Genomic DNA, 144,179 nt, shown 5'->3' on the forward strand with positions numbered 1-144,179 from the left:
TGCGTGTTGTGCAGTATTCATGCCTCCTTGGCCGCGGCGGATATTTTCTGCAAAAAAAAAGCCAGCAGATGTAAACAAGTCAACGGTGACGGCGAGTCGTGCATTTGGTGGAAATGTGTCGATTCTGCATGCCGAAAAGCACCGCAGCCCTGTTTTTACACTTAAGTCACACTCGTACCCTTTAATAAAAAATTGAGAAGCTGCTGCACTGCTCAGGCCTGCATTTTTTTTTCCGAGCACCTTTTTTTTTTTTTTCTTTTTTGTAAAGACAAAAGCCTTCCAGAGTCAGGTGCATCTCACACAACTGAAGGCAAGAAGAGGGGGAAAAACTTATTTTGTATTCATTCAGCTTTCAAACTTATTAGAGCATTTGCGTTAGTGTGAATAGCTAATAGTGAACAGTAGCAATTCTGATTGATTGAATATTAATCAAGCGCTCAAAGAGAGGTCGGATGAATTAGTCCGAGAAGGAAACTGAAATGTCTTGGAATAGTTATGATCAATAGCCAACCTGCGCGCTGCTCTCTGCTCTGATTGTATCCACACACATACAAAAGAAAAATATAAAACGCACAGATATGCCAATTTGAAGTAATTAACAGTCGAGCTTAACATTACAGAGCGCCTCTAACGCCGCTGCAGGCTTTCATTCGAGGACATTATTATCGCCCTGAGCTGAATCTGCAGGATAATAGTAGATGCGCGCGCCAGCAAAATGCAGAGGAACGCCACACTTACCGCGCTGTGTTTGGAGATCACCGGTGAACATGAAGGGCGCACACGCGCTGATTCAAAGCGTGCATTAATTTCTCGCCTGGGGGATTTAAAAAAAAAAAAGAAAAAGAAAGTGTCCTCATCAGGCGTTGCGCACAGCGCCTGAAGACTTTGATGGGGGCAGAGGGGACAGCGCAGCAAATCCAGCCGCTCGGTTTAGTATCCGATGAATTAGTCTGGTTGTGGCTCCACTATCCGAGGGGGGAAGAATAAAAGAAAAAAACAAAACAAAACACACCAGCTCTTTTCCTTCGCGTTACATCCACGGACACTGTCCCCACTTCTCTCTTTTTTTACATCCCTGTACACCGCCACAAATCGACCCTCCTGTGCGGGGGCTACATCACGTCCCGTGAAACCTGGAAGAGCGGCACCTCACCGGTCATAATACAAGATAAAAACAACAAAAAGAGTATCCAGAAGACTCTCGCGAGCACAAAGGGAAAAAGAGAGGCTTATTTTCTTTCAAGTCTCCAAGTCTGGTGATTAGGGTCCAAGGAAAACTGCGCTCTCGGCTACTATGACAAACCAATTGTGCACACTGGCTGGGAGTAAATCTGTATGAAAAGCAAAGGCGGTTTTGGAGCGCCAGTGAAAAGGTGAGGGGAGAGCTCGGATGTGCACTGCCGCTCTCACCGTATACTCGGGCTCCACCTAGCAGCAAACCCTAGATAACATGCGGCTGCAAAGGCTCCACTAACAGTATATTGTGTATTTTCTGCCTGGGGCTGGCGAGCAGACCTGTGTTATATTACATTCTGTGTGAGCCTGTGACTGTAATATTTAAGAGAAAGTCCTCTTTTCCATTATGAAGGTTCCATGCTGCTTTTTTTTTTTCTTTTTTTGAAAGGTAAACAGGCTCAGAAATGTCCAGTTAAGTCAAGGAAATATAGGGAACTGATCTCAGACATGTCTGAAGAAATTATACAGGATTGTCCATGCAAAAACATTTACAGTGTCATAAATAAGGTTCCACATCCTGCTTAAACACATTTGTTCAAGTCTCATTGCAAATTTCCAGTCGGATTCGGGTCTAAATATTGACTGGGTCTTTTCAATGCATCAATGTGCTTCGATTTTTATGCTGGAAGGTGAAACATTACCCCAGTCTCAATCTTTTGCAACCTCCGAAAACAGGTTTCTCCTCAAGAATCGACCTGTATTTAACTTCAATGAAGGCATCCCAAGAGCATGATGCTGCTTCAGCCATGTTTCACGGTGGGGTAGGTGTGCACAGGGTTTGTTTTCATTGCATGTACACCATATAATTGAAAGATGGTCTCGTCTAACAAGAGGACCTTTCTTTACGTGTTTTCTGTTTCTCCTACATAGCAAATTGAAATAGTACACAGGACTTCTTTCAACTGTGACTCTCTTCTTGCTACTCCTCCATAAAGACCTAACTCATGGGCAAATTGTCCTGGCAACAGTTTGGATGGAACACAGCTCAGTTAAGCCGCTTCTCTACTGGTCTGGAGCAGCTTTAACTGGTTCTGCCCCAGAAGAACCAATTCATCTCCATTAGCAGATCCTGCATGGCTCTTCCTATGCCACACCAAGCAACGAGCCACACCAAGCAGTGTATTGTGATTTATCTGACAACAGACTGCATTCCTTGATAGGCCCATAATTTACGGCATTGCAAACTTGCAAACTCCAAATAACATTTCAGCCACCGAAGTGGACTGACGGACATGCCGCCTGCTATCAGAGAGCTTCGCAGTGTGGAGGAACATAATTATGGATTTAATCTTGAGCAGTGCCAGGAGAACATCAACTTTTGCAGCAGAATGGCTGATTTTGCAGCCTTGCAAGTGGCACATCCCTGTGAAGTATGGACACACAATGAAGAAGAGAGGAACTGTGCAGCTCTTGTCACGTTCTGTTGGAGCTGCAGTTTTGCTCCGGCCAGTGTGAGACATTGGAACTACGCATTAGTTGGGAGTGATGTGCAATTCATTATTTGTCTGGAATATTTTTTTACATTAAATTCATGCTTGGATATTGGTTTAGATCTTTGAAAGCTATCACTTTTCTTCCAATTTACAATTGTGTTCAAATCTGTGTCGGTCTGTAAGTAGAAGTCTCAACAAGATACTTTCAAATTTGTGCAATGGGATTAAATGTGACAAAAATTAAAGCAAGATGAATTGCTTTCCAACACAGATTAATCCATTTCTTACGAGAGACATTTGGCATTAGCAAAAAAAGATCACTTTACATATCTTTTTGCACATTTGTCTTATCCTGCCACTGCTACTACATCTGAAACTTGCTAAAAGCTGGGAATGTGTTACAGTGAGTTGAAGTTGACCTCAGTGTTATTGTGCCAGGACTCGGCCACAATCTACAAACTCATCTGATGACCACCAGCTGCACAGCATCTCCAGCTGGAGCCAACCAGCATTCATCCCCTCAAACATCCCTGTGGCCTAATAATCACTTCAATAATACTAATTACAATCAAACAATACATAATCACATCCAATCACTCATCCTGTGTGCTCTACTAATGAGCCCAAAACACATAGATTGAAACCCACGTTTATTTGCTCTTGTCCTATCCCAAAGGAAAAAAAACAAAACAGAAGCGTTTTCCATATGCCAGTAAAAAGTATTCACTTTCCGCAACAGCTTTCTGTTCCTGGCATTGTTATAAACGCAGTTTCACATAGTCAAAGGAAATTCCAGCTCATGAAGTCCAGACCATTAGCTTGGCTCCGGCAGAGTTTTGAAGTAGGGGGCTGCTTACAATTAAGCTCACCACCATCCACCCGGATGGACATCTCTACCAACGCCTTGTCAATATTACCCAGAATCGATCATTTTTGCTTTTGCCACAGCTTGTTTATGACGAGTTTCATAAAGGGATTGTTCATGAATTCTAAAAGGGGTTATGTTGGCAAGACCACGAGCAACTGATGCTTACCTGAAGTGCAGAAGCATTATTATTATTATTATTATTATTATTATTATTATTATTATTATGTATAAAAAGTGTAGATTTTCTAAAAAGTGAAGCCTAGGAAAAATCAAATTTGCTCTTGGGAAAAAAGAAATACTTTTAGCATCTAGGACCTAGAATCCCCAAAACCTAATATTTTATGAGAACATTATTTCAATTCAGTTTAGCGCTAATTCACAACAACCGTCATCTCAAGGCACTTTACAAAAAAAGTCATTTTAATCCCAGTTATCAAATAGTGCATTAATATGAGTTTATTATTCAAATTAGTTTGTTTCCGTCTAAAAGAATTTATTTTACGTAATGCAAAGTTTTGTCTGCCAACTTTGCGAATTAGGGGACCAAACCAAATTCGTATTGTCCGGAAACAGTTTCTGGACAATGCAAACAACAAAACTCTAGGCAACCCTATTTCTCATGTTTCTTGGATCAACAAACCAATAATAATTTACACTGTCATAGAATTGTTGGATGCAGCAGAGACATCCCAGGCACAGTTGACGTGACAAAGCAGTAGGCAAGTAGTTCACATACTGAACTCTACTGATCTGTGCTGAAAGGTAACATATTTTCCTTACAAATGGGGCACTAAAGAGAAATAACAGGATATCCAATTCACAGAACACCAGCTCCACCCCTATGCAGAAGTAGAGCAAACCGTCTTATAATGGCAGAGCTAACACTGAAGCAAAGACAACAGGCAAGAAAAATCTCAAACGAGTCGCAGGTCAAGTCTGTAAGGTTAATTGGCGGGAACAACAGAGAATTCAACCTTAAAGCCGAAGACTATCGCAGCCAGAGGAAGAATGAGAATGATGAGCTGCACAAAGTGTCATTGGATGTGAGAGTGACAGCTGTGTGTGACGCATTTTGCATGTACTAAACAGGTGAGTCACGACAAAACACTAGCTTATAAAAATCTGGAAATTGCTTAAAATTAGACATTAACATAAATACTGCACTTACCGCAGCATATGTTTTCATGCTGCTATAGAGCTACCATTGGAATTAACACGTCAAGCATACCTCCCCTCCCTTGTTGATCTTTGATTTGACTATCAATTACGGGGAAAAAATGGATTAAGCACCAGCTACCTTTTTGCGGACGAACATGTGGCAGTTGCTGTCTAGCACAGTTTCACTCAACTGGACATGAGGTTGGCTGCTCGATTTGATCCATTTCTTGGTTTCCATTAATCCAGACTTCATTTGGGTTTTGGAGATGTAATAATGTGTAGTCCGTCCTGTACTCGCTCTGGGCAACAGCTGTCGGGATTGCGTGTTCTCCAGCTTTTGGGCCCTTCTTCTTCTTCTATTCTATTATGGCGGCTCGCAACCAACTTTCAGGTGCATACTGCCCCTAATGTACATGAATATTTAGCAATACTACTTTACAACCATTAAATTCTTTGTTGTATGGGCGTGTACTTTGGGATTGATTGCAATAGCGGATTGTTCATCCATCCATCCTTTTTCTGTTCACCCTTGTCCTTTAGAGGGGTTGGGAGGGTTGCTGGTGCCTATCTCCAGCTACGTTACGGGCGAAAGACGGGGTACACCCTAGACAGGTCGCCAGTCTGTCGCAGGGCAACACAGAAACAGACAAGACAAACAACCATTCACACACACACCTAGGGAGAATTTAGAGAGACCAATTAACCTGACAGTTATGTTTTTGGACTGTGGGAGGAAGCCGGACAACCCGGAGAGAACCCACGCATGCACAGGGAGAACATGCAAACTCCATGCAAAAAGACCCCAGGCCGAGAATCGAACCAAGGACCTTCTTGATGCAAGGCAACAGCTCTACCAACTGCACCACTGTGCAGCAGATTCTTCAGTTGCTGACAAACCCACTAGAAACATTGGCAGGTGACTTGATTGATATTCAACTGTCAACTAAATATATTTGCTTGTAGATTTTAGTATTTGGTTAAGAATATTATCACCACCCAAATGCTAGTAATATTTGCATTACTGCTATTGTGGTATCGAGTAATACTAGAAAACCTTTACTGTCTCACCAGGTCAGTAAATGGCCTTAAGCAGCCAGATGTGTCCAGTTTATACCTTGGGCTGCCTCTGTCTGTTACCTTCAAAGATAAATGCAATCCACAGCTGCTATCTTCACAGTTTACACAGGAGCTACAAATCAACAGTCAGAACATACTTCAGTACTCCCTCATTTAGAGAGCACTGCACACAGACTACAGGAACAGAATTCTGTTTCAGATTAGCTCCTTTTTAGCGTCTGAATAACAAAATCCTCATGATTAAAGTACAAACAGCTTTCCCTCTGTGCTTAAATGAAGCAGCATTTTAAACAACATGGAAATGAAGGCGCGTCTGAGTTCTTTGATATATGTGACGTTATTGCAGAGAAACTAAATCATGCAAGTTAGAGGGAAAATTCCTGAACTGTGAGAACATAACGAGTAAAAATGTGAAAGGTGTAAAAGCACAAGAATTAATAGCACCTGTGTTTTATGTGCCTTGAGATTAGAAGTATTAATAAATTATAGTTACGGAGAACATTTCAGTTATGAAGACAAACTGATTTAGGCTTTGGTTTTCTATTAATTAAACACCCTGGCAACCCACATTTTCTTTTGTAATTGCAACACCGATACGAGTCTGGTCGACAAGCAGTCAAATTCACCCTCAAGAACGTAAGATTTTGGAGGTGGTCTCTGATGAGAGAAATGAAGATCTGTTCATCTTCATATCTCTTTGCACTGAGATGGTTTTTATCTCAATGTTCTTCTTGCAATGTTAATGCAGCCCCCCATCATCACACTTCCTTCACCAGAAGCTATTTGGTACTGACAGAAATGATTTTTGTAAGTTCTTTTCGCAGGGCACACTCCAGATACTCAACTCTCTTGCTCAATCCATAAGTGCATTCTACTAATAAACATAGAACCATTTACAGGAAATAAACAACAGTATATAAATTTTTAAAAAATCACATTAAACTAACAGCTTGATGTCTTAACAAATAGTGAAGTTATACATTTAATTGCCACATAAGGAGACAACAACTAATGGTTTGTTCATTTCTCAAAGAAATAATTAGCAAAGGAAGATTTAAACCACTTTGGCATCATCCCTTCAAATGTACTAAAGGTACACCGGCAGTCAGGATAGAAATAGTAAATGAAAAATTTGAATTACAAAAAAAAAAAAAAAAATAGTAAATGGTGATGAGCCAAAGTAAGGGAGGGTGAAAACATGTGCCTGTAGGATGATCAATTTGAGATAACTTATTTCTTTCTTTATGTAATAATGTTCAGTATCAACAGGCAGTTTTTTTTTTTTTCGGCTGTCAGATATCAGACAGAACTGCCAGCAAATCTACACCATGGAGTGGGCTGATTCTAATGTCTGGAACCAAGCAACCCATGACCCCTCTCTATTTTCAGAGCTGTTCTTTAAAGTCCGTATTGTTGCTAGGTTACCCAACCATCTTCCAGTGCATCAACATTCCTCCACGGTGAACCTAAAGATTTTCCAATATTGATCCAGGTAACTCTTCAATCCCAGATTATAAATAACATGCTGGAACCATGATCAATTTGTCCCCCATTACTGATGAAATTGTTGATATCACAAATTCAGCCTCTTATTGATTCTGTCTGTATATGAGAGAAATGTGATACTTATGAGCACAGCAGGGTGCTCCAAAAGTTAATTGAAACTGCTGTAGGTTTTGGAGAACAATAAAAACCTGTTCTAAATAGAAACGTGGACACTCTCATCCTTGCGGTCTTAGTGAGTGCACTATAAATACAACATTCATCTTCACTAAACTTTGTCCCTGTTGTTGGCAGAAATAGGAGTTCAGTTATATTGGTTGGCTTCCTGTCTCTGGTTGTCAGATCTACTCCAAACCAAGTTTTTATGTGCACTCAGCATCTAGTTCTTAACTTTGAGAAGGTGAACAGAAATTCCCTTGTTTTAAAAACAGCAAATAAGTGTTTGAGCAGATCAATATAACACCTTCAGGTTGTAAAGGCATGTGGAGATTGTACCCAAAGATGAAGTCTAGTTCATCCCAGGTTGAGCCAGACTTTTCAGAGAGACAAAGAGAACCCAGGCCAGACCAGCAATCAAACCCTGGACGTCCTACTTCAAGGCTCAAACCACCTTGATAATGAGCTAATAAAGCATTATATTGTCTCATTTCCCATACGCCAAACAGCAATGACAAAAACATCTAAGAATGCAAGTAAAATTACAACTCTCATTTACCCTAATAAATATGTGTGCACAAAAACTTTCACATAATTTCTTTTGACATGCATATAAAAATGTCAACATTATTAAACAATTCAAGGCAAAACAAACAGGGAATAGGAGCTGTTCGTTTCTCCACTTGCAGATTTTGGTGTCTGTTTCATCAACATTATTTCATGGTCTTTGACAAAAAGCCATAATTGCATGCAACATGCTAATGCTAAGCGTCCAGCTGCCGACACATTTGCTAAATACAGAGAGCTAAGCACCTGAGAAACTGTGATAATTGAACACTGCAACATGATGCATGGCGCCATAAAACCTCTGCACAGCTACTCGCCATGCTGTTGTAAGAGACGCCTGCCAAAAAATAAAGCTGTTCAGGAAAATTAAGGCTTACGGGGACAGTTGTTGTGCACAGTGAATCCAATAATGTAGGAGCTATTTCCCATGTTTATTTATGCTAGCAAGCAGAGGAATTATCATCTCCACTGAGCTGACACTTACACATGCAGGGGTGCTTAGAGTGCCTAGACAACTCAACATCCTCAACCATTTCTGAGCTGGATGTGTAACAATAAAAGAAAATAATAATAAAATTTATGTCACAACTAGGATTTAATATAATTGCAATATGAGAGATATTTGCTGCTGTCTGCTATTACACAGAGAACTTTGACAGTCATTCATAGCCAATTCAAGATGCCTTCATATGTATTACCACATTTGTATTTGCTTATTTGTCTGATATTTTTGCCCTCAGTGGCCTTTATTCAAACAGCAGTTTGACAGTAAAACAGGTGGGTGAAAGGAGAAGACCTACAACAAATGGCCTGTGACCATGAAATTAACCCTGAGCTGCCATATGTACACAGACTGTGAGACAGACTTGGCAACATAGAAAAAAAGTTTTGCTTTTTTTGTTAGTTTCTTTTGGTTCTAACAGTCTTTATTCATTTGTAGATGCAAAGGAAGAAGAGCTGAGAAAGAAGGGGAAGACATGCAGTAAATGAGTTGGATCTGGGAATTGAACCGTCGACAGCTCCTCTGCATATGATGCACCTGCTATACCACTGAGCTCTGTGGGGCCCACCAAAAAGGTTTTGCTATTGGTGAGATACAGGATCTTTTGTTCCAGGAAGTTCTGGTCAAAAATGCCACCAAAACATGCCACCAAATGCCACAAGCGCAAGGCAATTCTGGAAGTTGATTCAAAATTCAAAGGACAGATGATTAATATTTCAAAATATACATAGACTTCAACTTTAAGAATTTTTGTTCTAATATAGAAATAAATGAAAAAATGGAAATAAAAATATTCCCAACATTTTGAAGGAATCCAATAATGACTTGGATTCCCCTCAAAAGATGTAGAATCAAACAATAGGGTGATATTTACCAACATTCAATTGATAGTAATCATAAACTCATTTTTTTAATATTTTCAATTATAAGAAAATATTTGATGCTGGAAATGCACTTTTTATTTTCTATGCTATTATGACAAAATGTTTTCAGTAAACTATTGAGGTGGATATGATTCATTACACAAGGTTTATCTTCATATTGATGGCAGGCTTATTTAAACAAGCTCTATATTGAACGGATTTTAATCTAACAGCATTATGTTTCCTATAATGACTGGAGACTCACGGTGAGACGCAGTGTAATATTTTACATAAAGGCACAAATAAGCAATAATGATTATAGCTACAACAAAAGCATTTTTAAGTTCAGTTCAAAATCTGGGAGCCCAAACTTTCTAAACTTGTTTGGATAATACAGATTATTGTGCCCAAAAGTTTTTGTTTTTAACTAGATGCATACTCATGCCCACCCACAGTGAGTGGGCTTGTACCACAGTAGCCTACATCTCAGATTACATCAGCTACAGCAAAGTACAGCAAAGCAACACCTACAATTTCTCACCCACTGTGACCTAAATGCAAGGGCATATGGCAAATATTGAAAAAAAAAATGCTTGTAATTACCTCACGTTGTAAAGACGGCTGCAAAAGTTGGTGAAGAAGCCCATAATGAGTCACCACCTCCAACACAGTGGTCGTGACTGTTTGTGTGTCAGCTTGTGGGAGTGTCTCTGCCTGTTGTTTCTTTTTCAGTTTAAACAAGATCATGGTTTCTTTTACCTCACAATATTCACCTTATATCAGTCTAAATTGGAACATCTGACTAATTTAACAGTGAAGAGAAATTCTTCTGTCAGAATATCAATTGCCATCCTCACCAGCTTAATATAAGCCAGCAAGTAAAAGTACAAAGTGTTTTTTCTCCAAGGTTTGAAAAGAGTCAGTAAAATCATTTGGTACATCAGCCGTATTAGTGGGTTAGCTCTGACAAAGTATTGTAGTCTTCCATCCACATGTGTGCAAGAATACATGATCTTTTAATAAACACAAGACTGAAAAACTTACTGTGGCACACAGCAGAAGCTCTGCATAGATACACAAACAGAAGAAAGGAGAAAACCTGCCGCTTTGTGCTAAAACAGAGCCTCCTGAACAACTTTGCGTTTCAGAAAGCTCTCTACTAACTGCACATAGTTTTTGCATAAATGGCAAAAGCATACACACTTATTAAAAAGTTTATTTACAGAAAGTTTGGTGTAAGGCATTGCCATTGCATTTCAAGTTATTTAAAAATAGGAAGAGAAAATATCAAATTTGCAAAAGATTTAAGCAAGCACAAAAATAGAACTCATGCTTGACCATTTTTTGGAAGTCTCGTTGGTTGGCTTGGATCCCAACCGTATTGTGTATTCCAGTGATGTAGCTTTCCAGCTGCACCACTGGAAAGCTAAAGGAGTGGTGCAAATACTTTTTCTCTGCTTCTTGATGCAAGATAAATACTAGAACACGTTATGTATTTTTGTAAATTACATAAACACAGTCCTTACCTCTAGAGAACTACCTAAGGTATTGGATCAACTGTTGCAGTCTAATATGAAAATTAAAATGAAAAAAAAAAGAATAAAAATAAACTTATTTTCTGAACTGTCAACATACGTAATTTTTTGTATGTCAATTTACGTAAAATAAATTTAAAATACAATACTATGTCCAAGCACTTCTAAAACACAGGAACCATCATTGTTAAAGCTGAATTTTTACTTTATTAATTACTTTAATCCCCTTTAACATTTTTCTTCTATCCTGGCATGTACACTGTCAAGTCATCAGTCTCATTTATATCTGAAACATCCAGAATCCTGAGGTAAGTAAAGTATGACATTAAATAATGCTATTACTGGTTTCTTAATAATTAGGTTGCGGTTGAGGCAGTTCTTGCATGTGTGCTTGATGTGGGATGGCTGCAGTGCGGAAAAGGCATCAGCTTTTGATCTTAAACTTGGGGTATTCTGTCTTATCTGGTACTCAAGCTACTTGTCAAAAGAGTAGGACAGAAATGCTGAAGTGTTTATCTGGCAGTGTGTCTTTGTACACCACCACAACAATAGTAAGTACATATATGTACTGTAGATATATATATATATAAACAGCAACAGCCATTATACAATCAAACAGATTTTTAAAAGAACAAGTAATGCTCAATTGTAAATATGGTGGAGAATCAGCGATGTTATGGGTGTGTTTTTCAAAAGCACTGGGGAGCTTGTTGATGTTTTTGACATCATGAACTCTTTCAAATAACAGGGTATTTTTTTAAAGACCAGCTGCCGCCGGCCACAAAACGTCATTGGATCTTTAGAAACTGCAATTTTAAGCTCTAGATCAAATTGACACAAAAAGGGATCCCCAGACACAAAGTCAACCTTCTTCAATGGCCAACCAAACCCTCAAACCTGAATCCTTTAGTCAGGACCCTGGAAGTCGCGAGAGGTAAAGAATCCCTCTCACTAAAATATTATAGAAGACTATGCGCTTTCCAAAAAAAGGGGGATTGATAAAAACATTAAAGCAGTCAGATGTATCACTACGTGAAAAATCCGCCTACAAGCAAACAAGTTTTCACAGTGATGACAAGTTGTGTTTTTTCCTTACTGTCACACAAGTAACATGGCAGTTACTTCCCCAGTAATTAACAGCACATCCACAAAAACACTACATAATTCATCATTATGTCTTGCTTTGACAATTTTCTGCAACACTTCCTTAGTAAAGATGATGTGAAAATGCTGACAGAATAAAATGTTAAAAGGTATCTTAATAAGGAGCTTAAAAAGTTGATCCAGAGGCACACAAACCAGCTTAGATTATTGCAACAAATTAAAAAGACAAAATAAATTAAAAGAAGGTTCTTTAGCGTCATAAAGTAATTAAGTGCATGTTTGCATGAATGCTTAAAGTAAAGACAAAATGTTCTTAAAAGTCATCATATTAAGTATGCGGTTACTAAGTCTGGCTTTTCTGTGTTGCATGGATGTGGAAATGAAAGGTTCACAAAGAGAAAAAGTACAAAGATCACAACTAGAGTTGTCATCTTCAAAGGGAAATGCAAATTCTTGAGTTGCCTGACAGGCCATGGTTTCTACACTATTCTTTCTGTACTGGACTACATCATTATTACATGCATTAGCATAAAACCTACCTGCCTTCTAGTTTATCACACTTTAAACAAAGAATAAATGGCTCTCTGCAAAGAAGGACAGACGGAAACTTTGAAAACAGGGACCTAGACAGAAATAATTGAGGCTGTCTTTACAGAATGCCTAAGCTTTAATAGTCACATTAAAATCAAAATGAATATTAAAAGTATTTGTGGTAAGTCTCAAAATTTGTATCCGATCAATCCCTCCTTCTGTTTGTCTGTCCATTTTCTGCTTATCCAGCAGAAGGTGGGAAATCCTTTCCAGGCTAGAAGAGGCAAATCATCCCCCAGCAGGCTGTGGGTCTGACCCAGGGTCTCTTCCCATGTATGGGACCTAGGAGACATCTTGATCGGATTCCCAAAGCAGATCAATCACCCTTTTTGATGTGCAGGACCAGTGGCTCTACTTCAAGTTCCTCCCAGATGGTTTAACTCCTAATCTTTACCTCTGAGGCTGAGCTCAGTGACCCAATAAAGGGTTTTCTATTCAGCATCACATCCTTTCAATCATGATCCATATGCCATGACCACAGGTGAGTGCTCACATTAATACAGATGAGGGTCCAATTCGTCCCAATCCATCTGTTTCCCTATTCGGCTATGACTCCTAAACACAACATCAAGACACCTGATTTTCTTTCTTGATGTAGAGAAGGGCCCCTGAGGAAGCATTTCATCCGTTTTCCTTTAAAATTAGTCAGGCCTTAGACTTAGAGTAGATGACTCTCTCATTCAGTTACAAACTGCTCCAGTGCACCACATACATGCAAATAGCAAAAGATGAAACCCCCAGAAACTAGTTACACTAAAACTCTGAACACAGCACACCAAAGGTAGATGAGTTTAATTATTTGTACAATTAGATAAAAGCTCTTGTGATTGATGTTTAAAGATTATTTAGGCAAAAATGTGAGCGTTTCAGTCCATAGTTTTCTATGCAAGTGGAAAAAAACAAAAAAACTAAATATAGACTGAAGTTGTGAAAGAAGCTGATTAATAATCAAGATAAACATTTGAAAATCTGTATCCACAGTCTGTTTAATATTGCACTCTTTTCAGCTTATACATTATGTACAGTTTATACATTCCAAATTCTTATAATGAGATATTTGTGTGTGGAATTTTGAGCAAATTTATTTATTTAATATAATTTGCAATAAAGCTGTGTGGAAAAATGAACCCTTGAAAATACTTTCCGGATGCACTGTTGTGTAGTCGACTTTGAATCTGTCTGCATGACGGAGTTCAATTTTATTTCAATTTTTTAAAGTACCTTCAAACACTATTTGTTGTAAATTGAGTCTGTTAAAATGAACTGAATCAGTCAAAACTGGACAGTTCATCTATCATCTGCGACATGTGGGAAGTCTAGTTCAACATGACAAAGTCAGGGACAGCTTCTGTAAAACAAAAGTGTCTCTCTTTGTGTACTTTAGGCACTAAAGACTTTTCTCTTTCTGTCTAACCCTGTTACTCACATGATCACCCCGGTCTTGCTCTATCTCAGAGGCAACAGGCTGTGACAGCTTGACTTGCTGTGCTTTCATTCAGAATATTTTTATTTTATTTTTCTCTCCCAGTGTGTGGTGAGGCTTGACAACTTGGAGTATACATTGTCAAGTGCTATATCTTAAAAAAACAACAACCCCCCCCCCCCCACGGAAATATCAATTTATGTAGCTTTTTAGCTGCATAAAGCAGAATATTTATTTGTGGTTTTAAATACAGAAGATACAGGAGTACAAAAAAAAAACCCTCCTGCCCCAAAAGAAAACAAAAGATTCACATTTGCATGTTATAAATAAAAAAGAAATGTGTTTTATGAATTAGTATTTTAAAATAATTTAAGGCTGACCTCAAGCTTTCAAAAGTACAAACCACTGACTCCAAAATGAACAGCTTATAGTTATAGAATAAATGAAAAAAGGTAATGGGAAAAACTAATTACATCCCTGCTGTTTATAACAAAGTCCTTTTAAGTCTTTTCTAAAAAGGTGAGAGCCTTCTTAGTTTGGAAGAGCTAAAACAAATTGAACTGTGGAACAGCCCTTTTCTTGCCCTAAAAAAAAATATAAAGAAATAAAATTTTTTATTAATCTGTCAAGGAATCCTGTTTCAGAATGGAGTTTTGGTCTAATTAGGATTTGGATTTTAGATTCGGAATAAATGCAGTCTATCTCCCACTTACCATTGAGTTTACATGTCATTTGATGATGAGATCAGAAGGAAATAGAAAACATTTGGCCACAATGCACAGCCCTTTTTTTTTCTGTAAGAAAAAATATTATTCTAACTTTTCAGTTTGGTGGTGGATGGGGTGATGTCAGTAATTTGATCTCCTAAACCTTTATGCAACGTCAGCGGCTCAGGAGGCCCGAGTTTGTCTTGTTAACCAATGCGTTGCCACACCAAAGCCCTGTTCTGTGAATAATAAAAATGCAGGCCATTTACCATTCACCTCCATATCCTTCAAATGTAGGGCCATCTGTAGAAAGCCCATCTGTCGAATTGTCCAGGGTCATAAACAGGACAATTATTCACAGCAGAAAGCAAAAGAAAAGGAAAGACATTCCATCAATCAACCTGGTGGGAATGATGTTATGGAAGCTTAACAGGCATGTGAATAAAAAAAATGCCTGCAAACCTCAAAGAACTGATTCAAGCTTGTATAGAAGAGTGAACCAAAACACTCCTCACAACAATGTAAAAGATTGTCAAAACCATGTTCAAGATAACCAAGTTATTTTTTTCTATTACCAAAAGTACTGTCAAATTATTATTTTTTCTCACTAGTATTATAAAGTTGGAATCCATTGTGTGTTTTGGTAAACACAAACCTAGTTAAAATAACAAAACAAAACCCTTTCTTGGATAAGACCTACCTTCGTTTCATATCTGTTCTTGAATTCCTTTAGATTGGATTGTACTCTTTTGCTTTTTTGAGGTCTTCTAGTCAATGTTATGTTGTCAGGGTACCAATAAGGATATTCTTGAATTCTACAGTTCTGGAAGTAATCAAGAGAGAGAGTAGCTAATGAAACTTAACACAAAATGTGGCTAATCACTGTGTATTCACAGTTTACCAAGAGGAGCCATTATGTTTTCCAACAGTACCAGACGGGTTTGGATAGTTTCTTTCCCATGACAAATGAAATCAAAATCATTGAAAACTGCTTTTTTTGTTTACTTGGGCTATCTTTGATGTCAAAATTGGCTTCATCATGTGAAACAAATACGTGACATAAAAAGAAGAAAGAAATCTGCAGGAGAGGGAGGCAAGTACTTTTCTCTGCAACTTTGTTGGAAATGGAAGAGAGACTCTTTCACTTATTCAGGAAAAGCAGAAATTAGTCATAAATAAATCGCCCTATAGTCACGTACAAGATGTACTTTGTCCAAATACAATATTAAACAACATAAGAATCACAAGCTTTCATATCTAAGACAACAAAAGAGGACATTTCTTTCTAAACAAGACTAATATTTACCTTTAGAGAGAGAGAGAGACCCAGTTAGAGAGATGATTGATGAAATCATTCAATATTTTTCAAGAATATATAGCCTCACCTCGCCTGTCGTAACTCGCTGTGCTTTCGAAATGTCTGGACTTCACTCACTATAAGGAAACCAAGAGCCTGACATGGTGTGGAATATTAGCTTTAAAGTCCTAATTTCAGCTCTTGGATGTACCGAGGTCAGATATTGCAGAGTCATGGGTCGGTTAATAGCTCTCATAGTTCTTTCAAGTGAAGCGGATGGTAATGTTACAAAGACGTGAAATGAAGATGGTGGCAATAAATTGTCAGTAATGACCCCCACATGCCAGATTAGCAATCAGCAACTGGTAGAAAAGCCTGGTACAGCTGCCAACTCTTATAGACTCAACACAAGTCCAATCACATTTTTTCACACTGCATCTCTTGATTAGAAAATAGTTGTCAAGCTAGGACATACAAATATGAACTAATAATGCATGTTTGTTATTATGTTTACTCTAGCTGTTGTGCTAACAGATTTGACTATCATCTTGCACCCTTGCTCTTCAGTAATAGTTGATACAAAGACCCTTTTAATGCATCAAGGAATGTTATGAAAGAAACCTGACTTTGATGTCTTTTTAATATTTCCACATTGCTACAATCCGAGTCTTACAATTTTTTTTTTATTGTATGTAACATAATTGGGAAGAATAACAGGAAAATTAACACTCCACACAGCTCCCTGAACCAATAATCTCCAAGGTGAGAAATGGCGGCAGCAGCATCAGAGCCGATGGGGAGATGTACAGCACAAATACGGGACGATCCTCGAAGGTCACAAGAGCTCCAAGAATACTTACAGCAAGCTGGGCGTGCTGTGGTGGCGTAGGGGATAGCGTTTGGAGGCCTTGAGTCGCTGTCGCGGGTTCGATTCCTGTACCCGTCGACATTTATCGCATGTCTTTCCCTCTCCTTCCCCCTTTCCTGTCACCCTACTTTCAAATAATGGACATTAGAGCCCACAAAAGATCCCGTGGACGGAAAGGGAAAAAAAAGAATACTTACAGCAAAAGCTCAGTTTACAGCAGCTTACATTATACTGTACTGCAGTCCAAGATTGGTACATATATAGGTTTTTTAATGAGTTTTTTGATGCAAAGCTTTTCAACAAGTCTAGACAAATATCTGTTTTGTGAAGAATTAGAAATCAAAAAATTTGACTACAGCACAATGTATGTCTTTTTCAGTCATAATTTTCATCAAAAAAAGGAACACCAACATCCAGAGGCTTTTTAATTTGGAAATTAAACTTAGGAACACCCATTGTTAAACTTGAATTTAGTGTTTTCAAAAGCCTGTATTTATTGCTGAGAAGGGACAAAATAAAAATTTTGGCAAAAAAAATTTTAATCAAATATTACAGAAATAAAGTAATTTATACATAAAATTTTTTTTAAACAAATTAGTTAAAACTTTGGACGGAGCAGAATTCACATTTGTATCGGTCGGAAAGTATTTCCCATGTACTCATATTTTAGAATCTACCTGGTCTACATCAGTATAAAAACAAATGTAGGCCTAGCTATTTTCCAGAGCGCAACCTTAAAAGTGAAGACTTGGGGCAAGATGGGATCTTAAATATTTTAAAAATGGACAGTTTATATATTTGTTATGTGTAATACCTTACCTAAACTTTTTCGACATATGCTTGCTTTATTCCTTAGTCATCCAAACAAATTGTTGTATCTACAAATATGTTGTAAATTAGTTTGTTGTTATATCAGATTCGTGGTTGCTATGGCACCGGGAGCCAGGCCAGGTTGGTGTGTTTGGCCCCAACGGGTGTGAGGGCCGCCAGCAAGGGGCGCTTTTCAGCTCCAGCTGAACCGGTGGTGAAAATGTCCACAGAGAGGATCGAGTTACTCTACGCCCCATCTTTAAGCCCCGGTCAGTGCGCCGTTAGCAGCAGGACAAGAGGAAACTATACGGGGAGGAAGACTGGCTGTCTGGGAAAGAAACAGCTCTACACTCATGTAAGTGACTCGTTGAGAAAATTTTTGGCTTCAGAAATCGTCCACAAATGTTTGGAGAGTGACATTTGTAGCTAAATACACGCAACGCCTTTGTTCGTTGCAGTGGTAGCTAATTAGAAGGAAATAATGAGACGCCTGTTGCTGCTGCTGTCGAGAAAGGTCTGTTTTAACAAGTTAAAACCGGATTTATAGTTTTGTTTCAAACATAAAGCGTGCTGCTACGGCGTAAAATAGTGACCGCAACCCCTGTTCTGCCTCCAAATCTCCTGTACTATCAAACTTCTGCTCGGAAGCCTGTTGCTTTTTCTCTCCATGGAGAGATGGGGAGGAAGGAGCAGGAGGAGGAGTTGAAGAAAAGCGGATTGACCCAGACGAGTCTGTATTCCAAATACTAGCAAACATCGACTGGATTTACAAGCACTACTAACCAAAATAATACATGAGTATTATTTTGGGAACTCATAACCGTTACCTTTCCGTCTATTCTTTTAGCCGTAGCGCAGCACAGCTCCCACTAGACCATAGATGTTACATTTAGAGACATTTATCGCCTCCCCCAAAACCCCTGACGTGTTTGTGGTTTAAGGCTCAGGCGTTTTAAAGTTAAAAGCTTTGTCAGACATTGGGTGAATCATTACAAGCCACCTCAAGGCTAAAGCATTTACAGCTTTATTGGAGAAACACGGCAGCTTTGCTTGCAGTAAATGTCAACATTCTTTCACGTGCTTGTGAACAAAACTGTTTTTGTTTCATTATTGCTGTAAACACACGGCAGGTAGGTCAGAGTGCACAGAGATAGGAAAAAAAATGTAAAAGAAATATACTGTGGAGAACTTTAACAACCTACAGCTCTATATGGTTCACATCACCTGCTATAGAGCTTGCAGTTATCTGGCCAGTTGCCTTAACCTTGTGATGTGTCTCAGAGTCATGCCTTAACAAAGTCCTTTTGTTAAGTCTATTACAAGTTATAATGCAGGGGAGTGGATTATCACCACGTCCTATTTTCCAAGAAATTTGTGTTCTTTAAACTTTCTTACAATTTGTCACCATACAAGCACAAACATCAATGCACAGTTGAACTCCGGTATTGGTGGGAGTTAGGGAGCAATGCTGCCCACGAATAGCTAAAATCAGCAAGTAGAAAATGTTTACAACCTCTTGATTTAATAGTTCAACACTAAATATACCTTAAATATGCATTAATATGCACAATTGAAACTGTGTTAGAAGCTAACATCTACAGTCTTCTGTTTTTGGTAGTACAGCCAGTCAGTCCCAAGGAAAACAAATGGCACTCCTGGATTGGCTGCTTTGCAAATGCCAGCCTACAGTGTGTCAAATAGCGTATTTTAAGGTATTTTAGTTTCCCAAGCTGTATTTCATTCAGAATATTTTACTCTCCTCGAATAATTAGGAGTCACATTGCACAGAAAAAATATCTGAATCTGCATTAATTACACAATGAATAATCAAGGGTCCATATTGCATCATTGTGAAGTAAAAAAAAGTACAAACTACATAATTTAATATTTTTTTCCAAATGAAGCGATGGGACTAAATACACGACAATCCTGGAAGGAAAACTGTTAGATGCACTAATCCTCCACATACAACCAGCAATACGATTAAAGTGTTTACATAAAGCTTACTAATATGATAGAATGGCCTAGTCAAAGTCCAGACATGAACCAAATTGATATTTGACAAAAATTGAAAATTGCTGTTCATTATTGCTCTCTATTCTTTCTGAGCAAGAAAGAATTGGCAAAAAATAAATCAAAAAAATAATTTGGTAGACTTATTCTTCAAAACAGTTGCTGTTACAGGAGAAAAAAAACAACTTGATTTTACAAAGTAGTGACGCCGTGGAGGTTATGTTTAATTTTTCTTCCAATTCAGAGGAGAGCTCTATCACTGTAATGGCCTTGCATGGAAAATAATAAAATACACTTTAGTTTCTACTAGTAATTTGACAAAATGTCAAAGTCTTTTGACATTTTGGGATCCCTAGGGGTAATAATACTTCTATAAAGCCAGTTCACAAGACATACGAAGACGTCTCTTCTCTAATGCAGCATTTCCACTGAGAAGTATGTCATAGGTCAATGTTATTTGGTACGCTAGTTCACGATTCAGCGTATTCAGGAGAACTTTCCCACCACCACCTGGACTCTCATTGGGAAGGCGGGGTTAAACCCGAATGCCTGACGTGGTGCCATACTCGTGAGACGACAAAAGTGATTATGTCTCATGCTTGTTGTAAGCAGCGACGTTTATCTGTTCCCTTGTCAACTGACTTTATTGTGTGACCACAGTAGCGCCACCCTAACTGTCTGGCCCCGGGAATGTTGTGGTGTAGTGCAGTTGTATTGGCGTCTTAAAGGAAAACATATATAATAGCGTACTGGACCAAATCGGTTAGAACGAGGCAAACTATAATCTGGCTTTCAAGGTTGCTTTTCAAATAATGCAAAAACATGTTTAGAGTTTATTTTTCTAGGTTTTTAAAAAACGTTCATTATTGCACATTTATACTGAAAGATTTTATTTATAGTACAATTGGAACAATGGCTTAAAAGAACACAGCACTCTTGGATTGTGAAATGAAAATTAGGAACTCTCTGGTCAAACATAAACACCAGTGTTCTTCATGCCAAAGCAAAAGGTCCAAATAAATATTAGCTCTCAGATTAACAATTATGATCATTAAGACACAATAAAGTACCTCATTTGTTCACTACCTTCTTTCATTATGTACTCTTGCTTTACTTTGTTTTCCTGACCTGACAATAAATTGCTCGAGTTTGTGGGACTTAAATATGTTCCTGGTTTGCAAATCTTCTATGTTTAGTGTGATGAGTCATAATAAGAATGAGTAATTTCAGTTCCTCATCTTCATTATTCGTCCTACGAGACAACAAACTCGACCAACAGAACCATCTCTGAGCCTGAAGAAATGTCAAGCTGTGGTTATTTTCTCTAAAACTGTGGGAGAAAAGCTTGAGCAGGAGGCCGGATTCATCACATGAGACGGGTGTTACCTTGGTTTCAAAATAACTGATAAAACCATTAGCCTTCGTAGGACTCATGATGATCTGTTCTGCAAATGTGAACATGCAAACGTCTGATAAGATTAAATGTGTTTATTCCATATTTTAAGCCCTTTGACTGACTGAGGTGTAAGAAATGTAAATTACCTGGCTTTTATTCATCTATGGAAGATTAGTCAAACAAAAACAACAGTTTGCTACAGCAGAAATGCTCTCATTCAGACTAATCTTTATTGTAAAAGCTTTTTCTGTTTAATTACAATTTCAGAAAACATGACAGTGGAGGGGAGGTTAAATCAACGCCCTATTTCAAATATGTATTTCTTCAGTCCATAATGTTCATCCATTTAATCCAAATTAGCGTCTGTGCTCCTATAGTAACAGTAACAGAAATGTGTGAACTTGTCCTCAGATGATCTAACGTAGCATGTTGATCATTTTCAGGCCTTGAAAAAGGGAGAAAACTTCATTATCACCTGGCGGCTGAAACATGATAGAAACAATTGGTAAGTTTCTCCTTTTTCTTAATTCTGACTTGAATTAGGTTCACAAGCTGTTACTTTACACATGCATGTTCTTTTTTTAGCCTCAAGTTCATCTCTCACCAGTTAAATGTTTCAGGTGCTGCTATAAAAGCAGAATTTCTGAGTCTTCGTTTTTCTGATCTGCAACTTTTGCTCAGTGAGTTACATTTTATGTTTTGTCCTAGCTCTGCTTTTCACATTTGACTCCTGCGGAGCTTCCTGAAGCCGTGTAAGATGCTCTGGCTGCAGTTCAAGACATGTGGATAAAACTGACTGCGTTGCCGTCTCGTATACTGTTGCGGAAAATTTCATTTATTCGTTTGTCCTTTGAAAGATTTATTTGTCACGCATGAAGGCAAATTCTTGCTGCCAACTTCTTTCGGTAAAAGCTGCCAACATGCAGCCCAGGTTTTATTGACAGCTTTGGAAATTCACACTTCACCTAATTTAAATTAACTAATATTCATAATAAAGGTAAACTTTGCCATTATTTATTTAGAGGGGTTAAATCGTTGTATAGGTGTCTAACAGAATCAGATACCTTTCCCTTTAAGTCATTTGGCCAACAAATTCAACACCAGAGCACCTACTGCTTTGGTTCCTCTGACTGAACCCAGGCAAAAACTCTCCCAAAACAAATTGTGTCTTTACTGTAATATTAACCATTGAAAAAGCTGGTTCAATGGTTGACTCTGAAGCAGTTATTTGCTTTAACTGTTTCAGAGTTAAAGCAAGTAAATTATTTTCTTCCTCCTGGAATTTATCTTACTCACAAACAATTTTAACAGTCTTAGATTTTTCTTTCAAGGGCTCCTGAAATTTACCGCATTGACAGGTCTTTATTACCACAATTTTGTGCTGATGCTGGAATTTTCTTTATTCAGAGGAAAAAAACGACTTGCGGAGGACTGGCCCTGGGATTTGAAATAGTTACATATTATACTAAAAGATGTAATTCCTGGTTCCTGAATGTACACGATTCTTTTTTCCATAATCAGGTACTGGAAAACATATTTTTGCATTTAATTTCAATGAGATTCAATGCGGAAGAGATAAACACACCATAGTTTATTGGTTGATTTTGTTGAATACAAACTTTGAACTTTTCACACACTGAAGTAGACAGAAATTTAGCTATATTATTTGTAAAAATTTAGAAAATTTGTTCAAAAGCTAGTATTCAGTTAAGAGTCTTAAGAAACCCGATTTTGGATAAAAATCCTCGTTCCCCTGCTCAGCTAAGGTTCTTTGTTGATATATTTCACTCTAGATTCAAAGTTTGCCTGCAAAACAGCAATCTGTGCTTTCCTACTATTTTTAACATGCCTCTGGACTTTTCTGTTTTATTGGTCAAAAGCAAATAAAACTAGAACGGCTACATGTCATGGGCTGGTAGGACTCTTCATTATCTACGTTGAGGCAAAGATGATGAAAACAACACAGCTACGTGCTCAGAACCAGAAGTGAACAAGAACTAAATCGGTTCAAGCTCAAGTGTTATTGCCCTATTTGCGATCTTTGTTGCAACAACAAAGCTTCTCAGTTCAAAAAGAGCTCCGGACCATTGTGCGTGTCCTGCTTGGTGTTAGTCACAGTTGGTCAGCTACAGAAATTGCTTTATTTTTGCTCAGAAGACTCCTGGCCGGCTTTTTCTCGCTAACAAGCCGCTCTGGCGTCGCTTGATTTGTGGAGCTTATGTGGGGTTCGGCCTGCTTCTCTTATCTCTTCGTCCTGATAGCCATTCTCTGCTCCCAGGCATACCCACTATTGACCCTAACAGCAAGAAAAGGAAGCAGAGCTTTTCTGTCAACAAGCAGAGCGTTAAAAATGGAGTTTTTACTTTTGTGCAAAACCTGTGGCGACATGATTTTGATACAGTAAGGTCTGTTAAGCACCAATCAGCCTTAGCTAAGCCTCGTTTGTCGATGTACAGCTCTATCCTTTCATTCTTGTGGTTTTCATGCATAAATGGATGTCAGAAAGGCACGAGTAAAAGTGAAAAAAACGAACTCTTTTAAAGCATTGTACCCTATATAAGAAAAAAGAAAAGAAAAAAAACAATGTACATGTCTTAACTTCCCTTCCAGCGTTCACAGTCTTTTCTAATAAAGAACTGTCTCTCCCACGCCTGCTTCTCTCTACCTCCACGCCTGCGCTTCGGCCGGCTCTGTCACTGAAATATGCGACGGCTTCCAGATACCCAGCGTGCCTTGCAGGCGGTGGAGCGTCTCCAGGCCAAACTGAAGGAGCGGGGGGAGGTGCCCACCGAGGAGAAGCTCAGCCTGCTCAGATCGGTGCTTCAAAGCCCACTCTTCCACCAGATCCTGGCCTTGCAAAAGTCTGTCCAGCATCTCAGAGATCAGGTTTGAAATAACCTCTGCAATACCTCCTCTGACCTTACTTTTCTCTCTTTTTAACGCTTGAGTTGGTACTGCAGCTTACTCGCCATTACTTTACTGCAGCATAAGAGTAATTATTACGTTCTCAGCACCCACAGTCTTCAAACATTTCCTTTCTCACATTCAGAAACATATTTTATAGTTATTGTAGTAATGTTTGCTTTTCTCCATACATGGTCGGTGGAGAACTGCAAGCAGGACTTCTTATAGCTTTCTTCCAATGATGGCTTTGTTCTGCAATAATTAATTACATTAGAACTACACACAGGTGGATGATATTTATTAACTTCAGTTTTTTTTTTGAAGACTGAACATGCCCTGTCATCAGATTGTAATCCAGGTGATCCTGAAGCCCATTGGTTGCATATTATTTGATTTAAAGGCATCAAAGAAGCCTGAAATGAATAAAGCATATCGAAAGTTGTGATTTAATATGGCAACGTGTGAAAATGAAAGGGAGATTAATCCTTTGCTGCTATTTCCGCTCGTTTTCTCAAAGTGGAGTATTAGAAAAGTTATTTAACATTTAATTGCTTTTGCCAACACTGAATGTGGGCCTCTATGTTTAATTAACTTGCATAATTTATATATTTATATGCTCAGAGTCCTCACATTTCTAACTTCATATCAGTAAAATTTCTCATCATGGCAAAAACAAAGATTTGATGCTAAAAGAGGAACTGCTTGCAAAAACGTGGAAATGGCTGCTGAATGACTATCATGTTTTCACAAGTGACCTGCGCTTAGTCCATGTTGGAGGTGTGGACCCAGGACCTGATGGTCCCTCTGGGGGAGTTTCAGAGATCTTAGAGACATTCCCAGAAGGATAGTCATCACTTCAACAAGCAGTCGCACCAAGATTTACGTCCCAGTTGCCAAATGGAAATCGTTCCTTAGTGAAAGCCAGAAAAATGTCCAATTGAGATTTGCAAAAAGAAAAAAAAAAATGTCTCTCAGGACTTTCTAGAGTGTTAGAAAAATGATTTTAAATTAATATTACACTGATTGGCTTCTTGTTTTCATGTTGTGTCTCACACACTCGACCAGTTTGATAACCCACTTCACACTTTTTGTACATTAAAGTACGGTGAAAGCAGAATCATGCTGATGATTGTCTTGTTTTGGATGGAAGGAGAGAAGTGTCATATCCAAAGATTGGGCTTTTTATTTATCCTCCTGCAGGACAATGATACACATTCATGTGTCCTAGTTGAAGTGTATCTTCTGTCTAATCGTCTTCTTTTATCTAAGAAGGTTTTTTTTTCGGGTGTAACCGGAACATCATTTTCTTGACTTGTTAAAAAAAAATAGACAGACTCAGTACAGAACATCAGGAAGATTTTATATAGCCTATCAAATGCCTGATTTTCTCTTCCTCTGTCTTTGCGGTCTTCGTAGCAACCTCTCTTTTTTAGTTTCTGCCTCACATCAAGACGCTGTGTTCCCCCGTTGCTTCCAGCCTTTATTTATCCCCAGTTGTGTTTTCTGTGGCCAAATTGCTATCAGGGTTCACACAAACCACATCCTAAGTCAGCAGAGATAGTTGGTACAAGTGGGGAAGTCATTTTTGTTCCTTTTGAGATGATTTTCCCCGCTGAGAGTGGATTTCAGTGGAAGTAAAGAGCTCTTAAGTCAAAGCGAAAAGGAACAGGGTAAGTATTTGAGAAGCAGGAGAAAATATGCGAGCTATGCAGTGGGAGGCACTGGGATGAGAGCGCTACCCCCCTCCTACAGAATTTTGATCATAAAGTGCCTTGTAGCAGTCCTTAAAAAAAATAAAAAATAGAAAAAAAAATTGCTTTTGCGATTGAAGTTTCGCTCTTCATCATAGATTCCTTCCAGATCTAAAACTGAACCACTTTTTTTCGAGCTAAAGGGACATATTTTAATAAAAGACTCAAATCTGCGAGTGTGTCTTACATCTTTATATTAGATTCAAACCCAACTGCGCTTGTTTGGCTCCCTAAAGCAGAAACAATTTAGAGAGGCATGTTGTGTTTTGTTCAGAGAAGAGAGCCAGACACAAAGGCATTCAGTTTGTCTTCTGGCTTCTGTTAGTTAGGCCTTGCTCGATCCATGTTGCCACAGTAACAGGGCCCCAGCTCCTCAATGAGAAAGAGGCCTGCACTGCCACCGCCGCTACTGCTATGTGAAGTGGGGCAGAAACAATTTCTTAAATGTGCAAGAACCAAACTGGAACTTTAATCCTCTTAGCCAGGCCTCGGCTAACAAAGCTTGCACATGAGGACAGCAACTTAGCCGCGTGCTACACTAACTTATACCAGCCCGCAGGGTTTGGTTTGCAGCACTGATGCGTCCTGTTAAGTGGATTTTTGTTGCTTAGGACTAATCTGGGACTTTATTTATCTGAGACATTATAAACAAGTTCCAGATGCAAATTTAGGAAGTCAAAAGAGATCGCTTTAGTGTATGTCCATCCTCTTGAAGCCAATTTAAATCCTTTCGGCTAATAAAATCAGGAAAGCATTGTTTTGTACAGTTGTCTCATTTGTGCTATTCATCTGCCGCACAGCTAAAAGTCGGCGCACTAATTAAAACTCGAGCATATTACGGAATCCAGATGGCCTCCCTCCCCTCCCTACCATGATAGAAATATTGTATTTGGAACAGAGTCTTTGTTGGAACGTCGGCTAAGAGCTATTATCTCCTCAGGGATTAGATGGCCACAGATCCAGCTAATCGTGGTGGGATAACAAGCTATCCACTGTCCCAGTGGTTTTAGGCTGCCCACATTCAGAAGCTTATTCTCTAAAATTAAACTCTTTAAATGTTTACGTTTACAGCAGGACTGAGCAAAGAGGTTTTTCTGTACAATTTTTACTTTTATTGCATTAACTTCATACACTTAATGTTTGACTTAGTTTTAGGTATTTAAAAGAGAGAGTAAAACATTGCAGTTCTTATAAATGAGGTTTGTCTTTATAACTTGATGTGTTTTGTGTTATTTTATGGATGCTACTTTTCTCAATATAGCGCTTCACAAAAGATTTCACACCCATTTTACACTTTCTTACAGTGCAACCACAGATTTCAGTGCACTTTCTATGAATTGCATTTGATAGACCAACACAGAGCAGTAAATTAGGAAGGACGTGGGAAGAAAACTCACAAAGATATTTCTGCAGTGTGCGGTTTGCATTTATATTTTTCCTTAAAGTCAATAAATTCCAAAATCACCTTTCTCTGCAACTAGAGCTGGAAGTAATTTGTGGGATGTCTTTACTAGCTTTGCAAATATAAAGACTGATGCTAAATGGCTCAATCTGTCAGGTTGGACTCTGTATCCACAATCCCATCCCTAACTTGCCAGCTTTGCTCCTTGGTCTTCATGATGTGGTTTCTTCTTTAATGGCATCTTGCAAACCACTGAGGCCTTCCCAGAACAGTTGGAAGTACGCCAAGATGAAATTTGAAAGATTGACTCAGTTTACCAATTAGACTGGCTTTACAGGCAATTGTTTGCTCTGTATTTTCTCTTTGGGTGTCAAATTAAAGGGCATGTTTGTATCATTTTTATTCCCTTTTAACAGTTTGTATTGTTTTTCATTGAAGTAAGTGGCTATAACAAGGCAAAATGTGACAGAGAACCTATATATTCTTTTTATCCTTGCAGGGTAGCATCACATCCTCCAGAGGAAGTGACCTCAATGATCAGAGCATCAAAGCCAATGGCAGCCATGCTTCGTACTCGGATGACTCAGCAACTTCACATATCAACGGGAAAACCTCTTTGGAAGAATTTGAGGGCATTATCCACTCTATGGCCCAGGTAAAATCACATGAAGGGTGTAATTTTGCACAAAACAAAAATCAGCCCCAAAATGTCTCTCAGAGTTTTAATTTTAAATTAATGTGTTTGCATTTGGATGACAAAGGGTCGCTATGTGACACATGTGGAGCTGCAGAAACCAGCGTCAGGGGGTCTCGGCTTCAGCGTGGTGGGGCTAAAGAGTGAGAACCGTGGAGAGCTGGGAATCTTTATTCAAGAAATTCAATCAGGAAGTGTTGCCTACTGGTATGTAAAAAACTGTAAACATGGCAGGGTTGAAACACTTGCAGTACATATTCAAAAATTATGGATGTTTAGTCAAATTTTTCCGGAATTACATAGTTACAGTAATACCTTTGGATTAGACATTATTTATCCCATTTAATTTTTCAGGATTAGTGTAATCCATCCAGTTCTGAAAACTGGAAATTTGTGTCTAGAAAATCTGCAATGACTTGAAACATAATGTAGGGACCCAATTTTGTGGAAAACAGCAGGAAACTACTCACCAATTTTGTGCGTTACATCCTTTTTCTCTCTGAAAGTGACGGGAAGCTAAAGGAAGCGGACCAGATTCTGGCGATAAATGGTCAGCCTCTGGACCACACGGTCACCCACCAACAAGCCATCAGCATCTTGCAGAGCGCTTCAGAGAAGGTGCAGCTCACTGTGGCCAGAGGGCCGATACCTCAGCTGACCAGTCCAGTTGTGTCACGCACACCCTCTGCTGCCAGCACGTTATCAGCCCACTCCAGCAAGGTACAAAAAGAAAATATACACATACAGGACATTAGTTTGGATTTCACTGAATTTTACAAATTTCGCCAACACCTTTGAAATGTTCCCATTTTATGGATAACAAATCCAAATCGGTTGTTTTTATTTGATTTGATTTTTTCCCCAGTGGCAGCACGTGGAGACGATTGAGTTAGTAAATGACGGCACTGGTCTCGGCTTTGGGATTGTTGGAGGAAAAACTACGGGGGTTATTGTCAAAACCATACTTCCTGGAGGCGTCGCAGATCAGGTGACTGCACTGGTGTATTTCAGTTGGGTATTGGTTCGTCTAAGTTCCTAACTTTTGAAATCATGGAAACAAATTTTTTTTAATTACAGGATGGACGCTTACGAAGTGGGGATCACATCCTGCGAATCGGAGACACCGACTTGTTTGGCATGGGCAGCGATCAGGTGGCCCAGGTCCTCAGGCAGTGTGGCAACAGGGTGAAACTGGTTGTTACCAGGGGGCCTGTGGAGGAAACGCCGTCTTCTGTCATGTCTGTGGTTCTGCCCACTGTCGCTGAGCAGCAGGTAAATGAGACTTTCACTAAAATATAGAAATGACAGCATAAAATGTTCTACAACAGGTTCTCATTTTTAGCTACATCACCGGTTCTCTGTGCCGCATCCTCAAATTACTGCTGTAAAATGTCAGTTATGCATTACGTTTTCAGTACTGCATATGTTTTATTAACCCAATAAATGAATTTATTAAGAATAATTTTATTTAAACTATGTTTTTTGCGAAGTAATATACATACAATTATTGTACTCCCCAGTATCTATGTGAAAACAGCCGTCAGTGCCCATCTGCAGAATGCACATAATAGCTCCTCCATAACAAGTGGTTTACTGCAGCGTATACCCAGATAATACTCATTATTTTTCAGTAATTATACAGTGTAAGTCCTTGTAATTCCACTGGCTGACGTGCATCACAGACAGCCGTGAGCTTCAGGTGAGCTGCTTCTCACTAATATGCAGTTCTCTCTTCCAGTCTGTGGTTTGTTTGTTTAAGGCGTTAATTTAGACAGATTTTCACTGCCAGACCGTGTAAAAATACTGCTGAACATCTTTCACTTCAAATAAAGTCGGAAGACTGCATTTGGTTGTCCAATATGTTGAAATGATCTGACTAGTTGGATTTGTGCTATTCATTGAAATTTCATGTGTTGGGTTGAGGTGAAAACAAAAGCTAAACTGGTTCCCTGTATGAATACTTCTATATTTTTTATTTTTACAAACGCAATACATTTATTTATTAAGTTGGTGATTTCAGGTAAGGCTCAACCATAGCTAGGTTGTCAAAAATGTCTGCATTTAAAATGTTTGGTCTGTTTTTGTCACCTCCTGCTTTCTGTTGCATCACTCACTAGCTTAGAGTTAGTGCAACAGTTGTAATGCACCAGTGTGAATTTTGTTTAAATAATAAAGCAACAATACAAACAGAGTGTGAAAGAGAGAGCAGTTTCTAAAAAACGTATTTATCATTTTGAAACAAAAAAAAAATCCATAAATAAGCACATATTTGGCAAATAGGTTTGAGATACAGTCCAAAGAAAAATCTGAATAGGTGAATCTGCGAATAGTGAAATCTAAGAGACAAAACATGGAAACTGAGGCAGTCACAGAAATAAACACAGGAACCAGAAAATTGTGCCCAACGGAACAATTTGAGACATGAGAATGACTCAAAGACTAAAGAAATCGTCAACACAACCAGATACCTTCACTGATTGGAAAAAGATCAAAATTTTCTGATTCCTTAATGGTGGTCAGTAGTCAGGGTCAATCAAGCAATAAACCATTTATGATCACCAGCCTGTTTCTCAGAACATCTCTGCATTACGCTGGGAAAAAAGAAAATGCAAAGCTCTTAGCCATACACTTCAAACATAAAATTTTGGGCTGATATGAACAGTTTTAAACCTTCGTGCATTTTTAGTATATACAGTTGGGAAATAATTAAATACACCAGGAAGTTGCATAAGCTGTGAAGAAGCACGGAGGTGTCAAATTATTTCTGTTGAAATGTTTCAAGCTGCACTTCTATATTCATTCTGTACCATAATCATGACGCAAAGATGAGTAACTTTTATTTAGCCACATTAATAAAACTGTTTTAGTTTTTCTCCTTTCAATGCAAGGTTAAAAAAAAAGGTTTTTGCTAATCTTGCTTTTGTTGACATTTATTTTAACAGGGAAGTGAAGAAGAGGAAATTGAAGCATTTGATGTGAGCCTAAGCAAGAACACACAGGGACTGGGCATCACTATCGCTGGCTATGTTGGAGATAAGAATTCAGGTGAGAATAAAGTGGAGGTTGAGTTCAATTATTATATGACAGGATATCAAATTATATGCATGTATTTATATAAACACAGGTTTTTGTGGAAGCCACAAACAAAAGGAAAAACTGCTTTATAAATGAATAATTAATAGAGTTATATAATTTCATAGGGGTATTTCTGTGCCAGATTGTGGACTCATAACAGTCCCTCCGAGCTGCTGATTTGTCTATGCACACATTAAATGTTTTTAATATTGGCGTGATCATCATTGTCAGCTGGAAGAGAGTTTGAAGAGCTCCATGGAAAACATGATTAAAAAAACTAAATGAGGAGCAGCTCTGGTTCTATAAAGCATATATATTCATTTGGTGGAGATTTTACTATCCTAAAAGAACGTTAATTTAAATTTTTTTATTTTTTTTTCTTGATAGAAGTTGCTCAACAATATATTTATATTTGCTTGTTCATTGTGAGCTTATGTAACTCCTAAAGTTGAACATATTTCAACTCAGAGAAAATAACTACAGTTTTAATTTCCAAGGAGTTTAGTCTCACTCTTGCCTTGACTTATGCGCGCCAGTATGCACATTAACAATATAGAGTGTTTAATAAAAACTTGCAGGAATAAATGCAAAGGAAAACAGGTCAATGAATGCAGCATAAAGGCAGGCAGTCTAACAGAAGGGAGTAATAGAAACAGAGAGGCTTAAATACAAGAGAGTGTGATTGCTGACGAGATGCAGGTGGTTGATTACAAACAGGGTGCAGATGTGAGAGAAGATAAAGAGTAAAATGAGGAAAATTAAAGTAATGAATCCACAAACTGAACAGGGACTAAACGGATCTAGAACCAAAGGGAAAACACTAACAAATAATATAAGAGAATCAAATACAAAAATACAAGAAACAGAACAGAAGAGTAAAGTAGAAAACTCAATAGAAAGGAATTAATATATGGAAAGACCTTAAAAGCAATACTTATGAAACTGTATGTGGCAGGATCTGTTAAGCAATAATAGGAAACACAAATATTAAAAAACAAGAAAATAGTCTGACAACCACTGATAGAAACATGAGGGGATAAAAACACATCAGGTGGTTTACCAGAATGAAGTTTGAACCACACTCTGTACCTCGGAACCACGCTGATTATATTATGGGGTTTTTTCAACTGGCAATAAAAATCAAAAAGAAAAAGATATCAGTTGAGATGGAGAAATTTGTTGACACAAATGAGGGAACGAGCAATAGGGCACGACTAAATAAAACAAACATAAGCGAAAAGGTGTGAAAACAAATTATTGGAAACCTTTTTGAACACCAAAGCAAAACTCCTTTGGGACGTGATGTTAATATGGAAAACCTAAAAGTGAAATTATGTACAACCAATATCTATATTTAATTTCTCTTCATGTTTTTCGAAAGTTTAAAAGTACCGTACTTAAGATACAATCTCTGCTGAAGAATAACAGTGAAGTTATTTACATGACATAAAAAGGTTAAAGATGTGTAAATATTAGATATTACTTTTAAAAAGTGCTAGATGTTTAACTACTGTACAACTGTACTTCTCTAAATACCATTTTTGACCTACACACATGATTTGTGTGAGTGTTATCTAGTCTTCAAAAAGCAGGTAAATCCCAGTGTAAAGTGTAAAATTGCAACTTCCTTAAGATTAACTCTAACTTTACAACTTGTTCTGACTCCCCAGAGCCCTCTGGCATCTTTGTAAAGAGCATAACAAAAGACAGTGCAGTGGATCAGGATGGCCGGATTCATGTTGGAGACCAGATAATCGCCGTGAGTACCTTGATTCTCGGAGAAAAGGCTGTTTTTACTGTTTTCATTTGGTCTGGACTAAAATATGCAGTGAAAAGTTCAGGTTGGGTTTTGTGTTACAGTTATCGCATTTACGCACTCGGCAGAGGGACGTTATGAGATGCATAATTTTAAATAATTCACAGTTTACTGATAGCAGCAGCTCTTTTTTGCAACCATGAATATAATGGAGTGTTTAATTAGCATACTGAGAAAATATGTTTTTAATATTCTTGCTGAGGATTTTTATGGTGCATTGTTTTCATAATGTTCAGACTGATTCCTCTAGTTTTATTCTGCTCTGTGAAGATCTAATAATTACTTAAATTCCTTTAATTTATTACCCATCTGAGAAGGATCTAATTAAATAGGAGAGCTGGGAGTACTCCCAGCTCTCTCAATGTTTTCTAAATAGCCTCTGGCGTTTACAAACTCTTAAATTACTTTAATTTCATTTTCTTGGAGCTTGAGTGCATTTTACAGCATTCCTTCCCAAAAATGTTTTCTGACACTTTTCGTATCTGGGTTGACCCCAATGGTCGCCCCCTGTAGGTGGATGGTGTAAACATCCAGGGATGCACCAATCAACAGGCAGTGGAAGTTCTCAGACACACTGGCCAGACGGTCCACCTTAAGCTGATCCGGCGAGGCTTCAGGCCCGACAACGAGGGGGAACCCCCCACCGTGACCCCCATCGTCTCTGTCTTGTCCCCTTCTGCCACCATCCCGACCACAGCCACCGTCATGAAGGAGCTGGAGTTGGAGAGGAGCACGGCTCAACAGCCAACTCAAGGTAGGAAAAAATGGATTTTCTAAAAAATACATAGAAAAAAAATATATCTGTTATTCTGCTTATCTCAATATGTCTAGAGAGGTTTTATTTTATGTGTAAATATGGCTCTGACAACTTGTTTTTTTCTTTTTTTTGTGGGATATCAGATTAAACATGCTGTCTTGCTACAGTTAGATATGTTATTGGGAAAACATATATTTCTTTGTATAATAAATTTAATGTAAAATTTATGACATAAATATTGAATAAAAAAAACCTACCCCCTGCAATGTATATAGCACCTCTTTTCAGTTCAGCCTGAAAGACAAAGCAAACAGACAAAGCGGTGAATGAGTAGTTAAAATTGTCCAGGAATCCAATCTCTTTGAAAAGATAGAAATTTTGTGCAGTTTATTTATGGGAATATGTAGAAATTCAACTTTAAGAAATAATATCGTTTTCTTTAGAAACAGTCCCACAGCATCATAGATTCTCTGCCTTACTTAACAGGGGGCCACAAGGTGCTTTTGTTTCACCACACACCTTTCTGGATTGTCCCAGTACAAATGGATTCCAAATGTTTACAGTAAAGGGTTATTCTATAGTTTGGTTAACCTGAGATAGCATTCCTTGTTGCAGCGTACAGTTAGTTTTTCTTCAGTACTCCCTACTTTGTGTCATAATTCAAAGTTTTTTTTATTCCACACTGCTTAAAGTTAACAGTCATTCTAAACTTTTTAGATTTTGCTCTGACTGGAAATTAGGGTTAAGCTTATGCTAGTTCCTAATTTTTTGTAGCCATTTCCTGACTTGTGAAGATCAACATACATCTGCCTTACTTGAATGGTTTGTTCTCTTGTCTTTGGCATTTGGAAGAATTTCACATATTTTTAGACAAGGGAAACAGAAGTTTCTTAACACTCTAATCAACTTTGAAACTAGGTGATCCATTAAAAATGCTTGTGTTTGTTTAACCTAGCTTTCTTGTTCTCCTTTAATGGGTCTAACAACTGTAATGAATGAGGATAAATCACATTTCTAAAAGTGTTTAAATTATATTATTGTTTGTTTAGACTTTTAACATTATTCAAGTTAGAGACAGGAAAGTGAAAGGTTTTTGTCTCCAGCTGCACTGACAGAGCTTCCAGGGTTTTACAGAAGCAGAAAGCCAAGTTGCATAAGTGGCTTAGTGTCAACAAGGATTGATGGAAACAGGAAGTAATCAGATTTGGCATGGAGAGATAGTAGCCCAAAAGTCTGGACACAGATTTGATAAAGACTTAGAATAAAACTTTTATTTTCATGAGTGCTATAATACAAGTAAGAAATTGAGAAACGCAAAAACACATAGAAATTAAATAAATAAGATCTATTCATATTATATTGCTGAAGAGGCAAGTGGCGAAAACAGCTGGGCCCAGAATCTCCTCCACAGCTTAGATCCTCCAACAAAGGGAAAACTGCTGAGACCTTACCAACGCTCTGCCGGGTTTCATAAGAAATCTTTCATTGCTATTTTATCCTTTGTTTTCACTGATCGTTATGATCCAGTTTGGGATGCTATTTGTCTGTTAAAATTGTAAAAGAAACAACAACTGATCTGTACCACACCATCCTTGGGGCCCCTTCTGTTGAGTCAATAGAAATTGTTACTGAAATTCACTAAAATTGAAATGATTCCAAAAGTACATTTGTTCAACATTTAGTCCTTATAAGTACAGTACAAGTACAGTATTATATACTATTGTGTGTACTGGTGCCACACAACACAGTTGATTGATTGGGGAACCGTGTGTCACATTTGTTGTCACACAAGTATGACATGTTTGGGTTTATTCCCATCTGCCTGGTGGGGATCCAACTGTCAGTGGAAACAATCTCCTTAATTTGCCACACCACTGAACTTCAGTGACTCATTAGTTAAGTGAAACTACAGAGAAATAAAAAAAAGCGCAAAGTGCATTCTGCATGTTGTTTACGAAGTCCCGATCTGGTTCGATTTATAAATCCTTCTTGCAACACTGGGGCAAATGAGATCAGTACTGAGAACAGAGAAATCTAATCGTACATGCTGATGTGCTGATGCTCATGAAGACAATTGCGTTTTTGTGCACCTGTCACGGTTTTTTTTTTCAGCAGCCGTCGTTGCTCAGAAGCAGTTCCAGACAACAGGAGAGGGATCTGATGTCAGCTCCACTGTGGATCATCTAACAAAAGACAAACATGGTAGGAGGCTGGGATTATTCAAGTCATTCTGCCACAGAGCTACTGTTCCCACATTTAACAGATAAGGGCTATTGTTTACAGGACCACACAGACACACAATGGGACGAAATACTGAGATGGGAGCAAAGCGCTAAAGTTAGATTTTTAGGCTGCCGCATAAGAAAGAAGATTGATGTTTGTTTTATAGAAAACTTATTGCAAGTACTTAAAATATATTTACAATTAAGATGTTGTGATGCATGCTTTTTTTTCTTCACATTAGGGCCGAAGTTAACCCCTACTGAAGAAGATGAACTGATGAAGAAATGGCAAGAGATTCTTGGTCCAAACAATGAAGTTGTGGTAAGGATGGATTATATATATGTGTGTGTGTGCGTGTGTGCGTGTGTGTGTGTGTGTGTGTGTGGGTGGGTGGGGGGGGAGGGATGTAAGAGTGACTGTATATGAAAAACAAAAGATATTGAGCACCTCACGAGTTATCAAGCTGTTGTCCGGCTGTTATAATATAATTCCTTGTGTCCTCTGCAGGTGGCTCAGGTGGAGAAGTTTACTGAGAACAGCGGCCTGGGCATCAGTCTGGAAGCTAGCAGTGGTCATCATTACATCCGTTCAGTCCTTCCTGAGGGACCAGTTGGCCGCTGTGCAAAGTTGTTTAGTGGGGATGAACTGCTAGAGGTAAACTTTTGCTCAAAGAAATAAAACCTTATTTTTGTCTTAATCTAAACATTGATTTTAGGGGATTTGTTCATGCTTCCATATGATATAGCACTAGTATAATTTCATAAAGGGCATTTTTTTTCTTTTCTTTTTTTTTTTTTTTACAAATAGCTGTTGTCACAATAAATAAATGTTTACTTTTTTTTCTTTAGAGAAGTTAAAAGTGAATTATTGGGTCATTAACCCTCTGAGGTCGACGCCCGCCCTGTGGCGGGCATGACGTCATGCATTTAAAAGACTTCTGTATAAAGAAAAGACGCCGTGCGAAGTGTGCATTTCATTTCTGTTGGACAGTGGAGACTTCAAACTTTGTAAAAGTAGTGGTTTTATATTGATTTTGTTTTATATTTACTTCCAAATAAAACCAGGAATATGATCGATCATGTTAGCCATAGCATAGTGCGCATTTTACGCACGTTGAGTGCAATCGCGAGTTGTTTTACGACCAAAAACTGAACGAATGCAACACGAAAGCCATTTTTTCGAGTCCATGCGTAAAATGCGCACTATGCTATGGCTAACATGATCGATCATATTCCTGGTCTTATTTGGAAGTAAATATAAAACAAAATCAATATAAAACCACTACTTTTACAAAGTTTGTCTCTAATCCAACAGAAATGAAATGCACCTTTTTTTTTTTTCAGACGTATTTTAAATGCATGAAAGAAAATATTATTGGTTAAAACTGAAATGATTCCAAAAGTAAATGTGTTCAACATCAAGTGCAATACAGGAACAGCATCATATCTACTATTGTATTCTTGATATTCAGTCTTTAATCCAGAAGTTTCACCAAAGCTCCAAGCTAGTCTAAATTTTAATCTCTAAAACAAATCTGTAATTTCCAACTCTTCACAGTCTCACCAGCAACTTAAATCATTTTTAGAAATCTGTAATGTGGAAAGCTTTTTTAAGAAAACAAAAACACAATAGTTTTTCACAGTATCTGAGAGTGGACAAGGACTAATGTACTTGTCTTCATAAAATAAATAAACCATTGTGTTTGAACTTGGGCATATTACTTCCTCAGGGCCAAGTCTAGTTCTTTAATAGTCCCAGAGAAGCCTGTGATGTTCAGCAGAAAATGTTTTCCAGCTGTTGAGTCTCACTAGACACCAGGTGTTATAGTGTTGAAAGCATTAGTACCGCAATCTAATTTCCTAATACAACGCAACCTGACTCTGAAGTGTTTATTTACTAAACTCAAAAGTATTGGAGCTTTGTTTGTAGAGAACAGACTGTTGTTCTCAGGAATTAAAGCTTAAAGACGGTTAAGCTTTAACTCCTATAATATAGGAAAATATAAAAAAAAATTCAGTCAGCATGTAGGAAGTCATTGATCAGTTGCAATGAGTCCTAAAAACTTCTACTAAAAATCTTTATTAATAAATATGTTTATGGTAATTGAACTCATCCAATGATCTGACCTTCAACAATCATCATAGTAATTGAACAAGATTCATTTCTCACTTCTGATATTGTTATGCAGATGGTTTTGCTGATGCTTTTGAAATCTGTAAGTACACATGTAAAACAGCTGGGATTCAAAGATACGGTGGTGACGGTTGTGGGCAGTTTTTGGTCCAATATTTTAAAGTTAAAATTTCTTGACAATCCAAATCAAATTATTGGTCTGATATTTTGTTATTTTAGCAGGGCAGTGCATGGGAATCATAATGTTGTGCTGAGAAGTGAAGTGATTGCTTGACAGTCAGACCTGAATGTCGGGTCTTATTAAAAACAAATGGAGTCTCTATGGGTTATAAAGTTAACGCTGACATCTTCCTGTTTAGGTGAATGGGATTTCTCTGATCGGAGAGACTCATAAAGAGGTGGTGAGAATCTTGAAGGAACTTCCAATCTGTGTGTACATGACGTGCTGCAGACCTGCTCCAGATCTCCAGATAGATATGGATACAGTCCAACCAGAATCAGATGCTTTTCCTACAGAATATAAACTGAAGGTACAGCCACATATTTGTCTTTTTCGACATCGCAGTAACAAAACATTTGCTGTGTTTAAAGAAAAAGACTAAAAAAAACTAACAAACTATAAGGTTTTAGTAGCACATAATGTAACATATTCATAGATTTAAAACCTGGAGAAACAAATGTAAAGAAAACTAGCCCAACCTGACTGTCAGAGGCTCCTTTGGCTTTCCTCCTTGATAGCCACGATGGATTAAGACTTACTGATAAGAACAGGAGGCTTAAAGTATATTAGAAACAGTTTCAGCAGCAATACCTCAGCAGTTGCCAGCATCACGGAGATATGAGACATCAAATACAGCTTTCCTTTGGGTAGAGGGGTTTTTCATCTCTGTAGCTTTATCTGTGATAATGTTCTGAGAGCTGAGCATCCCAGAGATGTTTCCCCTTTTCAACTACTGCCAGAAACCTGATCCACAAACAGACTTAGAGGGTAGGAGCCTGTGGGCTGGGAGGGAAAGGAAGGACGGCGTGCTGTCTCATTGTGGTTTTGGGTTTTTCCTCTCCCTGCAGAATAACATCAGCAGTGCACTGGTTTCTGAAGTTTCAGAGACGAATGACATAGAAGATCCTCAGGATACAGTTACCGAAGAGGCAATTGGATCTCCTTTGGCCATGTGGGAGGTGGAGATCCAGAATATCGAGCTGGAAAAGGGAGAAGGGGGATTGGGATTCAGTATTTTGGACTACCAGGTGGGACTTCTTCCTTTAAAAATCTGTGAGAGGAAGCAGGTTTTTGTCTCATTTAGAATAAATCCCTTGTTTCACTGTTTTCTTACTTGTAACACAATGGCGATCACCCGGTGATGTTACCATATTTACTGCCAGGACCCGCTGGACCCCTCCAAGACAGTGATCGTGATACGCTCGCTTGTTCCAAACGGTGTTGCGGAGATGGATGGCAGACTTCTGCCCGGCGACCGACTCATGTATGTGAACAGCACAAACCTGGAGAACGCCACCCTTGAGGATGCCGTCCAGGCCCTTAAGGGGGCCAAGGTTGGAAAAGTCCAGATTGGCGTTGCCAAACCTCTGCCTGTAAGCAACATTATCTCAATTCTTGCTTTTGATTTTATTTTAGAGCTGTGTGAAATACTCAAATGTACTGAAGACCGTGGCTTGTAGTTTAAAGAGGGTGCAACTGTATTGGAATTAGTTATTTTATTTTTTTTGACTTAAGGAGTCAGACCTTTTCATGTCACACAACGTTGGGCCCAGTCACGAGGGCTCAACTTACAGAGAGCTTGAATTTTTTATGCAGGAAAAAGTTGTGAAGGTAGGCTGCATGGTGTAGCATTCCACCCAACCCTCTGTCTCAAAGGGTGATCTGCCTGGAACACTTTGCACGCTCAACTTCCATTATATTAGGGAATTTTCCATGAGCATCCACCCTCTTGAACACTTAAACACATGAAAGCACCTGTTATAACAGCAGGTCCATCGGACGGCGTGTTTGTTGCTCCGGGCTCCCCGAGATCTTTTTGCTGTATTAAAAAAAAAACAGCTTTCTTTTTTTTTTTTTTTTTCTTACTGTAGAGATGCATTTTCCTGCATTGAATGTGCTGTTGGATTACTCAGCAAGACCTCTGGGCTGCTGGGGTTAGCTGGATTACTGAGCTGTAGGGAGCTCTCCTGCAGGATATGGAATGTGCTTCTGAGGGGTTTTTTTTGTCATATTGCCTTGACTCTGACGTGTGTGTTTTCTTCCCTGTATGCCTTGATCCTTTTTCATATACAGATCCTTGCAAAAGTTGCAACCCTGGAACTTTTTCACATTTTATCATGTTACAACTGCAAACTTTAGTTGTTTTATTGGGATTTTATTTCATGAACTAACACAAAGTAGATCTTAATTGTGAAGCACTCCATTATGAAACCTAATTAAGCTCTTGTTGCTTATTCCTACCTCTCAATACTTCATTTATAAGGGGAATAATTTGTGGAGTGGGGAATAATTGAGAAGAAATTGCTGTCCAGCTGTTGACAGATTTATCTGAGGTATCCTTGGAAATCAAAGGGTAGGAACAGAGATAAGATAAATACAGATTAATATTTGTTAGTTAATATGTAATATATTGTAAATATAGCTCGCAAGTTTGTGGTTGTAAAGTGAGAAAATATGAACAGGTTCAAAGGGTTTGAATATTTTGTCAAGGCACTATATTTTTATGAGCTTGAATCAATCAAGATGAGGAGCTTCTAACTGAGATTCCTTTCGGAGCTTTTCTGTTTCAAAATATTCTCATTTAGTTTTTTAACCTCAATCAAGCCTAACCACTTCTTTTCATCTTCATCCCATACTAATTCCTTCATCACTAGATTTGGTAACAAAGAAAAATCTCATTCCATAAAGCTGGAGACACTGAAAGAATTTCTCCACTTTCCTAGGGAATATGTGGATATTCCCATTCTCCACACCCTTTTGGTGAGCAGGAAATACCTTCATCACCCATCATCCATTCATTTGACTTCAGCAGTATTTTGATTGAAGAAGGAGAGGAAGGAGGACTGACTGAGGGCATCCTTTACCGAGCAGAACCTGCATTGGTTAGTTAGCTTTTGGAGAAAAAAATAACTGCAAAAAAATGAGAACGCTTGAAAAGAAAAGCAGTTTGTGCTTCACTGTGATATTTGCTTTTGTCTAATCATTACAAAACGTGGTCTGCTTAGTTGAAATTGTGTAAAGGTTTAGGGTATTTTGACAGAAAAAAAATGTCATTAATGTTACAATGTGTTTTAGATCATTTTTCTGTTACATATTCATAACATACCTTTTTGTAACTGCAAATCATGTTCAATAACTAACACTATTTCAGAGTCTCACTTAGATTTCAATCCATTGTCCCAGATTGACACAAGTGAAGGAGACCTATCTGATGATAAGGTGTTAGATCATACTTACTCTGGGATGGAGGACGATACATTCCAGGCATCAATGATCGCTCTCCATGGCAGCAGCTGCAGTGCTGACTTGGATTGCCTGCAGTCATCCACACCCAAGGTAAAGAAAAACATTTCTCAAATCACAACGCCTGGAATAATGGAAATACTCTGTGTTTAATGTCTTCAGAGTGCTGAAACTTTTTTTTATTATTGTTTTTATAACCTTTTTGTGCAATCCATGTAGTTATTTTTTTGATTTTTCCCAAGGAACCGTGGTAGTTTTATTAGGCTTTAATAGGATGGTTTTGTGTTCCTGTTTCAGAGCCTGTAGTTTCTTAGCACTAAAAGAATCCATTAAGGTCAGTGGCTCCACTTTCAGCGCTACGTTGTTGAAAATTTGAGAAACGTCCAGGATGTAGAGGTCTTTTGGGAAACTCCAAGAAGGTCCGTCGAGGTGTATATTCTGACTTTCTAACATGCCCAAAATGTTAATAGGGAGGTTTTGACTCTACATCATCATATGTTGGCAAATATTGTTTCTGTGCAGAACAGAATGGGCACTTGCACATTGAAATTGTCCAGCACTCGCTCCTGGGGAGGAGAGAACACACCTTCAAATTGCTCATGACCTCAGCTGTTTGCTGCAAGGCCAAAGGGAATTGTAATTGTAACATCCTCAACTAGAAATCTCTTGTTCCCTGAATTTGTTAGTTAATAAGTTAAGCAAGCCACACAACTCTCCAGAGTGGAGACATCTGAATCAGACAGATTTTCAGTTTTCTCAGTGGTCAGCGCTGACCGTGTTTTCCGGAACTTCCTGATTAATTTATGATGTGACATGGCAGTCTGAAGGGACAGATATGTTCCTTGATGTTTGCAAACAGATTATAGCATTTGTTTCGGGTCAGACAGTTCAGCCTTCAAGATGTGCTTTTCTTTTAAAGATAAACAACACGCCTGCTGATCATTCTTACAGCCAAGGTCAGTTGAGTCGGCTTCCTGACATTTATCTAAGGTCACATTCTTCTCTGTTATATTAACAATTCTAGTTTTAAACAGGTAAACGGTCTTGGAGAGTTCTTGTTTCAAATCACAAAATTGGCTTCTTCCTGTACGTAATGCAAGCAGATTGGCTTGAGTTTAATGTTTGCAGACACATTTTATTGTGAATCGGACTGCGCTATGTTCAATCCTAGTTGGGATAAAATGGACTTCATAGTGGCTTACAAAAGTATTTAAAACCCTTGAGTTTCTTCCAATTTGTTCATATTACAAGCCTCAGTCTAAGGTGATGTGTCATTGTAAAGTACAGAGGAAATGACACATTACCAAAGTTTTTAACTAATAATGTTGTGTGTGTTGTGCTCAAGACACAGTATTGGCCTTTAGAAAGATATCTCAGACTGGTGGTGGGGAGGTTTAAGTAGCCTCCCCAACTTGGCATGTTTGCAGCTGTGCTATAGTCTTTCCATATTCAGATGGAATATGTATTGAACAGGGAGATTTGGATACTATTTTATAACCTACCTGTGCTTTAAGCTTGTCCACAACCTTATTCCTGCTGTGTTCCTTGGACTTCATGATGCTGTTTGTTCACTAAAGTTCTTTAAAAGACCTCAGAGGCCTAAAGTAAAAAAAAGAAACCCTTACAAATTTTTATTTGTGTCAAATATTTATTTGTAACAAATGCTGAAATGTTACCTCATTTGCTTCCAAATGAAAATGCTGTCATCTGATTGATTGTTTTAAAACTAGTTTTAGTTTTGATTGTTTTGATTGTTGTTTAGTTTTGAGTTATAAGAATCTCCTACTCTTATAACTCCTAGAACAATCAATATACTCTCTGTAAACATTTTTCTGAGCCACACTAACCTTTGTTTTTAATAACGCTGGACTGCTTTTACTACAAAAATGTAGAATGGAAGTTAATATTACCCTTTTAGATCAACCCTTTTCTGTAGCTATTGAAGGCTTTTCAGTGGCTCGTTAAAAGAAGACCAAGCTGCATGGAGCCCGAGTGTGATTTATCCTCCCTGAGTGGATGTTCATTCATCTGCCATGCTTTGTTTCACTGTAGCTGACAGCCCGTCTGAACGTGTTGGATGAACACCCCGGCTACGCAGACGACGCTCCGGCGTTCTCCACAGAGAAGTCGGCCTCTTACACTCCAGCGACTTTGACAGGTCACATCCCGGCGATTAATACCATTCTGAGCAGCTCAGATCAATACTTGGCAAAGCACCCGAGTGAAGAACAAGAACCAGTCGGGTGCTCAGACTCCTACAGCCTGTTTGCAGAGATAGAGGCCAAACACATTGACCAGGAGGCACCTGTGGAGCACCCTCTCTGTCTGACCGAACCAGTCATCTCTTTTAGAGATACGGAAGACACAACGGTAACTTAAATTCTTTTACAATCAGCTTTCGGGGGTTTAACTAAGCCATCAAACTTACTTTATCTCTGTTCATTTTTTTTAGCTTACTTAATGTTGTGCACTTAATCTCAATAAACTTCTCTTAGTTAAAGTATCCTCTCAGATTTTAGCTAGACAAAAGTAAGAGATGCTCAAAATTAATTTTGACATTCAAATTGCTTCATACTTTTCTCAAGTGGGAGTTGTGTTTGGAATCTGCTTTAGTATTTTTTAATTTGTCAGTAACAAATGTGTTGAATTATCACTTTTAGGATAAGGAGAAGGCTGCTGTGAACGAATCTGCTGAGGACGACAACAAAGCAGCTCTGACCTCTAGGAGCAATTTTGAGAGGACCATCACAGTTGTCAAGGGCAACTGCAGCCTCGGTGTGTGTTTAGTTCTTCACATTCTTCAAATTATTTGTTTTTTCTTAGTTTTTGTTTTCCTCTCCTGCCCCACAGGGGGTTAATAAAGTGTCAGCCCTGAAAGCGGGAGCAGGCCTTTAGTTTTGTCTTTGGCTTTATAAAATGTAATTTTTCAGGCAGAAATGATAGCAGTAATAACTCGTAGTTTTTATACTTAGTGACGATGAGTCTGCTGCTATGCAAAGCATTAGCATTTTGAAACAATGCCCGAGGGCCTCTTCCTACCAAAGAGAAACTAAAGTTTGAGCTTTAAGAACAAATGCTTATTTAAAATGGTCTCTTCTTTAGCTTTATTGTACTCTTTAAAGGCCTGTTTAGGGTAAATAATTAATATATCATGACATTTTATTATGTCGTGGTCACAAATTTACACAACGTTGTTATTTCTTTCGACTTTATAAATAAACATTAAAAGATAATATGTCTAGAGAAGCTTTTATATGGTGTTTTCATATGGTACAAATATTTAATAACCACCGCTTGTGTGTGTGTTTATCTAATACAAACGTTAATGAAGCTATGTTTTACCATCGGCTCTAAAGGGATGACAGTGAGCGCCATGAAAGACGGGCTGGGGATGGTGATCCGCAGTATCATCCACGGGGGGTCCATTAGCCGCGACGGTCGTCTGGGAGTGGGCGATCTGATCCTGGCCATCAACGGAGAGCCCACCACCAACCTGTCTAACGTCCAAGCTCGTGCCATGCTCCGGAGGCACTCTCTCATTGGACCAGACCTCGGGTAAGAGGCGGAGTGGCTCAGTGCATTAGTTTGCATGAAACCTGACAGAATTATGCAGCATTACATAAATGTGATGACACATTTTCAAAACTGTAAAAAAAAAAAACTGTAAGTTTTTTTGTTACTAAGTGGCTATGTGGCATGCAGGTTATCTTCTCCCAAAGATCACTGTATCCATTTAAGGATGTGCACATGTATCCAGCCAGTTTTTTTCTTTGTTTTTACATCCTTCTCCTGACAGCAGGTTTTCAAATGACTCAATGTGGTCTCGTTTTACGTCCCTCAAACATGCATTGTAACATTTTTAGACAGACAAATTATCTTCAGTTTCTGTGCTGCTGAACCGCAATCCCTCAATCACTTTGAATCTTTGTTGAACCTTCAAATGAATTAGATGTGTAATTATGATGTTTTCATAAATTCTGCTTGCTGAACTAAACTTGGCAGTTTGTTAGCTCCGGTGCATAAAAAGCCAACTCTTCACATTCTAGATCTGCTTGTGCACCTGAGGACGATCTGTGCCCATTTTATGTGTGAGTATGGCTAACTTCCACGCCGACGCATTCTCAAAAAGACGCTGACATTTTGGTTTTCTTTTTTTTTTTTGTTTGTTTGTTTGTTTGTCTGGTGAGAGGTTTATCCAGAAGGATTAGGTCACTCGAATGGTAATTTGTTTTCAACTTAAGAGTGAAAAAAATGTCTGAGGGAACAAAATGTGGACGATTGAATCTTAAAACATCCACCTGGATAAATCTTGACAGGCTGTGTCGCCAATTCATCCTACTAAACTTGCTGCCTAAAGTTATTTTCTTTCTAAAACCATTAATACCTTTTTATAACTCACTTTTTCGTGTGCGTCCCTGACACTTTTGCTCACTGGATGTTTTGATGATTTTAATGAAGCAGCTCATCTTTCCCATTTTTTTTGTAGGATTAATTTTCCTCCCCTGTCTGCATGCCATCAAGTAAAAGAAAAGCGAAGAAAAAAAAAACAATTGCACCCATCTGCTGAAGATCTGTCAGCCTTTCTCTGATGTGTTAATGTGCCCTTGAGAATCAGCTTCTCTGAATTGTTTTCAGATGGATTTGCGAGTAGATGGCAGTTTGTCACCCATCTCTCAGCTCGGCTCGTTCGACGTATGAGCCGTCTGCTCTCTTTCAATTAATAATAGATTAAAAGAATCCTTCAGATTTGTCACGTTTGTCCCACAATGGGTAACTGAAGACTTGATTTGCTTAGACTTTTATGAAGGTAAACAGCTGTTTTCAGCAGTCAGGTGTCAAAGTCCTGCATATATAATTCATGGACGTTTCACCTTGAGCTTGTTACGAGGAGAATGTGTTTACTGGAAGGCAAAGTGGGTTTGGTTTTGAAAAGCCAGCCGCAGACTGTAAATGAGAACATCTGTAATGTTATTCTCTATTTATAGTAAACGGCGCACATTTTAGTCATGAGTAGAGTTACTAATTTTCACTGTGGTGGAAAAATTTGTCTTTAAGAGTGAATGCAGGTTTGTTAATTAAAAAGAAAAGCATTTGTGAACATATCTTTGTGTGTGCATTTGGATTTAGCGTTACATACGTCCCTGCTGAGTACCTGGAGGAGTACAAAGCCAGCCTCGAGCAAGCTGCCGATGATATCTTCACTGAGACGGCTCAAGAGTAAGTTCCCATCCCACACACCAGCTCTGTAACCTATGCCTGTCCTTAAGATGAAATGTATAATGCCATAAGACATTTTTGTTTGTTTGTTTGTTTTATTTGTTTCGGATCAGCAAATTTCAATAGCAGACAAAGATGACCCGAGTTAATACAGAGAGAATTTTTTCCAAGTTGTGTGTTGAATTATATATTCGTGATTCTTACTTATTGCAAAACGCTGCCGATTAACCCAGTTTATGATGGGGAGTTGAATCATTTCCATTTCAACAAAAAAATATATCTTTGATATCCTTCACATTGTTGCAGGCTGGAATTAGTTTCCTTTCATCTTTTGAAGCATAAGTTGTGGAAGCTGTTATTTATTTAAGTTTCATTTTATTTAAGTCCTTATTGTTGTACCTAGAGATACGCTGATCAGCCAAGCTTTTTCTAAGGACTATAACATATTTTGCAGGTCTTTGATAGCGTTGGTAGTTTTGATTCTAAACCACAATGAAGGAATTAAACTGTAGTCTTTACATCAAAATATGCATCCCTAATCCTTATTGGATTCTAATTAAACTAAAAGTAATAATAATAAATCCCAGGACATGGTGTTGCTTGTTGTATTTGCAGAACAAAAATAGTTTAAATTCTTGACTTTGGTGCCAAAATCCAAAGATAATGGATTAAAGGCGATCAAGAGAATCTCAGCTAGTCTTGATCTAAAGCCAATTGATTAGTGCACCTTTCATCTGAAATTTAATAATAGATTAGGTTGCCGCATATCTTTCATATCAAAATCTTGCACCTTTCCAGACTGAAATGTCCAGGGCGCTCTGTCATTTTATAGCCCCTTTTTATAGGATAAGTTTACAATAAATCTCTCACAGGAGAGGTGTTGTTATAGATAGATAGGACAAATTACCTTTAGACTCTTATGCTGAAGTTTTGTCTAGAAAGCAACATTCATTTATCATCTTGGATTTACCTAGATTTCTTATCTGACTTTGTTTACTTGAACAACTTTAGGATGCCTTGAAATGACATTTGTTCTGAAGTGGCGCTATATGAACAAACTGAATTTAATTTGCTGTTTCCCTAACGACAGTCTTGACGGATAAAGTTTGTTTTATATGTCTGCAGCTTTAATAATTTTCAAAATGTATGCATGTCATTTAATTTCTCTAGCTTGAATATAATATTCTTTCCTACCTCATTACATTTTTAGAGATATTCCCAACCTCCCAGAGCGTGAAGATGGAGAGGGAGAGGAGAGTGCCTCATACAGCAACTGGAATCAGCCAAGAAAGTAAGTATAGACTTAAAGTCTCAACTGTAATTGTCTGAACACATTTCATCAGCACAAATGGCCCATCTTTTAAATGATAATTATGAAAAACGGGAATGCTGCCTTTTCTCAGAGTGGAGCTTTTCAGAACGCCTGGTAAGTCCCTGGGGATCAGCATTGTCGGCGGCAGAGGGATGGGCAGCCGTCTGAGCAACGGGGAGGTGATGAGGGGCATTTTCATCAAGCACATCCTGGAGGACAGCCCTGCTGGACAAAACGGGACACTAAAGACTGGGGACCGGATAGTGGAGGTAATGAGGCATCTCAGTTCAGCTAGAGGTTATTTTCAGTTACAGTCTATGCTGTTATTTGTACTTTTATGGTGTTTTGGTTGCAGGTGGATGGCGTAGATTTACGAGATGCAAGTCATGAGGAAGCTGTGGAAGCCATACGGAAGGCAGGCAACCCTGTTTCCTTCTTGGTCCAGAGTATTATTCACCGAGCCAGGGTGAGTCTGTAAAATAGAGCCAAACTAAGTGCTATTTAGCTTCCTTGTAATATAAAGGTCACTGCTGCCCCGTGTTGCCTCTTTTTCTTTATCTCATGGGACAATTTATTATGTTTTTTCAGGCTATTTAGGGCATTTTCAAAGCTAAAAAGTGCTATTTATGTGCCACCACTGTATTACAGTGGTTCTCAGCAGGCTGAAAGTAATTTTCAAACGTTTTGTTTCTAAGAGCAACATATCCTGCTTGGAATATTAACTACAGTACAAAGCTTTAACCTTTTTAAAGAGCCCCTCATTTAAAAATCACCACATCAACAACACCGTTTGTTGTTTGAAAGTGCCCTCAGGCCTTCAAACCATGAGTAAGTACCTTCCTGCTGGGGCTGCCGCTGGCCTGGATTCAGTGCCGTATCACTCTCAGTCAGATGCCTCTTCATTTTCACATATTCCCTTCTGCTTTTGCTAACAATTTATTTTCTCATTAGGCATGTTGCGACTCATAATCTAACACAGAGAAGAGTACATTCGAGCTTGTACAGCAATTAGCGTCGCTGTTAGAAATGTCTTAAAACCTTAAGATAGGTGACTCGTCTAGGGAGTACATTTATTCAAGTCCAAAAACTGATATCAATAATTGAGGTCCTAAGACCCACTTGTCTGCTGTAGTTTCTTTTTTAGTACACAGAGATGAGTTTTGTTACTTCTAATATATTTTCAAGAAATAAAGTAATTGTTCACGCTGCATTTGCAAGTTCACACTTTTGTTTAAGGAGCATAATATAAAAAAAGGTGGCTTCTATTTTAAAAAATAAACAAAAAATATACTGCATTTAAACAAACTGTCTCCTACAGTTTATTTAAATGTTAGACTTTCCTGTCACAGTGCTGTTGATCATTTTTGCTTGGGTGACCATTTGATCATCTTAAGGCACATGTGTTTCAGGGGGTTCAGATACCAAATATAATACAAAAAATCTGGTTTGTGAAAGGATTCCAGTAAGTTTAGGAGCTGATTCTCATTCATACCTAAAATGAAAAGGCATTATAAATACTATTGTTATGTAAACTATATTATGAGTTGCCTCATTCCTGCATCTCTCCTCCTCTACTCGACTCTCTCAGCCTGAGTCGATACATAGCCCTGCTCCATCTCCTGCTGTGGAGAAACGCACTGCAGCTTTCACATGCATGCCAAATCGCGTACGCCAGGTAATCCATCTCTCTCCTTTTGCCTCCTCCATCTCTGTTGCATCACCCATCCATCACATGTAATCTTGGTCGTATTATCTCTCCTGACTCCCCTTTCTTTTTGTGTCTCACACTGCTTAGCCAAGTCCCTCCTCCTTAGTTCTGCATTTGACGTACAAATAGTGTTTGCTCTTATGTATATGAAGTAGACTTGGAAGTTTTCCCTGGAGAGAAACAAAAAAGGGAAGGTGTGTTTTCATCTGGAGTCATGCAGCTCTGTTCTGTTGCAGAATAATGCGGCGGTAACTGAGAGTTCAGGCACAATGATGATGAAATGCCATTGTTACATTATTTATAGACACTCAGCTGTACAGTTTCAGGGTTGCCAACTTTCTCGCAAGAGATTTCTCAAATATGAGTCAAGAAGCGAGTCTTAAACTCAATAAATCTTTTGGGAGGTGGAGGGTGCTTTACATGTCAGGTAAAATAGTACTCAGCAAAAGCTGTGGGTTGCTTTTTTTTATATGATGTTCAGGTTATCAGCAAAAAATACTAATTGTTGACATAAAACAGTGAGTGTGAGGACTTATTTATATTAAATATATAACCTATATTGTGCCAATGTAGAGTCAAAGCACTTTACATCAAAAAAATATACACATCCAGTTGTTTAGAATCCAACTGTGTCCAAATGTAATTCAGATCAATCTAATTGCTTCAATACTAGACAGCCAGATAGTTAGATGCATTGTCAAATTCAAACCTGCTTAACACACACTACTGTACGGTCAAATTCAGTTGATCATAAAATGCCATCTGATAAATCGTTGGCTATCATAAAATGTGCAGACAGTAGCATCGAGTCACTGACTTTGGGCATCCTGAGCAAACATGTGGTGACAGTGGAGAGACAAACTCCCTTTTTTACAGGAAGGAACTTTGAGCAGAACGAGGCTTAGCATGAGATGCACTGGAGTAGACGCAACTTATTCTGGAAAGAAGAAGAACAATAGAAAAGACATTTAGTAACGCTGCACTTTTAGAATAAGAAGCAGTTAGCGATTGGGTGGATGTCCTTAGCTTCACCAAGTAATGTAGCACAACTAAATAGTTGTGTAAGTGGGAAACAAAAAAGGGACCTTCCAAAAAAAGTGATGCCGCTTCAAAGCCATTTTTGGTCATAGATGTAACAAAAGTGTGATAATTATTTAATTTCACAGAAAAAAGCAAAATAAAATTAAGCCAGTATTTTCCAAATGCCCTTATTGTTTTAAATGTTTTACCCATTAAGAAGTGTAAGTAGAGGGAATGCATTTTCTGATTGCTTTTGCCTTCAGATGAAACAAGCAATGACGCTGTTTCTTAACAATGTTCTATTTTCTGTTTCTGTTTTATTTTTCACAACATGAGGCAAAGTTGTGGTCCACAAAAATCCTCCAAGATTTTCTGATTGTTAAAAAGAAAAATCAAGAATCCTCCATGTTTCATCAGAGGCACTTTTATTAAGTGGTTGAAAAAGTGAGCCCCCAAAAAGCATTTAATTGCTGAAAATATCTGAAATGGTCCAGTTGTTTGTGGAAAACCTCTGCTGTCAGATTTGAAAATTGATATCTAAAAGTGCTTTGCTTATCCTCTGTGTGTTTTCAAGTTTGTCTTTTCCTATTTTGTACTACATATACCGGTAATTTTTATTTGGTTGCATCAAACAAAAACGGGATGTAATGTTTAAGGCTTTTACTGAAAGTGATTGTCATCTTGTCTTGCCTGGATTTTTGAAAGGTATTTCTACACAAAGCACTGTGTTCTGTTTTTTGGTTTTATTTTTTTTTGGCTGCTAAACAAGCCTTCAATCAGCTGTTTGTGTTGAATTCAAATGCAAGGTGAAATTTCTTCTGCAAGATGAAACAATGCATTTTTATAAAAGGCCAGCAAATAATAGAGTCGAAAAAAAACCATAAAAAAGGTAATGGTAGAGAAATTATGTATTGTTAATAAAAGAAATATCTCTGCAGGAAAACACAAATATGAAAATGTTAGATACATCCTATGTCTATACTCGAGTTAACCTCCAGGGTTCTGGATGTTGGGAGAAAAGTTGTGGAACGCTTTTTAGACTGTGGGAAGAAAATACTTGTTGGATTTTGATTTTATTTGATTTTTGTTTTATTGATTTGGCAACCTTAAACATGTAAAATGGTGATCAAACAAATTTTAAATTAATTGTACCAATTCTGCCAGTACGATTGGTCAAATTCCCAGGAAGAATTTCGACAGGATTTAGCTCTTTAAATTGAGTGAAATATAATTTCAGCCTGGAAAAGAAGGTGTTTAAGTGCATCATTAAAAGGCCAAAATTAATGGCATTCGTGGCCCCAATTGCCAAAATACAAGCAAGAATTTGGGCCGCTTTTTGTTGGGGAGGAAAAAAAAAAATCTGTCCAGTCACTTACTGAAAGTCATTGAGTTCCACTAAAAAACTGTAATTTATTGCCCTTGGCTGTAAAGTAAATGCAGATCATTCAGGGACCAGTTGTGCCGTGTAAAATGCAGCCTATCTGTTCAACCTTCATCTCTTTCCCCATAAGATCGTGATATTTCTTTTGTGAGCAATAAATAATCTCAAGGTATCCTGCAGGTATCGTTAAACATTCTGTTAAAGAGTTTCAGAGAAAGTGGCCCCTCTCCAGTTTTTTTTTTTTTATGTTAAGGAAATCACTTTTCTCAAGCAAACCGTTCATTTTAATGGTTACTACTTCAAATAAAGCCTTTTGTGCTCATGTACGTCCTCTTTGTTCTCCTCCCTTCCAGCTTTTGATTGGATTCTGTCATTAAGTCAAAGCCATCCCATTAAAGTGTCATGTTGTCAGCTTGTCCGTCTTGTGTTGCCTTTTAGAAGCCGCCCCTGCCCTTTCTGCAGCTAAATAGCCACCGTGACTCCAGCCTTTGCAGCACTAATCAAAGCTCCTTAGCGCCTGCCCTCCCTCAGGTTAGAAAGCCACCCTGTGTCTGTGTCCACTTTCCACTTGACCTTCTGTTCTGTTCTGACTTGGGAAATCAATGTTAACAACACATTCGGAGTGAAAAAATAAACATGAGTGTGTTGAGGTTTGCCACGGCGGGGCACTTTTATTGAGGAAAATATCAGAAAGACAACTATTTTCTTTCGTCTTAATTTTTGACATTTTGTAGCTTGACTCCTCCAGTCAGAAGAGAACATATTTAAACAAATTCTGTTCTTATTTTCATTTGCAAGTTAACCATTTTCCCTTCCTGGTTTCATCAAACCAAAGGACAAATAATATTAAACTGAGAGTTTTTTTCTTTTCCTCCTGATTAACCATGTTTGATGGGGAGTTTGGTTTATTATTACACCACAAACATTATTATAACAGGCCTGGAGTTTATATGAGAAAGACGACTTCCTTTGAGAGATGGCCAAAAAAGATTTGTACGGACCTTAAAGTAACTACGCTTTAGGTTGTCAAATTCTGGACCAAGCCTTTTTAAGCCTGATTGTTGATCAAAAAAGTTGTAGAAAAACAGGCAAAAAATAATTTAAATTATATATACATACACACATAGTATTTTGATTTTTATTACAGTGCTATGAAAAACATGTTTATCTCATTCAGGATTCTTTTTTTTTTTTTTTTGGTCACACTGGTTATGTTCAGATTGTAAAGCAAATGTTAACATAATGAAAAGATAACTCTAGTAAATGCAAAATATCACACCTTCCACCACTATTTTTGTTCAAAATGTCAAAAGCATCTCACACTGGTCCTTTCCTACATATGATTTTGAGTTAAACTCCAGATTTTAGCATAGTGTCTTTCCTCACAGCTGCTCTATGATATACTCTCCTTAACGCACTACTGACATTTGAGCTGATATCATGAATTTGCTCTCCCTTTAAAGTCTCTTCGCACGCTATCTGCTGCAGAGTAGAGTGATTTACCTTCTCATCTGTCTTTAAAGCAACCGCCATCGATAACAGACTCCGTCGAGGAGAGAGCCGTGCCGAATTACAGCAAGGACAAGGTTGGTATTCCAGGCGCTGCGCAGTGATATGTCGTCTCTGACAGCAGAGAGCGGACCAGCACCAGTACATGTCTGTTCATACATGTTTGTTATTGTCCCGTTCGTGTTGTCCTCTAAAGTTGTTGCCCTTGTTTTCTTCTCTGTAGGAGGGTGACAGTCACAGTAGACTTTTTCTCCGCCTCTCCCCAACTAACCCTTTCACTCCTACCCCGTTTAAGGTTTGTGCGTCTTTGTGTTGTGCCTTCCACCTCTCACCTCTCTGAATGCTTGGACAGATGCGTTCACCTGCCGCAGTGAGTTGCGTGTATTTACATGCAACAATCTGTTCATGCATTCACACTGTCTAACTCCTCCTCTCTCTTTCTGACCTCTTACATTTTTGTAAAATCAACATTTGTCCTCTTTAGTTTTTGCATTTTGTGTTTAGATGCTTATTTTAATCAGAGTCAGTACTTTATCACAACAGCTTCAATGTAATTTACTTGGGAATATTAATTGCTAATGGGTTTTTTTTATAAGGTAAGTAGAAATATCTATTTAATTTTCTGCACAAATTTACGGAAAAATTTGTCTTTAAGTCAAAACAATGTGCACGTTTTGGCTGAAGAGGTGTAATCAAGTTTGGCTTAAATGAGCTAAATAGTCTTAATGCTGATTCATAACCAATGCCAGGGTTCCTATGCACTCTTGAAAAGTCTAAAAAAGTCTGTTTAGATTTTCATGTCTGAATAAATATGAAAAAAAATATATATATTTTTTTCTTTTTTTGCACAGAAGTCCAATAATTCTCAGTAAATGCTGTGGTTTTACATTTGCTTATGTTTTCTTCAATTTGCCTCATCACACATGAATTTAAAATTTATACCCATCAGTATTTAGATCTTTCTAATATTGACATAATTCATACTCATTAAAGAATGAAAAAAACTGGCTAATTTACGTGATGTTTTGTCTCTAAAACTGTAAATACAGTTTGAACTGGATTTCTTGATCTTCAGAACTTAACAAACAGAGATCCCAAAGTGTAGTTTATTACAGTATTTTGAACCAGATTGGAAAATAAATGTGGTTCAGTTTATAATATGTAAACTCAATAGAGATTTCACTCTATTCATAACATACCAGCTCATTTTACGTCCTTAATGAGATAGGAGAAGTATAAACTTACTCTATCCTACCGCGGCATTCTCAAAATAAAAGCTGTCCTTGTCTCATCATGTTAAAGGGCCAGTGGGTAGCCCTTAGCCACAATACTTTTGTTTTACCATTCAGCAGTGTTGTTTAACTTTTGTCAATTTTTGCATTGAGTTTAGTTTATTTAGATACCACCATTTCGCAACAAATATTGTCTAAGCATACTTTCCAAAAAAGTAAGTATGTAAGTTCCAATCATACAGACTAATTCAAAGTTGTTATAATCTCCCGTTCAGCCCTAGTTATCGAGACATGTCGTCAAGGGCATGTTTTGTTTTTAATTACATTGGAAAAAAAGGTTTCTTTCTAATCGAATCATGTCATTTATACATAAATACATAAAAGACCATTTATGATTCAACCAGGTTCAGATTGAATGCTTTGTCCTTAAATGTTCAGATTTTGTTTTGAAAATATCAAAAACGTAAGTCTTGAAAACTGTGTAATTGTGAAATTAAAAATGTGTAGGAACCCTGCTAGCGCTTTGAAAACATGTAATTCATTTTCTGCCTGAAACTAACCTGAATCGAAGCCAGGCATATAACCCGTCGTTGATGACATCAACTGCTCTTATATGCCTTTGCGTCTTTGTAAAGCAACTGATTAAAAACTCAAACGCAGAGATAAAACGTCCAATCTCTTCTTTATCTATTACTAATGAACTCTCCCTGCATCCCCCTCCTGTGGCGTGACAGCCGACGAAGCGTGAAGCGCCAAAGGCATCTCCCACCGGCTCCGTCCTCCCCCTGCCAGTGGTGCCCCATGTGGGAGAGAGTGATACAGACAAGCTCACTGATATTCCTGGAAGACCTGCAGAAACGGATGAGCAGAGCAAGGAGGAGGAGGAGAAGGAAGAGGAGGACGAGTTTGGATACAATTGGAGTGAGTTCAGTTTGTTCTTTTCCGAAAACGCGGCTTGTACTATATTAAATCCTAAAAGTATACATGCTGATAATAAAGCGATTGCTTTTTCTTGTGAAAATGAGACAGAAATGAATAGTTTAAGAAGTTTTCCACCTTTGTTGTAGTTTGGCGTGGCTCAAATGCCTATTTGAAAGGTGAAGATTTGTGCACAACAATACATCAGAATCAACAAAGAATGACTTCACCGGGAGACAATTGTTTGGGATTACCTTGCCAGAGTCTAAAAGAGAAAATTTGCAGGTTCACAAGGAACACTATAAGAAAAGACTTAATGTTGAAATTTAAATTAAAGGGGTATCAACAACGATTGACAACAAAAGATGTCCACACCTATGCAATCAGATATCAGATATAGTGTTTTCTCGCACTACAGATTATTTTTATTAATGCAATGTGATTGATTTACATTTCAATCACATTAAAATGATTACCTTGCAGTTTAGTGCAACAATGGCAAAGTACCATTAGAGGTCAGCCTTGCAACATGTTTGCCAAATGCACCACAGATGCTCAGCTTTAGGGTGAATTTAATACTTAAGAGAGAAGACTGTTGGCAGTGGGGACAGACCTCCAACTTACAAACACCTGAGACTGTGGACGGCATCTGTGTGCCGATGCATGTGTGTGTTTGGTGAGAGATAGGCAGAGGCTCATCCTGCGGGAATAAGATTGATGAGGTTGGGCCTGGGGAGGTGAGTGGTGGAGATTACCACGGAGCTGATGGTTTAACAGTGGCAGGGAGCCCAGAACAACAGAAGCCAGTTGAACCGAGAGGCTATCTAACACACCCGAGACAGAAGAGAGGAAGAGGAGAGACCCAAGATGGGAGCTCAGATAGAGGATGAAACAAAAGTCTCGTTGGTTGGCAAAATCTAGGAAAAGTTGTGAGCAATTCTATTAGAGCTAAGGAGGTTCAGGACAAAGCTGCCACTGGCAGGAATCACAGCCAGCTTAAAACATCTTCTGCCTCTTACAGAGAACATAATCCAGCGCTACGGCAGCCTCCCAGGGGTCCTACACATGATTGAGCTGGAGAAAGGCAAGACGGGCCTGGGTCTCAGCCTGGCAGGGAACAGAGACCGCTCCCGCATGAGTGTGTTCGTGGTGGGAATAGACCCCAACGGAGCAGCTGGCAGGGACGGACGGATGGGCGTGGGGGATGAGTTATTGGAAGTAAGGTCTCTTGCTATTTGAAAGTCAAGAGTTTTGTACTATTTAAAATGATGTGTAGATGTTTTAACTCACACGAGTGTCTTTTGGACTGTGACTTGAAAGCTGTTCATAACCCTGTGACGTTTTACACATTTTCACGACCACAAAGTTTGTGATATGTTATTGAAATTCATATAAATCAACCAGCAAAAATCAGCCCTCAATCGTGACCCCCCCCTCCATAGCATGAGGATAATCACCATCCTACATTCCTTTAGGCAAATTGTTAACAGTACTTTTTAAGACTCTCTTCCAACAATGGTTTTCTTTTTGCCATTGTTCTATTAAGGCCATATTTATGGAGTTGTACTGCTGACTGATTCTCTCTCCTGAGCTTTTTCTTAATAAAGTTCTCCTTGCCCTGACCTGTCAGTGATACGTTTTCCATTTTCAGATGATGGATTAAACTGTTAAGTTAAGTTGTTCAAAGCACTTATTGTTTCATAACCTAACTCTGCTTTTAACTGTAATGTTCAGTAAGAATAAAGGAGGCTAAATACAAATATGTGACACACTTTTCAGATTATTAGAAAAGGACTTTATAAACCACGGACCATTTTCACTTCACAATCATGCACTGTTTTCTGCTGGTCTGTAACATTAGTTTCAATAAAAACACTGATGTTCTGGGTTAAAATGTAACAGAATGTGAATAAGTTTAACCAGAAAATTATAACACATTTTATGTGCTTTCCAACATCCAGATTTACTTAGGAGTTTTTCAGGCACTTTTGTCAACATTTCTTTGGCGCTCTGAACATGCTTCAGTTTATTATTATTATTTTTCTACTTGGGCTAGATTTTAAGTTCACTCTTCACACTTGCCTTTACCTACTTTTAGATCAACGGACAAATTCTTTATGGCCAAAGTCATCAGAACGCATCGTCCATTATCAAGAGCTCTCCATCCAAAGTTAAAATCATCTTCATCAGGTAGAAAACCTTTTACCTTTGTTTATTATTATTATTTTGATGATTATTATCATTATTATGAATATTATAAAATAGATAGCTTTAGAACTACTGGTCATACATTAAATGTAATGCTTTGTAGGAGTCACTAGAGGGAGCTGTTGTCATTCTGTATTTAAAGTGAAGCTTTACTTTTTGACATTCTTTGTAAATCTAACAGGTTCATTGGTTTGAAAATATTTAATATTATGTTAGTATTATGTTTATTGTTTCTTTATCTATAAAAAGTTATGGTATTGCTCTACTGGCTGCATTACATTTGAACTGAAAAGCAGTTTCTCCTGAAGTCCCACAGTTTTTATTTCACATAGCAAGTATGTTACTTTTTTCATTTCAAATGTTCTGACATCACAGTCTTTCTTGTTCATTTTGTATATTTATGGCTGGTTGGATATGGAGTGGTATAGCAATTACCAATATATTTCCAGACTTTTGCCCCCCTAATCTAATCCAGATCTGGAAAATACATGAAGAAAGTTCCAAATTATTTTCCAAACTGTGTCAAAACCCCTGTTAAATATCCATATAAAAATGTTTTCAGACATCAGCTTGTTCATAAATGCCTGATTTTACTACCTCCAAATGATTGCTGTCTTGAAGCAGTAGAGTACCAGCTGCCACATCTCCAACAGATTCATTTGACCCCTGACCCAGGTTTAGTCTTCACCAGGAACGCAGTACTTAACCTCCCACTTAACTCCCATCCCAGTCCTGGTCCCCTCCAGACAAGACACACTGTGATCAGCTTGAGTAAATTACCGTTCAGCTGTCCAGAGGCAGAAGAGCAGCGATTTATGTGAGTTATGACTCTGTGAAAACAGGAACACAGAGGCGCTGAACCAGATGGCTGTGGGACCTGTGAGAGAGCAAGAGGGAGACACGGCAGAGTCCCAAACTGAGGTGTGAGTCAGCTCATGGGCAGCACACATAAAACACTCCTGACACCAACATCATGTAGCTATTACAGAGCAACGCTCGAGCTGCTTCACCATTTACAGCAATTATGACTCAATTTTTATCCCTATGTGTGGTCCTGGAATTTCCAACGTCAAGCGAGTCTTAAGGCACCCTAACATCAAAAACCACTTGCTGTTTTTAGGTTGCATTCACGCAAGACAAAATTTCCAGCAGCTGTCTTTTCCTAAAAATGTGCCATCTCCTCTCACAGCCAAAAACATCTCCCGCTACTAACGACGATGATACTTCAAAACATGTTCATCACGTCATAAAGGTGGAGGTGAGACAAACGCACCGCTGTTCAATTCAGTCATCGCAAATAAAAGGCAGAATGTAACGAGAAAGGCGGAAGCCTACAGCGTAAGACAAAACAGAGCCAGAGCAGACAGAAGCATTCAAACTTGATGAGCTGCAAAACCGGGAGACAAGTAGTTGGAAAATTGTGGAATAAAAAAGGGGGATGTAAACAAATCCTGTAGTGAATAGAAGAAAAGGCATATTGAAGAAATTCAAGGTTTCGGTTAGCTCATACAAAGATGACAGGAACGTCTTTTTATCTCCTATAGAGGGACCTAACGGAAAGCTTTTTAAAGGTCGTTGTTTGATCTTTTCAGCATCACAGCTTTGAAATGTCAGATGTCTATAGGTGATCCTTTCACTCATAAACAAACTATGAAGAACAGTACAAAATCAGCCTCTCCTATAGATAATTTATTTATGGACATAAAAGCTGTAGAGGAAGTGAGAATGATCCGAGGTGAAGTCTGAGATAATTATACCCCTTGAGGTAGCACTTGTCAGTCATACCAGTTTTCGTTTGCAAGTTGTTGCTTCAAAGGAAAGCAGAAAAGAAACTAATATTTAAGCATTTGCTGCAAAATAAAGAGTTTATCCAAGCGAAGCTTCCACACACAAAACCCTACAGGTTAAATGGACTGAACTTATGTAACACCTTTCTAGTTGTATGGACCAATCAAAGAACTACATGTCCTATCCACCCGGCTGCACTCTCAAATACATTCATTATTATGCAGACAAGTAGGCAATATGGGGTTAAGTGCCTTGCCGATGGGCATATCAGCATGTGACAAAGAGGAAGCAATAATCACACTCATAACTTTGCCATTGCAAAATGGCTACTACATTTCTAAATGAAGAGATTGATACTTATTGGGATGTCCAAACTTTTTTAACCCTGTCTTTCCAACTCTTACCTTCAGAGATTGTCTATTTACAGGAGGATCTCTCTAAACTCTGAACTAATTGTGCGTTTTGGTTCTCCGACAGGAGGACGGCATTGCGTTTGTAGAAGGGAACACAGAGTCTGGCGTTGAGATTCAGAGCATATCTGAAGCAACCGAACACACAGGAAATGTATTAAAAGCTTTCAACATAAACTAAAAAAAAAAATCCACTGTGTGAAGGTTTTGCGAATCATATTTTCTACTTTATTACAAGGACGGCTGCATGAAACCAGGGGACAAACTGTTGGCTGTGAACGGGGAATCAGTTCTTGGATACACAGTTGAAAAGGTTTGCTCTGTTGTTGCAAACAAAGTCGAATCTGTGTCTCTGTAACAGAAGCAGTCTAATTTTTTAAATGGCTCTCAAGGTGAATTCTTTATTGAGAAAGGCCAAAGGTCCGGTGAAGCTCACATTTGTAACAAAAGAGACGGTGTCATCCTACCCAACTCCCCAGTCGGCTTGTCAGGATGCCATTAGCTCAGATGGAGGACACACCAGCTCACCCAGCATGCCTAGCACCACACTGAGTACTTTAAGTCAGCCAGAAGCAGAAATAAACACTGGTGAGTTAACATATCCACACCTCCAATTTACATCCCATATTTAACTGCTTCTCACTGCCTTTGCTTGCTCCGTTTCAGGTCTGAGTCGCTCTTCCACCCCTTCCACGCTGGCCTGCGACCCGGCGACCTGCCCCATCATCCCCGGCTGCGAGACCACCATTGAAATCTCCAAAGGCTGCACTGGACTGGGGCTGAGCATCGTGGGGGGCTGCGACACCCTGCTGGTAGGAAACAGTGTGAAATGAGGCTTGCCCTTTACTCTTAACACGACTCTTACCGTCACGCTTCACGTCCAAACCAACAAGGGGAGTCGAGGCTTCACTAGCTTGTAAGAAAAATAAACTGTAAATGTACTTGGTCAGCTCCCACCCATGGCGCCAGCCGTATATCTCAGGTCTGAAATGGCCGTGGCGGCTGAGGAATGTAGAAAATGATGTTGTCGCAGGCATTCCTCCTCCTCCTGCCGTCGTGCTCTCCGTCCGTCCATTCTGTCTGCTCAGTCAGGCTTGGGGAGCCGCTTGCTCTTTGTTGGGCTTCGGCCGCAGCAGACAGTGTTCAACCCAGGGACGTAACAACCCCTCTGGACCCCACAGGAACAAGTGCGCTAAAACACCAAAACTCTGACAAGTTGTTCCCAAAAAAATCTGCTTTTTATTTTAATGTATTGTTATTTAGGGCTTTGCACAAATATTGATGGTTAAAATTTATTTTTTCAAATTTTGCCACAAACTTTGGTGCATTTTATTTGAATTTTCTATGACTGTTTGAATATGATAAAGTAGTGCAAACTTATGGTTACTAATCCGTTTGGACAATTGTCAGGACACCATTAGCTCAGATGGAGGACACACCAGCTCACCCATTCTGGATGAATATACATAGAGCAAATGTGAATATGGAACAGACAGAGTTTTTTTGTTTGTAGGTAATACAAGAATTGTTGCCTGCATACATTTAGCCTCCTTTACTTTAATACACCTAAAGAAAATCCAGGGAATCTGTTGACAGGAAAGTAATGAGTCGTGTAAGGCTTGACACTCTGACCTTGCTTCCATTTTGTGCTGCTCTATAACTTAATAAATTGCGTTGACATTTGTGGTTATAACATGACAGAATTTGAATTATTTTGTGAGGCATAGTTACAAGTAAACTCTTAAATGTTCCTCTTTTCTCCTGTCCTTTGGTTATTTTCCTTTTTTCCCTTCTCTCTTTCTCTTCTCAGGGAGCCATCATCATCCACGAAGTGTATGAAGAAGGAGCAGCCTCCAAAGATGGCAGACTTTGGGCCGGAGATCAAATCCTAGAGGTTCTTTGTAAAAATAATAAGCTTTTCTGACCCAGATAATAAAAAGACCAAACAGATTTTAAGGAGACGTAGCCAAGACTTTGGCTTTCTTAATTTGTGGATCAACTTGTTTCATATGGCACATCTGAGAAATAGAAGTAGCTTCTTAGGGCTTGATCCAAAATGCCTGTAGCTGTTGGCGAGATTCAAAACCCAAGTAAAACGTAATAGAAGGAGTAGGAGTGTTTTATGTCAAGTTAAGTATAAGACTCGATGTGGACGTGCCCTGCCTCTGACCTCCTGCTTTGTCACAGAGGGGCGGAGCTCATGATTGCAGTTATTGTAGCGCAGTCAGTAGACCTAAACTGAAAGACACACACACACACACACAAGCAATCACCCCCACACACACATCATTATGACTTAATTACCCCCTGCTATTCTCTTCTGCCTGTGAGCCAAGCTGCTGTGTTTAGAAAATAAGGTCAAAAGTAAGAAAAGAAAAAAAAGTTTCCCAGTTAGCTGCTCTGGGAAAATTTCTTGCATGTCCACGGGGAGAGCTAATGTGGTATTTCCCCCTTTAATGTGGTGATAAACTCAAGTCCTGGACATCGCTCGTTAAAGTGACCGCTGGCCTGTGGGAAGGCCTCCCTGCGGCTACTTTCTATCCCTCTGACAAATAGCAGCCCAGCCTGTTATTTCAGTCATCCAGTTTCCAAACATCTCAGCATTTTTGAAGCACTTAAAAAAAAAAAATGTTTCAGCATTAAATTAGGCTATTAGTGCTTTTCATACTCCCTCGCTGCAATTACATTTTATCTATAATGAGGAGAATGAGGTTGTGTTGTTCTTGCCGTTTAGCTATAGAGAGGAAACTAACAGACAGGGTTTTGAATTGATAAAAGTTTTTTTTTTTTTTTTTTTCTGTTTTCCCCCACACACTTCTCAGGTGAACAGCATTGACCTGCGAGCAGCCAGCCATGATGAAGCCATCAACGTGCTGCGGCAGACGCCCCAGAGGGTTCAGCTGACGGTCTACAGGGATGAAGCCCAGTACAAGGAGGAAGAGCTGTGGGACTCCTTCACTGTGGAGCTGCACAAGAAGCCGGGCCAGGGTCTGGGTCTGAGCATCGTAGGGAGGAGGTGGGAGAGGTTTGATAGTGTCAGTATTTCTGCAAAATGTCCTACGAAAAGCGAGGAAGATGCATTTATTGAAGTCATGCGATTTAACAACATGTATTTTATTCAGATTCATTACGCACAGTAATATATTTTAAGTGTTCATTTCTGTAATGTTGATCGTCATATTCAGTAAGATTAACAAAATCAGGATTTCCACTTCATCAGCATTGTGGTGTTAAATCATCACAAAGGCAGCCCAGCAAACTAGCTTGTTTGGTGATATGTTGATACAGATGTATACTAATATTGAGTAGAACAATGGAATTTATCTGAAAATATAAAAATGATTAGTAATGGTCATTGTTTCATTCTTTTTTTTCCCAATGCAGATCGCGGGATCACAGGTAACTCATTTATCAGAAGCAGTTATGCAAAAAGAGCATCAAAATAAGGTTTTAGAGTAACAGTTTTCTGTTATCTTCGGGCTTCAGCTGCCATCAGAGCCATGAAATTGTAATAGTTGCCTCCTTTTAAGTCATTTTACAGTGAGATTTTTTGGGGGTTTAAGTGGACAGTAGAATAAACCCTCAGCACCAGACAGGATTTCTGTTTACGGCATTAATGTGAACAACAGTTCTGACCTCAGCGAATGAGGAAATCAGCAATTATGTGTCGTCTCTCTAGATTGTCAGATAAAAGCCCTAAAATGTCAATGCCTGCTGGTTTCTGAACCCTGTATCTGAGCCAAAAAGCTCTACATGACAACATATTGAGTTTGCTTCAGGACTGCAAATGGAAACACTCGAGTGAAATAACAATAATGTGATTATTACTGTTATTATAGATTTATGTACGGTATTGTCTAGCTTTGTTTCTAACAGTTTTAATTGTTTTAGACTTTATTTCTCTTATTGCACATATTATGAAGATTCAACAACATCTTAACCTTGTCTTTCCCATTTTGAAGAGTTAATGGTCCTTAGTGTGTCATGTCATACAGAAAGATAATGTTTATTATTAAGCGTTCTTCGTTCCTTCCTGCTGTGTGCTGCGTTTTGTCAAGCAAGACTACAGAGATGAAAGAGCCACCCAGCAGTTTTATGCTTTTGATATTTTGATATACCTGTACATTGGTGTCTCTTTCCCAGTGGTTCTGCAGCACATGTGCATAAAAGCAGAAATGCTGAAAAGAATGAAAATTGTTCAGATAACCTGAAACCCTGTGGGCCAAAAGGGAAAGTGCAAGCTAGCAGTTAGTGGTGTAGGAACAGCGACAGCCAAGTGTCTCTGGCCCTGGATATTGAGTTGAATTGAGCTGCTTTGCTTCATGTCTTCCGTTTCTGTTTGTCTTTATCCACGTGGAGATTGGCACCTACGAAATGTGGTCTGCTGTAGCAGTGTCATCTTTCTTCTCCTCCACCAGTGCTCTTTTTCCTGTCCTTGTACTAAAACACACAGTAGCCTGAGAGAACAAATGACGGTTAAAGGATACAGGGTACTATTTCATTCACTGACAAATATATTCCCGTTTCTTTCCCCCCCCGCCCCCCTGTTTCCCAACAGGAATGACACGGGAGTGTTTGTGTCCGACGTTGTTAAAGGAGGTCTGGTGGACGTGGACGGCCAACTGATGCAGGGCGACCAGATTCTGTCGGTTAACGGCGAGGACGTCCGGTCAGCCACTCAGGAGGCCGTGGCTGCGCTGCTCAAGGTGATTGAACTCACGCTGCTCATCTACCTGAGCACCTGGTTATTTTTTAATTTGCATTAAAAAATAACCAGGTGTACTGTGTTCCAGTGCTGCGTTGGGTCAATAAAGATGGAAGTTGGGAGGTTTAAGGCCGGTCCATTTCACTCCGAGAGACGGCTTTCCCAAAGTAGTCAGGTGGTTCAACTCCGACCTAACTCGTATTTTTATGTAGTTTTTCCTCAAATCTGAACTCTGAACACCTTCTCTTGTTAGATGAGTGAAACAGGCAGCTCCAAGGTGGCCAATCAGTCTGGCTCTGAATCAGGAAACCCTCCAAGTGATTCTGACATACCAAGCAAAAATCAAGAGTGTAAGTAAACTGTAAGACTTCAGCTACTGAAATAAGAGTCTTATCAGAATAGTCAGTTATTTTGGTCAGAAAAGTACTCATAAGTATTCGTAACCCTTAAGCCTTTGAAAAAGCTCCAACTTCATTGAAGTTTTTGGGATTTTTTTATTTTTATTTTTTTCTGAAAGAACAACACAAATTTGGGCGTAATTGTTAAGTGAAAGGAAAATGATGCATGTTTTTTAAAACCACATATTGTATGTTTTTTCCCCCTTTAATAAGATTGTACTAATTACAGTCTGGTGTCTTTGAAATTTTATAATTAGTTATTCATGGAAAAGTTGAAAAGAAGAAAACCGTTGAAGGAACGTTAGATTGCCTCACACCAGGAACACATCCAATATGTGGATGTGTTCCAAAGTATTTGAACACAAATGTTGGTCACTTGAAACCAGAATTAAACTGGTTGGTCTAAATGCAAGATATACAATGTATGCACGTTAGCAACATGCAATCATTGTTGTATGCAATGCAATACAATAAGACTACGGCCTGAGGACCATGAGCTTAAACATACAGCTATAGTCCCAATGCAATGGTTTAGTTAGAAGAATAAAAGTCCAAATTTAAATCCAGTTGATAAATCATGTCACATTTATGGCAAGACATGAAAATTGATGTTCAGACATTCTCCATCCAATCTTGAGTTTCAACTATTTAGCAGAGAAGAACAGAGGGAAGTGACAGTCAAAGGAGTGCAAATGCTTGGTACACTTTTTGTTGTTGTTTTATCTTTCTTTGTAAGGAAGATCCTTCAAGTGTTTATACTCTAATTTGTGTTGGTCTTTCACATCCATCCCTAATAAAAAACGGGGAAGGAAGTTTGTCAGTGTACAGTTACGAATACTTTTGTAAAGTAGTGTTCCAAAACCCCAAAATGCATTGAGGTCTGTTATAAAGTTGTGTATTGTGACCAACCTTCCAGTCGCAGAGCACCAAGACGTCAGAACGGTTGAGTTCACGAAAGGCCCTGGTGACTCTCTGGGAATCAGCATCGCCGGCGGAGTGGGCAGCCCTCTGGGCGACATACCCATCTTTATCGCCATGATGAATCCCGACGGCCTGGCTGCTCAGACACAGCTCAAGGTAGAAGATTTGCCAGAATTTTCCCGATTGCTTTTGACCTCCAGCAAAATAAGAAATGTGCAGACTTCAAATTACGGGTTTTGTTTCAATACGAACAATCTCAGCTATGTGCCACAGTTTTACTCCTCGCCTCTTTGTTTGCGATTCCTAAAACTTTCAAAGGTCAGCGTTTCAGCAGTCGCTCTCTGAGAAACACTGACAATTGTTTCTGTGTTCGACAGAGACCGGGGGAGGACAATAGCTGTAGCTAACGTAGATGATAAATCTCCCACTCTTTCATTTAGAACACAAAGATTCATTGAAGGGAAGAGAGAGAAACATTTCAGCACAAGTGAAAAATGAGAAGACGAAACAATGAAATTATTTAGCCAACATTAAATTTTAATTTGTTTTTGTGTGGCCTTGAGAAGAGAAATTTGCACGTCATGTAATAATAGGTTCACACAAAGTCACTATAGTGTGACCGAATTGTTGTTTTTGCACAAGCTTTAGTGGTGCTAGATCTTTTTGTGAGATTTTTCTGTGGTATATCAAAATTCAAGAATTTCAAATCTCAAAATGATCTTCTCTTTGAGAAATTGTAAGTGTTTTCAGTCTCTTAAGTTTCTAGATTTATCCGAACATTCTGGATAATACTGTATGGTGCCTTCACCTATTTCTCCCAATAACCAATAAGCAAACTAACTTTTGATAGCGAGAAAGAAACCGCAATCTCTTCAACTCTTACAATGCTTATAAAAGCCTAGATTGGAAAAATGTGTGGCTTACCAATCTGTGCTAAATTTGTTCAGATCATATTTAGCATTCAGTGACTACTTTATATTGTTGAAGAAAAATAAAACCGATCAAACAAAAACAACACATAGAGTTCATCAGAGCTCCTATCTCAGGTCACTTTTATTTCTTGACATAAATGGATGAGTCAGAATTTACCGCAGCTCAGTGCAGAAAAGACAGAAATTATCTATTTGGTCCAAAAAATTTGATGTTCGGGATCAGTGCTGAACTTGACCAGTATGAAGGTAAAGACCACAGATGACTGTAACCTGTTTGTCAACATGGATGAAAACTTTAATTTGATCCTTTTTTTTTTTTTTTTTTGCTTGTTTGTTTCTCCCCAGATGGGAGACCGAATCGTCAGCATATGCGGCACATCGGCTGAAGGCATGAGCCACTCGCAGGCTGTCGCTCTGCTCAAGAACGCCACGGGAACAATACAGCTGCAGGTCTCCCCGAACGCACACTCGTTCACTCCTCCTTATATTCTACCGCATCCTCAACGGTGCCTTTGAGACGAGCAGTAGTAGCGCCAGCAGAAGCGCCATAAAACCATAATCCATCAGAGGACAATAACAGCACGCTATCAGTTTTTATCTCTACAGTAAATCAAGACTGGAACATAACAATGTCACTTTGTTTGTGCGTACCTGTTATCGCACCTGTAGGTGGTAGCAGGTGGCGACACCACCGTGACGGGGCCCACTCAGAAGCAGGATGGGGGTCCTCTGACGCCCAGCTGCATCTTCCAGGATGATATTGGGTATTTGTTTCCTCCCAACAGAACAACAACAAAAAAAAGAGAACATTATGAGAATGAAGGAGAAAAGTTTCCCTAAATACTTTTTATGTCTGTTTTGTTTTTCTTTCCAGCCCACCTCAGTATAAGACGATCACTCTCGAAAGGGGACCTGATGGACTTGGTTTCAGTATAGTCGGAGGGCACGGCAGCCCCCACGGAGATTTACCTATTTACGTCAAAACAGTGTTTGGAAAGGTAGTTGGAGCCCAGCTGCAACCTTTCTCCTTCTCCGAATCAACTTGTTTTTCCCGTCTTTTCTCAAAGGCCTAAATAGAAGACTTTGAAAACGTATTCCATTTGCTTTATTGGGATTTGACGAGATGGAGCACTACAAAGTAGTTTTAAGGTGGAATTGAAATACTGACGCGGGAGTGGAAATGACAAAGAAAGCGATGGGACTAATGAGAGGAAATGAGGAACAGCTGAGACAGAACGCAATTACAGAACCGCTTGTGTTACACAAAAGCAGCCGAACCAGCAATTACAGAAACTATTTATCAAGAATGACAACAGTTTTACGAGAAAAAAATTTACAAAAGCAAGACGGAGAAAAACACAAGAGTAAACTGAGAAAATAGAGAAAAGGGCATTAATTAAATACAGCAACACCTTTAAAGCAATAATAAACACAAGAATGAAATTAGTATTGCAAGATCTAAACAGATGTAATCAAACTAGAGGGAAATGATCAAGAATCAACACAGTTGGTTGCAATATATTTTATTTAGTGGTATTAGAGTAAAGGGAAGTGCATACAAATGTCCTCCCGACTTTTCAGATTGTAATGGAAAAAAAAAATCTATTTTCTTTTTATAGTTATGCACTAACGTGTGTTGGTACATCACATAAAATGTTCTAAGGTTGGTGGCTTTAATGTGATACAGTGTAAAAAAAAAAGAAAAGTTCAAAAGGTCTGAATACTTTTGAGAGGAACTGTGTTTCTGTCTGTCTTTGGATTCAGGGAGCGGCAGCGGAGGACGGCCGTCTGAAGCGGGGAGACCAGATCATCGCTGTGAACGGGCAGAGCCTGGAAGGAGTCACGCATGAAGAAGCCGTCGGCATCCTGAAGAGGACCAAAGGAACCGTAACCCTCACTGTGCTTTCATAGACGACAAACCACAATCGACGTTTTGCTATCCTGCAGAGACCGAGGCTGAATCCACAGTGACCTTGTTGCTAAGGTGACCGTGTGCGCCTAGAAGAGTTTAGATAATCATGAAGAAGCTTTTTGTTTACTGTAGGTCTGAACACTGTGGTTCATTGAAGCCTACTGGCAGACTGAGAAGAGATCACAATTGAGTATTTTTTAATTATGTGAAGCATTCCCTGACACTGGATCAAAGTATGTAAATGCTGCTCTGAAGAAAATTCCTAAAGTCTGGTTTAAGTGTGTTTCGGATTTATTTGTTGAAGTATAGTGCTGCTAGCTATGTAAGGTCTTATGACTCTGTATTTGTTTTTGTACTTTGCGTCATTAAATGTACAGAAACATACATGAACTATTTTTAGAGTCACTTCTGGAAAAAGTGGGTCGTCTGAACTTGTGATTGTAAGGTTCTTGGTTGCCCAAAATAAAGTGATCCGGTGTGTAGTTCTGGAGGTCATTGGTGTGCGTTTTGGAGTCTAGGTGGAAAGATAACATGTCTGTTTTATCACTTTAAATGTATTTTTAGTACTGCTTATTTGAACACTGAAATTAAACAATAAAAGTGACCTTCGGCTTTAATTGGTCTTCAGCTTTTTCCTTCTTTCCTTCCCTCTCCCTTCTTATGTTTTTCCCTTGTGCATTTCCTTTCTTCCCCTTCATACTTTTCAGCATTGTGTCCTTTCTTGCTTGGTTTTTTTATTTCTTTCACCTGTCCTTTTTTTCCTGGTCTCCTTTTTTTGTGGCATTCTACTCTTGTGTCCTTCCTCCCTTCCCACCTTGTTTCCTGTCTTCCATCCTTTGTGATCCCTGACCTTTCCTTCCTTTCTTCCAGTTTCTTATTTTTGCAGATTACATCAGACTGAATCAATAGATGTTGTACCCAGTGCAAAAGTAATTACCAAGCATTTCTGGTAAATTTTAATAGAAAGAAATTATAAACTATTAATTAACTGACTAGCTGCAGTTACTTAATGGAAGAGATTCAGTAATATAAAGCTATATTAGTGAATGAAAAACCATACTAGAGGAATTTGAAATTCAGACTAACCTTCCTAAAGCTGCAGCTGTTATAGGAAACGCCACAACCGTTTCCTATAAACATCACCCAGATCAATTTCCTACCTAGATGATAAAAGCATTTCACTGCTGACCCAGGTCCAGTTCATATTGAAGCCAAATAGATCCAAGTCAGCTGGTACAGTTGGATGAAATGTATATGAACAACGATTTATACAGGAAACATCTCGTATGGTTTTACTTGAGCTGAGCCTGTTGTTGACTCGGTGTAGAGCTTTCCGTTAAAACTTGACACTCCTCTACCCTCTTCTGTACTTCTGTAGCACGGCTCCTGCACAGAAAAGACCTCCCTTTAATGAGCTCTGGGGCTTGTTCGGAGTCTGTGGGTTGTAGTAGACAGACTTTTGTTGTAAAAGTGCGCTTGTTCAGCTCTTTCCTCCTCCCCCCCAGACTGAAACTCAGTATTCTCACCTGCAGCTGTTGCTAGCCAAAGAACTATAGCAAGCTTCCTGTCTGCAGCTAACAGCTGGAGTTTCATTCAAGCACCTGTTGTTGTTTTAAAAGTCTCCGAGGGTTCAGAGGTTGCACAGCTAGACTTGTAGCAGTAGGAGATCCTGGAAAGCACCGGCTACACAAAGTCTGTGGTGTTGTGCAGCAACAGAAGTGTAGTTTTAGTTATTGATAACGCAGTCATTAATAAAACTAGTAAGTTAGATGAAAAGTACCAAATCAGGGCACCACCTGTTTATCAAGAAAACAGCAAAAATAATGCAATCCCAGTTATTGTTTAAAATTACCTGGATGATAAGAATTAGGTTTTAAAAATGTAATAGATGAAGGCACAAGCCCAGTACTGGCACTATCTGAACAGCAAGATACTACACATGTGTTTGGCAAAATACGGTCAACTTCTCTCAAAAATGCAAGTTTACTAACTACACGATTCAACTTAGCAACACTTTAGTCATCAAACTCTCTAAGCCAGAATGATTAAACTAAAACTACTCAGGATAAATCTGAAAAATATAGAAAAAACTTAAAATTTAACTAATGAAATTATGCAATTTTATCACAGTTCAGTATGTGAATTGTGAATATTGAGAAACCAAATTTATTTCATGATTATTTTTTTAGTGAATTAATTAACTTTAACTGATTGAGATTTGTTAAACCCAAAGTAACATCACCTTCCTAAAATAACAGCCCAAGTTATTTTTTGCCCAAAGATAATATAGGCAAAAAAAAAAAAAAAAGACTGAGCAAAAAATGACTGTTGGCCATTATTTTTAGAAAGGTGACGATATGCTGTGTTTTCTTCGCACAGCAACACCAGAAATACGTAAAAAATAAAACATAAAATATCACATAGAATGATCTGTTGTAATATCTTACTGTTGATTACTACAAAGAATCCTACTTTGAAAAAAAAAAAACATTTCATTTTCTGTTGCACAATAAAGCAAAGCTGTCATGACGCCACTGTGTATCCCAAGGTTGATCAAACGAGTGCCTTCATACCTCAGAATCATACCATGATTAGCCAACAAACAGTCTGAAGAGATAATATCATGCTTGATCAACAGAAATTAAGGGTTGGCTGAACTTCGAGCAAATACAGACAAAGAAGAGCAGTTGGCTTTAAATGTGACAGGCTGCGGGTGAGCTTGATAGGGCTTGAAAACTGGATATTTTTGACATGATGAATTCGTCATTTCTGCATTGACTTGAGGATTTGGCCACAAAACAGCTGATTTTAGAAAATCGATCTCTTAACCACGAAGAGCCACTGTGTCAGTGCATGTAGCGTTACTGATGATGCAGGGATGAGGGCTAATTCCACTCACCATTGGTAAATAAATGTTGCCATGGCATGTCTTGTTGGCTGATGTTCTGTAGTATATATGTATGTGTATATATATATATATATATATATATATATATATATATATATATATATATATATATATATATATATATATATATATACATACATATATATATATATATATATATATATATATATATATATATATATATATATATATATATATATATATACATGCATATATTTTAGCAGAGAAAGAAAAGCTGGTCAGAGAATATCTGAAAAGATGGAACGAGCTACCGTAAAAAAAAAAAAAAAAAAAAAAAACTGTTGGTGACTGCAAAAGAGTCGAGATGAGAACTTCCTAGTTAAAGTCCAGCCTTAGATGTAACTGAAAATCTTAAAAAGCAGCTAGTTACCAACCAGTCTGCCTGAGCTTTAGCTGTTTTGCAAAGAAGTACAGGCAAATATGTCTACCAAAGCAGGTAGACACAATCTAAAGAGATGCAACTGCCCCAAATGCATCCCACACCTTTCTGATTTTATTTGGTGAGGAAAAACAAATACTAAGAAACCATCATTTTCCTTCCATCTTGCAATTATGCATTACTTTGTCTTGGCCTGTCACATAAAATCCTAGTAACATACAGTGAAGTTTGTGGTTGTACTGTGACAGAAATGTGGAAAGCCTTGAAAAAGTATCACTTTTTTTTTTTTTTTACAGGGCACATCTCAGTTTCTTTTAGTCTCTCGTGGTGGATTCTCTTCCGCAGCCTGCCCTCACATACGCAAGCTACCACGCATAATTAAATTTCCACTGCGGTCTGTGGTGTTAAATATCTTCTCGATGGACACGCCGCTTCACGGGGAGACAAGGCTTTCCCTTCAGCAGCTTCAAAGAGCGCAGCCACTAGACAGAGCGATCTCTGGGGCAATCGTTTGACCCGCCTGCAAGGTGACTCTGCAGCCTCTCGGCGTAGCTGTCAAAAAGATTAGCTCATCACGGGAACACACACGCATTGTCTGAGTCATCGCACATTAGCTACTCTTTAACAGTCCTTCCTCTCGCAAAAAAAACAAAAAAACAAAACAAAGGCGTAACTGTAGGCATGCCAGAGTGGAGGCTGTCACTATCCATCTGACACAAATATGACAGATTCAGAGGACATTTACTTTAATTAATATCTGGGACGGATGTGTAATTATGCGACAAGTACAGACGGGAATGCAAAGAAGCGGCTCATCGCGTTCTTTGAGGCTTGCAATTGAAGGGCACGATGAAACTTTATTAATGTAATGATTAACAACAACTGCCAATTTGGTCAAATATTACCTGATGCGGCCGAGCAAGTTCTGTCATTTAAACTGAGTAAAACTGTAGGTTTCTAGTTCCAAATTATGCCACTTAGGCATATTGCTCTCAAGACAAACAAAAAAAGAAAAGAAAAACATCTAACTACTCTATTTTTATTCATATGGCCACAATTATATTTCTGGGTAAGCTGTGAAGATACAAACAAACACATATATTTACTTCCTCCAGACGAGCCAGAATTATGCCAAAGTCATACTTTGCGAGCAAGGAAGCATGCTGTTATCATGATTTACAGTGAGGTTTTCCTCTTTGCTCGGTTAGCTATACGGCTAAGCACAAAGTCTCACATTCCTCTTCTGTTGAGTTGAACCTAAAGAGTTAAAACCAAATTACATCATCTGGGGGTTCGTATTACCTCTGGACCTTGTCTGTGGCTGTCAGTGTTTAAACAGACAACAGAGTACATGTTCAACAAGGGAACACCAAACACTGGCATTTAATGTTTGCTGTCGATTCCCCCTCTCCACCTCTCTCACCGGCAGGCACTTCTTACATGTCAGCAGGACAAACTGTGCTCTCAGCTCAGACTGTGATAACAGACAACAGAGTTTAATGGTTCTTCTATATCAACAATGAGCTGCAGCTTCTGTCTGATCAGCTACTCCACTGCTGCTTGTCTCAAACACACCTACTGTGTCTCGCTTGATGTGTTTGCATTGGAGTTACAGTTCCAAATTACATCATTGCAACAAAGACCTGATAAGGCTGGCTGTGTAATCATTGCTTTATGAGCTGCGAGTGAAACAATGGTGTGTGACACAGCCACTCTGAACTGTTTGCAGAGCCATGGGTGGCTGTATTTGTCTGAGAAGGGCTCTTGTTTGACTTTTTGATGGCAATACAAGGATGTTAGACGTGAACAGAAAAGAAAAAATAAATATGACAAGATGAAGTATCTGCATGCGCACACGTATTCACTCATTCAAATAATTGAATTTCGGTCAAATCAACCGTCAGAAACTTTTGAGAACAGTTTGGGAAGAACTCCATTGTGTTCCAGCACGACTCCATGCCGCTGCACAAAGCAAATCTATGCCTGACTTCAGCCATGAAATGTTAGACATGGAAATCCGATGAGGTTTACAGTCGCAGAGATCAAATATTTCTCACAAAGTCAATTGAAACTTCATATTATCTCGAGGCCATGTATAGTGTTTCATGCAATGGGTTTCCATGGGCAACTCACTAAAAAGAAGTGAACAACTGCGCTCTAGAAAGAAAGACATGCTTTATGGAGTGACAATCATGTGAGTTGCTTGGACAATGGCATTTGCCCGACTATATTGTGTCAAAGTGTGGTGCAAAGGAGATTACCGTGTGAAGCAAGATATTTACAACATTTTTATGCTCTCAAGCTTGTGAGTTTTGGGAAGTGAAGACAGGAGTAAGCAAGTTTGATTAAGAACATCTTCACCACACAAAGTCCGGACCTCAACCCAAGGAAATTACAGCAGTTTATATTCTATGCCATTATGACTGTGAGTCATTCCTTCTCATCCAACATCAGTGTCTGACTGAACAAATGAAGGAATTGTTTTTTTAAAAAATCCTTTAAACACACTCCTAATCTTTTGGAAAGCTTTTCCAGTAGAGCTGAAGCTGTTCAGCTCCAATAAGAGGCCGGTGCGTTGCTGCACAAATATATTTGTTCCATATCTATAAGTAGGTCATGCTATTGACTGATGACTCTCTCCCCCTGCTCTGTTGCTTTAAAAAATATAGAACATCTACTGATTTTTAGGACGTAATCGAAAAAAAAAGATCAATGATGAAAGTACCAGTCACGCATTAGATCCTTTTTGCTAGTGAAGTCATACTCAGTCTTTTATCAGCAAGCGCAACCCCCCACTCACATCCCCATCAGACTGAAGCAAATATTTCCTGAAATGACAGACTGTCGATTGCCTTTTCCAAAGTGGGACATGTTCAGGCTTTGACTCGCTCGTTGAAAGTTTGAGTTATGCTGGTCTCCTTATATCATCCTGACTGTGACACTTTTAAAGCTGCTGTTACTGACCCCGAGTTACAATCCTGGCATTTATCCAGTCTTTGAGACAACTGACCTACAGTCGTTTTAAAACCCTTAAACCAGTAGAGCCCATCTTAAAACTTTCATGTTCAATGACAGGTTTCTGTGGGCTTTGACCTTATATGTCCCTGGGTCATTAGTTGCTTCACATACCTGTTATCTGACTTCAATGATATGCTTTAACAAAGGCTTGATAAAGTGATAAAATCTTATTCTTTATGGAGTTAGCACGTAGCTCATTGCTTAAATGAAGGAAAAGAAAAATGATCCTAAAGCATCTGAATCCCATGGTAAAGAAGGCTCACTGTTATGAAGCTGTTTTTAATGTTAGGTTTTTAATTACGCCTAACATGGAGCAACATGGAGGATATACTAAGTGAGCAAAGACAGGTTGTATGTTTGTAGCTCCACTACAAAACAGAATCTAAATACTGAACTGTATTTTGATGAAGAGATTCATTGTATTAGGCTGCTCTGAACTGTTGGGGGGAAAAAAACCCCAAAAAGCTTAACTCTACTGAAGGTGGAACTGGTGTAGAAGTGGAGAGCTGCAACCCAGGTAAAAGGGAAACAGAGCTATATTATGTCATAAAGTGAAAACTTTAGTGTTCACTAAAACACTTTTCACCTTTGTGCAAGGCAAAGTCATGTGATTACAACATACTGAAATGTGACATTAGAACACAAAACTCTTTTGCATTCTTAAGATGTAATTATATTGCATTGATCGTTCATCGTTCAAATGATGTGAAGACATTCTGACTACATGTTTTAGAAACACAATCAGTCGCCACTGTGAGGATTTGAAGTTTTTCTGTGTGTTCATTTATAGGTTTCTGTGTTCTGTTGAGTCTCCATGTTGTCCTGTCTACCCTTGATTGCTCCCAGCTGTGACTCGTGTTCCCTGATTACCCTCCGTGGATTTAAATCCACCTGTCTCTTGTTTCCTTGTCGGGTCTCCGTCTAGTCTGTCGTTAGTTGTGTTATCCTGTTCAGTTGCTGCCAGTGTGAGAAGTTTTTCCATTGCTCACCCATGCTGCCTGGATTATTGAGTGTATTTCTCCACTAAAATCATGATTTACTCTTCATACGAGGGTCAATTTCACCACCACACATCATGACAGCCACATCTATGCGTATTCAAAAGACTTGTGTTTGTCGTAAGAATCACATTTATCTTTGGTAAATTTTGGTCAGTTTTGTCTTTGCTGAATCCTGTGTGGGTCCAGATATTTCTGTAAATCTTGCTGCGTGACAACATAACCAACCTGACTGCAGTTCAGGTGTTTCTTCCGGTGCCCCTCAAGTTAACCAATGAGAAATCCTGTTTCACCTCAGTAGGATCAGACTCATTTGTCCTACAGCACCACGTGTTTTGAGTTTCTTTTCAGTGGACACATGATTATCACAATACTGTAAAATATCTCCATGGCTCAATCTAATCATGAAATGTAGAACTGCTTATCTGCCGAGTCACTGACTCCTTTATGTTAGATGAAATTATGTTCTAACAGTAAAAGCTGCTGTGTTGTGTCATGAAAGCTTATTGTTTGAACAATTTAATATTCATATTTGTACAACATATCATCATGTTGCTGCATGACGGTATTGATATTATAGCAATGTGAAGTTTTTTTGTTTTAACAAGGTAAATAGGGATGCTGTAATAATTTAATATACTGTTCTTATGTAAAACGTATAACAGTATATTGTACAGACAAGATATATAAAATAAAATAGATCTTTTTTTTTTTTTTTACCTAGGTGGCAGCTCTACACTTCTGTAGAAATACACTTTGAGTTACTCTCTTGTATGATTTACGAGAACGGCCCATGAGAGAGGAGGCAGAAGGGACTTCCATTGGGCTCTAAACCAGGACGCCGAGCCGTGGTCTCAGCTGTGCTCTAAAACATGTTTAAATGTTGCTGACCAGACAAATGTATCCCTGGCCTTCATGTCTGGTTTTGCTGCTACTGTTTTTCCCCCAACTATAGATCACAGATGGTGGATAGTTCAGCATGTTTGACTTCTTTCGGTGTCGCCAAGACTTTGGCAGGTCCGTGCTCCTTCCCTTTTATTTACTCATTTTCCATTTCTGCTTTTTCCTCTACAGGATCACGAGGGGACTGTCACCAGGGGACGGATGGGGGACACTTTGGACAGATTCCACACAGTATCCACTTCAGCTGGCTTTCATCAAGGAAACCAGAGAATCCAGAACGTGTCCTGGGGTTCAGTGCAATTTAAGAGTAGTATAAAAAACAGCCACAAAGAAACCATAAAACCATTCATTCTGTTTTTTTCATAAAAAAAAAAACAGAATGAAAAACTACAGATGTCATCTACAGGATAATAAAATAAATCAGCATGAATTAAAAGTCAAATAAGCGCTTGAGCTTATTAGCTTGAGACTCACTGATTCACAAGAAAAACAGGCAAATTGTCAGATACAACTTTCTGAAATTAGGTTCCTTCATAATGATGGATACTCCCTCCATCAGTGACAGGATGGAAGTTTAAGGCGGTGCTCGGAATAGAGCCACTGATGCTTCACATTGAAAGGAGTTGGCTGAAATCTGGCTTAGTTGGCCCTCCTGGTATCTCCATCTGGGGTTAACGTCGTAAATATATGAGTTTTGAAAATATAACCTTTACAACAATAAAAGACACATCAGTTTGAGCTGTTTAAAGCCTGAAACCTACAGGATAAGTGTCAGAGTCAAGGCTCTAATGCAGGGGTCTCAAACTCCAGTCCTTGAGGGCCGCTGTCCTGCAGTTTTTAGATGTGCCACAGGTACAAAATGATGGAATGAAATGGCTTCATTACCTCCTCCTTGTGTAGATCAGTTCTCCGGAGCCTTGCTAATGACCTAATTATTCTATTCAGGTGTGGTGCAGCAGAGGCACATCTAAAAGTTGCAGGACTGCAGCCCTCGAGGACTGGAGTTTGGGGCCCTTGCTCTAATGCATTTCAGCCGAGATGATTTTGGGTTCTGATTAGGAGTCCTTCCAGACTTCTGCCATTGGTGGCTCTCCCAACAGGGAGAGACCTTGAGAGAAGCCCAGACCTTACTGAGGGGGCTGGATATCTCTATGATATCTCTCACCTAAATCTGTCTTGCAAAGTACTATCCAGTTGTAACTTCAGCCTTTTGCTGTAAACTTAAGCTGATATTAAGAGTCTCAAATATGAAAGTGGGTGCTTTGAACTTTACACTATGTGCTATCTATGTCAGACTCTTATGTTGAAGTAAGTACTTCTTGAGGTGACCCGTTGTCTTGACAGTCGACAAATTAACAATCAATGGGCTTCTTGTTGCTAGTTGGACTGTTAACAATAAATCAAGTGTTGAATAAGCCTTTACCGCTTTTAAAGATAATTTGGCAGAATTTTTGGTATATGGTAGGAAAAAAAGTGGTGACTGTGACAGTGTAAAAACACAGAGACTTGCTAACATCAGTGGCTAATGTTGCTAGAGTTAGCATGGCCTATGTAGTTTCTTATCGGAGCTATACTAATTGGATCGTCTCTAGTTCCAAAAAGCAATAAAATTCACTTTGACATTCATAAAACTCAGACACCTTTTGCATGTGAGGCAGCCGGTGTCCTGTAATCAAACAGTCAAAGCAGGAACAGACACACCCTGTTGTCGTCTGCATTGAAAAGATGTCAGAGATAATATTTCTGGACTGTTATCTGCACTGGTAGCTGCCTGACATAACTTGGTCTGATGCTTGTATCTGTCTGAAGACATGCAACACAACAACAACAATGCTTTTTGGTATTTGAGTTTAAAAATAAACACATACTGAAAATATTTAACGCCGTCTCAAAGGATGTCTGAAACAGATAAACTGTCACAAGTACAATTACAAAGTTGGAATGCGTGGATATCTCCATAAAGGATTTCCTCATATCAACATTTTGAAGTCAAATCTGCACGTGAACAACTTAATTAAGCAGTGTTTTTTTAACAACTCTCCTTGAACAACTTATAAGTTAAGTTTGTTGTTTTTAGTGTATAGGTGGTGAGAAAGTGTCTACAAGGAATTTAATTTGCTAAAGCTCTAGGGAGTTGAAGGAAAACATTTCCATCAGACTTGTGTGAACCTGTATTTTTGGACCAAAATCTGAACTGTTTTTGACGTTTTTAAAGACTTATACATACCAACTGGTCAAACGGTGTGAAAGTAATAAAATCAATACATTTGCACTTGTTGACAACCAACAGATATGACCGCAGGGCTAAACAGACACTGATGAGGGAGTCTTTTTTGATTGACTTCCTTATGTCTTGGCCAGACCCGACTTCTACAAAGTAATAATCATTTAAACAGTAATTTACCAGTCACCTTCCAAATTTCTCTAGGCAGTTGCATTAGTATACTTTAGTTTGCAAGGCAGTAAATCAGATCGCTCAGAGAACCAAACATCTTTTTTAAAACCTGTCTCAAGGAAATAGCATTCCTTTCTAATGACTTATGTCTTTGCTGTTGCTTTAAAAAGAATCCCTTTGAAATAATAGCAGACACTTTCCTTAACATTCGTCAAGCCGAGACAGAGACTCAAGGAACCAATGAAGTAGCTTCTATATATATCAAAAGTAGTTGTCTGTCTGCTTTAAGCTTAGCAATGTCAGTTGAGTTAGTAAATACTATACATAAACATGAAAATAAAAATAATGCACATCAAGTGCTGCTATGAAGTGTCTTCCACCACAATCTGTACAGCAACAGAGAAAGCAGTCTACAGAGGCTTGAAGCCGCACATCTATCACCCAGCTGTTTTCTGAAGTGGGATGTAGTGGAATCTATGCAATGTAGCTCTGCTCGCCAAGATCCAGATTCCTCTTGAGTTTCTTCCTCCAGTCCAATGAAAATAAGGAGATAATAACTGCAGCGCATTAATATGCAATCTATATATGGACTGTAGTGACATTCCTGAAGAGTCATTATACGTAGCGCTGTATGCCACAACGATTAGTAATCTGGTAATAACCAAGTGTTCCTCGAGAATAACTTTAAATTTATTTGTTTGACACAAATTCCATTTTAAAAAATGATAAAAGAACCGGTGCAAGACTTTAAAACTGGATTAACAGAACTTTAAAATGACTGCAAACAACCATGAATTCACTCAGTAGGTCATAATAATTCTCAAAGAAATTAATATACATCAACCCGTCTACTTTCCCTCAGCATATAAACTATATGTTACATATTCATGGAAACAGAGAGGTCCCTTTGGCAAGAGACACTCTCCAGCTCATTCTTTGGGAATCCAATACGATCTAAAGGATAGGGATCTTCTTCAGGGTCTCCTACCAAGAGGACAGGCCACACAAACCTTCAAAGGGATACTATAGGTATCCAAACCAGAAGCTCAAACTACCTCAGTTGAATCCCTTTGACAGAGGAGAGCACGTCCTCTGTTATGAGCAAAAACAAGGTTTTGCTTCAGGGTTGGAGATTGTGGGGCCATTATTATAACCTGACCTTGTGTCAGACAACTGGAGGAAACCTCATAAATAAGAGAGGTCACACAGATGGTAAAAGGGTTGTTTAGACTGTTCTTCTGTGAGAAGCCTAGGTTCGTTTATCATGTCGGTCACATGCCCATAGAGCTTTTTGGAGGCTCAACCTGATGCAGCAATGCCAAAGTATAAAACAGATTACAAAATAGCATAATGAGAGATGGAAATGTTTCAGTAAGCAGAAGCATTACAAGTGACTCACGTGGAGGCTTATAGGCCCATGAAATCTGCCTGACTCGTCCAGTGCGTTAGTTATTCATCGTCATTATTTTATTTCTGTAAAAGTAAAACATCTTCGTGTTTTTCAACGTAGTCTTTGGATAACATGAGGTCACAATGCACAGCCGTCTGTCTGCATGAGGAGAGAAGATGTCAGTGAACAAACCACATGCAACATAGATTCAAAGAGCAATTTGGTCAGAGGCAATTATTAACGCTGCTGCTGGCCTGAACATTGTTGGGTCAGCTCCAAGCCACTGCACTGACTGTACTGTGTTTAACTGGTGATGTCATCTTAGCAGGTCTGTTTGTCGACCATGTGGTTAAAACCTAAACATGGATTCAGGAGCTTTCATAAATAATAATTTAAAAAGCCTAACCAAAGCTGCAAAAAAAAAAAAAAGATATATATACACACCAATAGTAACTTACTAATAAGACAGTAGGAGGTCCGTGCTACCATAAAAGCCTCCCGTAAACCCTCCCAGACAGCCGAAGTCCTCCTGAGTCCTATCAGCAACAGCCTGCTAAGAGGCTTTATCCTCCCACTCCACCCTGCCCCGGCACAAAGAGCTGTCTGTTAGGACAGGGAGGCATCGCAGGAGTCAGCCGAGACAGGTGGCTATCCCCGCAGGGTATGAACGTGGGGGCTGGGAGGCTGAGCTGTGCAGTCATCAAAAAAACAAGCCCAGACAAAACCTGCGTGTTATTTCAGCAGTGTGGTTTTTCTTGTAATAAGTAGAAGGAAGCAGCATTGGCTTTTTTCAAATTTGTATCAAATTGTTTGGTGGTAGAACTAATACGTTGGTTTTGATTGAGCGAATGATCCTCGCTGATAAACAGTGTCTATTTCCATAGCTGTTGAAAGTTAGGCAACGAACTTAAATGTTGTAACATGTTTTCGGCCTGCTTCATCATGTGACACTAGAGAGGATTATACCAGGTCACTACCAGGATGTGAACAACCTTTGCTTTCTACATTACAAGCAGCAGGCAAACACTGAGAGTATGACTTATTGCTGGGACATGAGTCATGGAATCAGTCAACATTGTGGGTCAAGTAAGTCTTCGGCAAAAATGGTATTAAAAAAAGATTACTGATATTTATATGCCAAAGTAATTATCATACAAAAAATGTAAACAGATAAACGATGATTTGGAAAGCAGTTGATTGTGGGAGTTTTTAACAACTTTTCTACAACAGATAGCTGCAGTTCTAACACCAGTTCGTTCAAGAGAACAACAAGAGGAGAGTTGGCTTCAGCCGCACCCTCACTCATTACTTCCTGAGCAAAGAGCAAAACTGATTTTGGTCACTTTGTATCACGTGATATTATAGTTAATCCATTAGAGGCTGCCAATATTTATATTAATGTTTCCATGTTTGCAATTGCAACTAATATATGACCTTAAAACAGTGAGTGATCAGTGTGCTTGGAAAAATATCATGTAAGCTCAGTCCACCTGTTAGAGCTCAGGAAAGATTTTCAAAAATCACTCAAAAGCAGGCAGGATCGCTTTCGTTTTGCACAAAGGCATTCTTTAAACGTCCCTGAGTCAGAGCAGCAGTAGAGAGCCTCCAAATCCTACTCAAACAGACATGATCCTGTTTTTTAATCAAATTTTTATATTTGAATATCGGGAGGCTGTCAATGAAACGTTGCCAGTTTTGCATCCTAATCACTCCCTCAGATATTATGGTTTCTTGAAAGCACAGAGTAAAATATTGACAATGCTGTTACAGGGATTTAGAATTTTTGTCAAGAATTGAAGTCAGTCGTAGCTGAAAATACATTTTTGGCGATAAATGCGACTTACAGGATTTGAAATACTGATGACTTGCTGGTGTGCCCTTGGAAGGCAGGACGGTAACAGGGGAGCACAGTGTTTGCTTCTTCCCAAGAGGATCAGATCTCTTTCACATTAGAGATGACAGTTAATGAGGGAGTGCAGACAGAATGGTTGAGAAAATGGGATCTGCAGGAAATCTAATGTTTTGGGGATAATGAGCACAAAAATGATGGAGGACAATCAAATGGAACATAGCTGATGATGATTATTCAGAACTGAATATATGGCAGGGTATCTTATGAAATGGAAATTTGGGGGAAGTTGTGTGGGGGGAGCCAGCAAATATCGCTTTGAAACTGAAACCAACATTCGTGGAAGAGGATTGATACAACCTCAAAATGCAGTCAATCACAACAGCAACATGAGCTAATATTCAGCAGATTAGTCAAATATCTAAATTTCTTCACCACAAAGATTAATTAAGTTTTCTATTTTTTTATTTTGACGACATTGAGTCAAATAAGCATATCGGTTTCCTCCGTGACCGCAAGTTGCACTCTTTAGACGTAAAGGGGAGTTCTGGCAATTAAGGGCCATTCTTCCAAGGGGAATTACTTTCAGAGGGAACGAATGCGTTTGCCAATGACACGATCAATTGTCTCCTTTTTATGGCAGGGTCATCTTGTTGCCAGGAAACACTTCATAAGGCTGCTGAACTTTAGGCCCATTGTCATGAAAGCTTACCAGCAATACTGGGTTCTAAATAATTAATGTGGGGATAGTTGAGGAACCAGCAGCACAAAGCAGATTACTTTCTCAATTGAAATGGTAAAAAAAAAAAAAAATCTCCTAACCTTAACACAGTTATTTTCCCTCTGTCACTGGTCTAAATTTGGTTGTGAACAAGTAAAGCAGAAGTTCTGCCAGGTTTAGTGTCTGCTGCCTTAGATTCCTATTATAGTCGTGGAAAGGACGCCAGGAAGTGAGGACTGAAACGGGTTTATCAAATGAAGTAAAGGTTTGTTTTGTTACCTACTTTATCTTTGCCGAAAGGTTCCCGGCTGAAGTGTTTTACTGTTTAATCTCACTGCTCTGGCTGTGATCAGGAACAGACACTCAGTCCAAAAATGCCTTTAAAGGTACAGCACTGCAGCTCAAATCTACACAATGAGGAAAATGAGTGGTGGAGGGATAACAGTTGATCCAATACTAATTACTTATGGTCATAGGCCTAAATCCCGGGGAGGTCCGGGGCTGGGAGGGATCCGGAACCCACCAATCTTGGAAAAGTCTAGAATTGTTCCCCCCAAAAAATCATTGTAGAAACGTTTGCATTTAAATAACATCAATATGAAAAGTACAAAGAAACAAAGAACAAACTAAATATGCCATTTATCTCAGAAAAAAAATGTAAAAATTTGTACGTCCCGCCCTACCATTATCAGAACAATGGTTCAGTCCAAAGTGTAGGAGGCGCAACAACAGCGCTGATCCTCCGTCAGGAGCTAGCTGTTAGCTGTGGCTCTGCAGCACAAACATAAAACTTTCCAGTAAGTAAATACTTTAAACAAAAGACGTGTAACACCTTTTAAACCTTCTAAAAAGGCTTAAAAATAAAGCAACTTAGTTAGAATTTAAACAGCCCATAATTTGTATAGGGAGTCATTTCAATAAATCAATGTTTATGAGGAATTTTATTAAGAGCAGTTACTCATTAAAGTTTTCTTTTATTTAGAACCTTAAATTTTTGTAAAGGTGTAGTAGAGATTAGATCAGTCAGACTGAACAAAACTCGCATCTAAGCAACATCTAAATTTTAGAAACTTTTTTAAACCACATTTTGTTGCATTTCACTGTAACTTTGCCGACGCCCCCAAAATTGGTCTTAAGAAATGTTCCTGTTTATGGTCCCCCCCAATAATGAGATGGGATTTATGCCCTTGCTTATGGTGTGTGAATTTTACTCTTCCAGAAAGTGAAATACAAGTGAAATGTAGATTTAAGGTTAAAGATTAGTGTTATGACAAATGATGAGTATGTTTTTCCAACCACAAGAGCTTAAAAGGAATTTTAGTCTTTGGAAAGCTTCATAATGTTTGTCTTTTGTTGACATCACCTGTGGTCATGGTATAAAACTGGCTGCACCGGTTTATGTCTTCACAAAAGAGTACTTCACAGCTAGCACTAGATTTTGTTTGCACCTCACAATCATGAAACTAATAGATGTGTCCTTGTACTTCCAAATCAAGACATTTAGTTTGGAATATATTCTTTAATGCCAGATTTATTTTCATAGGCAGAGATAATCCCACTGTTTCTGATACTTATATAAAACATCTTTACTGATCTGTAAGGAATTGTGATTCAGTGAATATATGAATATTATCTTCCAAGATGAGATTGCTCAGGGTTAGCTTAGTTTGACTGGGGTCAAGATCTGCATAGATCATTAATTTGAGTATAACACTGGTGGTGTACGAGTACAAAATGTGGGATGGCAATTTTGATGAAGGTGGAAGTTGACATGGAGCTCTGATTATGTAAATTATAATTATATATATAAGATATATTTATATAATAGCCTATATAAAATCTGCCTCGACATTCTTGGATGCTTCTTGTAGTGTTTGCAGAAGCTTCAACCATGGGTTAAATCTAAACCTCAGCTGAGACTTTTAAAACAGCTCTGAAGTTTTTTTAAAAATTATTATTAGCAGGAAGAGTTTTAAGCGTCCCTCTGCTCCATCTGAATACATTGGTTCCCAAGAGCAGCAGAGTTTAATGAGCCTCTCTAGAAGTGGCACTCAGATTCACAGCTTGGGAGATGGCCAACAACTGTTCCCTAAAGACTGTCTTCTCATAATGAATGTTCTCCTGACGGGAAGAAGTCGAACTTCCACTTATGCGATAATTTAATGAAAGCTAATTGCTAGCCCTGAGAAAAAAATGCTCTCAACATCACTAAATATTGAATAAAATGGACTTCAGGGTAAGGCAAGGCTTGGTGTACAGCTCAGTATTTTTCCAGGATGAAACGAGATATTCTCCTTACGGGTAGGCCCTTTTCCATTGCTTCATAAAAATTCTCGACATGCAGCTCTTTGGCCTGGAAATGTAATAAAGGAGGTAAAAAAAAAAAATTCTAATTTGCTGTGTCCTTTAAAAAAGTGAACATTGAGACCACACTGGCTTCACAATCATTCATTCTTCAGTCTACAATACTTGGGACAAAACCTAGAACACAGCACATATGTTCACAGGAATCAGGAGTTTGTTTATTGCTGAAAGTTGTTGAAAAATCTAACATAATTCTGGAATGAGACACAACCTGGCAGAGAGTGAGACAAATGAAAACAGACTGAAGCAATTTCATAGTTAGTATATTCTAAATCTATGGCTTCCTGTCTGAGGGGTCTGCTTTGTCTTCGGCTCGTTTGATGTCCCACATAAAACTCCACTCCAATAACCCATATCCCATAACCTCATTTGGTAGCATGGTGACAGTTTCCCAGATACCAAACAGTATCCGTTTCCCTTCATCGTGTGGCAAGGGTCCAATCTCCATGACTAATTTAGCGAATGGATCTGCACTAGAAGTCGTGGCTTGATTGTACAACTGTGTAATTACTGGTGCTGAAGCGAATATACAAGGTTAACAAAGAAGATAAATAAACCCTTTTTTTTCAGTAGCATTTTTGCTTCTGAACTTAGGAAATTTGAGTTGATTTGTGATCGTTTGCTCTCCACACAGCTGGGATGTAACTGAACCTCAGATCGGGGAGAGCAACAAAGACGGAAGAACTTTACTCTGAAATATACACACAAAACAGTGTTTGTGTGTCTTTTGAATATTTATTTAAAACGTCTGGCTTTTGTCCTCATTTTCTATCCCAAGGCCTGCTGACTGTTTGGAGAGGCATTACATGTCACATTACGACCACATTTCTCCACAGGGACAGATCAGTAAATAATATGTTTTTTCCTTAATTATAATTTGAAAAGTGTGAAAAATATTTGTTTTCAGCCCTTTGTAGTCTGCTATCCCTAAATAGATGCTAATCAGATGCCTTGAAAGGTTATCACTATTTAGATTACTTGTAAGGGCAAGTGGTAACAATTGTCTCAAAAGCCAACAAATTAGTAAGTAGAGTCCAACTGAATATAAATGAATTTAAAGACAAATTTTTTGTCTTAAAATTTTGTCTTGCTACAGAACATTACAGAACACTATCATAAAAACTAATTTATTTAACATGAATAAATAAAGCTTGTATTTCTAAACTTCCTGTAAAGTTTTCCAAAAACATTTAAGGGGCGATAGAAAACATGTGAAAGAAAGTGGTATGGATAGATACAATCCTAATGAAAACTTTTTGGTATCCATTCACAAAGAGGTGGTGGAACACTTACCATTACACATCATCCTGAACACATGAACAATTGATGGTGGGAGCATGATACTGTGGTGATGTTTTTTGTTTTTCCTTCACCAGGCACAGGGAATTTGGCTTAAGATCTGCAATTTTGGAAGCAACCTGGTTGATGGGGAAGAGATGGAGATTTGACTTCCAGCGGGACAACAACTCCACTCTAGGGCTGAAACGATTCCTCGAATGATTCGAGTACCTCGATTATTAAAATTCCTTGAGGAAAATTTACCTGCCCCGTAGCTTCGTTAATTTATGTTTCATTATTCAGTGCACCGTGTTCTGGCGTTGCGCAAAGCTTTGACTTCCGCCTCCGAGTTGTTGACAAATGCTAAGTATTAGCGGCATAACGTCCAATTTTCAAGTTCGGCCCCTTGGTATTTTATTGATTGATGATAATGCCTGGGTTTTCATTGTTTGTGGGGGACCAATAGGCATCCTTAAAATGACTGGCGTTATGCCTGGAGTACGGAAGCCTTTCTCCTCCTGGAGCTGCTGGTTCAAAGCCAACGGCGGAAAGAGTGCTACGTGAGTATTTATACAGGCGACCGGATAGCTTAAACACGGCGGGTGGCTGAGTAGTTGATACTTACAGTGTAAGTGTAACTTTACAGACGAACCGCACAATAAATTTTAGATCATCCAGGTCTGAACAAACGGGTGGCGGAAATCATCGTGGCGGTACATGGCTGGTCGATGACTTTCTGAATGTGACGAAGGTGCCGTAAATATCCCGTATTGCTTCCCCAAGTTCTTATATTCGTCCACTGGGCTTCCGGTCGGGTCTCCTTCCCCCCACTCCACATTAGGTTTGTACGTTCGTATCTCGTTAGCACAGCATTGTATATTTCTGACGACTGTCTGAGCTCTTCAGGAGACATTTAGTCCTACAACAAAAACTTGTCGTTTAGGTCGTTAGTGCAGCAAATGTACACCTAAAGTGCCGGTAAAACGCCCAAAATGTCACTCTCTGTTCGTGTTTATTGTACCGTGTAAGACTCTGGAATTCTGCATTAGACCGATCACAGCATTGACTGACAGAACCTGTTCTGACTGTCTCAATTATTTCACGGCCACTGGCTGCATGTATTCTCGGCTTTATGTTTCTTTTCTACTAAAGGAATATTAGTCAACCAGCGCATAGCTGCATTTGTTTGGACATGACATTCAGGCAAGTTCGGAGCAGCTCTTTTTTTGTGTTTTTAATTGAAGCGCTGACAAGGAGGTCACGCATGCCGTTCAGGAGCTCTATTGCTTTATTGGCCCGGGTCAGCCTGACTGAGAGCTTAAGCTTGTCAAAGCCCCTGGGAGGCAGAGATAAGGAAAGGAAAACCAAATAAAGCGGCTTTGCTCATGGACGAAGACAAAGTTACAAGTATGCTTAGTGTTCCAGGATAGTGTTTGTACCCATCTGGACCAAATGCAACACTGATGGTTCCATCAGTTAAATGAAGTCATCTAGATCCTGAAGCAGCCCTTCACTATCACGTTTCCACCAGTATTTCTGACCTTGGGAATGATGCTTTTTCATCTGCTCTTGTCCTTGTCTAGATCTGGGCAAGATGTGAGACAGATTCTATTTTACGTGATTACTTGATTACTTCAAAACTAAGCACTTTTACCGTCATCACAGTGTTTGTAGAAATTAGGAACCACAGCCAGGTGGTGTCTGAAAATACTTGAAACCTACTCCAAAAAAATGTAGGACTGCCTATTTTAGTAGACAGCATTTTAGGACTACCACCAAAACTAACATTTTTAGTCGTTTTTTATTTCTGCTCTTGGGAGTACAGCCAATCAGCAGCAAAGAAAATGAATGGTTCTTGTTGATTGGCTGCTGTGTGAACACCAGCCAATAGCATCTCAAATACCTGTGCCTAAGTATTTCAGCTTCTCATGCTGCATTTTCATCTAAATGTTGTGAATATGCAGTAGGCAAAAAAAAGCATACACAAATTTTCCATAAATAATTTAAGTCACGTTCCACAGATTAGACAAACACCCAGTAGGTGAATCCATGAATCCTAAACCATGGAGAGGCAGGGCTTATCTTTCCCTGAGATTAAGATTCGGAATTGCGATATGAAAATTTTAAATGTAAAAAAAATACACAAAATAGATAAAATAAAGCTGAAAGAAGGCACATACTTTATCACAGTATCAGTTATTTTTGGAATAAATATAGGGGCAAAACAACAAAAACACAATATATTATTTTATTTTCTCAACAAAGATAGCAACGTTGAATAAAATGTTTGTTTTTGCCAGCTTCAAAAGCAGACATCATTAAACAAAAAAAAAAAAAATGTCTTGACAAGTCAACAAAAGCAATTTTACAAACAAAGAACCTCATCAGAAGCCGAGACAACGAGAATGTGCCCTCGAAGCGAGCATGTGTTTCACACACACCTACAGATAACAAATCTCTCATCTGGTGCTATAATGCAGTTTAGCCTCAGGTGTAAATGACCTCTGAGAGAAATTTCTTTGGTTTTCAGTCAAGCTTTGAATAAGACTACATGCTGAAGCTACCACTGATACCCGCTGGAGGCCAAAAGCTTTATTAACTCCAGCCAGTTAAAGTAATAAAACTGGAAAACATGTGCTGTAGGTGGCGCTCAGCATTTGGCATGGAGGAAAATTGCACTTGCTTTGAAGTTCAAAACTAATAACTTTGCCACCTGAAAGAGTTAAACCACTCGAATCGTTCAGCATGAAATGTCCAATTTTCCAATCGGCTGCAAAGTCCTAACCCGCTGGTTTTTCTCAGAGTACCGTTTTCCTTAGAAGGAGAGGAAAATCTGCTGCTCAGCCCAAGTGCAACTTTTGTTCAACCTGTTTTTTGATGGAAACCACAGACATACAGGGTAGTTTAACAATAAATATAATCATAAATTGTAACTTGGCACCTTCTGAGTATTTTTTTTTAAGTAATAAAAATATTAAGCAGTCATTGCAACAGAGAGGATTTCTCCTTGCATCTTGTGACATTTGGTAAAAAAATAAATAAATAAATGTTTGAGGTTTTGCTAATCCACTTCAGGAAAATGGTGTCAAGGGAAAATGTAACATTCCCAAACATGCCCACGTCTTCAAAAACATGGGAGAAAAAAAATTTAATAAAAAATGGACAAGGGAGGTTTTTTCTTCTTCTATATATCTCAGTAGTCTTTGTCTATCTTACCACTATTATCTAAAGCAGTAGTATTCGTCTGATTCCACCCTGAGTTTCAGCGGCGATTTGGTGAAGGATTCGCCAGAGATGACAGCTTTATCCATTAAACGATCGAGGTCCGTGGGCGAGGACGAATCTCCAGGTAGGTCCTCTGCCAGAGTGTCCAGGTAGCTGCCAACGGACAGGCTGTCCAGGCCGTCGCCATTTCCATCGTTCAGGCTGTTGAAGCTGCCCCGCAGAGAGGAACCGTCCTGGCTGTCCGATAGGCTGTACAAGCTGCCCGTCAGGCTGCCGTCCTGGCTCGTTGCGTCCCCCTTGTCCTCCATCATCCAGCGGATGGACTCGATGCCGTCGTTGATCGACATGAGCTGCTGCATGAGCTTCACGTCGATGGCTCGCAGGTTTGCCTGCATGGTGGAAATAGAACATTGTAATTCAACATCGCGCAAACGCCAAGTTACACCTCAATGTTTAATGTGTTACGAGGGGAAAAAATGGAATTGATCATCATCTAAATTGGCAAGTCTGAGCTGCACAATATATATTAAATCGCAGGAGTCATCAGAGTACCAGTCTGCCATATCTTACTCACAAAGAATTGAGTAGGATTTGCACGATTTGGTTAAATAATGTATTATTACACCAATAAAGTCTGCATATAGATATTTATAGCTTGTTGAATGTCCAACTCGAATGTCACACTCGATGTTAATCTTAGTCAGGAAAATGTGGGTTAATTTTGATCAATAATGCAGTTTCCATTTGATACAATGCATTCACATTTGCTCATTTCCCAACAGAAGTTAAAGTCATTATCTATCTTCCACTCATTGTCAGAACGGTTATTTAATAACCATAAGACTGAGTTGATCCAAACAGGGACCAGAACACAAAAATAAATGTCAGCAGGGGGCAGTAAAAGGTTTTCAGAAAATAATAGAATAAAAACTGTTCAATAATAATGAGTAGTAGTGTGTTATAGGCTTAAATATAAAATAAACAGAAACTCATATGTAATGATTTGAGTGGATGACTATAATATGTAGTTGGTTGATGAATACAAAATGAAAGCAAGAAAGGACAGAAGGACAAGAAGTATGTAAGAAATAAGCATGCCTGTTGGCAAAGCAGTGGACTGACCTTGAGCCTCACTTATGAGATAGATGATTCATAACCAAAGAAATTGCCAAAATTCTGATGTAACAATAATAAAAATGTCAACTTGAATAACACGTATTGGCAAAAAACAAAATAAATACTAATCAGTGCAGAATCTTGGCTTTCAGCTCCACTCTAGTTAGTGACTTAACTCCCCCCCCCGCAACTATATTGGTTTCTTATATTTAAAAAGGGGTTAAAAAAAAAAAAAAAGGAAGACGAACAAAACCATCACCACGACTATTACTAACCAAACACTGGATCAAGTTGCAAAGCTCAGCTTAGACCTTGTAATGAGCAGATGCAGTTGGTGGCTGATTTTTGTTTTGTTTCCTCTTAACTGTTAGTGTTCTCATGGTTGGAACAGTCAGTGCTGTTTTGTTTAGACTATCAGCCTTTATTACGTGGCACAGACTACTAGCAGTTTCCATCCACGACAACGATATGTGCCATAAACAGAGGGACCATTGATTGAACTCTCTGGCATGACGAACCTTGCCACTGGGTGTGTGTGTGTGGGTGGAAGTGGACTGCATTTTTGCAGTGTTTTACAGGGATTCCCCTGTCGGTGGGAGACAATCAGCATGAATGAAAAACAACAAATGGGCAGCTGTTGCATCTCGCCACCAGGCCACGACAGCCCTTCTCTGTTCCTGCGAAACCGGTGGAATATTTTTCATCAACATCTGTTTTAGGCCGCAGCATCCTAAACTTACGCCGTTTCTAAACTAATTGGTTTGTTTACTTATATGGCAATGACTACTTGGGATTTTTGAGGGTTTGTCCTGTGGAGAAGGCCAACTGAGATAATTGCAAGTGTCATATTATCCCTGACATTATAATAAATCAAATCCTAACAACACAAACGCTGTAGTGCAAGAACAGTCCACTGGTCATCTTACAGGACTGCTTCACAGAGTAGACGCCCGGTCAACCAGACCATCTGCTCAGGAACTCTAATACTTTTGTGACCTTAGTCAGTCTAAACAGTAGTCAGCTGTCTGGGAAAGCTACCGTGTAGAATATGTGGGAATAAGTATCCCTGGGTGTATTTAAAACAAAAAATGTATCACATCGTCTAACTACCTTTATTAAAAACAGAAAAGTATTCTTATAGTGACTAAGGTTATAATTATGTTACCTGTGACATTTTTATTGCTATTTTGATTTTAATACAAAGATCTAACCACAACACAGAATAAAGACATGCTAAAATGAACTTTTTTAGTTTTTTACAGAATGATTGTCCATGTGTGCAACACATATTAAAAAAGGTTGTTGCTCAAACCATATTATTTTAGCTGAAATTTAATTAGCCCACACAACATCCTGATTTCACAAATATCTTTTTAGTTAGTTTTATTTCAGAAGGTTACTATGTGTCATTTAAAGGGTGAATGCCGTATTTGTTTTAGTGCAGTCTATCCTGTCTTGCTGATTGTACCACATCACCGCCCTTCCTCCACCTGTTGCTATGCACTCCCATCAACTGGCTGAAAGAGAGCCCCTACATTTATTTGGAAATATAACTGTTCATAAATTCCAAGAATAGTTGCCTAGATTTGTATTATCTTTAATATCTTTTGTACTGTCAACCTGAGGTAAACATACATGTGATTCATTATTTTCATTCCTCTTAGCAACATTTGCCAAAAAATGGTACAAATATTGAAGCTTTTTTGTCTTTGCTACTTTTCTCTTATTAAACTTTTTGAGGAGTTCTCTAACCAAAACTGACTGTTTTGTTCTCAAACGAAAACGTTACTTTAAGTAAGTTACAAACAAAAAATAGGTTTCAGTGTTATGACTCATTAAAAGGAAACTCACTTTAATGCAGGACGGAAGTTTGATTTAAAAACATTAAGAGAAAAAGTTCTACGCTCACCATCTCCTGTCTCAAGAACAGCATTTTACCCTGCAGTCTCTTCAGGTCCGTTGAATTTGCGCAGAATTTGCAGTTGGCTAAGTGAGACGCAGCTGACTTGTCATGCTCGTGCCTGTCGCTGCGTCTCCCTCCCGCGAGAGACCGAACGAGACCGTCCGGGACTTTTCGGCCCAACTTGGTCTCTATGTCCGTCAGGTCCGGAGAGCCGCTGCGTTCCTCGTCCATCGTCACTCTCCCAGAAAAACCGCAGTAAGTGCTCTCACGGTGGGGCTTTAGGGCAAGGTTGACTGAGGCGCTATGGCTGTTAGGAAAGTCAAATACAACTCGTATGTGATCCGCAGCCACACCAGCAGACCTCTCATTGAAGCCCGTAACCAGTAGGAGAACAGTTTAACACCAGCATGCTCTCTGAGGACACTCCCATTACAAGAAGGGCTGTCTCTGAAACCAGACACCCGCCAGGTAAGTGCTGCCGCTTACACCTCTCTCCCTTGGGTGGAGAGAACACGCTTTATGAACAATGGGAACTTAGGAGTCAGTGTTTTCGTGTACCTCTCGCTCTACCTTGAAACAGAATAAATAAATAAATAAATGAATAAATAAAATATGCAAATAGTGCATGGCCTCTTTGTGACATTAAATAAAGGCCTATTTCCATGTATTAATGGATCTATCTACCTTTGGTCAAAAAGTTTAAAATCCAGAATAATTGTACTCCTCAATTTGTAGCTGAATTTTGAATTTTGAATATTGTAGCACCGATGTCGCCATGTTGTTTATGCTACAAAGCATTCTGGTTAAATGACTTATACTTGGTGCTTGGTCCGATTCTGCCACCTCAGTCCAGCCAGATAAACAATGAGAAAGGTTGTTAAGCCTTTTCAGTTTGAACCGGAGCTCGATGAAATCGATGGGATTGTAGAAATCACAAGAGGTGATGAAGATGCACAGGACCAAGAGGAAAGAGTTGACGGTGTTGGGACCCTGGTTTCACATGGTGTACTATCATTGAAAAGAGCTTCCAGCGTTTCCTGCCTTTCCCAGCGTCTTTTGCTTAGTAGCTGGCAGTGGGTTTTAGGTTCTTTGTGGATGAAGACAGTTGACATGGCACTTGGTTTTCGCTTGTGAGGCAAACGACCACCTGTTAGAGCCTTCATCAGTTTTGCTTGCACAAATGACTCAAAATCTTCTGGAGATAAATGTTGACAGCACAGATGCAGGCTCTTCGTAAGTTGTATTTGGCTCTCTCCCAGGTTCTTTTTTTTTCAAATGGGAAATGATGAAGACTTACCTCACTATTTTATTTTATTTTTTTTTTTAGTTACAGCCAACAGCGACACACTGTGGCATTGTCTAAATTTACACCAGTCAAAGGCAATATGATAAACAACAATTCTTTTATCTACAGAGTAAGATAAATACAGGATCTGCTGGACTAATAGATTGTGTAAAACAATATATTCTTTAAAACAGAGTTTGGGTTTTGAAACCTGCATTGTATTGACATAAAATGCAAAATGGGGTGTTATTAATGAGGATTTTTTGTATTTAGACCAACTTAAAAGGGGCCCTGCTTTAAAACAGCAGTTGTTTGACAAGTAAAACCTGTAATGAAGTATTCTATATTGATAAAGATGAGCAAGAATGAAATGTATGAAAATATAATTTCTGCTTTTCTTTTCATTCTGTATTTAGACCACATTAGATAAGAAGCATTTTAGAAAACCACTAAGCATAGATTTATCAAACGTGGAAAGGCTCATTCAACAGTTTTTCAAAAACAACTCATTTTGAATCTGCTCGTGAGAGTCACAAGAAGAATCATCAGAGATAAAAGTCAAAACATCCTTAAGGAAAAAAAAAAATTCTTAAGTAAAAAAAAAAACAGACATTAATTTTTTCACTTAATTTCCTTTTAATTACCTCTTGTTTTTTTATTAGCAACTTTAATACATTAGATGGCTAAATAAGGTGTAAAAAAAAACAATGTGCAACTCTGTAAATTCTGCACAAGCAAGATTCTTAGAAATTGAACAACAGCACCCCCTCGTGGGCATTACTGCTCCCTTAACTTGGACATGCTATTTTCTCACTGGAAGAGATTGTTAAAAACTGTGTTTATGACAAACCTTTGAGTGTATATTACAATTACATTGTACACCATGTAATAGATTGGAAAATAAATTACTTTAATATTCTTTACCTCATTATTTGACAGGGCATCATCTTGTATGAATTTTACTGGTTTTTATTAAAAAAAAAACAACTTTTTCAATGCATAGTAAAAATTGCTGTGATTGCACAATGCAAAGCAACATAAGTACAAAGAGTTAAGAATCTTAACTTTTTAGGGGGATGGGCAAGATTTCCTTTTTTTACGGAGAACTGAACAACATTGCTTTGTTGTTGGAAAAAAGAGGAGAAAAGACACGTGTTGGGGCTGTGATCTCAGACTACAGATTGGCCTTTGTCGTCGTCATAGCGCTGGTACTGATCCCCGAGCAGTGGCTGGTGGCCCTCCATCTTGTGAGATCGGACACGCACAGCACACGTGGCTGCTGCGAAGATGAGTGCTACCAACACGAGGGCGGCGACTATGGCTATGGTTATTATTTCAGTCAGAGAGAAAGGTGTGCCTAGAGGAACAAAAGCAGATGATTATTACTTTCAATGTGCTTAATATAGCTAAAAATTTTATATTATAACCACTGACTTCAATGTATTTTATTTTTGATATTGTGTAACAGAAGGCAAAGAGAAGAACACATAACCTATGTTTTGGGATTTTTTTTGCAAGTAAAAATCTGCATTTGTATTCAGCCCCCTTTACTCTAATACTCTAATACTATATAAAATAATCAGGTACTCCCAATTGCCAGTTGATACTAACGTCCCCACCAACTTTGCACATCTTGAGGCTAACAGTTTCCTGGTTCACTTTTGTGGAATAGCTTAAATTAAAAAAAATTTGATTTAAGCAAAGTGGCAAATTCTGAAAACGTTTAAGAAGTAGACGTGCTTTTACAAGGAACTACAAGAGTAAATTAAAACGAATTTGGCATACCTGGCCATTCAGCTTCATAAGAGTAACCCAGGTTTTCGGGGGCAGTCACAAACATCTCTGCGTTTGTCACGGGAGGCCAGAAGGGTACCATGTTGTAACCCCTGTTGTGACCAATAGGGGCATTTTCTTCAGGATACACAGCTAAATCTGTTGGGAAATTACTCAAGTAAGAGAAAAAAAATATTAAACATGCATAGACTAAATATCAGAATTAGTTGCTACGGCACCTGGACCGTGTCTCCTTAGCCATTCATCAAATATAGCGTCTGTAAAGGTGTGTAGCAAGACGAAGATGGGGTCATTGGGTGACAGGTGTGTCTGTCCTCCTGTTCCATTCAGGAACAAGTGAGCCAAGTTGTGGAGGCTCCTCACTATGGGGTCATAGTTCCCCTTGGGGGCGCTGTAGCCTAACAAAACAACATGAGAGGCCTTCTGGTGACATATTATGTTCATGTAGTAAAGACTAAGACACCACTGAGCTCTAATTCACCTTCAACTGTGTTCCTGAAGCTCTCAGAAGAGGTGGAGTAGAAAGGTGGTGTGTCGAAGGTGCTAACTTGTAGGCAGTCGGCCACGTCCTGGGGCTCAGGGAGACGCTGGACCATGGGCCTGTTGACGTTTCCTGCTGGGTTTCTCCTGATGGGAGAGGTCTCTGTGCCTGACAGAGAATAGAAAACCTAACCACTGGTGTCGTCATTCGCACACTTGTTGTTCTCTTCTGAAAGAATAAAGGGAATTTAGCGTGGTCATGAACACTTGTCTTACTGTTACAGATGGTTCCCAGCGTGTCATAGTCCTCAACACTCTCGCAAACGACCCTCCACTCCGAGAAGATAGAGTTGGGGCTTAGGGAGTTTATGTCAAAGCTGCTCCTGGCTCCCATCAGGTCGTCTGTGCAGATGTCACATGTGTTCCCGCCGATGGCAAAGTTCCAGTAGGGCAGGGCGAAGGAGGGATCCTGCAGCATGTCCTGCATGACAGGAACAGAGTGCAAAGTTGCAATAGGTTTTGTTGTATTACGCTCAAACCAGCAGATTAGGAGGAAAAAAACCATTTACCTGGCAGTAACTTCATATGAAGGTGATGATTACTACATTCTAAATTTGCAATTTACAGTATCTGGAAAAGCATTTTTAGATTGAGATGCCTTTAAAAACAGAGACTTGTTAGTCAGAATGACTGATCGGTGGACGTGCTCACTAGCATGTGCATTCATCAGAGGACATATAGAGCAGCAGGGAGCCTACACAAGCATGATTGACAGTGATAAGACTCTCCTCCTGGTTCTAATTTGTTGTATCTGACTAGAAGAGATGTAATTCTGCAGATATCTGTAGGACCACTGAGAGGAGGCAAAGGAGCTCTTTTTTTCACAGATTATCTGCCTCATTCTACTGTTAAGACAGTTTTAACAAATATGTAAGAAAACATATTTTTTTATGAAAGTTACCTACTGCAGCTTTAATTAAACTAGAAATAGGCCATCAACATTCTGATTTTAAGGTCCTCTACCCCGTCTCTTGAAACCTAGGAAAACAGAAATGTGGTGCCATGAGGATTTTACTGATTCAGAAGCAAAATAATGATTTCATCTTTTATATGCAGACAACCACCTTGACGCACATCAAAGAGGGCATATTTTTCCTTCAAACAGATAAGAATCATCCACATGGTTCAAATGTAGGTTTTTGTTTTGCTCGTGTTTTTGTAGGATAGAAAGCTTCAGCGTTTCCCAAATTAGATTTTTCTCTAACTCTGCTTTGCCAGGTTTGAACAAAAACCCCTAATTAAAGAGCTCAAGCAGCAAACCTGCACAGGAAATAAGGATGGAGTTTCTCTGTAGGAGTCCAGCACTCTGCCAAGGTTTCAGCTCCACATGCCAGCCCCATTTTCAACTCTCAGCTGTAACCCGCTTGTGAAAGGGATTATTAAAAATGTCTGGTACTGTATTTTCAAAAAGCGAAAACCCTTCTCACCCAAGATTTTATCGTTTCAGGAAAAAAGATAGATTATAAAGCTTGTAAATTCAGTGGAACCAAAGCCCATGGATTGTTTATAGTATCATTTTGCACGCTGCTTGTTTATTAAGGCGTAACATTGGAAAGTCAATTAGGATTTTCTGGTAAAGACAGAGGACTGAAGATACATTCAGAAAAAATAAACAAGCAGAGGAAGAAAGCACAGTAGTGTATGACCATAATCATTTAATATGCTTTATTAATTTCACCTCCTCACCTGCATGTCTCGCTCCAGCTGCAGCAGATGGAACCTGTGCCAGGTGAGGAATCCGGGGCCTTCGTGAGAGAAGTCCACCCCGCCAAAGCTGGCCTGCCCAGCGCCCAGGAACGTCTTGCTGACAGAGTAGTAATGAGACCAGACGAAGTAGTTGTAGACCGTGATGTCTTCAAACAGCGTGGTGTTCCCTTCAGGGCCGAAGATGTCTGAGTAGTGGCGCGTTGCGATCACCAGGTCAGGGTGCACTGTGCGCTTGGCCTGGTTCAGTGCGTTCACAAAGGCACGCTTCTCTTCAGAGCTGAGCTGCATCACGTTTCTCCTCACTGTAGGGAAATAAAAAAAGGTTGTTTTTAGTTGCGAGTTTATTTTGTAAAGAGACTCAAACACGATGCATCCATTATGTAAAGCAGGAGTCTCTCTTTTATATTAACACATTTTTGTGATTATTGTTATTTTATACACAGATTAGAGTCAAATAAAGGTGGTCTAAACTGTCTTTCAAACTGGTTCCAGTCTGCATGCTCAGTCTCATTATTGTGGGGAGATTAAAACGCAATTGACAGCTGACCACAATATTTATGAAAACAGCACATGTGACAAGTTGCTGTTGAAAGTACTTGTCAGCTTCAGCACAGAATGTCCACAATTTAATAGCAGACCAGTCATTTTAGGTATATCAGCTGCTGACAAACTTTGTACGGGAGTAAGACAAATAAATTCCCAACATGTCTATGAAATATTCAAATAAATACTTATATAACTGCATGACATGGTGGTTTTTGGTGCCCATGGCAGAATCGTTTGTTTGCACCCCAAACATGTTTTACATTCCTTAGTTGCATGTCTAGTTAATGGATAGTGGAGTCCCCTGGGTTAACTGTGTAGCCAGAGTATGAAAATGATGCTGCAGTTGATGCCTGAGTGTATTTTCAGATTCAGTGCTAAACTAAAGGGCTATTGCAGTTTTTACAAAAGGAAATTAGATAAAATGTAATCATAGTTCAAAACCCCAAATAATTAGACTGAGCAAACCCGCCCTGAGTTATTCTATGTAGTATAAGGATGAAACCTTTAATCTATTTGTAAACAAGCACATAAGAAGAAAAAAAAAATGTTTTTTTTTTTACATTAGGGCTACCTTATCAAAAGAAGTACAAAACCATCAGTATGTAGTTTTATTCAACTTAAAATATTACATTTCCTTGAAAATATCACTTTCATGAGTCTAATAGTAGTGCTATATTTATTATGTTTTGATCCATTTATTCAATTGTAGCACTTTTGGCCCTCGAATCCTTTCATGTTGTTTAATTTGATCTAAAAAGTTTATTTTATTTGTTTTAAATAGAGATAAATTCTATTGTTTTGACTGAAACTCACCGACAGAAATCCTTTGATCACAGTTGGACCCGGTCCATCCGTGTCTGCAGCGACCGCAGTTAAACCCGCTGAAGTTCCCGGTGCATTGGCAGGTGCGGTTGAAAAATCGGACCGGCCACCGTTCCCTGTCGTCCCGACCGTCGTGGGGATACTGCGGCCCGTGCGGCCGCGTGTCTGTCGAGATGAACACGCACTGTCCACGCCCCGCGCTAGAACCGCAGGGGTCTCCGGGAAACCCGGGGGGTGCCGGGCAACACTGTCCGCTCCTGAGCCCCTCCGGTGTTGTGCACTCTCTGGGGAACTGGGCGCTCACCACCACCGCGCAAACCAGCATAGCAACACAGTACGGCCACATTCTCCAAAACATGATGTCACCAGATTTTTTTACGCACGGGTGCTTCTGGATTTAACTCAGTTTGTGACCCTTTTCACACCTGAAAATTACAATCCTAACTTTTTACTCAAAGAATAAAAGTTCATTACTTAAGCACACCTGAGCCAATATGAGTGGGTGTAAAAAAACAAAAACTGCCCCACTTCGCTCTCCCATTCAGGCCTATTTCTTGTCTTTCCCCCCAAAACACTGGAGCGTTGACCTTAAATACCGGATTAGCGCATGACTACCAGGATTTTCTGACTCCCGCGTGATTCCCTCACATAACATCATATTTCCTAGGGGAGGAAAGGGAAGGTAGTGTGATCCGGTCATGCAGACTATTGTTCTTCTAAAAGTCATTGGGTGAAAGCAGCTTCTGAAAAGAAACAAAAAGAAATGCCAGCGTGAATGAGAAAAGGCTTTTACTGTCTGCATACCTGACCTGCTATAACTCTGCCACAGATGAAAATATTTACAAAGTAAATTTAAAATGAAACGAACTTAAAACTTCGTGTTTATGAAAAAGAAGTCAGATTTGGGATCACTTGACTTCTCACTAAAGCCCCTCTTTTTGTTTCCCTCCCCATTAGAGCATGTGAGACATTAAAGTGCAAATGGCATTCACATAGAAAAACAATATCCTAATACAAAACTCTTTTTATTCTTTAAGTGCTTATAATTTCAAACCCAACCTGGTGTTTGTGTGTTTCTGTGTGGTAGGCCAAAACAAAACACAGTATAGTAATGAAGGTAGAGAAAATGAAGCATGGGTTTAAAAAAATTAATTTTATACATATATGTATATATATCTGAGAAGTGTGGCATGTATTTAAAAAAATAAAAAATAGTAAAGATTAATAAGTTTTTTTAGGTTCAGCTAAAATATCTCTGTTATGCTGTAAAAAAAAAAGAAAATAGATTTGGTTTAAAACATACAATTTTGTCTGCGCCCAGTGCCACGGAAACAGTAAGCATCTAGACTATCCTTTACGCTGAGTTGAAGCATGATCTTTCATTGTTATTGCAAACAAACCACCAAAACAAAATCTAGTCAATTATTTTTTCACAATTGTTTGTATGCACATTTTTGAAGCAGTGATAGAAAAAAATAGAAAGCTCCCCCGTCCCCTCTCTGCCAATTGTAGGGTTTTAATGTCAAAATAAACAGGTGATCTTGCGTACCTTTGCACAATAACATCCTGTGACTTTTACCCTTTTTGCATGCAAGAGTTGAGTTGAATCCACAATGAGCTGACTCTGGAAACTCTTGATGACTGGAGTATGCACAACTCTACAGCGATGGGCTTGTTAGCGAAAGAGGGCATGCTGGGAAACTGTTCTAGTGACACATGGTGAATAATTAAAACATCCGCGTGGTTAAATGCATTGGTATTAAAGCATATGAAGAGTGATTCAGAAAATACTTTCAACATCACTGGCTGAAGAGGAAAGAGTGACGAGAGCGCAGCTTTAGAAACTGAGTATTTTCTAGTCCAAGATGATGATGACTTTTGTTGTGTGTACTGAGCTGTGGGTGATGTCGGTTCATGACATCCAGCTCCCATTAGCACTATTTTGACAGATTTAATTCATGTCTCAGAAAATCCACCCAGAGCTACCATTTTGTGATTCAGATTAGTGTGCCAGTGCCTACTGTTTGTGATTTCTTTCTTTTGTATAATGGAATTGTAGTAGCAATCCACCGCTGCTGTCAACTGTTAACGGCTGAAGCCTATCCGTATCATGATGAAAATATCCTGCAATTAAAAGTCAAATAAAGCACATATGTTGTGAGAATATTTTTCATTGAAACTATACAGTGTTTGGACAAAAATACAAAATATCACCTTTGTATGGAGGATTTTGCTTCAGAATCTGATATTTACAGGTTTGTTTTAAAAGTTATTTGTTCGGTCCTGCGGAACAAAGTTGTCACAACCTTTTATTTTGTTGGAGAAAACACTCCGACACACACCCACGCACAAAGCAGTAAATCATTTAAATGTTATCCGGAGGCTCCTGAAACAATGCAGCATCTTTCTGATAGAAGGGGGAAGATTTCTCCAGCGTGAAATGGTTCCTTAATCCGGTCACATGTGCTTCACGTTGCCGACCAAAACTACAGTCGGGCAGCATCGTTTTATAATCAGGGCGTGACGGGCGGGATTACACAAAGCTGGCAGCTAAGCTCATTCTCATGTATTAGAAAAATGCCACCACATTCCTTATGCTTGAGCCGTGTTGCATTTGAAAAATGGTAGGGAGGCCTTCTGGGCATGGCTGTCAGGAGCATTTTAATTTTATATTCTTACGTCTCCATCTCCTGCATGTTTAAACATCAGGAGGAGCACCGTGAGAGCATATTTATAAATTATTTTGATCTTTGAGTTGAGGCTGTTATGTTGCGGGTCAAATTGACCTGTTTTAAAGTTTAACAATTTTTTAAAAATAGTTGGAAGTATTTTTTTTTTGTTGCATGAAACTTTTTCTATTTGTCTTAATAGGTGCACTCTACATATAAATTGCAAATGTATTCATTTTACACATTTTCCCCACAGCCTGGGTCTACTTTTACATAGATACTGTTTGGGTCAATTTGACCTGGCAGTCAAGTTGAAGTGCAAAACAAGATTAAAAAATGTCCAATTTTTTAATCTTCCAGCTATGAACCACATTTCATCACATACACACCACACCACACGCATACATGGGCATGTGCACGCACACAAGCCCACTTTCTCACTATTCTGTTTACTTCACTGGGAAACTGTGAGGAAACAGGTGTGCATGCAACTTTTGACGAGAACCGTTTCTGTTCCACTGTGGACACTCAGCAGAAGTGGGGGGGGGGACATAAATACTCTCTGCATGACTCTTTTTTTTTATTTATTATTTTAATTAGCAGGTCAATTTGACCCTGAACAGTTTGTGTGTCTCAACTTCAATTATAAAGATCACCCACTAAAAAAAAAAAAAAAAAAATCAAAATGTCATATAAAATTTTTTTTAGAAAAGATCAATTTCAAGGAAATTATTGTTTTTTTGTGTCTAGGCTTTTTTCAGTGGACATAAAAAAATTTAATTCCATATTTTATGTCCAAATGAGTAAATGAGCAGGTTGTTGTCATTGATCCTTTGTTTTCTTTTTTTTTTTTTTTTGAGAAATAAAAAAAACATCATTGCACAAATATTGATTGAAATGGTTAGTATTGGACTTAATAATCAGATACAAAAATGTTTTGGAGGATTTTTTTAGTTTCTGACATTGCATGATTAAACACTCTCTGGGTCAAATTGACCCACGAACATTATTGCTGTACTTCAGAAACACAATACACAATAGGAGGGTTAAATAGATCGTTGAGGATTATTCTTAATAAGAAAAATCCGTGCACTCAATAGGTCAACGTTTTAATAAATTGAAAGAGATTGCTGTTTTAAGGCCGCATGTCAGGACTGGAAGAGCAAACTGGCTGCTGATTCTCTTCTGATTTACTACGTAACGGTTTTCACACACCTGTCTCTCTTTTCAGTTTCCTGTATACAATATATTCGTTTTGAGCCTTCAAAACGAACTACATGGAATGAATAATAAATAAAAATCATTGACTTCCACTGTTTTTTTTTGTGTTTTTTTTTTTAAAGGCAACTTGTCTTGAGCTGCAGGGTCTAGAAAGAGGCTGCATTGATTCTGTTATACGTTTAAGTTTATCTTCTGGTTGTCCCATGACTGCACCTCAGCCGACTGTCTGTTTCATCCCCATTCTCTCTCCCGGCTAACCATTCTGTGTGCACTCACAGCTCAAACCTTGGGCAGTGAACGGGATCATGTGAGAAGATGTGACTCGGGCTTAATGGTAATCCTTGCCTTTAGTGAAAACGGCACAGTGGGAATCATTAGCAGGGAGCTATGTATGAGCTGTTCATATGACTGCCTTGCTTCTTCCCTCTCCTCTTCCCTCGTACGACGGGGTTGTCATTCACTTCCTCATAAAAGGCTTCTTAAGGATGCTTGTTTTATAGCAGTCTCTATTCCATCTGGAGTATAAGGGAACCTGAAAGTTATGGCAGTAACCTCTGCACGATTTGTTCAATGTACAAATTAATGTAATTTAATGAGACACTACCTAACACACATGGCTGTGTGTTAGGTAGAACTAGCTACTCGTGATGCTACTGCTAGTTTTTTTTTACTACTAACATGCCTTTCTCTCACATCTTATATGGTATTTTCCTCTATGTGTAGTGTACTATTCTGCTATTTACAGGCTACTTACCAGGCCCATTTTCTGTGTTTACAATTAAAAAAGTAATCTGTCATGTCATATACAGTCACCCCCCAGAGCAGAAATAAGGAGGACTCTAGATATTGCTTTCTGTTGCAGTCACAAGGTTTTCACTCTGCATATGAATGCATATTTAGGTATATTTGGTGGTTAAGACATTTTTACAGGGGGCCTCAAGTATTTGAACATTGTAGCTGTAGCCCTTTTTAAGTTGTGGTACTTTTTAGACCCACATTTTAATATTTACATCTGCAAGTCTTTGGGGGTTTGTCTCCACCAAGTTTTCATACTTTTTTTTTTTTTTTTTTGCATAGAATGGCTCAGTCAGAGTTCAGAGTACCTAGGCATTTGATCTCACATCTGAACTCTAACTGAGCCACTCTAATACTCAATGTTTGTTTGCTAATGTTCTCTAGCAAACCTCTGAGACCTTCACAGAACAGCTGGGTTTATATTGAGAATGATATACACATGAATGGACTCTAATCTATCAGTTGGGGGGATTTCTGAAGGCATTTGGTTGGACTGGATTTTACCAAAAGGTATTAGCATACAGAGTGCTGAAAAGAAAGGCACACCACATGTTTAGGATTTTGATCGATACAAATTACAGCAATAAAAAAAATTTAAAAAATAAACCATCTTTTTCCTTTAAATAAAAAAATCACTTGCTAGTTTTTTTTCCCCCGGTCTATTACATGAAATCCTAATAAATGTCTGTGTTTGTAACATGACAAAATTGAAGAATGTCAGAATACTTTTGAAAGGCAGCTTGAATAACGCAAGTGAAAGTAAGACCAGCTAGTTTGTTTTAAATAAAATACAGTTTATTTAGGGCTCCATCAACCACATTGAAAGGAAGTAACCATTCATTCAATATATTAAGAAAATTACTTTCTTACTTAACTTAAAGTGACTGTAATGTGCAGAGGAATATTAATAGTTAACAAACACTGGCATCATATTAAAATACCTTTTTCCAAACCATCTAAAGGTAATCATGCTTTATAAATGAATGAGAACTAATTGTAAAACGGTTTTGGACTGGATATGCAGTTCACTACTGAAGAGAGCAGGGAGCAAACAGAAGCCTGCGCTGTGGCAGAGACTGAATAAACCTCGTGACCAAAACCCCAGAGGCAGAGGTTGAAGGAGTGCGTCTGAGAATGTGGAGGGCTCTTATCTCTGTTCATGCAAGCTTGCTCCCAGGACTACATATTTTATTCCTTAAGCTGCATGAAAGATATTCATTGTTTATACCTAGAGCTGTAACCAGACAAGAACCCTTTGGGCCATGATCAATGGAAATCTATATTTTTTCCCATAGCGCAATCTTAGATTAAAAACCAGAAGTAATAAAAAAAAAAAGAAAAACCTCAACATTTTTGCAGAATTAGAGAACTACAATCTCTTACTCAAATTGGTGATTGTTCCTATGTTCTTTCCATTTGTGGTTATGACCAAGGTGGTTGTGCTGAGGAGAAATTAATTTGTCGCTATGAATAGAAGGGAAAAATTTGCTTAGCACCGTCTGCTCCTGGAATACTATTAAGTAGGATAATAAGAGGCTATGTCTCTATTGGAAAATGCATATGTGCTGGGAAACACAAAGACTTTTTAAGCAATTAAATAAGGAATCCTCAAGATGGAATCCTCAAGAAGTAAGCAAATTAACAAGGCAGAGTCCTTCACTAATTACTAATGTCAAAAGTGAGTCTTATGTTAATGATTTATCACACACAGAGTGATTGAAGAATTTATTTCCAATTTTGAAAATGATGGCTTAGAAGAAATTAATGTTTCTCAAAAATTCAGATAAAAAAAATACAAATAAAATACAGATTTGTAATACAGAAATGTTATGTTATTGGTAAAACTTTGACATCCTTCATAACAATGGAAGTCACAAAAGGTCCTGGCTATTCACAAAGTACTTTTTTACAACAATCCTTTGATTCTGTATGGCGTTCAGGTGAGTGGCTTGGGCACCTTTTTCTATCACATTTTTTTCTTCCACCAACCTTTCCATTTATATTGTTGGATAAACTTTCATCATTACTTTCAGTAGCAATTTTGAGCGTTGTCATTTCTCCAGTCTTTCTCCTGAGTGTGTAGGCCCCAAAATGGCCACAACCTAACAATATGTTATATGTATTCATATTAGGCTCTAATATTTTACATTTGTGAGTAACCACATCTTTTTGTGTGTATGTGTTTCATGGCTAGTAATATTTATAAAACAAAACACAGAACAAAAAAGAAAAACAGAATCCTATATATTATAAGTCTGCATCAAATTCAAGTTTCGCTTTTGAATTGAAATGTGGTTTGTGATTTGTTGAAATGCAACATAAAACAAAGAGATCCCCCCCACCCCCCCAACCAATCAAAGTTTGTCCAAAAGCGATCTACACACTGTAGGCGCAATACACTTAGTAACCAGTAGAGGGCAGTCACGTTTCACTGGAAGATTTCCAGACGAGCCAAGTCGTTAGCTGTCCTGGGTGGGGCTTTTATCTTCTGCAATTATGATGAACATTTCAGACAGATCGAGGCGTCTGTATTGTAGCATTTATTAAGTTTTAAAGGCATTCAAAACATTATTAAAACTCCAAGAGACCAATAACTCATCATTGTTAGCCCCTTCGCCCCCCAAAACAAAACAAAAAAAAAAACAACAACAGAACTTTAAGTTAACACTAGCAACGCATATTCTTTTTTTTATTGGGAAGTTGAGAATTGTTTTGCTGATAAAATGCTTCCACTAAAAGTTTGCTGTAGGTGAACTACTTCCAGCAGCTGCACACCAGTATTATTTTACACAAAGTCAAAGAAGATTGACATTTGGGAAAAATCTCCAATCCATAAGCTGGTTGACAGAGAATGTAAAAGAAATTGACAAATACGTGTCAGACCAGTCATGCATGCCATATTAAATTCTCCAGCTAAGCCCCAAAGCAGGTTATCGGGCAGATACCAACTGTATTATTATTTCAACACCACGGCACCCTGTAGAGATATTTCAAATGGGAGTCACAAGTTGAACTTCATTTGTTCTAGAAGAAAACTTCTCAGAATACGGTGCCAGCTCAAGGTGGCCTGACAAGCTGACAAATGACAGGAGTTAGTCTCTCAAATGGAGACCTACACAAATATCGGGATGCTGTCTACTTAGCACACGCACCAGCATCTTAAATCTGCTTCCTCCCCTCCAACACCGAAGCACTTCAGGTGATTTACATACCAATAATTTAAACAGCTGAGGTGCCGCGACTGGACCTCCAGCAATAAAACACAGAGATCTACTGCCCAGACTGCTGTTACGACTTGATTGCTTTTTAACAGTCATTAGTCTTGCCGAAGCCTCTTGAAAGCACATAGCTTTTTTTGGGGGGGTCAAACCTTTGCTCCACGTCACAAGTTTCTTACTGAGGTATGAAAATGAGGAAGGATATTGACATGCGCTGTAAGTAGGAGTAGTAAGGGTAATTCATTCGGGGCCTGGCTGTGTCACAGATCAGGGGAGTCAGGAGTAGTAATTAGTGAAGAAAACTGTAGTCTTGCTCTGGGATGTGACAGGGAAAGAGCTGGATTTGGAGAGCTAAGCAAACCTCAGCCAATTAAATTAGCAGATAGGCGTAGATAATGACAAGGATAGAGGCTAAGAGCTCATCCATTTAGGACGAAAAACAGCTTTTTAAAAAGAATGTTTTTCAGCTGTCTAATGAAATAAATACCATCTGGCACGTTTAAAAAAAAATGCTATTGAGATTTTCATCAAATTCTAGATGTCTTCACTGGCCACTTTATGTTCACCTTCCTAGTAGCATGTTGGATCACATTGTCTATAGTTGATTATCTATGTAGAGTCCCAGCGGTTGGTTAAAAAGTACATTACGAAGACATACTAAAAAAAAAAACCTTTATCTTGTTTTTTTTCTGTTCTTCCTCTTTCTTTTCTCCCTCCCTGAAGAATAAGTCCTTTTTGAGACATTGTTTTGCTTACTTAACTTCTGACCGGAGCTTTGGACGTCTAGATGGGCGCTGCACATTGCACGGCAGTTCATGTTACTGGCGAAGTTTGCGGTACCTACCGCGACCACCAGGGGCCCCCAAGAGCAATTATTTTTTTCTTTTTATCCATAAAATAATGACATTATCAAATATATATTATTGCAAAAACAAATCACTTGATAGTGAAATTGTGTGTTTTTGATATAATGAAAGAAATTATTACAAAAAATAAAAAAAATAAAAAATCAGCTCCACTGAGGGATTAAGCCCAGATGCTCTTGAGCTTAATGGTTGGTCATTATAAAAATTGTTTTATTTCTGGCAATATAAGAAACTGTGTGGGACACAATAGTGTTACAATGGCAGATTAAAAACAAAGCGATTTCAGACTAGAGCTAAGATTACTTGGCCCATAGATATTAAATATTACTCAAGTAAAATCTGGAATGCAAAACATGAGATTTCCACTACTTAGTCCTTCATAGTCTTCCTAATGTTGACTTCACAAAGTCAACATTAGGGCTCATTTTCATTTTCCATTTGACGCTGTATAAATTTACCATATGGTATATATATAGATTGGTCGTTACGTAATTTTCTTACTCTGCAACATCCTGTAGGGAAGAAACTTTCTTTAGCAACACATTTTTCTGCACTTTTGTGTGGAAATTCTGAAGGCCATGACTACACCGTCCCATTTTCTTTGAAAACATGGTTTTGTTGGAGCCTCTGTAAGGCTGTAGCTCTTACCTTGATGCTTCACCAAGGCAGCTGGCTAAACCCTACATTAAAAAACACTGGAAGAATATGGAAAATCTAGGCTTTGGACAAGGATCTGAAAAGTCCCAGGTATGGATTGTGGACAAATTGATGTCAGTGACTTTGTGCACATAGTTTGGAAAATGCTCTTTTCAAACTATGTGCTCTTCAGACTTTGGTAAAAGTGCGACATGCATTATGTTGTAATGTATGGCAGCCGTTGCATTTCTGAGCATACAGTGATTCAACCCTGTCTGCAGGCAGATGAGAATTAGGCATTGATGTGGCATATTGCTTGTCAGCATGAGTCATACGCGAACAATATAATAAATATAAAATGACTTCCCCGAATCACTTTCTTTTCATTACAGTCTGAGGTCTGTGCATCTCAGTAAAAAAAAAAAAAAAAAGAAAAAAAAGAAGTCACATTCCCTTTGTACCATGTCACACGTGGGGTTCTGAAAGTTTTATGACTGACACCAACTTTCTTCAAACTCGCTCAATGTGAAGCGACAACATGTTAGTCTGAGCTCAGTGAATAAACTTCCTCTCATCAGTAGGTGCAACTTTCCCTAAAGGAAATTAATTCAGCAGAACTTCTCAATATAGACACCCATTGATCTGGTTCTGCAGTGCATCTCTCGCTAGTTTGACGGAAAAACTCCCATAACAATCCAAACTACAAAGACAAAACGAAGCATGGCTCCTCTGCATCGAGGATGTAGCAGTGTTGTGGGCTATTTATTATGAGAGCAGCTCCAGTTAAGTTTTGGAGCAGAGGCACAGAGGTGCTGGCGATGAGTCAAGATGTTTTAATGAGACGAAGCAAAATTAAACCTCACCCTGTACGGCTTTGCCGGAGTGAGACATTACCTGAAATGTGGGATGAGTCATGCTAGTTTATTATAATCTCCTTTGAACCCCGATGCTCTGCCTTCTCCTTAAAAATTTCCAGGAAATCATAATCGGGCAAATTTCACATCCTGGCTTCCTCCCTCTTTTCACACTCGGTGTCCTGCTACGGTCTTTGTACCTGACTCAGGTGGCGAGTTATTTTTTTAGCACTCCATTATGTCACATAGCCCAGCGTATTTCATTTGTTATGCAAGCAGGGGTGACAAAGGTTGAAATGTTCCTGCTAATTTAATGCCTATTGAGACAGAAAATTGGATCTACTTCGGGGGAGCTGCGATGAACGCCGGGATGCCAGAGCTGCCAATTTCTGCCCAGGATTATTAATTAAAATGAAATTTCCATGGGACCCACGACAGTTGCACTATCTTCTGCACATATTTCTTCATAATTGGAATCTTCATCAGTCTCTGGAGAGGAGGGGAGTTTTGTGGTTGCTTCCCTATTGGAACTTTGAGGGATTAGCTTTGGTGTGTTTGTGCCTGGATAGCAAACACACAGGCACATCTTAATAAATTAGAATATTATGAAAAATATAATTTATTTTGGTTATCCAATTTAAAAAGTGAAAATATTGATTATTTTCTTGGCTTCTACTGATGATTTTATTTTATTTTATTTTATTTTATTTTATTTTATTTTATTTTATTTTATTTTATTTTATTTTATTTTATTTTTATTTTATTTGAACAGTTATGGCCTGCAGCTGATGTTTGTCCTGTCTGTCTCATATTTTAATAATATATGAACATATTTTTATAAAAAAAACACCTTTTGGGTAGTTATTTCTGTTATTTCTGTATGTGGCCTGATAATTTACAGTAGTGGTAGATGGAAGGACAATGAAAGACAAGCTCACTTTCTTTACAGCACTGAGATGTAAAAAACAAAAAAAAACAAAGAGCATCAAGACAGAGCCAAACTGCAAGACATCCAAGTTGATAAGGCACACGCTTCAAGTTTTGTGGTGACTCATGCATAACTAACAGACTGTAACATGACTAAAACCTACATTATTTAATATGCTGCTGTAGCTTGAAATAACAAACCCAAAACAAGCTTTGACACTCAGTGATTCAGGACAGGTGTGCTTCCTTCGCTCCTCTGGGTGCTCTTCTGGAGCCACAGCAGTGAATCATTTCAAACAGCAGCTCTACAAAACAAAAAGATGTTTCACCACAGGGGCCTTCGTTTTCCACCTTTTGTTCTCCCCTCAGGTTCACGCATTCTGGGAAGCAGGTATTCATCAGCGCAATATAAGGTGTCTGGTGCAAGCTTGATATTTTATTCTTTTTTTTTTACCGCAATACAGCTGTTGCAACCAACCATAAAATGGTGGACTCATTAACTTTAATAGACCAGAAATATCCCTGTCCAAGTATTACATCATTGGATTGGATATTATATCATGAGTAACTAGATATTTAGAGGAACTAGGAAACAATGCATTACTAGCTCATTCAGCTCAAACTGTACTACTATCAAAAACTTGGTTATTCAATAAACAAATATTTATTGGGTACATTTGCATAAACTTTACTTAAAGAACATCTTTAAAGGTTTAAGATGATGGTTTGACATAAGATAGATCATTCCTGTTTGGCTCCAGGCCTGCTATTAATGAAGAAACCAACTACTTGGTTATTTGTTCATTTCATTTATTAAGTTAGCCCAGTCCACTGATTTGAACGTTCCTTTCTTTGAAGACAGCATTTGGACCCATAAAACCCAACGCTGGAATACATCATCGCTTGTTGCACCAGCTATCTGTCTGTCTGTCTGTCTATCTACTTCGATAGCAGTTTACAAACTTTGTGTATTATCGCCACCAACAGTTCTTTCCTGTCTTTTATATACTTTCTGCAATAAAACAACACATGTTCTACTCCTTCTGTTTTCCCTCAATAAGAACAATCACCTGATGGACGTTTCCCTATTATTTTTAAACCGCTATTTTAAATAGTACGCCATATTTCCTCTCTCCTATTCATTATACTATTTTTTCTTATGATTACCTCCTTCCGTATTTTATGTAAATGCCTTCCTCTTTCTTCTAAATTCCATCTCTCCTGCCATATATTATTTATTTTATCTTTAATAATTACTTTTATTTCTGCTCTACTTAGTGGACATCATATTCAATTTATCTTGCCTTAACTGCTTCTTTAGCCAACTTATCTACTTTTTCATTTCTAAATACTGCTGAATAATTTGATACAAGCCTCCATAGGACTGCTCTATTTTTTTTGGGTTTCTAAATTTACTATTGCCATTTCAAATAACCATGGAGCAATTTTATATTTAATTACAGTTTTACAGCATACTATATTATTTATCCCCAAATGACCTGCATAGATATTTTCTTCCCATCTATAACTCCTTATAGTATGGCCATACTCCAAACATTCTCTGAATACCTGTTTAGTAGGGTGATTTTCCTCATGTCCTTGAAAATTTAACCAATAATTTATTGACAGTTTCATCCGCCTTAAGTCCAGTGGCATTTCTCCGGAAATCACCTGAAGAGCACAAATTGGACAGGTTCTAAAAGCACCACAACATATCCTGAGCACTTTAGCTTGGATTCTATCTAAATATAGTAACAAAGAATTTGCAGCTGACTTACAAACAACACATCCATAGTCCAACACAGATCGAATTAAAACATCATACATTCTTTTCAAAGATGTGCTTGTCGCCCCCCAACCATCCCCTGACAAACATCTCAAAATATGAATACCTTTTTTACATTTATCAATAATATTCTGTATATGCATCTTAAATGACGTTTTACATCCAACCATATGCCTAGGTACCTTACGGTATTTACCTGCTTCAATTTATGCCCACATAATTTACGATCTACTGTAGGATTAACCCTTTTTCTTGAAGAACATATTGTGTCTTCTCAACAGACAAATGAAACCCTCATTCATGTAACCATCTTTCAACTGTAATAATTGCTAATTGCCTTCTATTTTTTAAATTACTAATATTGCCTCCTCTCACCCATAATGCTCCATCATCTGCATATAATGCTTTACTAATTCTAAAATCTATAGTATCAATAATATCATTTATCATTATATTAAAAAGCAATGGACTACATACACTACCTTGTGGAGTTCCATTTTTTATAGCATAAATATTTGAATAAATTACCCCAACGCTTACTTCTATTGTTTTGTTCTTTAAAAATTCTTAATCCAATTAAACATTTCCCCTTCTATTCCCATTTTATCCATCTTAATTAATAAACATTTCTTCCAAAGCATTTCACAAGCTTTTTCAATGTCAAAAAATTTTGCTAAGAGAATTTTTTTATTTACCCCAGCCTTTCTTATTTCATTTTCTAAACAAACAATTGGATCTACAGTTGTCCATCCACTCCTAAAACCACTCTGATAAGACCTCTTTTTCCTATTTCATACATTAATCTCTTAGTTGTCATTCTCGGCATCAATTTACATAAATTAGATGTAAGAGCTATAGGCCTATAACTTTTTACCTGGCTTTACTACTGTATTGGTACAACGACTGAATATTTCCAACTGGAGGGCAATTCACCTTGTTCCCATATTTTATTGTATAACTTTAAAACCTTCCTTTAGCAACATCTGCTAACTGTTCAATCATCCTATAGCAGGGGTTTTCAAAGTATGAAAGGGTGAGCCCCCCTCCAAGGAGCACAATGCCTGCTGCGCCCCCCCCACACACAACCCCCGAACTGTGACATGAGCTCCATGTCACAGTTCAGTTGCAAAAACTCCCACCTTCAGCCCAGCTCTGGCCAAAACCAGTGATGGCATAGTTACTTTGAAAAAGTAACTATAATCGGACAACTGATTACTCCTTGAAAAAGTAACTTAGTTATATTACTGACTACTTGATTTGGAAAGTAACTAAGTTACATTAAAAGTAACTTTTTAGTTACTTTCAGCAGCTGCTAACAACAACGCTCCGCCTCCTGTGAAAATCACATTGATCTTTGCTAATACTTAATTGTAAGCTATTTTATAATGGCAACATCAACAATGTGTCTCCACTGATAAGGTTGAACTGAAGAGGAGATTGTACAAAAAACGTGGGTAATTTGTGTGGTTCACTGTTGTATGGAAAACTCTAAGAAGGATCTTAAAGCCCTCTCTCCCCCCAGCCTCCAGATTCTGCGTTACGACCCTGCGTTTGGTGTCAGCGCAACGCACAGAGCTCCTCCTGCAGCTCCACAGCTCAGATGGTTGCACAGATTTGTGATACTTACCGTAATATTAATAATTATAACGGTGCTAACTTGCCATTATAACTATTGCCAACTACGGACACGTTTATTCGTGGCTGTTTTCACGTTTATTGCGCTGTTCATATTGGTCTCGATGTTTGCAGTTTTCTGGAGCGCAACGTGAAGCACGACGTCTTTCAGAGGTAATACATTAACTTGACATTAACAAAGATACAGCGGGACGGATCATCCGGAAAATGATGAACAAGGAGAGACTGAGTAAAACTACCTTAATGACGGACAAATTCTGGGATTTATTGAGTCTCTGCTTATTTCCAAATGAGTAACTTCACGTTCAAAAACGAGCCCAAAATGGCGCAACCAGCAACTCGTAAAATTTTCAAGCGACTTTTAAAAAACAAAAAAAGCCCAAAGCCGCTTATAATAATCGGACTTGTCGACAGAAACTCAAACTAGTTCCAGTTTTTCCACCAACAAAATGCACATCTCCCTCCATTGTTTACATTTCTGTCGCACAGAGACGTCGTCGGTCACTCGACAAGACGCGTAGAGGAAATACGATTAAATAACAAAAGAAGACAGTAACGCAAAAATGATTTTGATAAGTAACTGTAGTCTAACTCCTGGATTTGAAATAGCAACGCGTTAGATTACTCGTTACTGAAAAAAGTGGTCTGACGTCAGTAACGTTACTGACATCACTGGCCAAAACATCCTCTAAGGTGGGAAACATTTCCACTGATCCCCGCTCCACACGCGCACCCCACAGTACCAACTTTTTCCTAAATCCACAGAGTTGATCGTGTGCGTAAAAGACGTTTCTCTCACATCAGTAGACAGCAAGCAGATAGCTTTTCCGGTTTATTTTTTCCCTCGCACCGCGCCTCCCCTAAAGTGCTCTGGCGCCCCCCAGGGGAGGCGCGCCTCACACTTTGAAAACCGCCGTCCTATAGCATACGCCATCTTTACCCGGAGATGTATTCTTAACTCCAATCAAAGCTCTATTCATTTCAAACAATGTAAAGTCTTTATCTAAAACGACTCCATCTATCTCTTTCCTATTTAAAATTTCTCTATTATCTTCAATCATTTTCAATCTCCATGATAATTCTTCATTTGATAAATTTTGAGAACTATGCACTTTCATTTGTCTATCTATTGAGAATTCTTACATTTGTGATTAAGTTTTACTCACGGTTGAACTGTGCTCCCCGCAAATTTCCATGTTTTAGGTTGAGATGGTTCTGTTACAGTACTCAGCTTTATCCTAAATGATGAAAAGAACTGAGCTGACCCGAGCCATTGATGTGAACACAAAAAACATGGCATTCACCTTGAGGCACTTTGGTATTGCTTCACTTCTCGGCTTCGGTTTCTACTTTCATCTTACATTTTGGATACAGTTCCCACACAAATGAGGCTCATGTCATAGAACAATGCCCTTTCATCAAGAAAAGCATTGGTTTAGTCTACATTACACCAAAGAGTGTGATTTTATCTTAGATTCTTAAAAGCGTTTGCTTAAAATATATTGCTGCAAAATGAGGAAGGACTTCTTCCAACTCTCCTAAAACATAATTTTGCTATATTTCAACCGACCTATAGCTCTGGATATATTTATTTTTATCTGTACCGCCAAAGAAAATTATTTTATGGTGAAAATTCCCAAATAAGTAAAGCAAGATCTATTGGATTTTATTTTTCTCTTCCATCCATTTTGTAATCCTCAGTCAAAAGATCAAGCTGCTGTCTTACCTTTTCAGGCTGACAGGAGCTTAAGCACTGCTACTGGATGGATTTGGACCAGACGCAAGCTGTCTGAAGTTTCTTTTGAATTACTTGGTCAGATCACAACTCCTCAGAAATGCATATTCTTGTCAAAGATGAGCACACGCTGCACAATTCTTCTGAAATTACAAGATGTTAGACAATTGCAAAATGGGAACAGAAATTAAGTAAAATATACCGTTGTAAAGATGCGTGAAAGCAATTATATTAAGAAGTTGGATTGATCTTAAAAAATGCATAACTTCTATAGACTGACAAAGACAGTGAATGGAAGTACCCTTCAAATAGAGTGCTAATTAAGGGCCTACATAGCACATCCATCTGTCTTTATCTCCATTCTGGAGCTGTTCTTGGAGAACTGACGACTTCTGACGCGGACATAAACTTATTTGCAGAAAAGGAGTTTTTGCAAGTGAAGGGAACCATATGTTTTTAGATCATTTCACTGTTTCCAATGCAGCTATTTCAGTGCAAAATGATTTCAAATTCTGCTAGGCCTTGGATGTTTTTTGTTGAAACCAAACTGTCTGGAGGCAGTAAATTGTTGAAATATAACAAGGAGCAATTAACCAACTCATTTCATCAGCCCTCTACATTTAGTTTTTTTTTTTTTTTTTCAATCATTCTTTTCGGAACTGATGCCAAACAGATCCAATATCTGTATTGGACCCAGTACTAACTGGTGCCTGTTTTCAGATTAGATATTAGGCTGATGCTTTTGCTCTAAGGATTGGAAGGTTAAAATAATAAAGGAAAAGTCCATGCACACCTAAATAAATAAAACATACTTTATAATTTAAGCCAGCGTTGCCACCTTAATAACTCCGTCACTATATTTAGCAAGTATTCAGACCCCCTCCATCAGCTTATTGTTTTTAGAAATGCAACCATTGACAAACCTAGTTACTTTTTATGGTGTTCATGTTAAAGCATGATCATTCAACAGCAGGGGGTCCTGCAGTTCTCTTTCCAAAAACACTCACAGGTATACCTCTCCTCACTCCTCACAATCTGTCTCAGCTGCAGTTATGGTTGTTTATGGTAAAACCTCTGCAACCATGTTCAAATTATTTCTACACATTAAGATGGAATGTTTTTTTTTTTGTAAACTGAACTCTGTCACATGCTCATGCATGCTTTTGAAATCCATGTTTTCTAAATACAGGCAAATGTATGATCTTCTACACCACAGACTCCCACTGCTTCTGCTGATGTCTTCACTTTGTATCATAGCACCACATCAAAGCTGTTTCTCAGTCCCATGTTGACCCTAACAATTTATAGTCTTTATGGGTTTGTGACTTTTGGGTTTGAACAGTACCATGATCCCTATAGGTATGTGTACATCTAAAGTCAATATCAAGTTCGAAATATGTATAGAAATACAGCCTCTAGGCTTTTAAATACAAAGTTGTCACAGACAGAAATTTCACATATAATTTTGCCAAAATGATCTTTCTAATAAAACTCAAACTCTTTTAGTTTTCCAGTTGTTCTTCTAGTTTCATTTATTATTCCTTTTGCATATTATGGTCCGCAATATGCATTGGGCCACAGTTGTAATACATCGACATGTGAATATAACCTTTGGTACACCAGCCTTAATGTCAAACTGTACTAAATAATTAGCTAGATTTATTATTATCAGAATGTTACAAGCCAGTGCTTTAGCAATGTATGCCCTGCCTCTCTACCAGCATCTCCACCTGGTCAATTTGTTTATGCCATCTGCCAAGATACTTTGCTGGATGAAGGAAAGAAGCTCAAGAGGGCCTTTGGCTAACTTACACTTTGACCTCTGAAGCAGTCTCTTATATTTTTACGTATACTTGTCTTTTATTCAGACATCCTGCCACCTGGCTGTGCCTAATTACCAAAAACACACCACCAGACAGAACAAACGCCCAACATGTTGACAATTTACAGGCAGATGAACAAGGATTCTTGGTCACCTACCAAAACACATTAGCAGATGGAGTGACCATGGGGATGGCCAATCACATGTTAGCAAGAAATGGCAGAGCCAATTGATGAGCTTGTCAGTGGCCTACAAGGAAACGAGCTTCAGTTTGAGCAGCTGCTTTCTGCTTGGTTCTAGTCCTTGACCTCATTCATTCAATATAGCATAACACTGTTTTTGGACCGCAAAAACTGCAGCAGAACAAAATTCCACTTTGAGAAAGTGCAGGAGACATACAACACCCTTCCTAATCCACACAGACATCAGACAGAGGAGCAAAGACACTGAATTAATTCAACAAGCACAAAGAGCAGAGCAAGTCAACATCTTATGGGAGAGCCAGAGTGAATGTACCATGACGGAAACCTTAGAATATATAAGAAGTGTCTGTTTGCCGCCGCCATCAGTGTCCCCAGTCTCCATGTTCCTTTCAGCTGACATGATCTCACAAAAAACACACACATGTAAGGCTACACACTCAGGGGCAGGGAAACATGGTGATATAATGGAAGTGGACACCATAACACAAATCAAGAAAGGCACAGCCTCTGCCATTTATAAAAGAGACAGTCATGTCTTTTTATCCCATTTGGGCCACTTACATAGAGCTATTATCAATTATGCAGCGGCGACCGTATTTAATTTAAAACGCACGTCACGTTGAAGCAACTTCCATTCAGCGTCTCTATGTTCCGGTTTTCTGTAGAGTCAGAGTGAGTTGGGTTACATAGAAGGAAATGTCTCCAAAGCACAGTGTACTGCCTTGCTTCTGTGCCATGGAGCTCAAAGGTGCAAGTTTGATCCTTTCCATTTAAATGGGAGGAGAGGACATGCACCCCCTGTCACAAGGAATAAAAAAAATTACACATTTCTGCTTCTTCTAAAGTGTTCAGAAAGTTTCATTGGTAAAAGAAAAAAAAATGTTTTAGCTGCATTAAGAGCAGACTGAAGTCTGTTGACTCTGTGGCAGCTGTCACAAAGTTTGTCAGCTGTTGTTAAGCCCTGTGTATTTTCAGGGAACTACGTTGGAGGCTTTGGAGCCATAGAGCAGGTGTTCTAATTTACACAACGCTGTGGTTGAGCTAGTCAATCCCTTCTGATGCTACCTGCTGTGATTTTACACTTTTGCTATCAAAGATGTGCCTATGTGTCTCCAAACTATTCCTCAGAAAATAACATTTGAAGAAAAAAAAAATAAATAAATAAATAAATAAACTCCAAAAGGATGACACTGTTGTCAGGGAGACCTGAAGTAAAATCCCTCGGTGATTTCATGGGCAAAGTGATGCTATTATGATATTGAGAAGTTAATTAATGAAAAACTGTTGCCATAGTCAGGAGGAAGTATGTAACATGAAAAAATAGCACTCCTAATGGAAACCTTTTTTATTCACCAGCATACTTATGTATATGGCTATTTAATATCCATTTTAGCAATAGTGAATTATTTAAGTATTATAACAGAAACAATAAATGAAACCACAGACAATATATTTTAAATATCTTAACACAAGTTTTTTTTGTTTTTGTCTTAAGGAGAAATTAGGACACCTCTACATCTATTCCCTCTTTAAATGGCTAAAATTACACACAAGGTTTATCAAGTCCCTAGAATTAGAACATCCCGACTCAGCATTTTGAAGGAGATTTGCCCTGGGTGTACCCCAGACATTGCATTGTGTTCAAATGAGAGTGAAAACAAAGAGCCCTCTGAGGTCCTCACAAAAAATATTGCAGAAACTTGTGAGTTTGGTGAGGGATGTAGTGAGATCTCAAAAGGATTTGAAATTGTCAATTTTGCCGTATAAGAAAAAGTTGGAGGGTTAAAATAAAATAAATACAGCATTTGCGGAAAAAGAATTCAAAACACCTGAAAATGTTCAAGACAGTGCTACCAAAAATGGAGGAAATATATGTCAATTTCTGGTTTGTAAGACGTTAATAAATAAATCTCTATATCGATTGAATTATTACTTTTCGAATGCTTCTGATGAAGACAATGCTTTGGTCAAAATTGATTTGATTAAATTTACCATGTTAAATAATAATAAAAAAAACCCAAACCTACTCCACAGCACATCATTATTCTTCGGCCAATTCCTAATTTTACAGTGGGGATTTTTTTTCTTTTTCTTTTTTTTTTTTTACTGAAAGCAAGAAAGCAAGAGGATCTTAAGAACACAAAAATGAATGTTTACTTTTTCTGCCATTGTCTCACCTCATAGATAAAAACTCCACAAAGAGAAATAAGGAAAAAAAAAGATCTTCAATATAATGCATGACATTTAGAGCCAAGATTTATGAGTATACACGTGAACTCTCTGTCAGACCTCAGTGGCATTTGTTTTTCAGACATTCAAAAACTGGCGAACAAAAGAGGGGTCTTTCAAAAACATCCCCTTGGCTCCGTTAGGGCTGCTGATAATAAAATCCACTTACACAGTGAGTGCTATGACATCCCTGGCTCCCCCACAGGGATCATGAAATTTTAATCAGCATTTGCACAAAGAGGGCCTAAATACATTTTTCATTATCATTGTGTATATCATCCTCAGTCAGTGGGTGTTTATCATCCTCAGTCAGTGGCCCTTTAATTCTTATATGTAGACAAGCGTCAGAACTTGCTGCTGGCTGAACTGACCCTTAAACGGATAGTCATATTTTAGAGCTATCCAATTTCTAAAATATAGAAAATAAATCATAATTGGCCTTTTTTTTTTGTTTGTTTTCGATAGCAGCTCAGTAAGGACACTTTTTGTCATAAATAGACATTTGCAGCCTCAGCTCTCTTAAAATCTGGACGTGAGCACCATTATGCCATTGCTGTACATCTTTTTAAGAGGAATAGGTCAATTGGATGCGTGACTGCTATTTGATTTAGTAAAAAACAAGGAAGAAAGGAGCACTTTCAAGACAATCTATGAACCAAAAAGAAGCATGGGTGAAACAAGTTACTTGAAGAAACAAGTTACTTCAAATAACATAAACAGACCAGTTTCTGTACTATTTGTTTGAATTTAATTCAACTTTAGAAGAAATAGCAGAAAAGCAGACATTTAGAAATGTTCTACCCCCAGCCTGTAAGCAAGCTGTAAAAACAGTAGTGCTCGGTCTGCAACTTAAACTGCTGGGTCTTCAGTTCTTGGCACAACACTGGCAACTGGCTGGACAAACCTTGTTTAAGACCTCAGAGAGATGGAGAGGTGCCAGCCCAGCTTGTAGAGAAAGTCAACCACTTTCTGCCTCAGATAAAGACATCAGTCAGATTCGAAGAACAAAACAAGACTGCAGCTGTATCATGCTATCTAAGCTGCATCTCTGTCATAAACGGCGTATAAAAAAATAATTTCCACAGGAAGATGGAGCCCAATGCATTTGGAAACTGGCAACAGTGAAATAGGGACTCATGGTTATTGCCAGAAAAGACATTTCCTACTAGGCTTCTGGTTAAGACAAACATGTCAGTCCTAATTTGTGTTTAATTAGAAATCTGGGCAATTGGACAATAGTTTTGTTTTATTTTTGGACACTTGAAACTCCAATGTGATGGCCGCAAATGACCATCACATTCAAGTACTTTGTTGACAACACTTGAAGAGAAATGTCCCCACTGCTTTGACAAAGTTAACTCAGTAACTTTGAGTCCAAGTACATTTTAATTAACTACTATTTACTTTGACTGGATTAGATTATTTTCAAAGTAATTTTTTTTTATTCTACCAAAGCAAGATCTCCCAATCCATCTTTTATTTCAATACATTATCTTTGAGCAACTCGTAAAACATTTGCATATAGTGACATTAAAAAGATTCAGACCTTTTGTGCTTATGCAGACTGACAAAAAGAAAGGAAGGATTCTATATCACAGCATTGATCAGGCCTGTGTCTGTTATTATGAGATGCCCTTAGGCCTAATTAAATATTAAACCTTTTATTGACTTCCACTGAGGTATTTGTAAATAAATTTCCAGCCAGTGAAGTCATCAAAGATTACAGATCCTACCCTCCTACCCCCTCCGCTTCCACCTTTCCTGAGTCAAAGTAGTGGTTATTGCTGCTCAGCCCCTCCCTCCAAAACCATTTAGGCACATTTAGAATGATGAAAGAGGAGCTAAATCGCCACCGATAGCTTCCAGGGGAACAGATAGTATATACATCTCAGTCTATCTGTGAGAAATTACATGTTCCCTTCTACGAGGTTATAAAAACGGGTTATAAAACAATGCGACATTCAGGGACTCGTCCTACTTTACAGTTATTGTAATTCTGATTATGAGATAAAAAAAGCCGTCAATTTCTATAAAGAAGCTTGAGGGCCAGTTAGAGCGAAAATTGTGACTGGATGGCGCACTTTCTGTTTTACAGCTTCATGCCTCGGAGTAATCGCAGAGGAGCAGAACGGAGAACGGTCGTTTCTGCCGAGGTGGCGAGAGCACATCCAGTCAGCCATTAATCACAGGTGACTGTTGCATTTGACATGTCCATCCTGACAAAGTGCCTTAATTGATTGTCCTGCCTTTCCTGGGCCAATAAATCAGGAAGTCCATCATCAATGGGACTGAAAAACTATTAAGTCATAACCCCGGCTAAAATAAACAGAAGGAGGTGTGATGATATAAAACACGCTGGCCTTCACTGGCTTCACGTGTCCATAATTCATGGGCATATATTACGCTCCCTCAACAGCCTCTGCTTGTCCCTCTTCGTCCAATGGGAAGAGGTGATGTGTGTCAGCCGGAGCTCTCGTCAGATTTAACAGCATGAAGTTCTCAAAGCCTGACAGTAGATGGAGCTCCTTGTATTGGCTTCCCATACACCGGAAACATTACATCAGTGATTTGTTTTTCCCTCCAGCTCCATATCATCATCATTACATGCCATTTATGTCATTATGGCTTGCATGTGTGTGTGTGTGTGCGTGTGTGTGTGTGTGTGTTCCACTTGAAGTCTCTGAATGGAGAGATAAAAAGCAGCACCCAAGCAGCGCAAGGTAAAAGGCATTTGTTTCTAAAAAGCCAAACAAAATGTGAAAAATGATGCAAAAAGGAAAAGGTTGTATACCAAATAAGTTGGATTTGTCAAACTGAGTTTATATTATATTTTGCCATCAAATCCCCTTAGGTTAGTTTCAGAATCAACTTTCTATCCATTTTTTCAACATGAAGTCTGTCTACCTCTAGGCTATTTGTTGTCTTTTTTCATTTTTCTGACTGCTTACCAAAATAAATTGGTGCATTTGTCCTTAAAACCCTCACAAACCCTCTCCACACTTATAGCATATGTTAAAATCCTCACCAAAATCCGCCCCCCATTTTTTTAGCATTTAAGATTCAACAAATAACACTCCCACTTTTCCTAAACTGTAATCCTACACCATGTTAAAGAGTAATAACTGACCCACACTGGATTACATTAGTGACAGTACACTGGTGCATAGATGTTTGGTCGCCTTGGGAACACAACGGGAGATGAAAATGATGAGAGATGACATTTAAAGGACGGGAAAGAAAAGATGAAGTAAGCAGAAATAAAAGCTTTTTGGAGAGCTTTGGGCTCCAATGTTGAGGCACGGAAGACACGTCTTAACTCCGATTACTGCCACTACTGACGAAAGCTGTGAGTGTGAGGGGAACCCATCGACATTTACAGCTTTCTCTAACAAAGCCTTGACAGAGTGGGAATGGAGCTGCTTGGACAACAAACAGCAAGCAAAAAATCTGAGCTCTTGCAACTCTGTGATTCAGTGCCTTCAGGATGCAGTTCTAGTCAGATCTATCTATCTCTATCTACACATTTGACTGAATATCTACCTATTTATACTTCTGGCTGAATATTTGACAACTATTGGCAACATTGGTAGAGTTTATTTTCATTTTAATTGGACATGTGCAAGATTGTGCCTAAGCTTGGCTTGGCTGCTGCCTGTTGGCAGCAAAGTGATTTTTTTTTGGGTTTACCCTTCTTTTTTACTTTAGTTGTCTGGTTTTGTGGCATATATCAGGCTTTTAAGCATAGTTTGTTTTTGTTTTATTGTCACACTCAAGGCTTTGCAGAAGCTTAATGTCAGCATGCCAACCAGTTATGATGTCTTGGGTCGGATAGGTAATAATCCCCAAAAGACATCATTGTCTTCCTTGATACCAAACAGTGAAGATGAAACCAATACTAAAAAACAATTTGCCTCTAAATTGGATAGAAGTGGAACTATTTGAGCTGGACCCCATATGAGTTGGAAGAATAAAACCCACTCCAAGTTTTACTCAAAATTATTGTTCCTAAAGATAATTCATGTCAAATGTTGTATCTTCATTTTAAAGAGAATGGTCAGTCTGCACATCTCCAGAGTCTGAGCAAAAACAATGGATGCACAATTCAGGAGAGAATCGTAAGTTTGATAACCAGCACTCACTGTTAATCCTTCATCTAATTTTAGTGACCACTTGTAGGGCAGATGCCTTTGTCAGCAGGGGCCAGAAAAAAAAATCTACCAATTGTTACAGATGAGACAATGAATCTAAAATAAAATTTTATGTGTCATTTTCAGTGCTCTACACAGTTCTTTCTTTTTTTGGTTTATTGCCTGATCTGCTTCTGATTGGTTGGGTTGTTCTCTGGCCTGTTTGTAAACATACATATTTGTTCAACAGTGTGAATGCCATCTGGCCTAAATGTGTTCAACTTTCTCATATTAAGAAGTGAAGTAATATGAATACAGAGTGCTGGTTTTCAATTTTTGGATTATCATTCCTCGCTGCAAAAAGAAACAGCTCAAACCAACACATTCTCACACCCGACTCGTCATATATTGACGAGTTGGGACGCCGTCTGACCATGCGTCACATATTGACGCGAAGGGTCAATATGTGACGCGAAGGGTATACCCAGCAGGGTATACCCTTCGCGTCAATATGTGACGACTTGGGCAGGTTCCTTCACCGTAAAATTTTGACGATTTTGACGATTTTGGAAGGTCGCATGTTTTACATGGATTATTTACGCGAATGGTCCTCGCAAACACTGCCGACACTTCAAAACCCAAAAATTGGTTAGGTTTAGGGCAAAAATTACGGTAAGGCATCAGGTAAAACCCTTCGCGTCACATATTGACGCGAAGAATTACCCTCAGCGTCAATATGTGACGAGGACGGAACCACCATGCGTCAATATATGACGAGTCGGGTGTGAGAATGGGTTCCTCAAACACATCATTAAAAGCCCGAAATTAATATCAGAGTCATGCCCTCTTTGAAGGAATGTAAAGTTCAGGTTTTAATTGCATATATACTGAGACACATTTGTAACGTTTTATGTCTACTTTTCAGTCTCAAAAATATTCAGCTTCATATATCCGAATACCTATCACATGCACACCCATAAAAAAGGGGCAGTGCTGGTGGTGCCAGACCAGATTGCTATAACTGAAGATACATGGTGGAATCATCAATCACTGCAGCCTCCTTCTGGTCAAATCAAGTTTGTCCTGGTGTGAGCAGAACGCCGTGCCAGCCTACGAAAGGCGGGGCCTTGCTGACTGGTGGGGTGTGTGGGGCACGACAGGGCTTTTTTTTTTTCCTCCCTTCCTCGACATCTGGGAGCGCATCGATCTCATAGCAGATGGATGAACGGACGATGATTAGGATGAGACTGCTGCTTCTGGAAGGCCGACTGGGACGCGTCTTCCACTTGTGACAGATTCTTCTACTCCGCAGTCCACCCCACAGCAAAAATTAGAAACAGCTGGAAAGATGGAGTGCTCATTGTTTAACCAGCATCTGTTCTCGAGATAAAAGACAACTTTTTGACTCTCTTTTCTCCTAGCTGATAGAGTTATGGCACTGGATGAATAGCCAAGTGAAAGCCAAGGAGTATATGCGCCATTCACATTCTGAGGCCAAATTGTGTGCCCTGACCTTAAAGCAGAGCTAATAAATATTATGAAGACTAAGTTAAATCATTGAATACATGATGGAAAGCTTCCATTTGACTTCAAGAATGATTTACAAATTCAAATTACAGCCGCATTCACATGAGCCTTCGGCAACAAAGCTGCTCTGTCCTCTATTTATAAAAAATACATCTCATTCTGGCTCATACGTGGAGTCGCAACAGCAGAGGAGTTGAAGTACTCCTACCCCAAGCATCCGTGTTGCCACTTCCTGTCTGAATTCTGCCATTTGTCAAGGTCAATCATTTCATGGGAATGAAGTCAGGGTGAAAACCAGGTTTGAGCAGCGGGATTCAGGGAAATGGAAAAAAAATCTGAAGAGCAGCTCAGGAGTGTAATTGGTCTCCCGGCATCTTCACATGCCACATTATTAACATGCCTTTGATGGATTCCAGGCACATTTGCCAGCAGAACAAAGACACGGGAGATAATTATGATCCGAAATGTCTGAATTTCCACCAGTTATTGACGGACAAAGTATTCAAAATGTCTCGGACATTGGCCTTTGATGCAAATTGATAGATTCATTCAGTCCCTTTAAGGTGCAGTTATCTTCAAAAGACCAGGCGGGATTAAAAATGGTTAGAGGTGAGCAAGAGAGACGTTGCTCTTAAAGACAGGACAGAACAGAAAAGCCTTCACTGCTTCTATTTGCTAAATTGATTTTGTAACTGGATAGGAGACACATTAGTTAATAGATTTCACTCAGCCGTGGGACAAGATTGATCATTTATTAATTGGCTTCATCGCTAAAATTGTGTCAGGTTTGCTGGAAGCAAGAAAAAAATATCAGCACAAAAGAGGTGTTTCTGTGTAACCTAATTATATCGTCAGTCTATGTCAAACACAACCTTGGTAATTGCAAACGTGCATCACCGTTCAGTTGGCCAGAACTCACAATCTCTGCAGGGGGGCTTTCTGTGTAGTGTTTGTATGTTCTTCTTGTGCACGTGTGATAAACTTTGGGTGATCCAGTTTCCTGCGACAGTGCAAAAATATCATTAGCTTGTAATTCTATAACCTACTGACCTTAGGTGTGCTCGTGAGCATGAGTGGTTGCTTAGCTTGTGTGACCTCAGAAACCAGAGATAGAAAATAGAGAAAAATGAGTCTTTTTTATGATATTTTTTTAAACTCAATCTACACATGCAGCACTGTGAATATTTTCCCCATTCATTGTGTCCAGACTTAGCCTTTATCAACTGAAAACAGCCAATTACATAGTGATTTTTTTAAAGTTCTTAAACACAAAACTTCTATAATTTTGTGTTTATTTATTGGTACCATAGAATCTCATTCCACTGTTAAAAAATACCTGAACAGCAACAGCTGGTTGAACATAACTTTGTCGAAGAGGGGATTTTGATATTGGACTTAATAAAAGGAATGTGATATATAATTAACCCCATATTGGGGAGTAAGTAAATAAGTGTATTTATCTCCAGGCCAAAGGCTGGTAATTTATGAAGTCGTATCATTGGAGCTACTGCATTACACCTTTAATAATTAGCTTGAGAATTGGGCAGAACCATCAACAGAATACGTTGTGGTAATCAGAGACTCGTGGAGGTGTCATTGCCCAGTCCACATGTAGTTCTTATATCTCTAAATTGTGCCCCTGCTGTAGGAATATAGGGTTCCTAACAACCTTTTCCTACTTATTTCTTGCTATCCACTTATTTCTTCATGTAAATTTGTTCTCAGTCTTGGCTCTACAAGTTCTCTGAACTAAATGTCATCTTGTACCTTGGGTCTGTGAAGCTCTATTCAAAGTGAGCAAAGAGACAGCAGTTACCAAATCATATAGCATGCATGATTTGTGTTTAAAAGCAAAGTCCTCAGAGTAGTTCACTGATACCTATAGAATAACGTTTGCTCTGATCCCATGCTGTTCAGTCAATGAACACAACAGAGGCAGGTCCCAAATACATCTAATACGTAGCATTTTTTTATTTTTACAAAAAGGCTTTTACATAAAAGGTACTTCTAAAACAGATGATGTGATTAATAATTTATCTACTTTCCCCCCACACAAAGTATATCTTTGTTTTGTGGGGTTTTTTTTATTCACTGCCAATAGAACACCAGTTAAATCTGAGCTTCTTCAGTCTGTCTGTTATTTCTCACAGCTGCATGTTCACACAACACAAGAAAGTATAAAAATCTTTTTCTGCCGTCATGTGAACCACCATCCTCTTATATAACCATGCTATTCAAATTCTGCACCAAGGCTGGAATGCAAATCGACGTTGGAGTGATCTGAAAAGCCGCAAAGGCAGTTCATGTCAGTCACATCATGTTTTGGAGGGAGACAACATCAGCAATTCAGTCAGTTATACAAATTGCCTTGCTTGGTCAAAATATCTTATTTTCCTAAAATATATATGTGGCTATGTACAGTAGATGTATTTAAAATATGTACAAACTGACAATGATTTCCAGTAATCAAATGCACTGCAAGTGGAATAATGATACATCAATAAAGGTGAAAGGGTGAGTAAAAAAAAAAAAAAAAAAAGTGTTAAAATTTTTGCTGCCTTTTAAATCTGTTCTACAGAGATCAAGGCTGAAAACACGGTTAACCCGGCGATGAAACTCCTCCAGTTTCAGACAGTTCTGTTTTTATCCAAGTTCACGCAGCATATATCCTTGGGAGTTGAAGTTCTCATTTTTCCGCTGCATGCATATTCAAACAGAACAGAGAAGAAAGAGGGTAAACAATTAAAGAGATACTGTTAATAACTCCAAATTTGGAGCGCCACACTGTTGAAAGAGCTAGAGTAAATGTAGAGCTACATGAATACTCTGGTGTACTATGCAAACGTGTAGAAGAGAACATGTTTGTCCTTAAAGAATGGTGGGGATTTCTAATCCCTTTGGGACATAGCCTATATATTACAAAATTGTATTTGATCAGAATTGTGCCAGAGAGAACTACTATATCATTTCACAGTGGAGCCAGATTCTACTCCTCAAACTCTTCTACATTTTTTTAATGTTTTCTCCAAAGTATATCACATGACAATTTTGTTGTGAAAACCTCCAAAATATCCATGTTTTCGATTTTCTTTAGGACATTGCAGTGTTGTAGTCAAGACCACCTAACCTGAGACAAGACCAAGACTTTTAGGGTCCCAGAACAAGACCGAGGGAAGTTGAGACAGAGTCAAGACCAAGACACAATAAAAGGTGAAATATGATCAAAATTGCTAATCCAATTGATCTGAAAGATTCACATTCCCATAAAACACCTAGATATTAAATACTGAAAGCTGAAATAAATTTAACCAATATTAAAAGCAGAACAAACTCTTTGTTCTGCTTATCTAAGAAGATAATGCCCTGGGCATTTGCCCATATCATTCATGTCAGAAATCACCACTGTCTGCTCCATTAAACATAGCAATTGAGGCAATGCCCTGACGGTAAACAACGCTCCACTATGAACAATGACCAAAGAGCAACAAGCAAGAATTAACCAAGCACAAGGCCCTCACTATGACTGTTCTCACCCTCTCTCCCACTGCATGAAGCCAGGCAGCACAATGCTAATGTCTACCATCATGGCGGACATTACAGCTGCCATTTTGAACAAAAATAATCAAAGAGCAATCTGCATGCTCTTACGTTCTTGTGTTTTATTTATTTGATAAATAAACAAATATCATTGTATATAATTAAATAAAAATAATGATAGCTACTGCAATGTACGCAGAGCATTACAAGAACAAAGAACGGCTCTCAGTGAGGCTCCAGTCCTGTCTTCCTAGTAAAGAGAAGTTCAGAAGTCTTGGATCGTTCGTGAATGTCACGTCACTATATTGCAGACTTTTGGACACAGTGTTGTCCCATATATGCGACATATAAGCATGGCATTTTCCACTTCGACTGATGCTCTCCAGTGTATTTCTGACTCGATTAGTGCATCATTTCTACTGGATTTTCACAATAAATCAGCTACTACAATGGACAGAGGAACTAAGAAGTTCATGTCATCTTTTTTGGATGAGATCAAGGTGTTGGAGCCACACGATGCCTCCAACATTGTGCACGTCACAGCAAAAATGCTTTCGCTCGATGAGGAAAACGGCAGATCCACACACCCTCTACATCAGGGGTCTCATCCAGTCCTCGAGGGCCGCAGTCCTGCAACTTTTAGATGTGCCTCTGCTGCACCACACCTGAATAGAATAATTAGGTCATTAGCAAGGCTGTGGAGAACTGATCTGCACAAGTCATTTCATTGCAGTGTTTTGTACCTGTGGCACATCTAAAAACTGCAGGACAGCGGCCCTTGAGGACTGGAGTTTGAGACCCCTGCTCTACATCAATATAGCTGTGGACAAGATCACTGATGCCTATTGTTCTTGCAAGGCTGGGTGAGTCTGGCATTCATCAGTTTGTTGGCTACTTTTGAAATCAGTGGGTGATTTCTGTGGTTTGTTGGTTTGTGCCTAGGCCTGATACACTGTACTTGGTGCTAGAGTGGCTAACACGAGTACAGTTTAGTCCAAAGCCTTTTCTGCTAAAATAAAATCTTTAGTGTATGTCAGATACAGTACACATTGCATATTGATCTCTTTAGCTAATGTAAGACTGTGTAGCAGACAGGCTTCAAGGTGTAGTAGTTGTATCAGTACTGCCATTATGCTGTACTTAGCTAGCGGGAAGCCTGTGTTTGTGTCAAGCCTTGTGTAACCGTTTTTGGGAGTATTAAAATTATTCTCATCCTACCTCTGCCTTAGTCTCATTGCAGTTTATAAGTGCCAATATAAGTGCCAAAATAAGGCAGGTGGTGTATGTATTCTGGAAATAAATTACTCACATATAGACTCTAGTAGGGGACGTCTGGAAGTGGCTGGTTGCTAAATTTTATTTAGGAATATCCAATTAAGTCGAGCCAATAAATGCTATACATATTTTTAGACTTCTGTGTGAAAAAACCCCAAACAAACAAAAGAAACATTTGAAAGTCATGTACCAATTTATTTCTGCTTCAGAATTTTATTCTGATTGCTTTCATCTATCACATAAAAACCCAACGAAATAAGCTTAAGTTTGTGGTTGTAGTGTGACAAAATGGGAAGAGGTGCAGGAGGTATGAATACTGCAAGGCACTGTAAAGGAATGAGGGGTAATTTTGATTTTTTTTCTGTGGCAAGAGCAAGTAAAAATCTGTCATAAGCAGAGGGAAAGGGAAGGTCAATTAAGAGTTAACCTCATCACACTCACTGAGAGTCCTTTGAAGCCCTTTAGAGAAATTCTTTGTACAGATATGAAGTCAAAGACTGCCTGTTAAATATAAGTGTGTTTTTCTAAGTGTTCTGTTCCACAGCATGTTTTGATGGCCATATGGGTACATAGAGAGGGGTATGTGTGTGTGTGTGTCGCTGCTATGCTAAAAATCTGTCCAAAAAGGGAAAGAAGAAAGAGAGGGAATGAATCATCGCATTCTGTTCTTTGTTGGTGAAAAGGAAAGCTGTGCTTTTGAAGTCGCTTCGGAGTTTAAAACTCCCAATCTGAGGACAGTTTGAGTCCATGGCTAACAGTTCAAACAGCAGCTTGAACAGCTGAGATGAGGGGAAGAGGAAAAGTTGTCCAAACACCCTTGCTAATTATGTCTTTAAGCAAGTTATACATATAGACTGTAACTGCTGGTCTCCGATAAGCTCTAAATATAATAGTCCAGTGGAAGTAGTTTGCGTTTTTCCATGTGGCCTTCAGTTTTGTTAAAAGCTTTCACGCGGCACACAAGAGGGAGGAACAACATGTTGCATGGCTTCACTGCCGTGCTAGTCACCCGTCTGAATCCCATTCAATATTTGATGAGGTCAATATTTTCTTTTTGTTCCTCAGTGAAAAATGCATCAAAATATCAAACTACGCTTTGCTGTAACGTGACACATCCAGCGCTGTTTTCCGTCTTGAAATGCTTGTCAGTTCTTTGGGAGCTTTTATGCCACAGATCAAAGCATCGCAAGGCTTCTGTTTTTACACTGACTGCATAAAAGATCAAGGCTCATAATGAGGCAACCTGAGAGGTGATAGTTCAGAAGATGAAAGTATATGGGCTGCTTTGGGTATGTTAAAGAGATGTGCCGCACTCTGAAGCATAACCGTCACACGAGTTGACTTTGATAGTGGCAGCAGTATTATTAACAGTATAATGTGCACTTGATCTCTGCTCACATTCATTACATTAAGTAAAATCTATACATGCCATCAGATAGGTTTTTTTTATAACCAGGAGTAAAGGGTCATTACCTTTATCCCAATGTGCCAAGACTTGAATCTTTTGTCAGAGCTTAAATCGTCTTTAAAAAAAACAAAAACTTGAGATGTTGTTTGCCTTAAAAAGTCAGACAACTGCTCCAAATTGATAAAAGTAAAGTAAGTGCTTTAGACGTTTATTGACAGAGAGTGAAATTCAACTCAATCTCAGTTTTAAGCTCAAAATATTAACACACCACATAATTTCAAAAAAATAGAATACTATTAAAAAGTCAACATATTTCAATACCTGAATTAAAAAAGTTAATTTTGTTCAATTGAAACCCCATATTTACACTGTATTAAAACAACTTTTTTTCACAGCCTGGCATTAAATGAGGCTCAACCTTTCCTTATAAGGTCAGTTTATTACCAAAATGATTTCTCATTGTTGAATGTCAGAAAAATGATAAAGATATGTTTAGTCAAAATTTTATCTTGGATTTGTTTTTGGTCACATGTGTCGCCTTATATTATGGCTAAACATTTCCACTTGTTTTGTTTTTTCCAGACAACATTAAACTCTCTTGGTGTGCTTAAATTTGTCTTTTTAGATCTTGTCCTTTTCAATGAGTAAAGGCGTCTTCCTGTCAACCCTAGAAAACAAGCTTTCCTTGTTCCTTCCTGGTTGTGCAGTCAGGAAGTTTATCGTTTGACCTGCCAACTGGGGCGAGTAAAGTCTTTTATTTATTTGTTTTTGCTCTGTCCTTGAATGCAGTTCTGGATATGGCTAAAAGTCTTAAATGTACTCCCCTTTTTTTATTAGACTTTCTCTCTTACTAGGGTATATTTCATTGTAAAGGTGCTGGAAACAAAATAATCCGCTGTGTGTTCTATTTTGTTTTAATTATGTTAATATTCATATTTTAGGCGTCAAATCTTTGGTCACTTCATGATTTAATTAGATTATTATCCAGATGGTTCTGCTGTGATTTAAATTGATTATCAATATAACCTGCCCACTCTTCCCGCAAAGCTCACCTTACACACAAAATCATAATTTGTCAGGCAAGACATTTTAGTTCAATGAAAAAACAAAACAGATTTAATAAGTAAGACAAAAAAAAAGTTCAGTTACAGAATACATTTTAAAAAATCCAGTACAACCAGCTATAAAAACTGTTTTGGACAGCTGCACACTCTGAACTAACAACCAGCTGACCTTGTTCACTAAGTAATGAGTTCAAGATCTTATTACACTTTTAACAACAAAATCTTTAGATGTTTTCAGTTTGTCTGCTACATTTTATAAAACCCATTCGTACTATGCATCACAAGCTATCTTACCTACCGTACTTGTAATTTTATGACCTTGTTTTTGGTGTTGCTGTAGTAGTGTATGGGTGTTTCAGTGAAATACCTGAATATAACATCTCAGGTTATATTCAAAGAGAGCTCTGACGTACAAAATCCTGATTCCCAACAACGTCTGCTGTCTGCAGTAACATTAGCAGTAAAATGTGTCCTTATAGTTATTATGATGGCGCTATTGGCCAAGCCAGTTTCATACTGATGCAGAGGGAATGCAATGTAACCTTATGTGCTCACTACAAACTGCTTTGGTGAGGTGGTTCCTATTTGAGGAACCTATATTTAGGTTCTTCAAAATTAGGTCACAAATTACCATTAAGATAAGATCCACCTTTTAATGCCTCTAAAAGAAGATTTTTATCCCTAGTTGCCATTTTGAATAATTTTTCTCACTTTACTAAAGCGGTGGGAGAATTCCTGTGTAATGAGTGTTAAGGTATAGTTGGCAAGCTGTTCAGTCATTTTTTTTTTAAAACACTTGGATTTAATTCCTCTCGCTCATCAATTCTGTTAACAATAAAACTAAAACCAGCCGGTAGTGTCATTGGCTACACCAAATGCGTTATGACATCTCACAGATGAAAAAATGTTGGCTTTTCGTTTTCCGCTGCCGGGTTACTGAGAAGTGATCCATTCTAACTCCCAAACATCATTAAGCTGTCACTCACAAGCGAGTGGTTCCATGAACATTCAGGAGCTTTTTAGGCCATTGATTTCCATGTAATACTCTCATGTACTTCAGTCAAATCTGAATAAATAGTAACGGCAAATGTTTCTCTTTTAGAAGAATGAATAATCAAAGTCAATCAAAATAAATGAGGACAGTGTGATGGCAGGGAAGAAAAAAAAAAAAAAAGACTGACATAAAGGTTTATGTGTACCCAACATACAGCCAGGGCTCACCAGTGCCAGTCAGTGTTTAACTAGACCGCCCCTTGTTGTTTGTAAGCAATAATTTAAAACCCCTCAGTCATTCACAGGCCTTGAAACACAGCAGGTTTCTAATTTAGGTCTAGAAAATGCTCCCACCGTGTAACTAATTCAGTGAAGGGCACAGAAACACACTCAAAATTTATATTGCTGCCAAAAATCTGAGCACCCACACTCGAGTGTGCTGAAAATGAAAAGCTTAATTGAGGGTGTCCATCTACAGAATGCTTAGCAGTCAAACCCTTACAAATAACAAGGGACCAGAGCAATATTATCTAAGGTCAGTTATTTCTGGTTCAAAAACTGAAATGTTTGTCTCTGCATCAGGTCAGTTATTTCTTCTCTCTGGTATATTTATGTATGGATGTACAGGTGCATTTTGACAAAGTAGAATATTATTAAAAGGTTAAGGATCAAGTTATGACCATAATTGCATTTACATAGATTTATCATTCATGAAAATTATATTTTTCAAGTGTTCTGTAAATTTTGATTGTTTAAAACTAAAAGCCGAAGGAAACCTAAAATTCAGTTCCTTAGAATATTTCAAGAATTATATGCAAACAGGAACAAGAAGCCGCCCTGAGTGGTTGCCCAAGTTAACAATGAGTTAAACAGCAGCAAAAGCTGAAAAAAGTGTGGGGGACAGAAGGCACAGATATAATAAGTGCGGGAGCCACAACTGTATCAAAATGAGTTTGGAATAATAGAAAGCTGGCAACTCGGAGGTAAAACAACAAAACCAAAATAAAATAAAGAGCTTCTAGTCCAGGGGTGCTGCCTTTCTGCATCGCACTAACAGTGGATATGCCTCCATAGAGATTTTTCCCCCCTAAATAGCTTTTGTTATATATTTTTTTCCCTCTGACATGATTTTTGAAGCATCACACTGGTACGGGGAAAAAAAAGCAAAATCTGAGTTTCCTTTCTAAAGTACTAACCTCAACACCAAAGAGTGCTGTCTGACTAGTTTCAGAGTGATTTTCCAAAAAGAAGAGATTTTCTCTTTAGTTTCTACTGTTGAAGCTAAAAATTAAAGGACCAATTCCATTTTTTTATGTAATTATTTTTATCGATCATCATTCAACAATGACAGAGATATGATGGCAGGTTGAGGAGAGAATAGCTAGACATGTTTGTGTAGGAGGGAAAATCTGGCTGAAGGAGAACCAAACAGAGCATTCTAGTTTTTTGGGGTTTTTTCTTCGCCTTAAATTTGTTTTAGTCTTTTAATTCACAATGTGAATATTGTTGCTAAAACAATTGGTCATGGCAAATGTATTTTTATGTGTAACTAACAGATGTCAGAGATGGCTACTTATCACAGAAGGAACAAATGGTGCATTTAGTCATTATATGAGGGACTTATATGGCCAAAGGATGTAAAACCTGATCTTTCACCAGTTTAGCTTTGGCATTACTCCGTGGTGATGTTAAATGCTGCAAACTTTGGCGTATATAAAAATGTGCGGTATAACTACTTTTTTTAACAGCCTTGCAAACACTGACTTGTCCTTTTTTTTGTTTGTTTGAGCATGGATTAATTTTCTTTTCATCGCACAGATCTGATATTTTAAAATAACGCTGTTGTTTAAAGATTTTCAATTTACTCTGTTGTTGCAGCAGACTTTTTTATGTAATATTCCCAAATATATGGAGTATTTTAGGCCATAGAAGGCCAGCTTACCACTTTGTAACCGTTATAGCCATAACAAAAGTAAGTCTTTTTCTCAGTATTTGTGACTGTATTTATAAGTAGTAGTTTCTTGGAGAACATTTAAAACCACTCTATGGTTCATAATGCATTAGATGAGTATTGAAGTCTGACATTTAATGACGCATGTTCCTGAAATTGTTTTTCTCCTCCTTTGCTAAGAATTCATCAGGCTTTCTAAGAAACGGTGACTTGCCAGGTTTGTGGAAGTGACCAGTAAAAGCTGACTCGGTATGTTTATGGCAATTTCGGGCTTCCCAGCTTCTGTTTCTGTGAGAAACATGGAAGCTGTGGAGCTGAATGGCTCTTTTGCAAGCTGTTTTTTGGGGAACTTTAATTGGGAGAGTCAAATAAGTGCGTCCAACAGCTGTCATTTAACAAACCACTTAATTGTTGCTCCTTCTGAACAATTTGACACCTGCATTTTTGCTAACAAATACAGAATTTGTGACAAATGACTAAAACAGTGCAGTTTTACAAGATTATTTTTCTAATTTAGTAAAGAAACTGAATCTGTTGTTCAGGGTTTCTGTTTTACAGTGCCTCTCAAAATAATTAATACTCCTTAAATTTCATTCACAGTTTTCTCATATTACAGCCACTCACTTATATATTTTATATGGATTTTATGAGTTAAGTAAACAGTAAGAAGCACAATCCAAAGTTTTAAAATTTGTAAATAAAACTCTGAAAGTGTGGTTGTGTAGGTTATTAGATCAAGCCCCCTGAATATTTCTGTTGAACCAGGTGAAGATTCCTCCAGCTTTTCCCCAGTGTTAGTGTTTATTTAAATGTTTTCACACCATATTTCACCTTTTCGTATGTATACTTGGATCACTAATTATTTTTGTTTTGCTGAGTTTTAAAGGAGTGGCTGAGGGATACCACTGATTGTAAGGCAAAAACCAGGTGGTGGAGCAAACCATCAGGCTGCTGGAAGCAGGGGCCCTTGGTGCTGAAGGCTCTACCTCTCTCTACTAATAGCACAATTGCTAAATACTTTTGGTGTTAGGTTATTTTTGTTTTTACATTTGTGTTGTAGTTCAAATTTGTTGGCTTAAATTAGTTGTCTATATTTAGGCATTGCTTGTCTTTGACTCTTCCCCCGTCCCTACTCGTTTGTGTAGGCCAGCCTTTGTGTATAAATTTGCTCCACCACAAAAATCCCTCACCATATTGCCCTGTATTTAGGCTCGTCCACTCTGAGCAGCTTTCGTATCTCTTCCAAAGAAAGGCGGCCTGGCAGCCTTATGCTCCCACCATCTGGGTAGACTGATTCAACAATGCTCGGAAAGATGTTAGGAAGCTAGGTATATTGTTTCATAACCCAGCGCTGCTAGAAAGTTCTCTATACAACTTTCTCCTTGACCTTTTCTGCTGTGTTCCTTGTTCTTGATGATGCTGTTTGCTCCTTAACATTTTCTAGCGAACCTCTGAGACCTTCACAGAACATTTGTACTTATACTGAGATTAATTTAGACTCAGGTGAACTTTATGTACTAATTAAGTGTCTTTTGAACATATGTGATGGCTCTGTACTTTATTTTGGGAGTTGGGAGTAAAGCAGACCAGAAAGCTGCTTTCTGAAGTCTGAAAACGAAAATAATACAATCATTAAAGATTTAAAATCTTTTTCCAGCAGCAATATTTAGATTTTTTTTATTTCAGTTTTTACAAATCATCAAACAGGAAGTAGAGTAAAAAAAACAACTGTCTTACAGGTTTCTGAAGAAACAGAATATTGCTTAGAAATGCAACTGCAAGTGATAGAAACAAATATTACCAAGAAATTGTTTTTAGAGACCTTCATCATGAAAAGTCTGCTTCAAAAAATGCAATATGTTCTTTCAAGGGAATTTTTTGCTCCCTGCCTTCATTCTACAAGTTTCACATCAGATGCACAACAAAGCCTTTTCCTTTTCTGTGTGTTAACTTTTTGATAAGCAAGGGGAGACACCTTGGGCACTTGTCTGTCACCCACCATTTCAGCCACATCAGTTTAAATGGACAAAAACAGCCAGAGAGCCAATATTTAAACCAACCAATTCAGCTTCATGACACTCAAATGATATTGCAGATTTGGAGGTTTCGTCCACCCAAGTTTAAATGAGCATTTCTATGTTCTGCAGTGGATGTGTAACATGGTGTCAGGTAGCAGCAATGAACGCATGAAGGCAGAGGGAGAGCAATCAGCCAGCCTTCGCCTGGCTGATGTGGAAGGCCGCTGCCGCACACACAAACAACCAATCACCATGGGACAGTGATTGATGTCTCATCCCGCTTTGAAATCTATCACCCAACCAAGTGGCTGTCGAAAGCTTGCCTCATAGATTGTTAAACATGGCCTAATATGCATCACCCTGGCAAATAGTTCATTCATTCTTTATTATGCGGGTCTGAGTTGTGTAAGCAATTGTCTAAATGTCTTTTTAATGCACTAAGTGCTTCACTGTCCACAATAGCACTTGTTTATAATTAAATTGATTTGGAGCGTTTTAAATTTGGTCAGACACATTTCTGACTTCAAAAGCAACAAAATTACTGGTGTGATCATGAGAGAAATTGAAAAGATCTTTATCTCATAATTATTTAATGTCACTGGTGAAACTCTAATGCAGACACACACCTCGCAGTTGACCTTTCATCCACAGGAGGCCTGTTTTCTTGTTTTCTTCAAAAAGCCTTTGCCGAGCTTTAGATTCAGTTATAGCAAACTCTCTATTGCTCCATCTTAATGAAGACAAATTGAAAAATGTATGTTATGTGGCTCTGAATGTGAAAAAGCAGAGGATTCATATTTGAGAATCAGGCGATGTTCAGGAAATTAAACTTCAAGGTTCAGTAAAAATCCCCAAGAGGTCAGATGATGACTTGATGAATTTATCAGGTAGCGGGTTAATTCACCAGTTTCATTTTCAGTTTCCTGATGTAAGTCTTTAGTAGTGCAGACGGCATAGTGTGATATCAGATTAAGTGTCATTATTACTGTTGTTGTCATACTTGTTTGCTATCGCACCATTGCTGCCATTTATGTTGTATACCTGGCGTGTGAGAATTTTGTGATGGATCTAAATAAAATCCAAAGTGGATAATTAGATTGAGAATGTTACAGTCTGAAATGCTAAGGAAGGCAATGCGTCATTTTGCCGTAGTGCATTTTCACATGCTATTGAAAAAACTGGCTAATATGCAGAAGTAGAATTGTGGTATAAGGGTTTACTTAATATAAAACAGTCCCTCCATATATTAAGACGTTGTCCTAAATCAGGGGTCTCAAACTCCAGTCCTCGAGGGCCGCAGTCCTGCAGTTTTTAGATGTGCCACAGGTACAAAACGCTGGAATGAAATGGCTTAATTACCTCCACCTTGTGTAGATCAGTTCTCCAGAGCCTTAATTATTCTATTCAGGTGTGGTGCAGCAGAGGCACATCTAGAAGTTGCAGAACTGTTGCCCTCGAGGACTGGAGTTTGAGACCCCTGTCCTAAACAAATCTCCTTAATTGATGAGCGGATGAAGTAGAATTAGTATAATATATAAGTCTTTGTATTTGTTTATGTTTCTAATGCTTAATCATTACCAAGAAGAGATTGGATGATTAATAATAAATGTACCTTTTGATTGTATTAGTGTTTAGCTCTTGTCAATTCCCCCCCTTTTAGTTTAAGTATTTATTAATCTTGGTGTTGATTTTCAATCAATGCTGACACTGAAAAACAAGAAGGCCTAAGCAATTTCAAATACAGATTGCTCAGTGCCAAGACAGAAACAATCAGACCGCTGAAGGATTGTTTCATGATGAACATGATTATAATTTTATGTGTCTTAGCATTGCTACGAACAAACTGGACTGGAAAGAGGAGGAAACAGAATAAGGCTAGATGTTATGTAGAGACATAAAGCATGAAATCCACCCCTCCACAGTTAATTAGCAGAAATCAAACACAAGTCTACTTGCAAACTCAGTGAGGCAACAGTCTGGTTTATTCTAAGATCTGTGAAATCACACTGCATCCTTCTTGTGTCATTTACCTCATCTCACCCTTTACTGAAAAAAAGACTTGTGAACAATCATGTTTCTTGCTTTTCAGACTCACTCTGTTTCCCCAGTTTGGTTTCACAAAGGCATAGGGTGCAGCAGGCAGATAACTATGATCTAGAGCACACGTAGCTCGTGTAAACCTAGTGAAATGGTCTGAAAGATGTACATGAGTTCTCATTCGTCACAGATGTGAGAAAAGCCGCCCAAGAGGGTCAGCAGTATCACTTAAACTCTCCACCCGCGTGGAGTGTCCTGTTTATCATCCACCATCTTGACAAGTCTGTCCTCATCACCACACTTATGTCCTCTCCAGACGCTTGTCCTCTCCCACTGCAGGCTGAGGAAGACATCAGGAAAACGGGGGAGGAGAGGTACATTAACTGCGAGGGTAATTTTTCTCCCCTGATCCCTGTCAGATAACAGTGTTTGGTGGGTTTTTTTTGTCTGCGGCTACCCTTAATCAAGAGGAGGTGGGACGTCGAAGGAATTTGAGTGGGGTGCTGATAAAGTTTGTTGCCAGGGCCCAAGGATACAAATGATTTTTTTATTTTTTTTATTTTGGCTGCACCAGAGGAAGAAACTGTCACTTTAGAAAATGATGAAACTTTTTTTCTGTATCGCACCCTTGAGGTCTGACTTGGCTATTGTCTTCTGAGGGCTACATTGAGAGGTGAAAATGACCATTTGCCATAAGTCAAATTGCTTGAAAAGTTGATCTAACAAGCCATAGTAAGGCATTTGAGAACTGGAAGAGAACTGACAGTTCCATGACTGACTAGATCTGGCTCATCTTTTTTCTGGTGTTTGGTAACCATTTTAACCACCAGCAATTCCCAGCATGTTTCTGTAATCTAATCATGTAGTCTGACATATGGAGACCATTCAGTTATTTTGTTTGATTAGGGTTCATGGTCTTGCCTCTACTTCATTAGCGTGAACTTGCTCAAAGACGCATCAAGCTTAATAGAAAGTGGATCAGGATAAGAATTTGTAAAAGGAAAATATTTCAAAACAAATTCTTCAGAAAATAATTGTAACTAAATAAAAATATGTTGGTTTTTTTTTTTTGGAGGGGGAAATTTTATATTTGTTATTAACCAACATTTACAGGTTAAGTGAGATGGGCCAACTCCAGTCCACAAGAGACAGTGACCTGCAGGTTTTAGATTTGTCAATACAGCTGATTTAAATGCATAAGTTACCTCCTCAACATCCATCCATCCACCCATTTTCTGTTCAACCTTGTCCCTAATGGGGTCGGGAGGGTTGCTGGCGCCTATCTCCAGCTACGTTCCGGGCGAGAGGCAGGGTTCAGTTCACCCTGGACAGGTCGCCAGTCTGTCGCAGAGCAACACATAAACAGACAGAGGTCTGCATGGTAATAAACCAATCATTTGACTTGGCTATGTGATAACATACCTGTGATAAAAAATTTTTACCATGAAAATATTAGCTTCATTTATTAGCTGAGGATGTTCACTGACCATGTGGTTTAATTAGTTCATAATAACCTCTAATATTAACTTTCTTCTAGTATATTTTCTTACTGTGTCATTAAAGATACTTCATGCTTTTCAAATGTAAAGCTCCCTTTCCCAGTCTGTCCATTTAATAACTAGGTATTCTTGTTTACTCTCTACACTATGAATTGCTCATTATGTTTAAATTTAATATGCAACTTGGAAGCACTTTGTTTGATTCATTCAGAAATTCTGAATTGCCAGGTGCTAGTCTTTATTATTATTTTAAACTCAAATGCATATTTAAAATTTCCATCAAGCTAGTTTTAATTTTGAAATGTTTGCAAGTTTAATAAGGCCATACATGATTTAAATTCTAACCTTACAGCAGTGCATCGTTAGGTCTTGGCTAGATGCCATGTGTTTGCTGAAATAAAAGTGCTCATTTCAATAATTTTGAAGTTGAGTGTACTCCTCAAAGACTTGTCATGGGAAAAATGACTAAAAAAAAACTGTCTGAATGGCATGATGGAAGATTACTTTCATCCCAACAACTTCCATACCATAAATGGGAGTAAACACTAGATCAGGATTCACTAAAGTGGCAATTTACTCCTCCAAATTTATGTGGTCTGCACTTCAGCTGTGAATAAAAATGCAGTTGCAGAATGCGTGGATCCTACAGGATTTTGAGGAGAGAGCTACACCCAAAGTATATATGCAATATGGGTAACGTGCAACTACTTTCATACAAGAAATTGGTGACATCTGATGACGGATTCAGTTTTTGAAGAAATTTCTTATTTGGATAATATTTTAACTGCAGCTATGTAGGACTTCAAATTAGCTTCCAATGGAGATACAAGGAAATGATATTTAGTGTGTGTGTATATATATATTCCACTGTGTATTCACATTTTCTAAGATAAAACCCATGAAGGACTGGTACAGGGATGACAAGACTTTAGCATTTCAAAGTCATTCCACAGTTCACATCAAACTTAACACCAGACATACAACCCATCACAAATAAATTTTTAGCCTCTTGAATTCTTCTATCCCTATCGGCTCTCCCCCCTGGGAAATATAACTATTTCCAGGACTGAAATCCTTGGTGTGTTTGCCATAGATCAAACAAGCCTGGTGGTGAATTGCCAAGGCCACTAGAACCTGTGCAGCCAGACACACAGAGCGCCTTTGTTAATCCCTGCAAGTCAGCCGTCAGCAGCTCCTCGAGAGGATTTACTTATTCTCCCAGGACACACCGCTGGAAAGTACCACATGCTGGATGAAGTCACAAGATGAGAACCAGACTGAACTTGATATCCAGAATAAAAGCAAGGGCTTGAAGATATTTCCCCCCTCCTATGATGGAGATCAGACTTCACTGCCCTCCCCCATCGTCTTCCTACTCGCTCTCATCCCTGAGACATCCCAATTAAGAGTGAAGTATTTGTGTGTGGGCTTCGTCTTGGTTCAAACAAAGACCTAATCATAGAGCTGCACTGGCACAGCAGTTGGCAAAGGGGTGAGCGTTGGCCTGGATTTTGATGAAAAGTTTGTTTCACTTTTTTCCCCCCTCCCCTTCTCACTGGTCTCAGAGTGCTTTCTGTTTGTTGCTCCGAAATCACAGATCAGCATAACTGTTTAATGTGAAATTTACCTTTGATCCTGCTGTGCTAAATTTAGCATGGCGCAGAGCAGCAGTTTTTCTTTTTTGCTTGTTTATTTATTTATTTTTTTTTAAAAGGCATAGTGAAATCATGATGTGTCTCACTTCAAGACATTTCAACAACAAAAAAGTGAAATAGTCATAAAAGAAGGACTTTAAAGCCCACATTCCACCACTGGTGATCCCTCTAATTTATACTTGCCACGTTTAGGAATCAACATGTGCTGACAAAACTAGCTAAAGTTAAAAAGTATCAGAATGGAGAAAGAAAGGGGATTTAAGGGACTTTGAATGTAGCATGTTTGTTGGTGCCAGATGGGCTTATCTGAGTATTACAGAAGCTGCTGATGTACTGGGATTTCAACCATTTTTTGAGTTGCAGAGAATAGTTTCAAAACTGAGAAAATGGTTTGAAAAATAAGAAAATATCTGTTAAGTAGCAGGAACATGCCT

The 144,179-nt window shown here is 38.6% G+C and overlaps 4 protein-coding genes and 1 long non-coding RNA gene across 25 annotated transcripts in view; 2 read left to right on the forward strand and 3 right to left on the reverse strand.

Annotated features, from left to right (window-relative positions):
• LOC122819845 (adhesion G protein-coupled receptor L3-like) overlaps positions 1-5,027 on the reverse strand; it is a 265,919-nt gene extending 260,892 nt beyond the window's left edge. For 9 of the 13 annotated variants that reach the window (XM_044096845.1, XM_044096842.1, XM_044096846.1 and 6 more), the window contains exon 1: positions 739-1,337. The gene's annotated coding sequence lies outside the window, so the exon portion shown is untranslated. Of the gene's footprint in view, positions 1-738; positions 1,338-4,834 lie in introns of those variants that run through there. The other 4 variants (XM_044096839.1, XM_044096838.1, XM_044096837.1 and 1 more) reach the window with 2 other exon arrangements.
• Positions 5,028-17,822: 12,795 nt separating this feature from the next.
• On the forward strand, positions 17,823-69,513 carry LOC122820303 (multiple PDZ domain protein). Of its 9 annotated transcripts, none has more exons than XM_044097619.1 (50): positions 17,824-18,053; positions 21,551-21,612; positions 23,827-23,993; positions 27,664-27,819; positions 27,926-28,065; positions 28,365-28,578; positions 28,724-28,846; positions 28,936-29,130; positions 30,801-30,903; positions 32,604-32,692; positions 33,263-33,503; positions 35,619-35,708; positions 35,971-36,050; positions 36,237-36,383; positions 38,222-38,392; positions 38,931-39,110; positions 39,246-39,455; positions 40,806-40,964; positions 41,266-41,418; positions 43,378-43,695; positions 43,986-44,100; positions 44,682-44,880; positions 45,372-45,413; positions 46,453-46,542; positions 47,753-47,833; positions 47,946-48,123; positions 48,210-48,320; positions 49,443-49,529; positions 52,402-52,494; positions 53,487-53,549; positions 53,696-53,767; positions 55,439-55,625; positions 56,644-56,840; positions 57,721-57,812; positions 58,673-58,751; positions 59,020-59,088; positions 60,096-60,182; positions 60,267-60,341; positions 60,421-60,616; positions 60,695-60,840; positions 61,839-61,922; positions 62,851-63,044; positions 64,587-64,734; positions 64,822-64,908; positions 64,987-65,083; positions 66,048-66,208; positions 67,330-67,434; positions 67,654-67,748; positions 67,859-67,982; positions 68,749-69,513. In XM_044097619.1, exons 2-50 carry the CDS (start codon positions 21,597-21,599, stop codon positions 68,893-68,895), a joined length of 6,453 nt encoding a protein of 2,150 aa, XP_043953554.1. In that variant the 5' UTR covers positions 17,824-18,053; positions 21,551-21,596; the 3' UTR covers positions 68,896-69,513. The 9 variants fall into 9 exon arrangements, with proteins under 9 accessions (XP_043953557.1, XP_043953554.1, XP_043953555.1 ...); XM_044097620.1 differs by having other exon boundaries at positions 35,622-35,708; XM_044097622.1 differs by lacking the exon at positions 59,020-59,088 and having other exon boundaries at positions 17,823-18,053.
• Positions 69,514-89,354: 19,841 nt separating this feature from the next.
• On the reverse strand, positions 89,355-93,739 carry LOC122820170 (leucine rich adaptor protein 1-like). Its single transcript, XM_044097378.1, has 2 exons — positions 93,371-93,739; positions 89,355-90,734 (listed from the first exon to the last, which is right to left on the reverse strand). Exons 1-2 carry the CDS (start codon positions 93,593-93,595, stop codon positions 90,342-90,344), a joined length of 618 nt encoding a protein of 205 aa, XP_043953313.1. The 5' UTR covers positions 93,596-93,739; the 3' UTR covers positions 89,355-90,341.
• On the forward strand, positions 93,413-99,165 carry LOC122820171. Its single transcript, XR_006368736.1, has 3 exons — positions 93,413-93,619; positions 93,712-93,832; positions 98,688-99,165. It is a non-coding gene; the product is annotated as an uncharacterized LOC122820171 (long non-coding RNA).
• Positions 95,266-100,635, reverse strand: LOC122820169 (5,6-dihydroxyindole-2-carboxylic acid oxidase-like). The gene is made up of 7 exons (XM_044097377.1): positions 100,050-100,635; positions 98,670-98,992; positions 97,200-97,404; positions 96,925-97,092; positions 96,662-96,841; positions 96,435-96,581; positions 95,266-96,006 (listed from the first exon to the last, which is right to left on the reverse strand). Exons 1-7 carry the CDS (start codon positions 100,414-100,416, stop codon positions 95,819-95,821), a joined length of 1,578 nt encoding a protein of 525 aa, XP_043953312.1. The 5' UTR covers positions 100,417-100,635; the 3' UTR covers positions 95,266-95,818.
• Positions 100,636-144,179: the final 43,544 nt, after the last annotated feature.

The sequence above is a fragment of the Gambusia affinis genome, linkage group LG18, assembly GCF_019740435.1.
Source record: "Gambusia affinis linkage group LG18, SWU_Gaff_1.0, whole genome shotgun sequence".
Lineage (NCBI taxonomy): Eukaryota > Metazoa > Chordata > Actinopteri > Cyprinodontiformes > Poeciliidae > Gambusia > Gambusia affinis.

Bases quoted from the DNA above. Each gene is read 5' to 3' on its own strand.
- LOC122820169 (XM_044097377.1), bottom strand. From the start codon at position 100,416: ATGTTTTGGAGAATGTGGCCGTACTGTGTTGCTATGCTGGTTTGCGCG. The intron at 96,842-96,924 runs GTGAATTAGAGC...TTGTTTTGTTAG, and splicing joins CTTCAGGAACACAGTTGAAG to GCTACAGCGCCCCCAAGGGG. The intron at 96,007-96,434 runs GTATGCCAAATT...TTGTTCCTCTAG, and splicing joins TTATGAAGCTGAATGGCCAG to GCACACCTTTCTCTCTGACT.
- LOC122820170 (XM_044097378.1), bottom strand. From the start codon at position 93,595: ATGGACGAGGAACGCAGCGGCTCTCCGGACCTGACGGACATAGAGACC. The intron at 90,735-93,370 runs GTGAGCGTAGAA...TCCACCATGCAG, and splicing joins TGTTCTTGAGACAGGAGATG to GCAAACCTGCGAGCCATCGA.
- LOC122820303 (XM_044097619.1), top strand. The intron at 38,393-38,930 runs GTACAGCCACAT...CTCTCCCTGCAG, and splicing joins CTACAGAATATAAACTGAAG to AATAACATCAGCAGTGCACT. The intron at 66,209-67,329 runs GTAGAAGATTTG...GTTTCTCCCCAG, and splicing joins CTGCTCAGACACAGCTCAAG to ATGGGAGACCGAATCGTCAG.